Source organism: Gigantopelta aegis, chromosome 15 (assembly GCF_016097555.1).
Source record: "Gigantopelta aegis isolate Gae_Host chromosome 15, Gae_host_genome, whole genome shotgun sequence".
In the NCBI taxonomy this organism is placed as follows: Eukaryota; Metazoa; Mollusca; class Gastropoda; order Neomphalida; family Peltospiridae; genus Gigantopelta; species Gigantopelta aegis.
In genome coordinates this window covers 22,041,343-22,169,443 of record NC_054713.1, presented here as the reverse complement: position 1 = coordinate 22,169,443, position 128,101 = coordinate 22,041,343, and the positions used below count along the sequence as shown (strand labels likewise).

Sequence of the window (128,101 nt, the reverse complement as noted above, 5' to 3'; positions counted from 1 at the left end):
AAACAAGATTTAAACAATGTAATTTGATTTTTATTTACACTGATTTTGTTTTTGGTTGTTTGGGTTTGTTTGTTTTTTTGCTTTGGGTTGGGGTTTTGATGATGATGATGATGATGATAATGATGATGATAGTGGTGATGATGATGATGGTGATGATGGTGGTGATGATGATGATGGCGGCGATGATGATAATTATTACTACTACTATTATTACTACTACTACTACTACTACTACTACTAATAATAATAATAATAATAATAATAATAATAATTAATAACAAATTATAAGCCTTGCAAATATGATAATGCACTTATAATCATTACTCCGCCAATGAGTGTAAAAATGGGGGGGTGAATGGGAATTGTATTAAATATAAATAAATAAATAAATAAATAAATAAATAAAATTAATAAAATAAATATAATTATTATTTGTATTATTAACATCATCATTATCATCATCACCATCATCAACAACATCATTATTACCATCATCGTCATCAGCATCATTGTGCACTTACTCTCCACTGATCCCCTTGTCAGTTCTCTTATCTTCTGTCGGGGCTACATCTTCTGGTATAGGCAATTTGTAAACAAACAAATAAATAAATAAATAACAAAACAAATACACAAACAAAAAAGCAATCAAACACACATAAACATATACACAATCATATATACACATACATATTATCATACATGCATGTATGCATGCATCAATACATACATCAATACATACATTCATTCATACATACATACATATATACGCACATACAAACGCACATACATACAAACACACACACACACACACACACACACACACACACACACACACACATATATACACATATATATATATATATATATATATATATATATATATATATATATATATATATATATATATATATATATATATATATATATATATATATACTAAGGAAAAATAAAATAAAATAAAGCGTCATAAAATTACACGTTCTGAAATTACAGAAAAAAAATCATGGTTTGGTCATGATTTACCTGTCGCGCGTGCATTTCATGTAGGGTACACATTTTTGTGTTATGCGTGCTTTTGAGCTTTATGATACTGACACACGTTGTTTTGAAAGTGAAAAACAAACAATGGTTGTTTAACCATTTACTACTCAGAAAAGCACTTTTGTTTAACAGAATACGAAGGTGGCGTCATGCCACGGCTTTTCGAAAACCAACGTCTTCGCGCCGTGAGTATGCTGCAAACAGGAATGGCGCAAAACGAAGTTGCTCGACATTTTGGTGAACACCGAAACATGATGATCTCTTTATTGAGACGTTATCAACAACAGGGCAACACTCAGGACTTGCCACGGGCCGGTCGCCCACGTATGACGTCACGTCAACAAGATAACCATATCCGGCTGGTGCATCCGCGAAATCGGTTCCAAAATGCCAGAGTAACAGCTCGGACCATTCTGGGTTAAGACCAATTAGTACCAGGACCGTACGGAATCGGTTGCGCGAGAACAACATCCAGCCCCGACGACCAGTTTTACTTCCACGTCATCGACAGGCACGCTTAACGTGATGTCGCCAACATCTAACGTTCAGACGACAAGACTGGGACGGTAGGCTTATACTGTTCACAGACGAGTCCAGGTTTCACCTGGACAGCCTTGACAGTCGTGCAAGGGTATACAGACGTCAATGGGGAACGTTTTGTCAACGCTTGTGTTATTCAACGTCAGCAGTTTGGAGGCAGAAGTGTGATGGTTTGGGGTGACATCACATCTCATGGACGGACACAACGTGTCATTGTTAGTGGCAATTTTACAGGTATATGCTACCGGGATGACACCATTCCACCTCACGTTCTACCCTTTGTTCAAGCGCAGGGGCATAACATATTGTTGCAGCAGGACAATGCCCGCCCACACATTGTACGTGTTGTAACACTTTTTAAGACAACAGAACATTGCTGTTCTACTCTGGCCGCCTGTTTCTCCAGATCTGTCACCCATTGAACCTGTCTGGGATGAAATGGAACGACGTTTACGTCGTGAAGAGTTTCAGCCGATAACGCTCACCCACTTGGGGCAAGCTTGGATTCAGATATGAAACAACACCCCACAATCCCTTTTAAAACTGTCTGGTGTTGTCTATGCGTCGCCGTTGCCAAGCCTGTATCAACACTAATGGTGGTCACACACGATACTGACTCTGTGAATTAACATTTCATACCACCCCTTTTTAGGCCGTGCCACAGTGCCTTGTGTTAAAATGTATGGGTTTTGAAGTTGAATTCTCAATAAGTAAACATTTATAACACGGATTACAAACATCATGTTGTTATTTTTTAAACTAAAAAAACCATGTACCACTGTTAATGATACACAGTTACTTTTTCCGTTAGTATGTATGCAACATATGTAGTTTCGTCTTCACTAGAATGACGTTATGTTTCTTGCCATGTCGCTCAGCGTTTTGTCAATTCCAAAAAATTTAACTAACTTTCCAGACGAAGTATTTTGTGTTATTTAATAAGGAAATGTGTTAATTACAATGTACACACGTGGTATGTACTAACTACAGAACCACATAACAGTTGTTTCCCAGTTCATTGTGCGCAAGATTTATACCACTCGACCGTCAAGACGTCTCGTGGTATAATAATCTTGTTCTCTATAAACTCGTGCAATAAACAACATGGGGAAACAACTGGTATGTGGTTCTGTATTATATATATATATATATATATATTTACCAACCACAAAATGCCTGCCCTAGAAAGACGGTCAGCGCAACAGCGATAACAACAGGTCCCATTCTGCTTCAGAGAAAACTGGTATTCTAAAATATAACAAGAGATGCGATCAACAAGGCGTTTGTTCTAAACACAATTAGCAGTGCAAACCAATTAACAATGGAAATGCACAATAAATAAACGCATATATAGGGTTACAGGATGGTTCGTACCAGATCTGTTTGGAACCTGAATGTTTCGTACTCACTACTGTTTGACACTGTCTGAACAGGGTCAGACAAACAGATAGATGGATGGATGGACAGACGGACGGACGGATAAGATAGATAGTAGATAGATAGATAAGATAGATAGATAGACAGATAGATAGATAGATAGATAGATAGATAGATAGATAGATAAAGTGATAGATAAATGGAGAGATAGACGAGTGGAGAGATGATGAGTGGAGAGGTATATAGATGGAAAGATGGAGAGAGAGAGAGAGAGAGAGAGAGAGAGAGAGAGAGAGAGAGAGAGAGAGAGACAGACAGACAGACAGACAGACAGAGATACACACAAAACTAAAACAAACTTTTAAAACAAAACGAGCTTATATCCGATGGGCATGCAATTCATTTATGTCTATAGACCAGGGTTTATCGGAAAACAATTAAAACCTAGTTTTACAATCCTAAATGAAATTCAGTATATTTTTCGTTTGATTGTTGTTTTTTAATTCAATTGAACATTGCTTTGCAAGCCTAAATGAAATTCAATAACTATTTACAAACCTGAATGTAATTCGTCACAGTTAAAAATGTGAATATATTCAGAATAGCTTTAGAAACCTGGATGGAGTTCGCACATGAACACTGAAGTGCTAAATAGTTAGTAGTTCTTATTCTGTATAAGCATGTGCGTCCGTGAGTACATTTCCTAAATCATAAATATGCATACGATGCAACGTATGAATAATTTCACTAATATGCATGTGGTAGGCCATAAACCATAAAATGCGTGAGCATGAATATTTTTTTCATCATAAGTACGCATTTACTCTATTACATATTGCAGATACATTTCGTAATATGTCATAAACACGCATACTCCTGATACCACTTAATATGCACTGCTGAATACAGCTCATATATTGTGTCTGCAATTCGGCACTTTTATTGCAAAACGATACTCTACAGCGCTCTCAGGGCGAAATTTGGAATAAATTTAGATTTTTTTAATTCTTTATTTTTATTTGTATATTTCATACAAACATATATACACGTAAATATACAAATAGTTTTAAAACAATAATAATTCTAAATTTTATCAGCAGTATACAAGAAACAATAACAAAGGCAAAACAGGCATACATTAATATACTAGTAGATTGTTAATCTAGTATATGATTAATATATTAGTAGAGTGTTAATCTAGTATATGATTAATATACTAGTAGAGTGTTAATCTAGTATATGATTAATATACTAGTAGATTGTTAATCTAGTATACGATTAATATACTAGTAGATTGTTAATCTAGTATAGGATTAATATACTAGTAAAGTGTTAATCTAGTATATGATTAATATACTAGTAGAGTGTTAATCTAGTATACGATTAATATACTAGTAGAGTGTTAATCTAGTATATGATTAATATACTAGTAAAGTGTTAATCTAGTATATGATTAATATACTAGTAGAGTGTTAATCTAGTATATGATTAATATACTAGTAGATTGTTACTCTAGTATATGATTAATATACTAGTAGAGTGTTAATCTAGTATATGATTAATATACTAGTAGATTGTTAATCTAGTATATAATTAATATATTAGAGAGTTACAAAAAAAGAAAAAGACTCGGTGGTCTCACTGACTTTGATTAACACGAATAGAAATCAGGTAAATATAATTGAATAGCTTTTTGAAACTGAAACGAAAACTAGAAAGATACATTTACAGTGATTCTAATGTTCTAATAAAAATACACCTTTTCCAGATGTTCGTCCTCTTACAAATTTAATTTTGAAACAAATTTCTCATTAATGTAATACTCTTTCACCAAGGCTAACACTCTCATAAACAAAGGGACATTGTTCTATAGTCGAGAGTTATAAAGGTAATGTTTTGTGGTCAAACTTAAATGGTTTAATATCATTTTCCCTCTCTGTATACCAAAGATTATCATTTGATCGTCGAAAAACACGCGGAATCCTGTAGTGTTAAAAATCAATTTTTTTTAATTCTTCCAAATCAATTTTACATTTGGGCATTTCAGGAATAAATGTTCTAGTTTCTTCATCTAGTTTACAAAAAGTACCTAATGCATCATGGCGTAATCCAATTTTATACAAATAGCTATTTGTGGCCGTTATTCTATGAATAATTTTATACGGAAAATCTATTAGCGATAATTGTTTGGTACACAGTCTGGGTGTTACGTATATATTTTACTGACCAGAGAGTTATTTTCCAAAGTTATGGACCAGTGAGTTTGCGCTGTTGGCACGACTGTTTGTAGAAATAATATTAGTAAATATACAACCTTTATTTGTTTTAGTTATGACTCGCATAAAAGTAGGACGCATTACATTATATTAAAAACACATTCTGGTATTGCGTATTAATGTTTGATCGTTTAAAACCGTCCAACCGATGTTATATTTTTGATTTAAGTCTATAAAAGGAATAATGTGTCCCGTTTCTGGGAGAATGTCTCGAATATGTATAATACCTTTATTACACCATTTTTAATAAATAGTGTTTTGTTTTTAAAATAAGGATTATACCATAACGGCTATTCGATTATTTGCTCATAAATCAAACTTTATATATTTTGTCCTAATTCTTTCCTAGCTTCCAATACCGGTAAGTCTATCCAAATTTGGTTTTTAATCTTCTCTTTAACGTTCTGTGAAAAAAAAATAGTACCAAGTTTGAATAAATTAATTTTCCCAATATATTTGTCAAGAAATCATTTCCATTTACAGTCACTAAGAAAATAATGCCTAATCCAGGATAAAAGGAGATACTTCAGTCATTCTTGGTCCACCATCTTTATAATTTTTAATGATAACTGATCTTTTAATTCTGTCCGGATTATCATTCCATATAAAAGCAAAAATAATTCGATTTAACCTAGTAATGGTGGATTTAGTGAATTTGTAAAAATATGAGTTAATTTTGAAAGAGCAAGGTTTTTAACTACTTTTATTACCTCAAAAATTTTACATTTTCCACGCCAGGAAGTCAATAAGGATATTTTGCAAATGTTTTCATTAAAGTTCATTTCCCACATGTTTTCTAATTTTTTATTTACAATTATTCCTAAAATATGGACATTCGATTGGCACCAATCAAGACGTAAGTGTTTGCACATATCTGCTATGGTGTTTGCAAGGGTCCTAATCCAATAGTTTTTGTTTTATCTCTGTTAATTCTTAGCCATTAAAGTACAATACTCTGGATCACTTAGGAGGGAGTTATTAAATTTCCAATAACCTCTACCGCAATCTTGATAGGAAAATTGCATTTAATGTAGACAGCATTATGATCTGATCTGATCGGTACGCTGTTGTGATGCTAGATTCTAATAATTTATCGAAGGATACAAGGATGAAATCAAGTCTGTCTTGTTGTCATGTACAGATGCCCCGACCAGAAATTACTGAAAAGAACTTTGCTGTGAGTGACATAAGAGGCGACCTAACTAGCCTGCCATAAATGTTAATATTGTTTTCAGTGTAATGATCACGTTGTATATCGTCTAACTTTGGCAGGTCAGATGTCAGTCTTGCATACGATAACTTTGCAGGGATTTGTGATACCTGGATTTTGCTATAGTATCAAAATAGTGCATTAAAAAAACTGATAACATGCACAATATTTATCGTATTTTAATTAAAACATAAAGTTGGCAACTTAACAGAACATAATTATGCCTTCCGTGTTTCTACCCAGGAATTGTTTAGTCTGCAGCAGTTTAGGAACTAAAGTGGCCCAGTACCATTTTGCAAAAGAATGATCTAATTTTGCTAGGTTTTCTACACGTCTGCATTTCTCCTCTAAGCCCTGTCGATGGGCCCATTGGGCTATTTCTTGTGCTAACCGTGTACCTCATCGAGGAAAGAAAGGTGGTGGGAAGTGCTCCTGTGATGTTGTAGTAGTGTAGGTATAAAGTGCTCCTGTGATGTTGTAGTAATGTAGGTATAAAGTGCTCCTACTGGCAGTAGCTAGTGGGAATTTCCCTATTAGCTCAGTTGGTAGAGCGCTGGACTCTCGTACTGAGAGTCCGTAGTTCGAATCCCCTAAGTGGAGGTTGATTTTTCTGTTACATTTGGAGCCGACGTAGGGACTGGGTGTGTTCTTAACACAAGAATACAACTATAACTCGGTCAGAACCCATAACGGTTCAACTGCCTACAGCTCCAGGACGTAGCTTCATTTGAGGGGGGAGTATGTAGCAGTGTAGGTATAAATGCTCCTACTGGCAGTAGCTAGTGGTAATTTCCCTATTAGCTCAGTTGGTAGAGCGCTGGACTCTCGTACTGAGAGTCCGTAGTTCGTATCCCCTAAGTGGAGGTTGATTTTTCTGTTACAATGTTACCAAGCATGCACTGAATAGCAGGAACACAATGTGCATTCTGTAGAAGAAAATATTTCCTAAAAGTTGAAGTTTAAAAAAAGTTTTAAAAACACTAGAAATCATCGGCTATTGGATGTCAAACATTTGGTAATTCTGACTTATAGTCATCAGAGGAAACCCGCTACATTTTTCCACTAGCAGCATGGGATCTTTGATATGTACTTTCCCACAGACAGTCAAACACACACCATGGCCTTTGAACATTTGTGCTCCATCGGTTGGAATAAAAACAAACCCAATCAGTTGAATGGATCCACTATATCCATATAATTCATGGCACTTTGAAGTCTGTCTTGACAAGCTACAAAATAAGGACGTTTTATTTAATGACGCACTCAACACATTTTATTTACGGTTATATGGCGTCAGACATATGGTTAAGAACCACGCAGATATTGACAGAGGAAACCCACTGTCGCCACTTCATGGGCTACTCTTTCCGATTAGCAGCAAGGGATCTTTTATATGCATCATCCCACAGACGGTATTACATACCACGGCCTTCCTTTGATGCACCAGTCGTGGTGCACTAGCTGACAAGCTACAAATTCAGATTCTCATACAAAATCAATAGAAAACAAACAACGAAACAGTGGAAATATTTTTATTGATTGCATTGTGTGTACGCGTGTGTGTGTGTGAGAGAGAGAGAGAGAGAGAGAGAGAGAGAGAGAGAGAGAGAGAGAGAGAGAGAGAGAGAGAGAGAGAGAGAGAGAGAGAGAGAAGCTAAGTATATTGTAAAAAGTGGCTATGTATACTAGAGTATCAAAGAATGGTTGTGTATATTAACTCTTGGTTGACTATGTCGTCCGATAAAACATAAAACATATCAGGTATACCACACTGTTAAACTATGGCTGTTATGATACTGTTAAAAATTGGTTGTGTTGCATTATATCACACTAATAAAACGTGGTTGTATATGCTTGGGTGTATCTTCATACTGTTAAAGCGTGGTTGTATATGCTTGGGTGTGTCTTTATACTGCTAAAACGTAGTTGTATACTTCACTAAAACGTTTTTGCATATATCACACTATTAAAACGATATCACACTATTAAAACGATATCAATCTATTAAAACAATATCACACTATTAAAACAATATCACACTATTAAAACGTGGTTGTGTATTTTACACGCACTGTCTATTACAATTTGGTTGCGTATATTGTACTGTTAAAACTTGATTACACTAGTTCACTGTTATCACTTGACAGTATATACCGTTATAGTTAATCTTGTTGTGTATTCCACTTTTAAACTTCAATGTGTATTCCCCTCCATTATAACTAGATTTCCTCCACCATTTAAACATCACGTTGTTAAACTTGGCTGTTAAAGATCAAATTGTAAACATATGGGTGTGAATGCAGTAAACATCATGTTGAGTAGATCACAATGCCAAACACTGGTTGAGTATGTCACCCTGTATGTCTATCACAAACGTTGGTTCTATATAACAGTACGTAGTTCTAACTCAGATGCGTACATCACATCAGTAGTCGCGTTTTGTAATTTTAATTATCATTAGCACTTGTGTATGTCACGTAATGAACTCGTTCATACAACATATGTCAACTAGCTGTGATTATCAGTTAGCAGTTGTCATACAATCAACTCGTTCATACAACATATATCAACTAGCTGTGATTATCAGTTAACAGTTGTCATACAATGAACTCGTTCATACAACATATATCAACTAGCTGTGATTATCAGTTAGCAGTTGTCACACAATCAACTGGTTCATACAACGTGAATCAGCTATCTGTGATTATCAGTTAACAGTTGTCATACAATGAACTGGTTCATACAACATATATCAACTAGCTGTGATTATCAGTTAGCAGTTGTCACACAATCAACTGGTTCATACAACGTAAATCAACTATCTGTCATTATCAGTTAACAGTTGTCATACAATGAACTGGTTCATACAACATATATCAACTAGCTGTGATTATCAGTTAGCAGTTGTCATACAATCAACTGGTTCAAACAACATATATCAACTAGCTGTGATTATCAGTTAACAGTTGTCATATAATGAACTGGTTCAAACAACATATATCAACTAGCTGTGATTATCAGTTAGCAGTTGTCACACAAGGAACTGGTTCGTACAACACATATGAACTAGCTGTGATTATCAATTAGTAGTTGTCACACAAGGAACTGGTTCGTACAACATATATCAACTAGCTGTGATTATCAATTAGTAGTTGTCACACAAAGAACTGGTTCATACAACATAGATCAACTAGCTGTGATTATCAGTTAGGAGTTGTCACACAATGAACTGGTTCATACAACATATATCAACTAGCTGTGATTATCAGTTAGGAGTTGTCACACAATGAACTGGTTCATACAACATATATCAACTAGCTGTGATTATCAGTTAGCAGTTGTCACACACTGAACTGATTTGTATAATACATCAAGTTCTTTAATCACATTAAGCTTTACAGCTCATCTGTTCATATATAAACAAAAATACATGACCACAGGAGAACAAATCAATAAACAAGAAAACATACACGTCGCATGAAACAAATAAACTACACACATACGGAAAATGCTTTAAAAAACTTCTTTTCTTAATTTAACTTCTTTATATAAATATTTTCCAAAATTACATAAAGTTTTAGAATTTTGTACATTATATAATTGCAGTAGCTTAAAAAATTATGGCTTTTTTCCCAGTAATAAGGTTTAATGTATTTTTTTCTCAAATCAGTATATAAGAGGCATTTTAAAATAAAATGAAACTCATCTTCCATAACATTTAAACAGTGAAAACATAATCTATCATGTCGCTGAAGTATGACTATATCTGTCAGTTTCAATTGCTAACATATGAGATGACATTCTAAATTTTGACACATATTTTCTATAAAGTACTGGAAGTGGTTTCCGTAAATAAAATTGCAGATTAAATGTATGTGTAAAATATCAACCGTCACAGTCTGGTTGTATATTCGATACTCAAACATTCGACATTACCGATTGCTCGTTTAATATCAGTCAGATTTAGTTCTGTCGAATCATCACTATCAAAACCCATATTGGTATTCCCGGTAGCCGAGTCGGGTAGATTTAACTGTCCACCAGTTTCTCCCGCCAACGTAGGAATACATGATCCATTTCCCTCGTTGTCGACCATGCTTATTCTTCCATTCAAACTCGTATTACTGGTTCCTATACAACAAGTTTCATTACCCATTTTGCTACTTCCGTCTTCTGAATTTAAGTCAAAGTTCTGAATGCTTCGTTCAGGAACTTGATTATTTTGCATGTCTTGAAACCTATCGACTACAATGGTGGAGTCTGACGTAGATACGTTTGGCGTGTCCGCGTCTGTGTTGGCGTCTTCTGGGATACCCGCCCCCCACGGCTGAAGCTCGCCGCTGCCGAACATGAGGAACACAGAGACCCCAAACACGTAGACTGCGGCGATGATGTAGAAGACACTGCGCCATTCTTCAATCGTACCCTGTGGACATGATACATAGGTAATTATTGTATCCAGCAATACGAACAAGAAACAATGTTTCGGCAATACCTAGAGGTAGACAGAAAATGGTTGATTGATTGATTGATTGATTGATTGATTGATTGATTTATCGATCGATCGATCGACCGATTGATTGAATAAATGCATGACAGAGAGCGAGAGTGAAACAAACAGAAACAGAAACAGAGAGACAGACAATCAGACAGACAAAGAAAGAAAGGTAGACAGTCGTATATTCAATCGTGTGCTGGTAGCCGAAAACCACAATGCTCGAAATACATTTTAAGCAGGTATTTATTATGGTGATTCATGACAATGTTATATCTTGCGGGGGTGGGTGGATCAATAGTCAGTTGACACCTAGAACAATACGAAAGAACGCCACTTTCTTAAAAGTCATTGGCGTCGGAAACGGAACGGAGGGAGTCTGGGGCAAATTCTTACCCTCTCCAACTTCTTATTATGCACACACCCCTCCCTTTTGCAGGGCGGAACGTAACACAGTGGTAAAGCGCTCGCCTGATGCGCGATCAGTCTAGAATCGATCCCCGTCGGTGGGCGCATTGGGCTATTTCTCGACCCATCCAGTGCATCACTACTGGGATATCAAAGGCCGTGGTATGTGCTATCCTGTCTGTGGGATGGTACATATAAAAGATCCCTTGCTACTAATGGAAAAAAAATGTAGCGGGATTCCTCTCTAAGACTATGTCAAATAGCCAATGTGCTCTAGTGGTGTCGTTAAACAAAACAAACTTTAACTGTTTTAAAGCTGGAGATGACTAGACCGAAGTTCAGCCAGCGAAAGTTTCGCTAATGTTCGCGAACTATTTGCCTGGTTCCCGACCTGGCCATTTGGTTTACTGTGAAGCGCACGAACCAGTCTAGCAGACGTTTTTCTGCTCTGTCTGGTTGAACTCAGCCCTGGTATTATTGTGTCCTGTTTCTTTTCTTTTTTTAATTTACATACCCAGGTATTTTACACTAGGTACGGTTCTACATTGTGGACAGTATTCTACTTACATTTGGAGTTAGGTATGCCACGCCAATCGGCGCCGTTATTGTCGCAACGACACCCACGCCGTTGAAACCGCCGACGATGATACTGGCGTAACTAAGTGATAAAAATAGCATGTAACAATTATTATAATACAGTAAACATGTTTTGAAAGCAAACATAATGTGAAGCAAAAATAGAATTAGAAATACACCAACCCATTACAAAAGTGTGTGAGAGAGAGAGAGAGAGAGAGAGAGAGAGAGAGAGAGAGAGAGAGAGAGAGAGAGAGAGAGAGAGAGAGAGAGAGAGAGAGAGAGAGAGAGTATTTATAAGCTATTAATTTTAAACATACCTGCGCATCCGTACAACGTAGAGATAGCCTTAATATTTTCATAGCTTAGCTCGTTTATTTTCATATCAAAATCTTTCATCTCGTTTATTTTCATATTGAAATCTTTCATCTCGTTTATTTTCATATCAAAACCTTTCATCTCGTTTATTTTTGTATCAAAATCTTTCATACATAAAAAGACAGACAGTCATTTATGTATTCTTGTGCTGGTAGTCAATGCTCCAAATTTTATGGTGATTCATGACAATGTTATATCTTGCAGGGGTGGGTGGACGTGAAGCGCATGAACCAGTCTAGCGAACGTTTTTCTGCTCGGTCTCACATATACACCATGGATATAAATACAAGAACTCATCACCCTTAAAGTAAATCGGAAGAAATGGGGGTGGGGGTAGGGGAGGTGGAGCTGCTAGTCTTTGGCTACCCTAGCTCTGCACTAAACATTGTAATCTTAATTGTAGTAGGACCCCGTACATGTCTCAAGCACAACAGTAGCTGGTGCATTTACACTAGTTCAAATTAAATTAAAGGAAACACCATTTTATGACAAGTCTTGTTACATATATTATATTATCTAACCAATGACAGGCGTAGGTTTTTGTTGTTGTTTTTAATGCGATATTCAAAGTTAGGTACACTTTGAACTTTATCACAGGTGAAGTGCTATTTGGTATACTGCTAACGATGATACCACAACATCACCAAGATTATAACTCATATTAGAGCTTGTGATACATTTGTAATGAAGTTTGCATCTTCAAATTATAGGTAATATTGTGTTTCCCTCATGTGTACCATGGCTATATAATAGGTATATTACTAATCATAGGCTGGATGTGTGCAAAGACTATATAGGTGGGGGTGTGGAACAAAGACCAGAACATGAGAAATACTTGTATTTAATGTGGTGACTTTAATCATGTTTTAAAAAGGTATTTTCCAAACTTTGGCTAAATTGTAAAATGTTTTCTATTAGTTATAATGTAAAATATAGCATTTAAAATATCCTCCATGGCGGCCATTTTGTTCAAAATCGAGCTGGGTAAACATATTTGAAATCAGCACCCCTAAAATGTGGTACAAAATGTATTTCAACACCAAATGCCTACAACACTTTTTTAAAGCACATTTTGAGAAATTTGGACCAGGCCCCGTGCTTATAAAACTTAAAGTCTAGACTTTAATAAAGTCCAGACTTTAACGTAATGCTATTTGAATGGCGTTGCCATGCCGTTAAAGTCTGGACTTTATTAAAGTCTAGACTTTAAGGTTTATAAGCACGGGGCCAGATTACATGTCCAGTTCAAATACACCAGAACAGAAAAGCAAAATAAACCAATTACCTGGGAGCAATGTCCATGGGCGTAATTAACGACGAAGCGAAGGACGCCGATTGACAAAACATGGCCGCCATGAACAGGAAAACAGAAAGTTCTCGGTAGTCTCGATTTGCAAAACCAATGCAAATGGTGATAACTGCGCATGACAGGAAACCTGGATTAGAAAGAAGTAAATAAATGGGGGTTTTTTCTATAATTAAAAAAACAAACAGAAATTGTAATATCATGTTACAAACATTTGCCGTGTTCTGCTCCGGACAAATTAAATAACGTACATATACGTCATATATCAAAACTGTGTTGTGTTTATAGGTCGCAAGCACCTCAAGCGAGCACTCAACTCACTGAGCTAAATCCCGCTCAGTTGAAGGTATAATGCTTACATTCAGTATATAACTGTGCCGGGAAGCTGTGACTGCAATATTTCATTTCATTTCAATTTATTTGTGTGCTTATATCCAATTAAGGTTCAAGCACATTGTCCCTGGCATACGCCTCAGCTATCTGGGCTGTCTGTCTAGGACAGTGGGTTAGTTATTAGTTGTTAGTGGTTAGTGAGATAGAAAGGATGGTGTAGTAGTCGTACACCTACCCACTGAGTCGTTAAAACTCGCTCTGGGTGGGAGCCGGTACCGGACTGCGAACCCTGTACTTACCAGCGTTATGTTCGATGGCTGAACCACGACGCCACCGAGGCGGGCGACTATGTAACTTTGAGATGGCACCTTTGAGACTTACCTAGGCACTGCACGAGTTTCCTGTTTCCCGTTACGCCTAGACTGGTACGTCTTCGAATAATGTCCGAGAGAAACGTCCAGAAAATGACACCAACGAACCGAGACGCGTAGGGCAAAGACGACAACCAGGCGTTCTACAAACAAGACAGGACAGATTTTCAGTGATATCGTATCATGAAACCTGAGTGAAGAAAAAACCTAAGTTATATATCTGTACAAAGCAGAGTCACAATGACGAGTTAATAAGGTTATGACTGTATTCTTGAATCTCTGTGAGGTGTTTTTATCTGCTAGCGTATAGGACTGCCAGCCGATGATATTTGTTTGTTTTGTTTAACGACACCACTGGAGCACATTGATTTATTAATCATCAACTATTGAGGGTCAAACATTTGGTAATTTTGACATAGTCTTGAAGAGAAATTCCGCTACCTTTTTCCATTAGCAGCAACGTATCTTTTATATGCACCATCCCACAGACAGGATAGCACATACCATGCTCTTTGATATACCAGTCGTGGTGCACTGGCTGGAACGAGAAATAGCCCAATGAGCCCACCGATGGGGATCGATCCTAAACCGAACTCGTATTAAGCGAGCGCTTTATCACTGGGCTACCCAATCGGTATATCTGCACAAGACAAATGCATCCTTGAATGTGTGTGAGGTGTTTTGTCTGCTGGCGTATAGAACTGCCAGCCGAGGATCAACAGAAAGCGTCTTTCACTGCCCTAGTTCCGCACACACAAAAATATCATCCTACTTCCTATAGTTTTGTTCTGCACCAAATTATGAGACTTCTTGGGGTATCGTACAGCTCATGTTGACATATTCAGTAACAAGGAGGACTGCCAGTACTTGTAGGAGGACTGTCAGTACTTGTAGGAGGACTGTCAGTACTTGTAGGAGGACTGCCGGTATTTGTAGGACTGCCAGTATTTGTAGGAGGACTGCCGGTACTTGTAGGAGGACTGCCGGTATTTGTAGGAGGACTGTCTGTACTTGTTTGACAAATTTAGAGAGGCGTGAGCGTGCACCCTCTCAGGCAAACCAACCAAAATATACATGCACATACTCAAATACATACAAACATTAATGCATACATAAATACATACATACATACATATACGCACGCGCATACACACACAAGCAAAGATATAGATAACCCAGTTATGATATGTATAATCTAAAAACTGGAGCAGGAATATTGCTCGACGTAAAAGGAAAATTGACTATTATAAAGTATTTATATCATTGTCGCAATATACAGATCGATGTACAAGACTACTTTCATGACATTTATTACACCATCGACATATTCAAATGAATATTCACTTGTTATACGGGTCGTGCAGTAGGTTGGAATCATGTGTTTCTCAATATTACAATACAATACTTATGAATATCCATTAACTAGATGCACGTTACCTGTTTAATTGGGAACCTAAGGACATCTCTCATGTACTTGGGCAAGAAGAGGAAGAACACATTGGATGCCCACATGTGACACGTCTGTACGATGACGTATGCCCACAGCGGAAGTGACGTAAATAGGCATCTCCAAGGAATTTTCCGAGTCTATATAAAATATATATCTTATAGATACCTTGATATGTAGATATGTAATTTATATTATACAGAAAGGTAAGAGAGGTACACGTAGATAGACGTATATAAAGATGTACGTTCAAAGAGGAAATTACGTAAGTAAGATTCGACAGATTATTTTTTAATCTTATAAATAATATTAAGTGTATGTTTCATAGATATGTAGATACAGACAGCTAGACATACGGAAAGGAGGAAATGACGTAAGTAAGCTTTGTCAGAGAATGTTCCGGGCCTAGATAAAATATGTATTTCATAGACATATATGGAGAGAGAGAGAGAGAGAGAGAGAGAGAGAGAGAGAGAGAGAGAGAGAGAGAGAGAGAGAGAGAGAGAGAGAGAGAGCGAGAGAGAGAGAGACAGAGACAGAGACAGAGAGAGAGACAGAGCGAGACAGACAGAGACAGACATACAGGCATAGAGACTGGGTGTCAAATATATTGTTTTAGAAAAGGAGAAGAAACCCGCAATTGCTATAGTGACAACTCTTTAAGGATTAACAATACCAGGCATCTTTTATATTCACTTTGCTACAGACTTGGAAACCGGATAGCCAATGACGCGACCACTGGCTGGAATGCACATGGGTATCTCCATTGATAGAGATCCATTTTAAGACTCGTCGTAACAGCGGAGAACACTTCCTATGTGCGAGTAGATAACCCTTTCGAGCCTGGAAACCACTTTGAACCAGACAAAACAAAAATTTGTTTTGTTTAACGACACCACTAGAGCACATTGATTAATTAATCATCGGCTATTGGATGTCAAACATTTGGTAATTCTGACACATAGTCATCAGAGGAAATCCGCTATATTTTCTTAATGCAGCAAGGGATCTTTTATAATCACTTTCCCACAGACAGGAAAGCATATACCACGGATTTTGACCAGTGGTGGTGCACTGGTTGGAATGAGAAAAAATCTAATCAGTGGTTCGATCCTGCTTGAACGAGACAACGTCCACAGACTAAAGCGCAATTTGCTGACACTGCGGAGTGAAAGAGTTAGCACGAACCGTGTTTGCCGGGTGTGAAATATGTCTCTTTATGAAGTCAATCTCGTTCTGTGAAATCCACGGATTCTGGGCTGGCTCGTCGTACATCAGAGTAATCCACAAAATCCACCAAACAACGCTGATCATACCTGGCGAAATTAAATTCAAACTCATGTTACTGACATCCAAACTAACAGACAGACAGACAGACAGACACAGACAGATTCTTTATTTACGGCTCACCTTGTGTACAGATTAAAATAAAAACAAGAGTTCAACAGTAATAATACAGTAATACAGCAGTACTGACTTTTAATCTCAGGTTACATATTTGTACTTTAAACACACATTACAATGCTTATAGGGGATGGAATTCGGTCTACAGTAGGTGTCACGGTACATGCTCTTAAATTTGCGATTTTAATTGTGTTAGAGGGCCGTGTGCAGTTTATTGCCCGTAGCCCAGATGGGCAACTTGTTACGTAAGCCTTCTGCGCGACCGTCCTCGATCGGTACGCCTAATACACACCCTCAGCCAGCTGCGGAGGCCATGTGGCTAGTAGTTACGTAATATCTCCGGTAGTGCTGTTTATGGCCAGGAGATTGCTCGCGGTTGGCGACAGCCAGACTGACGATCAGAGAGAAATATACCGACTCTAGTAAATGTAGAATATGAGATGATACGTGAGGTACCGCCTTGTTCCCCCAGGCCAATTCTGATTTTGGAATAAATAGCTAGGATTTAGAGATATCTAGGAGAACGAATTAGGAAGCTTCCTGGGAACGTTAGTCCGTTTGGACTTTGGTAAATATCATTTCTGCTCTGTGTATAACCTTGATGTGATTGATGTGACTTTAAATATTTTAATACTGTATTATACCAATATTCTTTAGACAGTGTCTTCGGTCATCTGACGAAGTAAATCGTAGACTTTTTGTTCTAACATTATATGAGTATTTGGTAATATAAAGCTTAGCCAGTCATCCTAGAAGACCCTAGGTAAACTGTAGGTTATTGTCTTTATTGTGATAGGTACCAGTATTAATATTGTGTTACAGATTACTGAAAGAGTAGTTAAGGGTTAATTAAAAATTAACCCGTTAGGAATAGAGCTGTAATTCCTTTATTAATTAAGTTCCCCTGCAAGCGTTTCTAAATTATCACACGTTACTGAACGAGTAGTAAGGGTTAATTAAAAATTAACCAGTTAGGAATGGTGTTGTAATTCCTTTATTAATTAACTTCTCCTGTAAGCGTTTCTCAATTATCACACGTGTGGGTGTGGTGTAACGGTGAAGTGATTCGCATATTGTGTAACTAGACACCCAGAGATTAACTAATTAAGTGATCAGTTCTGGGTTGTTATTATTGTTGTTATTAATTTACTACTACGGCTGTACATTTGTCAGCGTAGATTAATACAGATTCCAAAGTGTATTGTGTTTTTGTTGTGTTTTCTAGAGAACTAACGTGCTATAATAATATATACTTATATACTCTTCAAAAAAAAAAACGCAAAAGGGTACAAATGGGTTATAACTCCGATTTTATGTTTCCTACCGGTTCATGCTTTGTGAATATAAGGTCATTGCATGTCCCAAACACATTCCCACGGTTACATTCGATAAAACACAGCTACTGTACAATAAAGTTCCAAAATGTGAATATTCGTAAAAAGGCAGCCACGTGCAAACCATGTCACCACTGCACGTGCGTTGTCTGCACGTGCAACATGAACACCGACAGTATAAAAGTGCAGGGTGTTCGCTTGCCTGGCCTCTGTATCTGGCCGACAGTTGACAATCCAGGACATGCCACGTATCAGTGAACCGCAGAGAAACAATGCCATCGGCCGACTAGACGCAGGCGAATCCAGAACGGCCGTTGCCAGGGCATTCCATGTGTCCCCAAGCACCATCTCCAGACTGTGGGACCGTTACCAGCAACATGGATCAACACGTGACCTCCCTAGATCCGGTCGACCACGGGTCACTACCCCCGGGCAGGACCGCTACATCCGGGTACGCCACCTTCGGGAACGATTGACTACTGCCACCTCCACAGCCGCAGCAATACCAGGTTTGCGCAGGATATCCGACCAGACCGTACGGAACCGCCTACGTGAGGTAGGAATTCGTGCCAGACGTCCAGTTCGAGGTGTCATCTTAACACCACAACACCGTCGACTCCGACTGCAGTGGTGCCAGATTCATCGACAATGGCCTCAACTGCGATGGAGACAGGTGTGGTTCAGTGACGAGTCCCGATTTCTGCTCCGACGTCATGATGGAAGATGTCGCGTGTATAGGCGTCGTGGTGAACGTTATGCGGCAAACTGCGTGCAGGAAGTGGACAGATTCGGCGGGTGTAGTGTCATGGTGTGGGCAGCCATCTCACTCACTGGCAGAACTGACCTGGTCCACGTGCAGGGCAACCTGAATGCACAGGGCTACATTGACCAGATCCTCCGGCCACACATCGTTCCAGTTATGGCAAACGCCAACGCAGTGTTCCAACATGACAACGCCAGGCCTCACACAGCACGTCTCACAACGGCTTTCCTACAGAACAACAACATTAATGTCCTTCCTTGGCCATCGATATCACCGGATTTGAACCCAATTGAGCATCTATGGGACGAGTTGGACCGACGCCTCCGACAGCGACAACCACAGCCCCAGACCCTGCCCGAGCTGGCAGCAGCCTTGCAGGCCGAGTGGGCCACCATCCCCCGGGACGTCATCCGTACTCTGGTTGCTTCAATGGGCAGGCGGTGCCAGGCAGTTGTCAACACACGCGGAGGCCACACCCGGTATTGACTCCAGATGACCTTGACCTTGGTGGTGTGTCCTATCACTTAACTCACAATGGACTAGAGTGAATTGTGAACAATCCTGCAACATTTGGTAATTATCGGACTCACCATTCAATAATTAAATCAATTCTCCAAATGTTACGACAATGTGGTTTTGCGTTTCTTCTTTTGAAGAGTATATAAGATCGTATCTCTGATCATACCTAGAGACGAGCCATACTAGGGTTAACAGCCTGTTACAGAGAGATCTAATAGATATACAAGTAGGAGAGACATTTTGATAATCGTGTTTTATTCAGTTACGGGAATTATAGAATCCCCGTGACAGTAGGTCTACCAAGTGTTTCCTTATTTCTTTCGCTCAGTATATGTTTAGTTAGATACGACTCTTTGAGTTACGACGAGACGTGCGAAACAATGCGAAGTACATTGAGGAGATGAAAGGAAAACAAGCTAAAATTAATACAGGACAATGTCTTTACAACGAAGCAAACAAAAAATGAATCAATGTTTAACGACACCCCAGCATGACAAATACATCGGCTGTTTGGTGTCAAACTATGGTAAAGTCAAAACTAAAGTGATGAGCAACATCAATATAAAAATTCAACAGTTAACGAAGCAAACAAAACACAATACCATCCATAATAAGACCTAAACCTCCAGACTGAGATAACATAAATGTAACCACCATATATCAGTGGCGGATCTAAGGAGGGGGGGGGGGTCCCAGGACCTCATATAATTTTGCTAATTTTTTAATGTTTTACATTGTAGAATCCGAGGAATCCATTCGGGAATGTTTGTGGCCTTCAACCACGTGTCAATTGGGCCCCGTAAAAGGATTTTCTGGATCCGCCACTGTATATTTAAAAACTAGAAATGAAATATCATGAAATCTTTATCTAAATGTATGTATAATGTGTACACACAATCATGTAAATTTACTATAATTTTATTATTGTTATACATTCTAATGGTTTAAAACAGAAAAACGTCTAACAAAATCATTTTATTTTCAAAGCATTCAAAGCATTACGGGGTAAAAGCAAGTGACAAAATCAGTCGAATTGCAAAATATTTCATCTGCAGTTTTTAACGTTAACGTAATGTTTTTAACATGCTCCTATACCACTAAGGTTTCGAGCATGTCTACCTCGGGTCCGACCTCTGGAGGCCAGGGGTCGGACCCGGGGCTCAGTTTTTATCTATCATTATCTGTTTATAATTTATCACAGACAGTTTTGATGTTTTGATAAATTAATAAAGTACTTACCAGAAACATAGAAAAGAAACGGCCACCCATTATCGTAAGGAATTGTACACATAAAACCAAGATACGTTGCTAGAAAACTTCCAAGATTGACACCTGCAATAAGAAATTACGAAAAATTTAATTTTTAATATAATAAAACCGTTCATAGCCTATACATTACATCAGTAATAGTATGTAAGGAAATGTACGAATATAAATCGATTTTGACGAGCATACCCGATGTTAAAGGAACATTACCAATATTATATGTTCTAGGAATCTTTCGGTCGATTTAATGAATGAAACTTTGGAAAACTGACACGTCATCGATCCATAATTTTGCTGACCACAGTCTTATTTAAATGAAAGTCTAAAAACTAACTTTCAAACTATTCAGATTAAATAGAGGCGATATTTTAATCCATTATGTTTATGTCTGTATATTTATTTATTTAACAAGACTAAGTTCCAGATGTGCATCAAAATAGATAATCTTGGACATTAAGGAACTATTTGTAGAGCACCGAGGACGTCCGGCGTATAAATATTACGTAATCGTCTAAGGCATACCAAATGAACAAAACTAATATTTAATGAACATACTCGACACAAAAGTGTGCTTTCCTGTCCTGGGCCCGTTCCACGAAGCGATCTTAGCCCTAAGATTACCGTAACTGCACACCTAACATATACACTTAAGTAAATCTTAGCGCTAAGATCGCTTTGTGGAACGAAGCCCTGGACAGAGGAGCCGGCCGAGACCAGCACCTGTGTCCAGGACAGGCGTGCGCTACAACAGCTTGTTCTGAATGTGCACGTTAAACACTCTGACTTGACCTGACCTGACAAAAGTGTCGCCGCGACAACTGGTGTCAGAAGTGGGACTATTACTGTTATGTAACTATAGCTGCGATTTGTCATATCATGTTATTAAACAGAGCACAATATCCGTTACCTGACATGCCAATTGCGACAAGCTGAACTTTTTCAAAAGTAGGGGCCCAGTGCTGCCACATCTCTGTGGTGGCCACAAATATCTGTCCCTAAAAGATAAAACGCACATATAAATATATATTATACTATTGCTATATTCAATTCTTTATTCCGTTTTTTTTTTTTTTTAGGCCATAGCCCATTTACAGACAACAAAAGGTGACATTTGAAGGACCCGTTGTTCAACAATTCATATAGCAAACTAAATATTATTTAACTGCAATTAGTTTGTATATAGATTTTAGGAAGAATAACAATATTTGTATTTTCTAACAATTATTTTTGGTGTACATTATCTCATATATGTCTACAAATTAACTTATATCCCACTATTATAGTTTTGATTAATATAATTTATTCTCATATTTATTATTTTCCTTTATTACCATACCCCACCCTCACTCACATACACACTCTTTATCAACATGTAGTCAAGCTTATGTTTGTTGAACAACTGGACCTTTGTGCAGGTGACATTATTCCAAAGTACCACTATATGAACATCATAGCTATAATCTTCTATGTATTTACATTACACACCAGATCTGTAACTTTCACCACTTCTTTCCTTTCTTATCTGCAATGCTTTAGCTAAATAAATACCTAAACAAAAATATATAGAATGAATAAATGAATGTTTAACGACACCCCAACACGAAAAATACATCGGCTATTGGGTGTCAAACTATGGTAAATGCAAACAGTAAGTGATGATCAACATCAATATAAAAATTCAACAGTTAAATTAAAACAGTGTAAAGAACTGTGCAAAAAATACGAATATCACAGATAGATACTGACTTTTACTCTAAATTTCAGTTTGTGCTGTATTGGCCATTCTCAAAGAGAATGTTACACCCCTGCACCACGGTGAGGTTACAGCACGCGCAGGGGCTATATATAGTTTCCGTTATAAAAACAGTTTAAACAAAAAGTGAAATTTTGGGGAAAGAATCGCCTAGGCTTAAGAACCATAGGCTATGGGAGATGCTAGAATAATATTTAGAGTTGAGGGCCAGTTCCATATCAACCGGACTCTGTGGTATAGTGGTTAGCCCATCGGAACTAAGACTGGTAGATACTGGGTTCGCAGCTCGGCACCGACTCCTACTCAGAGCGAATTTTAACTACTCAACGGGTTGGTGTAAGACCACTAGACCGTCTTGACATCCTATAGCCGATGATTAATAAGTCGATATGCTCTAGTGGTGTCCTTAAACAAAATACATTTCCAATCACAGTTCAGGCGTGTGGTCAGGACACGCACCTTCGTTCAGTCCACTGTGTGTGACGGTTGTCCAGGACAGATGTTGAGGGTTAGTTGTTAGTGAGACAGAAGTCTGAGGAATAGGTTTACACATCACTGATCATAATAACGATAAGACCGAACAAACGTAAGTTATCCCACGTAAGAACTAAAATGAAGAGAATCTGAAATATATAATTCGTGCAAAACAACAAAAACTACAGCACCTACCCACCCGAAAACAACAATGCTGAATACGACAACAATGCCGATAATGATATTGGTGACAATACTTACGGAGAAACATCCTAACACTACTCGCAGTCCTATCAAAGCATACACGTGGATTCTAGCACCCACTGGCGTCAACATATGGCAGACCGTGGATATTCCCATTCCTATGGCGATCACACGTTTGGCGCCAAATCTTCGCGCCAGAAATCCACTGACGGCGGGCGCGGCAAATGCCAGATACATGACGGCGGACAGAATGATTCCTTGCGTATTGGCATCCCAATCAAATTCGCCATGATGTTCCTGAAACAAGCACTTTACCAGTCATAAGGATACGATGACAAAACGTTTTTTTAAGGCATTCTAACACGTATCTGAATAGTAGTGTCTCTATTCAGAAACAACTTGTAACGGGGAATCCACACTGAGGGCATGGGATGTTACGCGTACACTATAATGTCTACTACTACTGCTACTACTACTACTACTACCACTATTACTACTACTACTACTACTACTCCTCCTCCTCCTACTACTACTACTCCTCCTCCTCCTACTACTACTACTACCACTACCACCACTACCTCTACTACTACTAGGCCTACTACTGTTGCTGCTGCTACTACTACTACTACTACTACTACTACTACTACTACTACTACTACTACTACTACTACTACTACTACTCCTGTTTCTACTACAACAACTACCACCACCACCACCACCACTACTACTACTACTACTATTATTTCTACTACTCCACTATTTTAAAATAGTTTGACGAAATGGTTTCATGTATTATTATTATTATTATTATTATTATTATTATGGTTATTATTATGGTTAATATTATGGTTTTTATTAATATTATACGAGGCAAACTCACAGTAACATTCCCGGAGATGTTTAAAGATGTGTCTGTTCTTGGGTCGGCACCAGTCATGCACACCAAGGCAATATTGAACGCATTGCGCATGATCAGTGTATTGATGAATCCAAAGCAGACGATAAAGGAAGTCCGCCATCGCCAACACAGCAGACGTTCCCGCCATGTCGTTGTCATTTTTTTTGTTTCTGACGTCGTCGGAGACATCTGCTCTGGAACAGCACGTGCACTGATTGATGACGTGGATGTGGATTCGTTTGAATTTTCGCATGCGCATCCATTTCCGACTTTGACAACATCTTTTGACAGTGTTTGGACTGAATTAGAAACAAGGCAATATTACAATAAATAAGATTAAAATGATTATTGTGTTCCTGATGACTACCCATCTGCAAACCACAAAACAAAAACAAAAACGAAAAAAAAACCAACTCAACAAAAACAAACAAGAAAACAACAAAGAACACAGCAACTTTAAAATAAATTAAGATTAAAATAATGTTATTACATTCTTGGTAGTTATACGCCTTTAAACGTTACTGTAACTAAAATAAACTCCAGAGAAAAGTATCTGTGCTCTATGCCAGTGCACGGCGACTGGTGTAACAAAGGGCGTGGTATATGCTAACCTGTTTGTGGGACCTCAGACCGACCGCGCATCAAGCGAGCGCTTTACCACTGGGCTACGTCCCGCACCCCAAACAACAATATGCAGGGACATTCGCTGTAATTGCTAGAAGGTGTGAACTTCAGTAGGCTTACAACTGAGATGGAAATCCTTGGCTGGTTTCACCTACGTTCTGCTGCTGTGCAATACCAATAAAATGACTGTTCCCTTTAGCAATACAAGGTTCATGGTCGCAAACTGAATATGTCAGAGAATTATAAGTCATATATCAATTATGGTATTAAATTTCATCTTAAGTAAAATAATGTTCCTTTTCGAATTCAGCTCCATTTCTCACATTTAAACTATACATCATAAATCAGTAAAACTTGTTTTGTAGTTATAAATGTTCAACAATGCATGTTATATCTTTAAACCGGCCTCGGCGGTGTCGTGGTTAAGCCATCGGACATAAGGCTGGTAGGTACAGGGTTCGCAGCCCGATATTGGCTCCCACTCAAAGCGAGTTTTAACGACTCACTAACTACTAACAACTAACCCACTATCCTGAACAGACAACCAAGATAGTTGAGGTGTGTGTGTGCCCAGGACAGCGTGTTTGAACCTTAATTGGATAAAAACACGAAAATAAGTTCAAATAAAATAAATGAATATTTTAAAATATATTAATATTAATATTAATTGGGTTTTTTTGTTTGTTTTTTTAAATTGCAAATAAAAAAGTATGATTTTTCTTTTATAATATTGTTTTTTAAAATTTGAATTAAATTTATCATGGAGTTTACGTCAGAAATTTATATTATAACTGTAATTAAAAACTTAGTTTAATATGTTTTATCAAGCATTGACACAAACATATGGGTGCAACTATTAATAATACCAAATCAGATTCAAACTGTTTTGTAAGATTTTTGTTTTTATTATTATAAACGGAAACTATTTCGTAACTTCATAAACATAGTAATGTTTATGAAGTTACGAAAATACACACATTACTTTCATTATCTTTCCTCAAATTCATTTTCAGTCAGTCTATCAAATAAATGGTTGCTATTGATAACCACCAAATCGATTTTTGACACGTTCGGTTTCCTTTTTCCTGGCCTGCACCAGGCCAAAAACCGTACACATGTAAAATGGCATTGTCGTCGTCGTCGTTGTCTTCATCGTAGAGGTGTGCCGGTATTTTTTTCTGTCGTGGTACGTACCGGTACGTTGTTTAACTGTACCGGTATACTTTGGGACTTTCCGTGGACGATAACTTTACGGAAATTTCCGAGAAATAAATTATCAGTGTCATGAAACAAAATACATAATTTCGAGAAATTATTTTAAAAGCATCCAATGTTAATGATTGTTTGTGTTCCATTAACAAATCTTTAAAAAAATAACGGAATTTCCCAAAGTATCTAGAATCTCAAAACGTTGCCAGTAACAAAAACATGGTAGATCACGTGCGATATTGGACATTTGCAGGGCTCGCCCTCTTGTTCGTCAAAGTCGCAAATTACGAAAAATAATAAAAATTGGCAATAGAATTTTCAATTTGGCGAAAACAAATTGAGATTTTTTTTTTAATGTTTATTTTTAGTCACCAAACATGCTTTCAACCAATTTTGTTCGACAGATATGCCTCGCGGTATGCATAAGCGCTATTTGCATGTCCGGGTGACCAGTCTACTATTCAATAGTGAACTGCTTCTCGTAAAGCTACAAAATGCGATCAAATAATAAGAAATACTGTTCAAAATATGTTGCATTGTTGATACTGAATGTGTTATTACTAGCTACAACAAGGTGTACCTTTTATTTGTCACTTTTCTAGCGTTTTGTCATATCAGCTAATGTTGTAAAATCTAGGTCACATGGTTGAGTTCATTTTACTTTAAGTGATGAGGATTTACATATTGTTTCTCACATATATACAATCATTATTAGTAAAAAAAATCAAAGTTTACAGATTTAATTTTAAACATATTCAGTGGGGGGAATTATAATTTATTGATGCTGTGTCTACTGATATAATATTAGCACCGACATGATACATCCCTCCGCCCCTGGCAGAGAAACATACAAAAGTCTCGGATCACGTTGCAATGAATTTATGAAACTGAAAGAGCTTTTTTCCAGTTGTGAAAGTCGGAAAGACAGTCATACGCCAGTGTTTTGAGACCAATAACATATAATGACGTTTTCTTTGTCTTTGTTTTGGGTGACTGGCTATAATCGTGAGTTTGATACGAAAACAATTATAAACAGCATTCAGTTTAAAACATACATATAAGTTAGGAGGAGGTGAGTTACGTACATTCATAAAATAAAATACTGCCAGTGTGGCTATTTTTTTTCTAAATAGTTTTTCTTCTATAAACATGAATTCATTACCAAAGAGATTAAAGATACAGGCCCATAGCACATAGCTTATATATATATGGCCCATTGGGCCTGTGGAATTGGCACGATATCTGGAGGGTTGGGGACGTATGCAGAGCCTCTAGTGGGGCGACACAGGTTACATTTTTTTATCTTTATATAGAGCAGAACAAAAACACTGGCTACTGAATGTCAAACGTTTGGTAATTTTGATATATAGTCTTAGAGAGGAAACCCACTACATTTTCTCATTAGTAGCACATACCACGACCTTTGCTATTCCAGTCGTGGTGCACATACGTGAATGAGAAATAGCCCAATGGGCCCACCGACTGGAATCGATCCTAGACCTACCACTCGTCTGACCGAGTGTTTTAGCACTGGGCTACGACCAGTCCTAGACATCAGGAGCCATTCAAATACTACGTAAAGCTGGAGGGGTGGGTGGGTGTGTACGTTTTGTGTGTTTCACGTAACAGCGTTACGTGAAACACTATTTTTATTACTAAATTGTTGTTTTATTATTTTTTTATTGTTTGGTGGGTGGGGGCGTAAACGCTGTCACGACAACACTGTTTAAACTTTAACGTATTAACGTAGGTAGCAATCAGGTCCGTAGGACGGACTTTCAAAGTGTGTGGGGGGCTAATTTTTATGGTTGTTCTATCGTCAGGTTTCCGTATTAGCATTATAAGACATTTTAAAGTCCCGAAATAAAAACTGTCGAACAAAAGCAGTTACTCAACTTTAGAGGGAAATAGAGTGTAAACTGAATCAGTCAAAATCTCTACTGGTAGGTATTTCATTGTAGTATGTCATATTTGTTTGGCCCCTAAGTTCAAAGGCACATAGATGACATTGTATGTTGAGCAATTATTGTATCACTGATTCACAGTGATTAGTATGATGTCATTACTAATGTGGTATACCGTGGTACATTACAAAAAACCGCGGTATACCGTGGTACGGTTTTTTTCGCGGTACCCAACCCTACTTCATCGTCATCATCATTATTGTTATCATCATCATCATTGTCGTCTTCATCGTCATCATCATCATTAATATCATTGTTATAAAGAAATTACTCACCGTTCAGAGTTTTATTCCTACGACGGTCTACCATTGTCAAAAATAATACTAAATTCAAATAATAATAATAATTGTTATACAATACTATACTGGTGTCCAACGAACTGGATAAAAGGCGAACACAAAATTATGTCCAATTTTCTGTGAAAATTCTTAAGGAATTGTTTATAAAGAATGTAAAGAAAATAGTATAATGAAGATTTTTTCTTCCTTTACGAACAAATAATATAGTGTTAAAATGGAATCCTTTCCCATAAAATCCAGAAAACAGGAGTTCTGGTCATATTGTCGCTGCCCGAAGGACACCCTTTTAATGGTTTGTTTTCAGACACTGTCTGTTTTAATCTTACCACAATATGACTTGCGAAATAGTTGAAGGTCAACGCGTTTTCTGGACGCGCTATCAAAACTATGGAAAGTGAAAACGTTATATCTACGTCGTGGCATTAAGGGCTAATTGTTCACTACACATGAAGTGGACGTATTTAATACAATCAGACCAATCGTAAATTAAAAATGTATCTTATTCCACAGTGCTGTAGGAGAACCAATGATCTTTAAATGAAATTGCTTCTGAATTATGTTTAGGATGTTTCACATTTTCATCATGTACAGTAGAATCTGCTATTTGGTCAGTATTTTTCAATGCAATTTCTTAGTAAAAAAAAGCACATCACATACCACGTCCTTTGATATACCAGATGGTGGGCACTGGTTGACACTGAGTGTGTCGATCCTACGATTCAAGTACCACGGTTTTGACGTATAGTTTTCCTGCAGATTAAACACTAGACAGTGATCATTGAGAGCTTACCGTCACAACCTTATTAAAATTTCATTTGGACTTTGTCTTGTACAGAGCAACCAAAGCCCCACGACTGGTATATCAAAGGCCGTAATAACCCCAGTCCTGTATGTTGGAAAGTGCATATAAAAGATCCTTTGCTGGCAATTCGAAAATGTAGCTGGTTTCCTCTAAGACTATATCAGAATTATCAATTGTTTGACATCGAATATCCGATGATGGATAAATCAGCATGATTTAGTGGTGTCGTTAAGAAACACTTTAATTGTCTAGTACAAAACCAGCTAAAATAAGTTATCGTTCCGTTTGAGATAGATGAAGTCGAAGATGTCATCATCATTAAATTCCAATTAGAATAAGTGTACAACATTTACCGACTGTTACAAGTAACATTATTTTTGACGAAGTAGTTGACTAGACAAATTAAATGTTTAAAACCTTTTGAAACTCACCCTAATTTCCGCATCGTGATTTGTTTACCGCACTTCTCGTTAGTTACGCCGTCCTCGATCACTATGACTTGCGGTATTCTACTAAGAGACGTTGGGTTGCATTGTCGACTCTTCATTATGCGATCGAGTCATCTGAATTAGGGTGAACGCTGAGAGGACAGTGGAGTTTAAACTGAATAACAGAACGTGGAAAAATGAAGAATATTTTATTTAAAGATGGCGTCGGACATATGGTTAACTTAGAACATAGATAGTTAGAAAGGAAACCAACTGTCGCCACTCCATGGGTTACTCTTTTCCATTAGTAGCAATGAATAGTTTATATGCACCATCCCACAGACAGGATAGCACATACACAGATTTTGTCAGCCCCGTAGGAACGATATCTGGAGTGGGGGAATAATATCCAAGGGGACCACATGGGTCCCCTAACTCCTCTTTTGGACAAAGTTAATGGTTACAAGTCTGCTGTGACCCCTAAATATTGTTTTCATGTTGGCATAGTAGCTACATACATTGCACTAAAACAAATGCTGTAAATTATTCTACGCTCAACAAACTGAGCAAACACCATTTTTATATTCGTCATAACAAATGAAAGACTTTCGCCGGTGTCGACGAAAAGCATGGTCTGTTCTAAGTGGTTAGATAATGTATATAAACCCCAAGATTGCAGATTGAAGATACATGTCATTCATTTAAAGCGGCAGTCTCAAGGTTATATACTGATCAAAATATTCATTTTTCTTTTGAAGTGTAAATAGTATACCTTGAATTAAAGCCCACCACACCCCCACCCCAACCCCTCCCCCAAAAAGCCCACCAAAAACCCCACCCAAATACATGCCAATCATTTTATTTACTCCTATTTTCTTTTCTTTTTTCAAATATATATTATTGAATCATCATTTAAGGTCACAGACCCTAGTTTCTAAACACTACGGTGTATTTTTCACTATTAGAGCCGTTTTTAATAATTTAAGTCGGACATTACTTAGATTGTATTGTTTACAGTATTCATTTCCATACATGCAGTGTTTCTGGTCATATTGGTGTATTTAATATCACAAAATGCACTTTACATATATATATATATATATATATATATATATATATATATATATATATATATATATATATATATATATATATATATATATATATATATATATATTACTCTTCAAAAGAAGAAACGCAAAACCACATTGTCGTAACATTTGGAGAATTGATTTAATTATTGAATGGTAAGTCCGATAATTACCAAATGTTGCAGGATTGTTCACAATTCACTCTAGTCCATTGTGAGTAAGTGATAGGACACACCACCAAGGTCAAGGTCATCTGGAGTCAATACCGGGTGTGGCTTCCGCGTGTGTTGACAACTGCCTGGCACCGCCTGCCCATTGAAGCAACCAGAGTACGGATGACGTCCCGGGGGATGGTGGCCCACTCGGCCTGCAAGGCTGCTGCCAGCTCGGGCAGGGTCTGGGGCTGTGGTTGTCGCTGTCGGAGGCGTCGGTCCAACTCGTCCCATAGATGCTCAATTGGGTTCAAATCCGGTGATATCGATGGCCAAGGAAGGACATTAATGTTGTTGTTCTGTAGGAAAGCCGTTGTGAGACGTGCTGTGTGAGGCCTGGCGTTGTCATGTTGGAACACTGCGTTGGCGTTGGCCATAACTGGAACGATGTGTGGCCGGAGGATCTGGTCAATGTAGCCCTGTGCATTCAGGTTGCCCTGCACGTGGACCAGGTCAGTTCTGCCAGTGTGTGAGATGGCTGCCCACACCATGACACTACCCCCGCCGAATCTGTCCACTTCCTGCACGCAGTTTGCCGCATAACGTTCACCACGACGCCTATACACGCGACATCTTCCATCATGACGTCGGAGCAGAAATCGGGACTCGTCACTGAACCACACCTGTCTCCATCGCAGTTGAGGCCATTGTCGATGAATCTGGCACCACTGCAGTCGGAGTCGACGGTGTTGTGGTGTTAAGATGACACCTCGAACTGGACGTCTGGCACGAATTCCTACCTCACGTAGGCGGTTCCGTACGGTCTGGTCGGATATCCTGCGCAAACCTGGTATTGCTGCGGCTGTGGAGGTGGCAGTAGTCAATCGTTCCCGAAGGTGGCGTACCCGGATGTAGCGGTCCTGCCCGGGGGTAGTGACCCGTGGTCGACCGGATCTAGGGAGGTCACGTGTTGATCCATGTTGCTGGTAACGGTCCCACAGTCTGGAGATGGTGCTTGGGGACACATGGAATGCCCTGGCAACGGCCGTTCTGGATTCGCCTGCGTCTAGTCGGCCGATGGCATTGTTTCTCTGCGGTTCACTGAGACGTGGCATGTCCTGGATTGTCAACTGTCGGCCAGATACAGAGGCCAGGCAAGCGAACACCCTGCACTTTTATACTGTCGGTGTTCATGTTGCACGTGCAGACAACGCACGTGCAGTGGTGACATGGTTTGCATGTGGCTGCGTTTTTGCGAATATTCACATTTTGGAACTTTATGGTACAGTAGCTGCGTTTTATCGAATGTAACCGTGGGAATGTGTTTGGGACATGCAATGACCTTATATTCACAAAGCATGAAGCGGTAGGAAAAATAAAATCGGAGTTATAACCCATTTGTACCCTTTTGCGTTTCTTTTTTTGAAGAGTATATATATAAACAAAACAATCAAAACAAAACAAACGCACGTTCATCTGAGAAATAACGGTTGTGGAGTCCAGTTTTAATCTATTTAAATGATATTTCCCTGTTTCAATGTCACAGACTTGTGTTTCACTCTGTTATATAGTGAATAATACATGAGTGGCCGTTAGATACCATTTATCTTACAACGAATTGTTTTAAAATCTTTTTCGACTAAAAGTTAGTTGCAGCCGTTGCACCTGTAACTGACTTACGCGTCACAGACACATGATTGTCAGGTTAACTATACGTCACAGTATAATCGATTTTCATGGTATAGTTTTTAATTAGTTGTATAGCATTGGCGACCAGGCCCCGTGCTTACAATATGTATGCTGTACTCAACAATTCTCCAAAATGTCTGTTATACAAAGTCGTTGTTAATAATTATTGCTTACAACCTTATCTTCAGAAACCGACTGCCTTGAAATACAAAATATTTTGAGTAAATATAGATTATCTTCCCATAATCTCTTTGTAGAAACGGGCAGATACCACAATATTGACAGGAATAATAGAATTTGTCGTCTGTGTAATATGAATGTAGTAGAAGACGAATATCACTTTGTTCTAGTGAGTCCTTTCTTCAGTAACATAAGAGATAAATATATTAAACGTATTACAATAAACCATCAACATTTAAATTAACACAACTACTGTCCAGCGACAATTCAAAACATCTAATTAAATTGTGTAAGTATTTGAACACTGCTACCACGCATAGAACAGACAACATTGATACATGACATATATTATTATATTGTATATTATTGCTATGCATGCATTACCCATTTACTATAGAATTTTATCGATTGTAACCCGATGCTACATACCATTCCCCGCAGTGTGCACATTATATTATTTTAAATATAAATATGTATGTATGCCTACAAAATGTATATTTTTTGGCAAAAATAAAATGTATGTTTATAAACCTTAAAGTCTAGACTTTAATAAAGTCCAGACTTTAACGTCATGGCAACGTCATTCAAATAGCATTACGTTAAAGTCTTGACTTTATTAAAGTCTAGACTTTAAGTTTTATAAGCACGGGAGCAGTCAGTCGTATGTCTTGAAATTGTTAACACACGTACATGTGTTAACAACCATGTGCAACCAAAAATAACACATGGTGTTCTCACCAACGCGTGTGTAAAAAAAATGCATTATTACTGTGCATAGTTCTGCGCTACCTTTATTCCCTGTTAGGCGCGGATGCAGGGGGTAGGGGCTGGAGCTGAGCGTTTAATGGTATTTAGCCATATTCCGTTAAGTTATAAAAACTGCCGAAGACGATACCATAACAACATCAACATTCCGTTGACGTGACGTCAACAATGCTTTGAATTTTTAATATGCTTATTGATGTCAAAGCGATACTACGTACATATAGTTTAATTTCAAAAATGTGCATGGGGCGGGACGTAGCCCAGTGGTAAAACGCTCGCTCGATGCTATTTCTCGTTCCAGCCAGTGCACTACGACTGGTATATCAAAAGCCGTGGTATGTACTACCCTGTATGTGGGATGGTACTTTTAAAAGATCCCTTGCTGCTAATCGAAAAGAGTAGCCCATGAAGGGGCGACAGCGGGTTTCCTCTCTCAATATCTGTGTGGTCCTTAACCATATGTCTGACGCCATATAACCGTAAACAAAATGTGTTGAGTGCGTCGCTAAATAAAACGTTTCTTTCTTTTTTTTCAAAAATGTGCGAACAGAATCGCTTTTTGACATTTATAAGCATATAAAAGATCCCTTGCTGCTAATCGAAAAGAGTAGCCCAAGAAGGGGCGACAGCGGGTTTTCCTCTCTCAACATCTGGGTGGTCCTTAACCATATGTCTGACGCCATATAACCGTAAACAAAATGTGTTGAGTGCGTCGCTAAATAAAACGGCTATTCCATGTCAAACGTATGGTAATTCTGAATCGTAGTTATCGGTGGTAACCCGCTACATTTTCCCATTACCAGCTAGGGATCTTCTTTGTGCACCATCCCACAGACAGGAAAGCACATACCACGGCTTTTGATATATCAGTGGTAGTGCACTGGCTAGCACGAGAAATAGTCCAATGAGCCCACCTACGGCGATCGATCCTAGATCCTAGACCGACCGCGCATCAAGCGAGCGCTTTACCACTGGGCTATGTCCCGCCCTTGCTAGGGGGACATTCCATTCCAGTATTTATTTACATGCTCCTATACCACTAGAGTTTCGAGCATGTCTGTCCCGGGCCCGATCTCTGGATAGCCAGTGGTCTGACCCGGGACAGAAATACTATGGTAACAATCCCCGATTTAAATCAGAGGCTGTGCATACAGTAAGCGAGTTTCAACCAAGGGACACAAGCACGTTAACATCTACCAAAGAAAGAAAGTGACGCCGATATCATTTAGAATGGTGACCGCAGCTCAACGGAAAGAACCAAACCAAACTCCAACCACATGTGTACGTAACCATTAGCTACCAATAATTTCTCTGAATGGTTTTGCTTTGGCATTTACATTTTAAGTCATCACCGAAGAGCAGACAATCATATATGTTTAAATCCATCTCCCAACATGAGATAAATCTGTGTTTGCATAGGCGTACGAACTCCCTTTTTTATTGGGGCAGGCTGGCTTTTGCCCGAATTAAACGAAAATGCCCGAATCTGGGTAATATTTATTCATATTACCATTACTATCAAACAGCTATAATATTATATTGTTGCAAACGAATCACTACGCATTTTTATATAATTCTGAGGGTAGAATGATGGAAACACAGGGTAAAAAGGTCTTAGTTTAGCACATTATGCTCGAATATCTATAATTTTTGCCCTAAGGAAGGAAATGTTTTATTTAACGACGCACTAACATTTTTATTTACGGTTATATGGTGTCGGACATATTGAAAGAGGAAACTCGCTATCGCCACTTCATGGGCTACTCTTGTCGATTAGCAGCAAGGGATCTTTTATATGCACCATCCCACAGACAGCGTAGTACATACCACAGCCTTTGTTACACCAGTTGTGGAGCATTGGCTGGAACGAGAAATAACCCACTGACGGGAATCGATCCTAGATCGATCGATCGATCGGGCTGTACCACTGAGCTACGTCCCACCTCTTAATTTTTTGCCCGAATTTCTGGTTTTGCTCCAGCACTGGGGGGGGGGGGGGGGGGGGGGGATAGTTGCCTCACCTGTCCCCGTCTCGTACACTTACGTGTTTGTGTTTCTCCGATATGTATACTCTTCAAAAAAAGAAACGCAAAAGGGTACAAATGGGTTATAACTCCGATTTTATGTTTCCTACCGGTTCATGCTTTGTAAATATAAGGTCATTGCATGTCCCAAACACATTCCCACGGTTACATTCGATAAAACGCAGCTACTGTACAATAAAGTTCCAAAATGTCAATATTCGTAAAAACGCAGCCACGTGCAAACCATGTCACCACTGCACGTGCGTTGTCTGCACGTGCAACATGAACACCGACAGTATAAAAGTGCAGGGTGTTCGCTTGCTTGGCCTCTGTATCTGGCCGACAGTTGACAATCCAGGACATGCCACGTCTCAGTGAACCGCAGAGAAACAATGCCATCGGCCGACTAGACGCAGGCGAATCCAGAACGGCCGTTGCCAGGGCATTCCATGTGTCCCCAAGCACCATCTCCAGACTGTGGGACCGTTACCAGCAACATGGATCAACACGTGACCTCCCTAGATCCGGTCGACCACGGGTCACTACCCCCGGGCAGGACCGCTACATCCGGGTACGCCACCTTCGGGAACGATTGACTACTGCCACCTCCACAGCCGCAGCAATACCAGGTTTGCGCAGGATATCCGACCAGACCGTACGGAACCGCCTACGTGAGGTAGGAATTCGTGCCAGACGTCCAGTTCGAGGTGTCATCTTAACACCACAACACCGTCGACTCCGACTGCAGTGGTGCCAGATTCATCGACAATGGCCTCAACTGCGATGGAGACAGGTGTGGTTCAGTGACGAGTCCCGATTTCTGCTCCGACGTCATGATGGAAGATGTCGCGTGTATAGGCGTCGTGGTGAACGTTATGCGGCAAACTGCGTGCAGGAAGTGGACAGATTCGGCGGGGGGTAGTGTCATGGTGTGGGCAGCCATCTCACACACTGGCAGAACTGACCTGGTCCACGTGCAGTGCAACCTGAATGCACAGGGCTACATTGACCAGATCCTCCGGCCACACATCGTTCCAGTTATGGCCAACGCCAACGCAGTGTTCCAACATGACAACGCCAGGCCTCACACAGCACGTCTCACAACGGCTTTCCTACAGAACAACATTAATGTCCTTCCTTGGCCATCGATATCACCGGATTTGAACCCAATTGAGCATCTATGGGACGAGTTGGACCGACGCCTCCGACAGCGACAACCACAGCCCCAGACCCTGCCCGAGCTGGCAGCAGCCTTGCAGGCCGAGTGGGCCACCATCCCCCGGGACGTCATCCGTACTCTGGTTGCTTCAATGGGCAGGCGGTGCCAGGCAGTTGTCAACACACGCGGAGGCCACACCTGGTATTGACTCCAGATGACCTTGACCTTGGTGGTGTGTCCTATCACTTACTCACAATGGACTAGAGTGAATTGTGAACAATCCTGCAACATTTGGTAATTATCGGACTCACCATTCAATAATTAAATCAATTCTCCAAATGTTACGACAATGTGGTTTTGCGTTTCTTCTTTTGAAGAGTATATATTGGTACACCCAGTCCCAGACATGATTTGTCGTCAGGTAACATACACTGTCATCCGCACAACTCCATCCCCGTTGGAAGACGAAAATATTTATATTACTGACCCTCTCCAGTTGCTAGCATCAAAAGACGCCTGAGAAATAAGGAGTGGACATGCTGCTTGAATCATAATTGGACATAAGCAGGGAAATAAACTACACAGATAACAACACAGATGACATGCAATTATTGCAGTTGTATTATTTATTGCTTAAGAAACACGATATTTTAAATAGTGTTAGTGAAAGCATATAAATTTAAAATCTGAAAAATACTGCACGGACCATTGAGAAGCACTTAATCATATATAAATGCATTCCGTAGCGATTTGATTGTTATGTAAACAGATTAGTTGTATCCCGCATATATTAGGCAATCTGTTAGTTAAAATAACAAAATTCAGAAATATTAAAGGGACTGTCTGAGATTGCTTCCATTACAAGATGTCTCCACGAGTACTCAAGTAGGGGCCGAGTCCAACAAGACTCAAGTACCCGTGCAAGGAAGAGCACTCATTTAATTATTTATAATGGAATTAAGATAGGTAATTCTTAGTCTTATTATCATATGGTGTTCTTAGTCTTATTATCATATGGTGTAACATTAAGTGTCGAGTACTCCGAGAACAATAGTGACTTGTGGAGGCCCTAATCACAAAACACACTAGACAAAAAGACACTGGAATTCTAAATACGAAAATGAATTCAATGTGTAATTTTAGTCGGAAACATCTTACAATGGTTGCAAAATAAGGATATAACCCTGAAACAGTGAACAGCTTTCCGGTGGACATAAAAACAAATGTACATGTACGGGGTGTATACCACCAAATCAAACCCCATAGACGACAATAACAAATGTACATGTACAAACACAACCATTACAAGGATCTAGGTTTCACTTGTTTTGTTTCTTCTTTAAATTTCGCATCACAATTTCAAAACGACATTCCTATAACGGTGCCTTGCAAATGAATGTAGATGGCAACAAATCACTACTTAGATGGTGAAACAGTCTTACGACTAGGCTAAACACTTTTATCAGGTCCACATACAATTCTCGGTTCGGGTACCCCCCCCCCCCCCCCCCCCCACACACACACACCTGGTTTTGTTCCTGGCATGTCACCCCATCGCCTCCGGCCCTGCTGCTGACATGTCCCTGTTGTTGGTATGCCCTTCCACCCCCACCCCCACCCATCCCCCAACCCTGCTGCTGCCATGGCGAGTGGCTTGGTTCAGGGCGGAAGTCTTACCGATTACGTCACAATACTTATCCAGCCAGAACTCGGACAAGTTAACCAATCAGAACGTAGCCAAGAAAAGAGCACTTCTGGACTACTCGGTGAACAATAGTAGGGTGATTTAAATTAGATGTAGCATATCTTTTAGGTTTTGTAAATAACAAATTACCAAAACTATAGCACGAATGCAATAAAAGCAATACATATTACAAGGCTTGTTTCTGTCCACTACATCTTTTGGGTCACTTAGTAGGTCAAGTTTCTCTGTGACTTCGCCTTCAACTGTCCGGTGCCATTTCGAAATACACAGTACTTCACAACAGTAGATCGTCCAGTCATTGTACATGTATATGACAGTTTTTTCATTTATCTTAAGTTTTTATAAATAATAAAATGATGAAATCCACGTCTTGGGACACATTTGCAAGGAAATTCGGAGGAGGTACGCAACACAGACGTGCTTGAACCTTTAGTAGACGTAAACAAGTGTTCAATGGTTGAATTGTTAATGATGAAGTAATTTTAAATGGATCATCGCCATTTTCTTTCACCCTTCGCTCATGTAGATGAAGATGCATAAAAATAAGAGAACATACAAATTCACTAACCCTAGTTCCACAAGTGCAAACATACGTGCAGTCATACAAAGTTCAAGGGTGGACAAAGCAATAAAGAAATACAATAAAATTCCGTGATATAATATTAATTAAAAACAAGAGTAATATGTTAATTAAATGCATCTTTGAGAACCACTTTCCTAAGCAAACAATATAAACAAAACGATGATTTTAACTGAACTGATTTCGGGTGCACATCTCCAGACACGTGTAACACAAATAGCTAATGAAATATGAAACTGTAATTGTAACTATCACCATTCACATATACCCAGTTTACCAACAGTTTGGATAAACAGAAATAACAGAATTGTAAACAAACATACAAGATACATTTATCTGAAAGCTCTGAAAAACCAATTTAACAAGCAAACCCGTTCTAACTGAAACCTTGCATAACAACCACCTGTCCAGAAAGGGCACACCAGGTTCAACATCCAATAGCTTCAGGTCAATTTCTAGCCTTCTATCAGTGGGGTGACAGTAACATATGTTAGGGCACAGTAACAGAGGGTTCTCTTCAAGTAGGTCAAAAAGGGAACAACTACTCCAAAAAGGACATGTTTTGCATTTTGGGGGGTTGGGTGGAAAAAGTTACCCACTTTGTGTATTTGTTATGTACAACCCTGAGCTTCACAGCTGTTTTAAAACAGAATGTAAAGTTACTACATGTAAAATTGATATCCTGCAGCGTTAGGTCAGAACGATAAAGATCATAACCCACCCCACCTTCCATGTCATTTGGCAGCTGATAACATTCTGCCAAGACTGTTAACAGCATTCTACTAGCACTGTCCATCATTCATAAACAAAATACCAATTTTCAAGTCTTAGGGCTGCTGTCTGCAAGTCCTTAAAACGCTAAACCTGCCCAGGCTAGAGCCCAGTGGCTATAATTACACCTAGAGACAACCGTAACAATGTCAAGGATCCAGGGAGTGTTGGGCATGTACATTCACTCCAATGAGCCCCAAACTTCAGTATTTAATGTATGGATACATCTACACGGATTGAAATAATTCACTGCCTGGTACTAATGAGATCAGATTTTTTAGTAGATGCCTAAAAACAATTCTTAAACGCCCATTTCTACCTACCTGGTCCCTACTTTGATTTATTCTGGGGGCCAATAGGCCAATAAACATCTTCATATCATTTCAGTCCCTGATAACATAATTCTTTTTAGTGGGACAAATTTAATATCTTGGCAGGCTTGGTGGTTCTAGAGGAATGTTGCATTCATAATATAATTAATGTTAATGTATTTTATGGTATTATACAGTAGGTCCCCTTTTCGAGACTAGGTCCCCTTTTCGAGACTACACCCTTTCTCCGACAAATCTAGCACCTGCCACTCTAACAGCCATGGAATGTAAATCACCTGTGTGGCCTTTATAGACAGGTTTCACTACATAAACAAACATCAAAACTTCTGTAAACTCGAACACAATTTTATGACACTAGCTGAAAGACAAAATGGAATTATGATAATAGTGACATGTCACTCAAAATAAATTCAGTTCTCACAAGATTAAAACAAAACCTGACAAAGAATTTAAAAAATGCACAGTAAATGACACTGAATATGATCAGAACTTGAATACAAAACTTGTACACAAACTAAACTTCTGCAAACGTGTGTAATAAGTAATATACTGAATATCTGCAATATGAAATCTGCTTCGGTGTTAGCTGTTGTTAGCTTATGACTAGTTGTACATGTATGTAACAATTTAAATCGATGATAGTGAAATACAAAAAAAATAAGCAAATATTAAATTAGTTTTCTTTATTTCATTTTAAATTATTTACTTTGAATCCCATTATTTTGTTTAAAAAATTGTCAAATATATAAATATCCTACAAACATTTTAGGCCCATTTCATCTACATGTACATGTATTTCCTGAATTGGAAAATGTTATATTAAAATATGTGCGTTTCTATTGTTGTACAGTATATATTAGTTAGTGCTGACTGCATGGTTAACACTAATAGCTTAGTCAGCAGACATGTGGTATGATCTGTATGGAGAATAAAGGTAAAATCGTGAAAAATACATCATAAATAGAAACGTCCATGATTTTTGTCAAAATAAGATTTTATATCCAGGGTTCGTGTAAATTTTTCAAGATAAAATTAAAGGACTTTTCAAGGCCCACATTAAATACACGCAAACAAATTTATTTATTTCACCAACAATTACAATATTTCAAGGAGTTTTAGTACATCATGGCCAAAATGTTGATTTTCAAGGGCCCTTGAAAGAATGTTTGAGAATTAAAATTGTTCAAGGATTCTCAAACTCATTAAATCTGCAGTACAATGACTAAAAGGCAAATGTGGTGACTTCCCTTGTTTAGATATAAAATCATATTTCATCATTTGACAATCAACAATTCCACAGAATTAAAGGTCTTGCCTACTTAAACTGAGTTGGAATTTATATAATAATTTCTCAAGTAACATTCATGATTACACTAGTTCCTTAAAAAACCTAAAATTATAATGATTTATTTTAACTAAGTGTAAAAATAACTTTAACATACATGTAGTACATTGACATGAACATGAATATTCTGATGCAACTGTAAATCACGTTTCAGTGATCTAGGATTTTAGTTTACAAAAAGAATAGAGCTAAACATGAAAACAGTGTTAAAACCAAATGAAAACATTCACACCGTCTGCCATCTGAAAAGTAATACCTTCACTGCAGACAAAAAACATGAAATTTTCTCCAAATACTCACATACAAACAACTCATGATATGTTGCTTTGAAATCACTGAACTAAATTATGTAAATGACAACTGCATATTATGTTTTCAGCTATTCTCATGATGAGTATTGACGAACAGATTCAACCATACATTCATTAATTTGCATAGCTTACAGCAGTTGTCCAGATGTAATGTTTTAAACGAAATGAAACAGGACCAAGTCAATAAGAAAAATAGCATCATACTTGTGTTTGGTGGATACTATTTCAATTTATAATACTCATGACAAATTGCTAAACTTCCCTTGCTTTTGCTTAGGAAATACAATTAATTAGGAAATGTATTAGAAATATACTTTGGTATAATACTTGCACTTGTATTTCTCTTTTAAGAAATCTCTTAAACATAATTAGCACCAACTACCTGTTATATGTATGGTATTTTCTTTTCATTAAATATACAGAATCAAACATTAAAAAGAAAGAAAAAGAAAGAACATTAAATACTGAAACAAATGAAACTATTTTGCTATTTAACTGAATTCTTACAATAATTACATGTAAAACAAGAATTAAAATATTTACTTGTATGGAAATGAAACTCTATGGAAGATGGGTGCCAAGAGAGAATATGTCCCTGTCACCTCAAAAAACAAGATACATGTCAATAAAATAAAATAAAACCACCAAAAACAAACAACCCCAAAACTACCAAACATTTTAACATACAGAAGATAATAATAAAAGAAAAAAAAACTTTAAAAAAGAATAATAATAGAAAGCATCATAAAAAAAATTAGGTGACAAAACATTTATTATTGTGTGAACCTAAAGGTATAAAGTGCCAATATATACAACGTTAATTAGTAAATTGTCAAACCTAGCTATAGTTCAAATAGCCGTAAAAGATCATTAATGTTATCATATAAATGTTTATGAGAATCAAAGTGAGGAAAAACATTTAATAAGAAAGTGAAAATAGCTGCCTGCAATAAAAAGTTTTGAAGTTACAAAGCAGGTGCTTATTAACAAATACTCTTCTGTCCATAACACAGTCATCTGCTGTGTTACTACTGTTCTACACTATTTGTTCAAATAGATGGAAAATGGGTTATATGGATAAAAAATAATGAACATTCTATCATGTCCTGGCTAAATATAACATTCCAATAAATCGAAGCTCAAAGCTAGTGTCCTAACTCATTAACATTGTTGTTCAGTTTAAATCAAAGAAGAAAACATGATTGACCAATTTATTAAGACATTAACAGTGTTACGTCCAAAAGACTTCACTCAAAACGTTTAACAAAATCTCCACATCTTAGCTACATGGCTAATGAGTAAGGCTTTATTAAAATGTTGATTTTGAATCCAGAAAATACAGATTTAAAAACATGGCATGTAACAGTTCAGACTAGTAGCAAATTTCATTAAACAAATGATGATCATGTCACATTATTATTTTGATTAGTAAACATTAATGGCACACAAGAATCACAAACATCCCAATACATACGCATTTAATATAAATATTATATCCACAGTCATGTAGTATGTAAAAATTATTTACAAGACTTTGTGCATTATTAGAATCAAGATGTGTTTTAAGAAAGCTACATGTAGAAATTGAAAATTTCAAGTAGAAAGCCCGATCAGTTTTGCATACTAAGTATTCCAGTGATGCAAATATCAGGTTCAAACTCTAAACCAATGACATGAAAGTAATTGACTTAAGCACAGTATACAATATTTCACGCGAACTACTGTTCTGTTGGCAGGTAGGTTACGCAAATTTAAATTCACACAAATCATCAATTGGTTATGTAGCAAACCATTATTTGTTCTGAAAGTCACTTTATCTAGTATGAAAGAAATTGTCCTTTAATGAAATGCAATAAAATATTTTTATTTTATATTTTATTTTCCTTAAACTTACAGTACATGTATCAGCTGGAAATTTTATCATTAAAATGAAAGTTCGATGCAAACTTGATTAATTGAATAGATTAGGTAAATATAATTCACATAACCGAACAATCAGTTACCTAATATGTAAAAGTCATGTTAACTGATTGTGGTTCCCTAAGATTTTGAAATATTGTCTTCTGGCCTGGTGCTTATAAAATGTTTAGTCCAGACTCAAGACTCTGAGAAAGTCTGAGACTACAATGCCATGTGTGTGACATCATTAGAGATTTGAGTCTAGACTCTTGAGAAAGTCTGAGACTACAATGCCATGTGTGTGACATCATTAGAGATTTGAGTCTAGACTCTGAGAAAGTCTGAGACTACAATGCCATGTGTGTGACATCATTAGAGATTTGAGTCTAGACTCTAAAGAAAGTCTGAGACTACAATGCCATGTGTGTGACATCATTAGATTTGAGTCTAGACTCTAAAGAAAGTCTGAGACTACAATGCCATGTGTGTGACATCATTAGATTTGAGTCTAGACTCTAAAGAAAGTCTGAGACTACAATGCCATGTGTGTGACATCATTAGATTTGAGTCTAGACTCTAAAGAAAGTCTGAGACTACAATGCCATGTGTGTGACATCATTAGAGATTAAGACTCTAAAGTTTTATAGGCCTGGGCCCTTGCTTATAAAATTTAAAGTCTAGACTTTAATGTAATGCTATTTGAATGGCGTTGCCATGACGTTAAAGTCTGGACTTTATTAAAGTCTAGACTTGTAAGGTTTATAAGCACAGGGCCTGGACTTGCTTAAGCAGATGGTCAGTTTACATGGGTAGAGAATTCACCAGAATGTGCATGTCCTGAAAACTAAAAACGAGATTCTTCAAGACGTAGAAATCCTGTGTCTGTGACAATACAGATGTCCGGTCAACGCGTTCAGACGACAGGGGGCGCCACTTCGGGTGCTGCCATGGCAACGAGATGATAATGATGGTGTTGATGCCCTAAAACAAAAATAAAATATATTTGGGATATACTTTTGTCATAAAATGATGCCACAATTAACAAGCATTCTGAGAGTATTGATGAGCAATACATGTCCCACACTGGGCCCAACTAATTTTCATATCTCCTATGTTCAAGGGCCATAACTCTGTGATAAATGGGTGAAGTGCCATGAAAGTCAAACTTGATCTGCAACAGTACATGATAAATCTAAACACCAAATTTCAGCTCATTATTTTGAGGCACTGCGAAAAAAGTACAGAAAACTATATGTTGGACAGACAGACAAACAGAAAGACAGACACAAAACCTGTTGGATCGGCAAAACTTTTCAGTCATTTTCGAGGTAAACCTAGTGTTTATTATATGGTAACAGCTGCCAATCTTCAGCAGACACTGCTGCCCCCATTGCTGTCTACTTTTCATGCTTACAATGATACACCTCGCTGCATGCTGTAGATTTTCGATTTTCTACTTTCAAAGATAAAAAAAAAAAGTTTGTTTTGTTTAACACATTGATATATCAATCATCGGTTATTGGATGTCAAACATTTGATAATTTAGACATATAGCCGTAGAGAGGAAACCTGCTACATTTTTCCATTAGTAGAAAGGGATCTTTTATTTGCACCATCCCATATACAGGATAATACATACCACAGCCTTTGATATACCAGCTGTGGTGCACTGGCTGAAACGAGACATAGCCCAACGGGCACTCCAACGGGGATTGATCCTAAACCAACCGCACATCAAGAGAGCGCTTTACCATAAGGCTATGCCCTACTCCCGTTAAGGATAAGAAACATCCAGCACAAAATGTAGACTTTAACACAGGAATATTTACAAAGTTAGACGCTCAGAGTTACCACTATATGCATATGGAACACACCATCTCGCTTGACACATCAAAAACAGTCATGAAAAATAAACAATTATTTCTTCAATCAATGGCAATACTTTTTATCATGCATTTCTTGTTCCAACCAGTGCACCACAACTGGTCAAAGGCCGTGGTATGTGCTTTCCTGTCTGTGGGAAAGTACATGTAAAAGATACTTTACTGCATTAGGAAAAATGTTTCCTCTGATGACTACATGTCAGAATTACCAATTGTTTGACATCCAATAGATTAATTGATCAATGTGCTATAGTGGTGTCATTACACACACACACAAAAAGCAGTGCAACAACTTGGACAAAGTCTCTGCGACTTGTATCCGAGGGTTTTGATAACGCCAGATTAAAAGACTATCTCGTAAAAAGTATAAACAAAACATTTGACAGATTCCATAGGTTATGGCATTGACAGGTTATGGCATCGATCGATATATATATTCGAGAGAGAGAGAGAGAGAGAGAGAGAGAGAGAGAGAGAGAGAGAGTATATATATACACATACACACACACACACACACACATATATATATATATATATATATATACTCTTCAAAAAAAGAAACGCAAAAGGGTACAAATGGGTTATAACTCCGATTTTATGTTTCCTACCGGTTCATGCTTTGTGAATATAAGGTCATTGCATTTCCCAAACACATTCCCACGGTTACATTCGATAAAACGCAGCTACTGTACAATAAAGTTCCAAAATGTGAATATTCGCAAAAATGCAGCCACGTGCAAACCATGTCACCACTGCACATGCGTTGTCTGCACGTGCAACATGAACACCGACAGTATAAAAGTGCAGGGTGTTCGCTTGCCTGGCCTCTGTATCTGGCCAACAGTTGACAATCCAGGACATGCCATGTCTCAGTGAACCGCAGAGAAACAATGCCATCGGCCGACTAGACGCAGGCGAATCCAGAACGGCCGTTGCCAGGGCATTCCATGTGTCCCCAAGCACCATCTCCAGACTGTGGGACCGTTACCAGCAACATGGATCAACACGTGACCTCCCTAGATCCGGTCGACCACGGGTCACTACCCCCGGGCAGGACCGCTACATCCGGGTACGCCATCTTCGGGAACGATTGACTACTGCCACCTCCACAGCCGCAGCAATACCAGGTTTGCGCAGGATATCCGACCAGACCGTACGGAACCGCCTACGTGAGGTAGGAATTCGTGCCAGACGTCCAGTTCGAGGTGTCATCTTAACACCACAACACCGTCGACTCCGACTGCAGTGGTGCCAGATTCATCGACAATGGCCTCAACTGCGATGGAGACAGGTGTGGTTCAGTGACGAGTCCCGATTTCTGCTCCGACGTCATGATGGAAGATGTCGCGTGTATAGGCGTCGTGGTAAACGTTATGCGGAAAACTGCGTGCAGGAAGTGGACAGATTCGGCGGGGTTAGTGTCATGGTGTGGGCAGCCATCTCACACACTGGCAGAACTGACCTGGTCCACGTGCAGGGCAACCTGAATGCACAGGGCTACATTGACCAGATCCTCCGGCCACACATCGTTCCAGTTATGGCCAACGCCAACGCAGTGTTCCAACATGACAACGCCAGGCCTCACACAGCACGTCTCACAACGGCTTTCCTACAGAACAACAACATTAATGTCCTTCCTTGGCCATCGACATCACCGGATTTGAACCCAATTGAGCATCTATGGGACGAGTTGGACCGATGCCTCTGACAGCGACAACCACAGCCCCAGACCCTGCCCGAGCTGGCAGCAGCCTTGCAGGCCGAGTGGGCCACCATCCCCCGGGACGTCATCCGTACTCTGGTTGCTTCAATGGGCAGGCGGTGCCAGGCAGTTGTCAACACACGCGGAGGCCACACCCGGTATTGACTCCAGATGACCTTGACCTTGGTGGTGTGTCCTATCACTTACTCACAATGGACTAGAGTGAATTGTGAACAATCCTGCAACATTTGGTAATTATCGGACTCACCATTCAATAATTAAATCAATTCTCCAAATGTTACGACAATGTGGTTTTGCGTTTCTTCTTTTGAAGAGTATATATATATATATACAGTCAAACCTGTCTTAAGCGGTCACACAAGGGAGTAGATAAACGTGGCCGCTTAAGACAGGTGGCCGCTGAGTACAGGTTGCCACATATATAGTCTTTAAAACATTTGTTGTTGTTTCTTGTTTTACCGTCTGTACTGCTAATTAACGGATGTGTGCTTCATAGTTGATTATAAATCAACTTTTGACATGTTGTCTCCTTCAAAAATAATGCAAATAGAATATATTAAATTAACCGTTTTCCACAAGTTTGTTTTCTTTTTCCATTTAATTATTTAATTCCGACTTCATGCGATGTATTGTTATAGTAAGTGAATCTACAAATGTCAAGCGTAGCCTGCCAAGAGGCAATTAGATGCATGTCGGATTCATACTTCCTTAATTGATACACAGTGGAGATGTCGGGACTGAATGGGTACTATTATTCCTGAAGGTGTGAAGATCGGTTATTTGCTGCACCTATCGCTGTTGTTAAAATATCCCTTTTATATAAGAGTAAAACTTTACTGTGGCCGCTTAATGCAGGTATTTTAGCGATTTGGGATCAGATTTAGGTGGCCGCTGGCCGCGTTAGACAGGTGACCGCTTATTACAGGTGCATTTACATTATAAATCGTTTAGGAGGAAAAAAGTGGCCGCTTAAGGCAGGTGACCGCTGAGTACAGGTGGCCGCTAGGACAGGTTTGACTGTATATATATATATATATATATATATATATATCAGGTGTTTTGTTGCATTTTTCTTAGTGTCTATCTAATTGGGAAAAGTTAAAAAAAAAAAGAGATTTTTATGCTGTTACATGTATATCCATAAAGTGGGAATTTAAAAAAGGGGGATTTTGGGGGGGGGGGGTTGAAGGTAGGTGCCGTTCTGTTTACCCATACACACGTTTTTATACAGTGTCAACATGAACACATTGAGTATTATACAAAATATATTTATTTTCTTTACTATTAATGTGTTTTCCACCATATCTAAGTATATAAAATACTAGACGGACCTGTGTAGGAACATCCTGTACAGAGCCGTCATCACTCTATATATATATTTATATATCATTATTATTATTATTATTTAAGGAGTGTCTGTTATTTCTTTTACGTTCATCGGGGTATGAACAAAATAAATCATCCGTAAATTTTGTGAATCGGCAAAGCCGTTCTCACATAAGTTTGCGGATGATTTTTTTGTTCATACCTAGATGAACGTAAAGTAATAACAGACAATACTTATAATTAAATTTGAAACATACTGAGTAATAATAACATTAAAAGTTCATATATATATATATATATATATATATATATATATATATATATATATATATTCTGTTGAGTATTATCCGAAATATACATATATTTTCTGTATATACAAAATAGATATTTATTTTATTTTATTTACTGTTTACTACCATATCTAAGTAGAGAATACTAAACCGCCCTGTATAGGAACGTTCTGTACAGAGCTGTCCTGACTACATATATTTTTTATATATTTACACACGCACACGTTATATATTTTATTGAGTATAATCCAAAATATACATATATTTTCTTTATATACAAAATATATATTTATTTTCTTTACTGTTAATGTGTTTTCCACCATATCTAAGTATACTAGACCGCCCTGTGTAGGAACGTCCTGTACAGAACCGGTAAGGTTTTGGTCCCTTATGCGTTCACTGGCTTCCCTCCTACAAAATGTGCCGAACAAACCCTCGTACTTAGAGTAACATTAAAATCGTTTTCTACGTGAAACGATTACCCACAATCGTTTCCGATATCCATTGGCTGGATATCGATGGAAGGATAACGAATTTCCCGGACATATGCGGTTGGAACAGTTAATAATTGAACAATGGTCGTGGCCTCCCATTGCTCTTGCCCCCCAATTTGCAGATAGGTCTATTTTGGCGAGATCTCGCGGTTTGCGTCCTCGAGTAACTCCGCAACGGGCATATGCGCAGTGGAATGTGAAAGAAGTCTATTGTCGTTGGTGCCACTGTTTAGTTTAAACCAAATCTTTGTCATCATTATGGGTTTTAAACTTTTACTTGTGTCAGACACATACATGTGTATATATATATATATATATTTGATCCACATCATTTCCTACTTGCCCCGCCATTCACCTGTTGTTTGCTTTGGATTGTGAAACACCCAAATGAATGATGCTCTATATATCACCTCTTTCCATACGTTTGATAGATATCTGTGACATCAAGAGTTGTAAACATGACAGCATTTGCCACCAGGCATAGATAGCTATTTAAATAAGTTACTTGTTTGACATGGAAATTCCACAATTGGAATTTGGAACCCTGCATTATGTTTACCTTTGTTCATACTGACTGGAGTTATTGTCATGTCTGCTTGTAACAATTACATATCTCATATAAGTTGGAAAATGTCAGTAGGGCATAAGCTCATATATTGGACAAAATGATGATGGGAAATTTTGGAAAATATATGGAGATACAGGGTGACATGCATTTAAAAAACCAAAAGTGATAGTTTATTTGTTTTAACAAACTGTAGGGTATTGGCTATTTTAAGCACATTTCACTTTGTGTTTATTTGTTGCAAAAACCAGTGGTTTAAATTGCCATAAATGAGCACTTTGTCTGTGACAAAAAACATTTAAAATTGCCATAGGTGACAAAATGTTAATTTCAAGCCCTGTGAAAGGTACCTGGATGAAGAACGTGGTGTTAATGTCATTGGTGTCCGGGTTCCCATTGAGAACCGGTCTGGAGACGAGTAGACCGGCCGCGACGGACCTGGGACCTCACCCAGCTGACTTAACAATACTCGTCTCACTTCCCGTATCTCCTGGGTAAAGAAATAAAACATTTTAAAATATAGCCTATTGACCAGAGGAAAGAAAAAATAGCATCGTCAATAACCTTAAAAATTTATTAGCAACCTTTATTTAATGTTTTAGAATAGTGATCTCTGAAATTACATAGTGACTCATATTCATTTCATTTCAACTTATTTCTGTGCTTATATCCAATTAAGGTTCAAGCATGCTGTCCTGGGCACACACCTCAGCTATCTGGGCTGTCTGTACAGGATAGTGGGTTAGTTGTTAGTTGGTTAGTTGTTAGTGAGACAGAAGAGGGTGTAGTGGTCTTACACCTACCCACTGAGCTCTTAAGAACTCGCTCTGGGTTGGAGCTGGTACCGGGCTGCGAACCCTGTACCTACCAGCCTGTAGTCTGATGGCTTAACCATTGCGCCATTGAGGCCGGTAGTGACTCATAACAGTAATTGCTCATTGCTAGAGCAATGTGATCATGTTTTTTTTTTGCAATATAATTTGTCAGCTGAGGTCGAAGTACTTTCTACATGCAGTTTTCACCATGGTTGACCTTCACCGCTCGCAGTACTTTCATGGTGCAATACGTAACATATTTACAGTATATATATTGCATGTTACTGTAGTGTACTTAGGAACACCGTATGTGTCCTTTTCAAAACTGTAATCCTCCTTAGACAAACCAAGCAGCACTCTTCATACAGGTTATACTTACACTCTGCCTGTCTTGTGTTGGTGGGTCCTCATCCTCGTCTGACACAGTCTGCTCCACTGGCATGGTGACAGCATTTCCATTACAGTTGAGATGGGAGATGTTCAGACTGCCAGTCACTGAAATCATTATTAACCTGTCAGGTAATCTAGTATGTCACCAGCAGAACACATTTGATATAGTGTCATTATTGATAACAAATACTGTATTATACACACTGAGATTTCACTAATGTGTAAAGTGCAGATACACATTGAGCATCCAGTCTATGCAAAAGTGCATATAAGTGCATCAGTAAAAGTAGCCTATCCTGTAGCAGCAGCAGCAGCACGCGAGCGTGCACGCACTCTCTCTCTCTCTCTCTCTCTCTCTCCCTTCCCCCCCCCTCTGTGTGTCTGTCTCTACCTCTCTCCATCTCTATTTTTCTCTGTCTGTCTCTCTCTCTCTCTGTCTGTATGTCTGTGTCTCTCTCTCTCTGTGTGTGTTTATCTGTCTCTAGTTATCTCTGTCTGTCTGTCTCTATTTTTCTGTCTGTCTGTCTGTCTCTTTTTCTGTCTGTCTGTCTGTCTCTATTTTTCTGTCTGTCTGCCTCTCTCTATCTGTCTCTTTGTGTTTTTCTCTCTCTCTGAATTGAATCTCTCTCTCTGTCTCTCTCTCTCTGTGTCTGTCTATATTCCTCTCTCTCTCTGTCTGTCCCTCTCTGTTTCTCTCTCTCTTAATTGATTATGTGACAAAATAACCGTCAGACACCAAATAACCATATTTTAAAATGTGCTGTGGTGTCATTAAACAAACATTTCTTTCCTTTTCTTAGCATTCTGTCTAATAATGATTATTGTAGTAAACAAACTAAACACACAGAAATTCCAGTGAGTCCCAATCAGAATGGCCATGATTGTAATCAACACTGATGGCAGTGAGTTAAACACAAAACTGAAGCGTATTTTTTGCAAACACTTCTGCGCTGAATTTACAAAGCCAGTTTTGTCTGTACAAACATTTAATGATACCCGGAAAACTATATGTGGGACAGACGGATAGACATACAGACAGACAGAGATAAAACCTATAGTCCCCTCCGATTGGTCTGGAAAAGACAAGAATGCCGAAGATTAATGTCTCGTCTACCGTAAACGTTTCAGAACACTGTTATACATGTACATCCACACGAGCAACTGTAAACCAAGTTTCATTGATCAGCCCTCTACATTGTGACCGATTTGGTCACATATGCGATCAATTTTTTTCATTGAGTGACTAAAACCTTTCATACTATCTCTATAAAAATATACACCGGCCTCAGTGGCGTCATGGTTAGGCCATCGGTCTACAGGCTGGCAGGCACTGGGTTCGGATCCCAGTCGACGCATGGGATTTTTAATCCAGATACAGACTCCAAACCCTGAGTGAGTGCTTCGCAAGGCTCAATGGGTAGGTGTAAACCACTTGCACCAACCAGTGATCCATAACTGGTTCAACAAAGGCTATGGTTTGTACTATCCTGCCTGTGGGAAGCGCAAATAAAAGATCCCTTGCTGCTAATCGGAAAGAGTAGCCCATGTAGTGGCAACAGCGGGTTTCCTCTCAAAATATGTGTGGTCCTTAACCATATGTCTGACGCCATATAACCGTAAATAAAATGTGTTGAGCGAGTCGTTAAATAAAACATTTCTTTCTTTCTTTCTATAAAAATACAAGTTGTCATCTGGATTCTAGAGGGTAAAGTTAACAGAGATTTGTTGATCTATGACTTTGTGAGAAAGGGATCTATTCGCGAAACTTTAATGCAAAAATTTACACCATCACTAGTCTGAAAAATATGTGGGTGAGGCAATAAAAAGTAAAATAAAATAATTTTTTATCAAAAAACCCCAACAAAAACACACTAAAATTTAAGATAATTAAACAAAAATAACAAGAAAGCTCTTACTTGAGTGGTACAGTCTTCCTAGTGTATTTGCCAAGTCCCGGACCTCGGCTGCCGACAGTGGGTCCACGTTGCCCGATGGTGAAAATGAGATGGCCCCAGCGATTTGTGTCGGACCACCCTTCTTGAGGTGTAGACGGATCCACAACAACAACCAGTACCCTGCGAGGAGAAGACAATAATTTATTACATTCATTACCGTCTTATATTAAAATCTTTATCAATTAGGTATAGCACCGATGTGTAAATACTAATAAAATAATGTGTCATTTGAGACTCATTTGTTAAATAAATAGATCACTGCCAGTGTATGAATAAATAGCTTTATAATAATCTGAATACAACTGTAAACCTATTTGAGGGATGTAAACCTATTTTAACCTTTGGACTACTGCAGGCCACATACTGTACACTGTATACAGTGCATTCAGACCTGTCAACCCTCCCGGATTCCGCGGGAGTCTCCCGGTATTAGATCAAATCTCCTTTCCCCTGTGCGGGAGACAGTTTCTCCTGTTATATGACATTTTTGTAAGCATAAAAAAAATCGATCCTCTTTTGTCAAAATAACAGAAGGGAAGTAACTCTGCCTTTTTTTCTCATTCGGAAAATGTCGACTACTTTCGGTTTCCGAGAATGTAACAGGCCGAATTGTCCCGACTGCTTAACCTTTGCCGAAGTGAGAATTGTGGGATAGCCTATTTATATTGTTAAAAAAGCACATGGAGTTTATAAAATGATGTGTTATTATAATGTTTGTTGTCATCGTAATGGCTATGAAGCGTGTTGCCGCTAATTAAACAGGCTGTGTATTGACATTCAGTGTTGCCATATAAAAAAAAAAAACTATCCAATTTAGTTCTAATAACACCTCTGAATTGTAAAATGTCTTCCCACTGGATTACATAATGCAACTATGACAAATCTGAACTGCCAGACTCCCGAGTTGACAGCGATACACACGATGCATGTTAAAATCACATGTCACAGCAAGACAACGAAAAGACCAATTAGCTGTATAAACATACTTGTGTCAGTTAATTTTGTATGTTTGTGCGGTAAAATGTTGGTTATAAGGGTACACTTCAAGAAATTATTTTTGTACAATTAAAAAATGTTGTGTTTGACATTGACATAAAGTTACTCACGGAAATGGGTATAATTCCGGTATATTTCACACGATGTCCGTAATGAGGTTTTACTTATGATTAATGAAAATACAATGTTTATTGCATCATTATAATGATTTTAAATCAGTACCACGCCACCGTTCCTCATTATAGTAAAAACTGAATATTAATTTATAAGATTTATATAAATTTGTCTTTGGTACTTAGGTACACTAACCACAAATGATAATGTAACGCAACCTGTAAGGCTGTAAGTGTAATACCGTAAATGTACTAATTAAATTTTTTATTTCTTGTTCATGTTCTTAACATTTTTGGATAAAATATTTTTTTTTTTTTAAATATGTATTAAATCATAATAATATTTTAACTTAAAAAAAATAAAATAATAATAATAATAATATTTTTTTTATTTTTTTTTTTAATGCCAAGATCTAAAGTTAAGAAGTATATATGACATTATAAAGTATTCATATAACTTATTGTAATAATGTTTTTTTAAAATCTTGCGATTTTGGGTTAAATTGTGTGAATTTAAAAAATCTCCTGCTTTTTGACCAAATCTCCTGCTTTTTCAACACACACCTCCTGCTTTCTCTTGACTAAAGGTTGACAGGTCTGTGCATTCCCCAATTCATATTTCACGCAGTTTTGCACACGGCACTCACCGGAAATTTATATTTAACAATAGGAAACAAGTTTTGTTTAGACTATGGCTGCTTTGTTTTTTGTTGTTTTTTCAATGAAATATACCTCGGAATTTTTAGTTCAAAAAGTGGTTTTGGGCAATTATTTTTTTTCAACCAAGAAATCAGGACTCGATTAATTGACCCGTCCAACTGGTTCAAGCAAGCACTGCTCTGTTACCTCTAACCAGACGATGACTAACACTGACCGAGTGACGTAGACAGGAGGAAGGCTGTCATGCCAGCGAAGTCGAGACTCGTGTTGTAGCTGATCTCGGCAGCCGCGTTCGAGATGATCACGATCAGCAGCAGGAAGCGCGACACCATCGGGAGTCGGAGAAATGCAGCCGCCACCACCATCAGAAGGAAGTAGGTCACATGCAGAACACAGCTCGTCAGCAACTGCAGCTTGTCATCTGACAAATACATCAATCAATGAATGTGTGACGGCACCCCAGCACAACAAATACACAAAGGCTATTGGGTGTCATAAAAAGGTCAGTATATGGAAATATTATTGATACAATTAGGTAAAAACACAGCGTAAAGAGCTGTGTGGAAAAGTACAATATATATCAAGGTAAGTATATTTTTTAATTTTGTATAGAAATCAAAGTGATTCCAAAACATTTCTGTTGCCAAATATATCATTTCTCGTCGGCTTGAGATGATCACACTCCACCAAAATGTGGCTCATAGTCAGTGTAGTCAGTGTACACTGACAATGTTCACATTGAGGAGGAGAGTCCTTCTTTAAAATATATATAAATACAACACACAGTCACAGCTCCAGGTATAGATAGTTCACAAGTTGTTATGTAAACAAAACATGGGCTCACCATGTCCACTGCCAAATTAGCCAATTACTTCTGGGCTACAACATTTAGTATTTGGCTAATAAAATTGTCTTTAAAATAGCCACTTTTGAATAATATTCAAGGAAATACTCTAAAATGTGAAACTTGGCTAAAACAAACTTATTTCCAGTTAGAGCCCTGCAAAAACCTGTCTACCAGCCATTCAGACATTGAACAAAAATGCTTCATGTTTGTTGTTTTAAACATTTTGTGGAGTTATATTGCAAAACAAAATAAAATGCCTAAAATAGATTGCGATGATATAGGGTGGAGAGAGAGAGAGAGAGAGAGAGAGAGAGAGAGAGAGAGAGAGAGAGAGAGAGTGAGGGGAGAGAGCAGGCAACCAGGCAGACACAAGACTTAGGAGACAATAACATGAATTTGCTCCAGTCATCTCACAGAATTTCAAGAATGAAAACTGAGCTTCAAGTGATGTTATAGAATATCACAGTGTTAACCTGTTCCCCCGAGTATCTGTGCGAGCCAGCCGATCCGCTTCTCGAGATCTCTCTGCATGGTGGCGATGGTGTCCATGAGGCTGTTCACAGTACTGTTGATCCGCTGGAGCTTGCCAAACATGTCCTGGTACTGATCAGTCAGGTCCGCGTGGTTCTTCAACAGGTTGCTCGAGCTCTTGTCTGACGACAGAAACATTACAAATATTTGTTTAGTTTTTGAGGTGATTACAGGGTTAAAAACTGGCAGTTGCCAGGTCACCCAAGGCAACCTTTACAGATTGTTGCCAGAGCCTGCAATTAAGAAAATGTCCAAGGCAAACAAATATGCCATTAAAAACAAAACTTGAATATAGTTCAAGACAAAAAAGTGATGGAGAATTAGAACCTCCAAGGCATTACTGATTGCCGTGGGCAACTGCAGGGGTTGGTTAGAGAGCTAGCTCTGGGTAAGCTAAAACTGTCATTAAATCATCTATAAAATATCAAAAATTGCCGAAAACCAGTTATTTTGCCGAATGCCAGTGCTAGCCCTGCTTTGTTACCTAAGATCAAATATGGATTTTATAAAGGTAGCCTATTGGAAAACCATCTATTTTTTTTTTAAACTGTGTATCTTTCAAACACAAAAAAATTCTAGCCAGTATATCCCCCATCACATATTAAAAACAATGAAATAATAAGTAAAATTTTAAAACATGTCGAACTACCAACTGATAAAAAACAAAACTCTTGATGTATTGAAGGCACCACTGAATCTGAATCTTTTTTTTCTTTTTTTTCTCTTTCACAATTTAGACCAATAGTCCAGTCTGTAAGATAAAATGAGCTGTTTTTTCCAGTTCGCCTCTCTTTCCATAGAGTTTGGTGTGTATGGCAGTTTCGATTGGCCACTCAGCTTGTCTCAGGTCTTGATGAATTGGACACGCCTGTAAGATGTGTTCTGCTGTTTGGTCTTCCAGGCCACAACTGCAGGTCGGTGTTGCTGCAATTTAAACTTTCTGAAAAATTCAGTCGGTTGTGGCCTGTCCGGAGTCTCAACAGAGTTACTTGTTCCAAGCGACTGAGAACCACTGCCTTTATCAAGGTTTTCTTCTCTGAGAAGCTAATGTTGTTGCTGGGCTGTACATGATTAGCTCCTAGCTTGGCTAGCCTGTCTGCTTCCTCATTTCCTGGAATCCCCACAATGTGCTGGGAACTGTAGAGCTACTCGTCTTTCCTTTGCTACCTCTTGCATGGCTTCATTCAGGTGAGGAAGTTTTTTTCCCCTTGCAAGGCTTGTAGGACTGAGAGAGCATCTGTGAGGAAGACAACTTGTTGACAGTCTTCTTTTGCATCCTTGATCATTGTAGGCAGCCTGAATAAGTGCATGGGTTTCTGCATTGTAGTTGGAACTGTGGGTGCCGGTTGTAAGTTAGGGTGTTTCTTGAAGGGAGCTTGATAAATATGCCTGCCCCTCCAACTGACCACATTTGCATAAATTCTTCTATCATGATAGGGTACTCCACTTTTTGGGAGTCTGCTGAAGCTAATTGTGGGACAGACATGCTGATCTGTAGATTGGCTTGGCCTTGAAAACCTGACAACTGAACATTTGCATAAACTATATATGGGTACTCCACTTTTTGGGGGGTAACCCATCATGATCATGTAAATATGTAATACATTTAATACATGAACGAACTAAGACTTAAAACCAAACTTAAATGCGGGAAATACGCAAACAACACAAAGGCCTGTAAAATATTGGTCTTTGTCATGGGGTACATCTTAAATAATGGTGGTTATTAGCTAATGTTTCACTTCATACATGTTAGATTGTAAAATTTCTTATTGTGACAATCTGAGAACTAGTTAAATCTGTTACGGGTCAGTAATAATTAGTTTTAACTGGCCCTGCTGGCCACTATAAGGTTAAAGTTGACTTTCAACCCTACTATTATCTTTTTTTATTTAGCAGGCCAATCAGAAACATACATTTACAAGAATTAACAATTAAAAGTTGTATACATGTATAATTACCAACTTTCCGAATTTATACGATTTACTGTATTCTGATTGGCTGACGTCACTAAAAAACCAAGCGTTATCCTTCCATAAACCTCATAAAAATACGTCATCACAGAAGACCAAGATTGATTGGAACTATTTTTAGCTGGATGGGCGAGAAGCCCAATGGCCCAGGAAGTGACCTGTTTTCTCGATTAAAAAAAAAAGGGAAACTGGATGAGATATTCATGTTATAAATTAAAAAAATTACAATATATTTTTTATTTGTTTTTATTCTGTTAAAAAAAAAACCCCAAACATCCAATAGTATGTATACATGTATTCCTACGCTTATTTACAGAACATGGTTGACGGCAAGAACGAAAGAAATTATTTTTGAGTGTTTTAATGTACACTTCTTGTACTGTTTGTAATTATAAGAATTGTTTCTCATTTTTTAGGAATTTATTTTATACTACATTTGTGACTTTTATACATCGATAAATTCCTAAAAAATGAGAAACAATTCTTATATAACATGCAAGGCATGAAATTAATAGAAAGCAAAACACAATTGCCACCATAATTTTAAAGTTCACTTTCAACCCTATTATTACCTTTTTTAACCAGCATAAAATTAATTGTTAGCTCCTACAAACACCGGTACCTCAAACATCAGAAACATGAATTTACAAGAATTAACAATTAAAAGTTGTATCCATGTATAATGTGCAAGGCTCGAAATTGACAGAAAGCAAAACACAATTGCCACTCAAAATACACAATATGATTTCTGATAATTAGCTGAAATCACAAACAACTTTTGCTTTCCATCTAAAAACATTGTACAACTACTCAGATATCAGAAATTAGTGCCATCAAAGCCAATATTAAAGTGACCAATATTAAATAGGATATCGTAGTAAAAACAAAATGAAAGTAATTACATGTATATATATATATATATGCAAGTGGTCTAGAAAAGCTTCTTAGTTAGAACCATTTGCTTCTAGATTACACAAAATGAATTTTAACTTTGATGTGCAAGTTAAATGCTGTAATAGCCACAATTCCCAGAGACCTGTGCTCTAAATATAGTGATGAGTAAATGAACAAAGACAAACCTAGCTTTTCCAAAGCATCTGTGGACCGTGCATGAATCTGCTTCAAGTCTTCAAGAATTTTCTTATTGCTTTCCTGCTGCTGTATTTCTTGTTCTTCGAGATGTTCAGACGTCTTATCTAAACCATATAGCGAAAAGCATTACACATATTTGTTCAGGTTGTGTGTGAAAAGAAACAATATAATATCATACAATTCGTTATCAACTAAGTTCCATTACTTTCCATGACTTCTTAAAGACAGTTTCCATGACTTTTTTTTCAGGATTTTTCTTTGATCAGTGATGTAGAGATTAGAAGGCATAACAAGGTCTTGTGGTTATAAAACTTAATTAAAAAGTTGAAGTTTGTATTGTTTAGTGACATCACTAGAGCACATTGTTTAATCAATCATCGGCAATTGGATATCAAACACTTCATAATTTTAACCCGTTGTCTTCAGAGAATACCTACCACATTTTTACACTGACAACCACGGATCTTTTATATCCCACTGACAGGACAGTGCTTACCGTGGCCTTTAATATACCAGGTTAAGAGACACTGGTTGGGACAGGAAAGAACCCAATCAAAGAATATATTAAAATGTCTCTTATAGTTGGACATCCATTTTGTACATTAAAAGTTTGTTTTGTTTAACGACACCACTAGAGCACATTTATTTATTAATTGTCAGCTATTGAACATTTTGTAATTTTGACATATAGTCTTAGAGAGAAATACTAGCTACATTTTTACATTAGTAGCAAGTGATCTTTTATATACACCATCCCACAGAGGGGAGAGCACATTCCACGGCCACAATATACCTGCTGTGGTGCACTGGCTGGAACGAGAAATAGTCCAATTGGACCACCGACGTCCCGTCCCCCCATTTTGTATGTATGTATGATTAAATAAAAAACCCACTTAAAATGGAGGATGGGTGTTAAAGGAAGATGTTTCGAGTATATGTACCAAGTTTGCGTTTAATATTCTCGGTCATGTCTGCCAGCTGCTTGTTCCCCGTGGCTATCAGCGACTTCTCGTGTACAAGCTGCTGCACGTTCTCCGAGAGATGGTTGAACACGCCTTCCTGGGCTGACCGCAGAGACTCGTGGGTAACGAGCAACTCCTGCTGAGACTCAAACAATTTGCGAATCGTCTCCGTTGCCATCTGGTGCAACTGACTCTGACCCTCCTGGCAAAACAAGAAAAAATAAAAAAACATTCAATAATATTTCCAGAAATGTTTCAACCTGTGAAAAATTGGGTGTATCCACACCTACATGAATGTATAATTTGGTTTCATACTAAAATTGTTATCTGGTGCTACCGAGTTTGACCCTCCTGACAAAACAAGCAAAACAAAACATTCAATAATTCATCATGTACAAAATTGGGTGTATCCACACTTACATTTATAATTTGGTTTCATGGTCCTAAAAAAATTGTTCCAAATGGAGAGTTGTCATTTGCCAAATGCCAGGCTCTCCTTTTTGTGTAACCCATTATATTCATGTAAATGGTTCTCCAAATTTTGCGTTAATAGGCTACGCAAAATTAGATTTGCGCGAGCACCGCATGAACAAAACAATTGTTCTTGCAATCTTCAGAGTTCTGAATGCAATTTAAAGTTGAACTTGCCGAAGGTACAAGTACCTCATTACAAAGTTAACAAAACACCAATTCAAAAACTGTATGTCCAATGTAGGTGAATAATTATTGCAGGGATTCTAGATTATGGTATCCCCACTCCCATGGCTAATGATATTCAATGTTGGGCTAGTAAATAACTAATATTGCCATGCCCGATATCTAGTGAAAAAATAATAAGAGTTGAATGTTGCAGAAGTCTTATTTTATAAATATGAATAGCCTGCCCCCACCCCAACCTCCTAATGTTAGTGTTTAAAGCTCTGTCTGCCTCTTTAGGTGACATACATGTATCTGATTATTACTATTATTTAGTAAAATTGTATTAACTTAAAGAAAAGTAGGGCTTGTGAATTTTTAATCGTGGATAGTAAATTTATAAAATCACTGATCCCATGGATAGTGGATTTTATAAAAATTCTAGAAGCCCTGTATTGAAAAAAATAAGTATGTTTAGCTAAGTGTTACTTGAATTTTGTGTCCAGCTTAAACCTTCCAAATGGTTATAAATACAAATGATGGACACAAGATTGAAGTTCAATATCTTGAAGCATTCTGAAAAACAGTCCGGTAAACCATACATTTATGTGGGACGGTTGTAATACTCTATGTTCAAGGGTCATAACTCTGTCAAAAATGGGTAAATACTTATTAAACCTGTTCTTTAATTCCGGCTCAATATCTTGAGGCAGTGTGAAAGAAAAGTCTGAAAAACTATATGTGGTACTGTATGTGGGCAGACAGACATAGGTGAAGACATGCATGATTCCACAGACAGCACATACCATGGCCTTTGATATACCAGTTGTGGTGCACTGACAGGGATCAATCCTCGACCAACCGTGCATCGGGTAAGCGCTTTACCACCGAGCTAGATCCCACCTCTTATTTATTTTTGGTACCTTGAGTTCTTTCATGACTACCATCTGCCCAACGGCTTTACAACTGGGCTACGTCCCTCCCCTTTTAATTTATTTTAGGTACCTTGAGTTCTTTTATCACTACCATCTGCCCAACGGCTTTACAACTGCGCTACGCCCCTACCTTTCTATTTATTTTAGGTACCTTGAGTTCTTTCATGACTACCATCTGCCCAACGGCTTTACAACTGGGCTACGTCCCTCCCCTTTTAATTTATTTTAGGTACCTTGAGTTCTTTTATCACTACCATCTGCCCAACGGCTTTACAACTGGGCTACGTCCCTACCTTTTTATTTATTTTAGGTACCTTGAGTTCTTTTATCACTACCATCTGCCCAACGGCTTTACAACTGGGCTACGTCCCTCCCCTTTTAATTTATTTTAGGTACCTTGAGTTCTTTCATGACTACCATCTGCCCAACGGCTTTACAACTGGGCTACGTCCCTACCTTTTTATTTATTTTAGGTACCTTGAGTTCTTTTATCACTACCATCTGCCCAACGGCTTTACAACTGGGCTACGTCCCTACCTTTTTATTTATTTTAGGTACCTTGAGTTCTTTTATCACTACCATCTGCCCAACGGCTTTACAACTGGGCTACGTCCCTACCTTTTTATTTATTTTAGGTACCTTGAGTTCTTTTATCACTATCATCTGCCCAACAGTTTTACAACCCTACCTTTCTATTTATTTTAGGTACCTTGAGTTCTTTTATCACTACCATCTGCCCAACGGCTTTACAACTGGGCTACGTCCCTACCTTTTTATTTATTTTAGGTACCTTGAGTTCTTTTATCACTACCATCTGCCCAACGGCTTTACAACTGGGCTACGTCCCTACCTTTCTATTTATTTTAGGTACCTTGAGTTCTTTTATCACTACCATCTGCCCAACGGCTTTACAACTGGGCTACGTCCCTACCTTTTTATTTATTTTAGGTACCTTGAGTTCTTTTATCACTATCATCTGCCCAACAGTTTTACAACCCTACCTTTCTATTTATTTTAGGTACCTTGAGTTCTTTTATCACTACCATCTGCCCAACGGCTTTACAACTGGGCTACGTCCCTACCTTTTTATTTATTTTAGGTACCTTGAGTTCTTTTATCACTACCATCTGCCCAACAGTTTTACAACCCTACCTTTCTATTTATTTTAGGTACCTTGAGTTCTTTTATCACTACCATCTGCCCAACGGCTTTACAACTGCGCTACGCCCCTACCTTTCTATTTATTTTAGGTACCTTGAGTTCTTTTATCACTACCATCTGCCCAACGGCTTTACAACTGCGCTACGCCCCTACCTTTCTATTTATTTTAGGTACCTTGAATTCTTTTATCACTACCATCTGCCCAACGGCTTTACAACTGGGCTACGTCCCTACCTTTCTATTTATTTTAGGTACCTTGAGTTCTTTTATCACTACCATCTGCCCAACGGCTTTACAACTGGGCTACGCCCCTACCTTTCTATTTATTTTAGGTACCTTGAGTTCTTTTATCACTACCATCTGCCCAACGGCTTTACAACTGCGCTACGCCCCTACCTTTCTATTTATTTTAGGTACCTTGGTTCTTTTATCACTACCATCTGCCCAACGGCTTTACAACTGCGCTACGCCCCTACCTTTCTATTTATTTTAGGTACCTTGAGTTCTTTTATCACTACCATCTGCCCAACGGCTTTACAACTGCGCTACGCCCCTACCTTTCTATTTATTTTAGGTACCTTGAGTTCTTTTATCACTACCATCTGCCCAACGGCTTTACAACTGCGCTACGCCCCTACCTTTCTATTTATTTTAGGTACCTTGAATTCTTTTATCACTACCATCTGCCCAACGGCTTTACAACTGCGCTACGCCCCTACCTTTCTATTTATTTTAGGTACCTTGAGTTCTTTTATCACTACCATCTGCCCAACGGCTTTACAACTGCGCTACGCCCCTACCTTTCTATTTATTTTAGGTACCTTGAGTTCTTTTATCACTACCATCTGCCCAACGGCTTTACAACTGCGCTACGCCCCTACCTTTCTATTTATTTTAGGTACCTTGAGTTCTTTTATCACTACCATCTGCCCAACGGCTTTACAACTGCGCTACGCCCCTACCTTTCTATTTATTTTAGGTACCTTGAGTTCTTTTATCACTACCATCTGCCCAACGGCTTTACAACTGCGCTACGCCCCTACCTTTCTATTTATTTTAGGTACCTTGAGTTCTTTTATCACTACCATCTGCCCAACGGCTTTACAACTGCGCTACGCCCCTACCTTTCTATTTATTTTAGGTACCTTGAGTTCTTTTATCACTACCATCTGCCCAACGGCTTTACAACTGCGCTACGCCCCTACCTTTCTATTTATTTTAGGTACCTTGAGTTCTTTTATCACTACCATCTGCCCAACGGCTTTACAACTGCGCTACGCCCCTACCTTTTTATTTATTTTAGGTACCTTGAGTTCTTTTATCACTACCATCTGCCCAACGGCTTTACAACTGCGCTACGCCCCTACCTTTCTATTTATTTTAGGTACCTTGAGTTCTTTCATGGATTCCATCTGTCCAACCGCTTTACCCAGGGCTCACCAAATTCACGAATTTTGAATTTTGAAAACAAATGGCGAATTTTATTTTAATTTGGAAAAGGAATTTCAAGAATTAATTGATATTTTGTTACAAAATAACTGGGCATCTATAAAATTTGGAAGTGTAATTTTATATATAATTTGGCAAAATTTTCTGCTGATCCAGAGTTAGCCATGTTACCACTGGGCTACGTCCCTCCCGTTTTATTAATTTTAGCTACCTTGAGTTCCTTCATGACTTCCAGCTGCCCATGTGCCGAGCTGACGAGCTTGTTGACTGTGTTTTCAGTGAGTCTGCGGAACTGAAGCTGCTGAGTGGCGTAGCACATCGCCCTGGCTCTGTTGCTCACGATCTGGTAGGTATTCCACGTGGTCGCGTCCATCGGCTTCGTGCAGTCAGCCAGGCTCTGAGAGAGTTACAATAAATATACACACAAAATTATTATTTGCTATATCATTTCAGAGAACATTTTGTTTTCAAAATGTTTTTTAGCTACATTTCTAATCGATTAAAAATTTATTAGCAACTACTGATTAACGTTTTAAAATTGTGTAGCAAATCACGGCACAATACTGAACAAAATGTTGCTTGTAAATATACACTGTATCAAATCATTATTTGTTATTATCAAATCAGGGAACATTTTGTTTTCAAAATTTTTATTAGTGACATTTCTAATGTGTTGTCAATAAGGGACATAACCTAGTTTTTAAACACTAACGCATATTTTTTACTATTATAACCGTTTTTGATAACTTAAATCATACTTTACTTAGATTTTATTGGTTAAATTATCAATCTCCGTACATTCAAAGTGTTTTTGGTCATCCTGGTGTTTTTAATATCACAAAATGCATTTCTCAAATTTTATAAAAAAACAAATGCGTCTGAGAAGTAACTGTTATGGAGTCGAGTTTTAGTCTATTTTTCGAGGGTATTTCGCCATTTCAAAGTCACAGACTCATGTTTCACTCAATTGTAGCTTTATTCAAATGTCTTACAGGTTTGTAGATTAATTAAACTTAGTGTTAATTTTCACGGGCTGAAACTAGGGTATGTCCCTTCAAAAGAATTACATATGTACTGTACATATTATGTATATTAAGTACGGTACATGTACCATTTGAGCTGTACAAGTAAACACAGGCCTGTCTTCTGCCTTGGACTGACAGTTCAACAGCTGGACTGACAGCTTTCCTAGCTCCTCTTCGGTTAGTTCTCCACATTTCTTCTGCAAACTGTAGACAACCTTAAAACAGAATTTGTAAACATGTAATTGAAACCGCCATAAACTGCCTGTGTATATAATACTGTCCCAATCCATGCCACTGGCCATGTCATAGACTTCCAATGGGCTTGGGATGGATGTGCCTGAACCTTAAATAGGATATACAAATAGGCATATAAATAGAGTACAGATTAAAGTACCGATACATACATGTACATATAGTCTCCATTACAAGAGTCTAAGCCAGGAAAGTAATCACTCTCACTCCCATCAACATTATCCTGCGAACTTTAATTTATTGCCAAGTAACATTTTAAATTAATGCATTTTATTATAAACTTCATGTGATCACTTACTCTAGCTAGCACCATTTCAGGAGAGTGATCTATACAGCTCGCCTTCATTTTGCTTGTAAACGTCAAATACCGTAACATACTAACAAGATAGTTTTACTACCACTGATTTCCATTGCAATTTTTATCGACAGTCGAATCATGACATTAAACTTACATGTCGTTAACACGGCATCCCTATCTAACCTATAGATGCAAAATAAAATCAATCTGTACTTTCTTGTGTTGACGTGAAACAGTGTGTACACATGACAAGCCTAGCGTGCTTATTTGCAGGGGCCATATCATATGGTCACAGAATGATCTCAACGGCTAGTTGATTCGACTCGAGAATAATCAAACTAAAGGTCTGTGGTGTCAGATTTCGGGAAAGAATGTGTATTTTAGACAGTCACATTGTACTGTAGCCCGAACAGACATAGAAAGTAGGATTCTTTCTATGTCAGAAAATGGTTACCCTATATATAGCTGGTATTCACAACTGTTTCTCAACCAAAATAGTGCAACAAATGGACACACAAACCAAAAATGTATAACCTACCGAGTACCATAATCACTAAATCCCAAATGAAGTACTTGCATCATTATTAACAAAATAAATCTTCCACCAACCTTCAAAACTTTCCAAGCCATTTTAAATTTGTTAAATAGTGGGAAGCAACTCGTCTTGCACATTATGAAAAGTAACTTAAAGTGCGTCCTGCACTACTGTAGGTGACGACCATTTAGTTTGTTGTAATTTGGGTGCAGGGCACACATTAATTAAGTCAATAATGTGCAGAACAAGTTGCTTCTAGTCCGGAGGGACGTAGTTAGTGTGGTTCTTACTACGTCCGAATATTGTTACATACCCTATATACAGCTGGTATTCAAAACTTGTGTCACTATGTTTCAACCGTTTCTCAACCGAAATAGTGCAAATGAACACACAAACCAAAAATGTATAACCTACTGTATCGCCAATAGTGTGTGTGTATGTACATGTATATATATATCGCCAATTGTCAAAACCCGTACAAAATCGAAAAACGTATTATTTTATGTTCTGGTATTTTGTAATGTCTGTGCATGTTCGATCGTTGACACGACAACAACTTCTTGTCAAGGACGTACACTTAAAACAAACTTCCTTAAAAAAAAAAAAAAAAAGAGGTAACGATATGTTTTATGCACAATGAAATGTATTATTACAGTTAATTTGTGCCCTGTAATCTTACTGAATGCAATGCAAATGCATGCCTAAACAGCAACAGGCGCACGACGGTATTCACACAACCAAACACGTGCTAGCACTGCCGACTGAGTAATGACTGGTCACTTCCGAACAGCCGCTTTCAGGTTACGTGACTGTTTTCACAGGAAAAGCTGATGGAACAGAAATAACAAGTGAGTTTGTACAAGTTTACCTTTTTGTACATTTTAGTTCTAAATTGAACAAGGTAAACATTAATGTCGTTAAATTGATAGCCTGACATGACTGAGCATGCGCACCAGCCATTTCCTCTTAGTCGTACAGTTTTCGATTAAACGAGGATACTCAATAAATCACGATTGAAGTAGTTTGCATCATTATTAACAAAATAAATCTTCCAACAACATAAAAAAATTCTGCGCCATTTTAAATTTGCTATATAGATAGAAGTAACTTGCTGTGCACGTTAATAAAAGTATTGCCTTAATGTGCCCCGTGCACTACGTCTCTATCATGGACTACGTAGGTAGCCCGAGTACTCTGACTGTAAGAGAGCTAGACGGACATTTGGACATAAATACACTCTCATTACAGTCAGAGACCAAGCTATGTATTTTTTTGGCAATTCCCAACAACCAAAAAGTTGGCAAAGATTTCCACAACAATCCTATGTTTGACGTCAAATACCTTTACATCGATAATTTTCGAGTTAACTGATTAAACAAAATCCACATATTAATCACTAATACACACAGTACAGAAATAAATCCGACAGCAACCACATTCAGCTACGCTTCTTGACACTCCGTCGCAAGAATTACAAAGCTCGGTGACATATTTTGTGACGTAGATCACGTGATCGCCCACTGGGCGATTCCGCCTAGTAGACGGAATGGCTGAGCGGGCGATCATGTGACGCAACATCACGATATAGGTCGGCGAACTTAGAATTCTGCTGTCCGGAGTTTGCCGAAGCTTAGCTGAATGTGGGTGCTGTCGGGTTTCTTTCTGTAGTGTGTGTATTAGTGATTAATATGTTGATTTTTTTTAATCAATTAACTCGAAAATGGTCGATGTAAATGTATTTGACGTCAAACATAGGATTGTTGTGATATTAGAGCAGAAATCTTTGCCAACTTTTTGGTTGTCGGGAATTGCCAAAAAAATACATAGCTTGGTCTCCGACTGTAATGAGAGCGTATTTATGTCCAAATGTCCTTCTAGCTCTCTTACAGTCAGAGTACTCGGGCTAGGACTATGAAGCTGACGACTATTTGGTTTGTCGTAATTTACTCATTGAGTCATTCATTACATATGATACATCAAATCTCTAGCTCTCCATGACAACATATACTCTTCAAAAGAAGAAACGCAAAACCACATTGTCGTAACATTTGGAGAATTGATTTAATTATTGAATGGTGAGTCCGATAATTACCAAATGTTGCAGGATTGTTCACAATTCACTCTAGTCCATTGTGAGTAAGTGATAGGACACACCACCAAGGTCAAGGTCATCTGGAGTCAATACCGGGTGTGGCCTCCGCGTGTGTTGACAACTGCCTGGCACCGCCTGCCCATTGAAGCAACCAGAGTACGGATGACGTCCCGGGGGATGGTGGCCCACTCGGCCTGCAAGGCTGCTGCCAGCTCGGGCAGGGTCTGGGGCTGTGGTTGTCGCTGTCGGAGGCGTCGGTCCAACTCGTCCCATAGATGCTCAATTGGGTTCAAATCTGGTGATATCGATGGCCAAGGAAGGACATTAATGTTGTTGTTCTGTAGGAAAGCCGTTGTGAGACGTGCTGTGTGAGGCCTGGCGTTGTCATGTTGGAACACTGCGTTGGCGTTGGCCATAACTGGAACGATGTGTGGCCGGAGGATCTGGTCAATGTAGCCCTGTGCATTCAGGTTGCCCTGCACGTGGACCAGGTCAGTTCTGCCAGTGTGTGAGATGGCTGCCCACACCATAGACACTACCCCCGCCGAATCTGTCCACTTCCTGCATGCAGTTTGCCGCATAACGTTCACCACGACGCCTATACACGCGACATCTTCCATCATGACGTCGGAGCAGAAATCGGGACTCGTCACTGAACCACACCTGTCTCCATCGCAGTTGAGGCCATTGTCGATGAATCTGGCACCACTGCAGTCGGAGTCGACGGTGTTGTGGTGTTAAGATGACACCTCGAACTGGACGTCTGGCACGAATTCCTACCTCACGTAGGCGGTTCCGTACGGTCTGGTCGGATATCCTGCGCAAACCTGGTATTGCTGCGGCTGTGGAGGTGGCAGTAGTCAATCGTTCCCGAAGGTGGCGTACCCGGATGTAGCGGTCCTACCCGGGGGTAGTGACCCGTGGTCGACCGGATCTAGGGAGGTCACGTGTTGATCCATGTTGCTGGTAACGGTCCCACAGTCTGGAGATGTTGCTTGGGGACACATGGAATGCCCTGGCAACGGCCGTTCTGGATTCGCCTGCGTCTAGTCGGCCGATGGCATTGTTTCTCTGCGGTTCACTGAGACGTGGCATGTCCTGGATTGTCAACTGTCGGCCAGATACAGAGGCCAGGCAAGCGAACACCCTGCACTTTTATACTGTCGGTGTTCATGTTGCACGTGCAGACAACGCACGTGCAGTGGTGACATGGTTTGCACGTGGCTGCGTTTTTGCGAATATTCACATTTTGGAACTTTATTGTACAGTAGCTGCGTTTTATCGAATGTAACCGTGGGAATGTGTTTGGGACATGCAATGACCTTATATTCACAAAGCATGAACCGGTAGGAAACATAAAATCGGAGTTATAACCCATTTGTACCCTTTTGCGTTTCTTTTTTTGAAGAGTATATAAACAGGAGAGAGCTAGAGGACACTCGAGCTAACATTCAACTTACCAACTGATAACAAGCATCTAGTGGTGTTAAATCTGTCAATGTTTTTGCAAAATCTAAGAATTTTTCATCTGTTGACAGAACTTCAAAGCGAATGCCCGACTTTTTAAATGGAGCATTTTCTGCTTGCTCTTCTTCTGTACCAAACAGCCAGTCGAAAACGGCACAACAGGAATTTGCTTTTAAAACTAGAAACACTACACTAATCAAAACATAAACGTTAACATACATTTTCACATGTTTAATAAACTAATAACAGGAAGTAGAATTTTTTTGAAAGGGCCTCCGTGAATGAAAGCGAGATTTGTTATTGGTTAAAATTAAAATCAGTCGGACTACATCGGTAGAGTCCGTGATTGACGGAATCAGTCGAAGTAATTTCATCTTCCAAAGTAATTTTCATCTCAATGCGAGCACCAGTATATTGATAAAGACATGGAGTTTTTCCCCCATTTCTTTCTTTCACATTAAAAAAATATATATTAAACTCTTTGCAATTTAGTTTAGTTATTGCATGTAACCACAGGCACCCCTGGGGTATAACCAGTTATCTGCCATTCGAGATCATAACCATCTAATTTTTGTCCGTCTAGCTTTCAGATGGCCCGAGTACTCGGGGTGGTTTCTAAACGTTTCGTACCCAAACACGTTCGTGCCATACCGTTTCGTAACCACTAGCATACCAGTTCGTAACCAATTAAATAATGTCATACATTACACCTAACATTAATATATTTTTTAAATACACAATTATAATGTTATATTACAAACATATTGTAACATTTAGCAAAACAAATTGTTGTAATAATTATCTTTTATAAGCATTAAATGAGCAATTATGTGCTGTGCATCACTGAAGCATGCCGTTTCGTAATCAAAAAGCATACCTTTTCGTAACAAAAAGCATACCTTTTCGTAGCCAAAGAGCAATTCTTTTGTCTTGTAATTTGGTGTCGATTCCACAGTGCAGCGATGGTGTTTATTGTTATGCATAACCGTTCCGAGATATCGATCGGAATATTTCGCAAGACCGATCCTCTCTTCGTACGTACGTATATATGCTCCAAAAAAATACATTCATACACGCACACGCCCTACTTACGTGCGCACACGCACGCACATATAACAAAAATATAATAAGATCTGATATCCCATGTTTTTTTAATGTGGACTTTTTTTTAGGTCTAATAATGCCTACATTGTCCGATATAATACATTTTTGATAGAAGAATACAACTTTTTGTTTTAATTCTAATTTATGCCTTTGTTTGGTATGCCTTTGGGTACGAACTGGTATGCCTTTGGGTACGAACTGGTATGCTTTTGGGTACGAACCGGTATGGTACGAAACGGTATGGTTACGAAACGACCTGATACCCTCGGGGTACCCTGGGGGTAATGCTATACATTAGTTATGCATTACCCCAAAAGTCTGCCTGTAGCCAGTTCCGGTGCATGTTACCAGTACTGGGATATGAACTCAGTACCTACCAGACTAATTTTTAATGGCTTATCAACTAGACTAGTAGACAAGAGAATACGATTTAATGTGCATGTCCAAGATAGAAATAAGGCCCATAGAAATATACAAATTTGATTAAAATGCCATCTTGAATGATCTTCGCAAGTCAAGATAGCATTTCGTCAGCACATTATACGGAATGATACCTTGTCTTGCAAAGATGAAATAATCCAGACTTTTCTCATTCCAACTAGTGCACTACAACAGGACAAAAGCTGTGGTATGTGTTTTCCTGTTTGTAGTAAAGTGCATATAAAAGATCCCTTTCTGCATTAGGGACAATGTAGTGTGTTTCCTCTGATGGCGAGTCAGAATTACTAAATGTTTGACATCCTGTAGCCGATGATTAATTAATCAATGTGCTCCGGTGATGTTGTTAAACAAAACAAACTTTAATTAATTCTCAACTACTGAATGCAACATGGCATTAAACCATTTTAGTTTGCAAAAAAGTCCAGACTTTTAAAGTTATAAGAACAAGGCTATACTAAGGTCCTTATACAAAAGAAAATAATAATAATAAGATAAAAAACAAAAAACAAAAAACAAACAAGCAAGACAATCTCCATATATTTTATTGAAAAAATAATAAATTGAAACTCTTATTTTCTTTCTTAAAAAGTAACAATAAATAAAATACATATTATAAAATACGTTGTATATAATCCACCACATATAATGGCACACTATTTTACCTTACAGGTATATAAAGTTTCAAATGTGACAATTAAATTATTTTTTTCCACACACAATATTTAATGTTCAAAATATATTTTCACATGCAGGACAGTTTGTAGACCGAGTTATTGCTGTTAATGTACAGTATATAAGTTACTACGGGGTACTTGTGTAGTGTCACATGTTGTAAAGGTATCCAGCAATCCACCACCCCACCACAAACACCTATCTTATAGACAGTAAAGACAGACAGATTTAAGCACTAGCGTTGTCAGAGGGGGACCATGTCTCTACCCCAATTACAGCTCTTTTTCCCTCTCCCGCTGTGTTATATATTTTTCTATTGCTATGTAACATATCTGGTAGACAATATAGTTGCCCTTCCACCCCTCCCCACCCCATAAAATCCTGGCTATGCAGGTGCAATTAAGGATGCTTTATCTATTGAACCTTCTGGAGCGGGACATAGCCGAGTGGTAAAGTGTTCGCCTGATGCTCGGTCAGTCTAGGATCGATCCCCGTCGGTGGGACCATTGGGCTATTTCTCGTTCAACTGGTATATCAAAGGACTGAAATCAAATATTACTTATATTTTATTGTTTAGATAATCCATTTTCATACAACCGAGATGTTTTTGGTCATCCTGGGGTTTTTTAATACCACAAAATGCATTTTTCACATTTTTAAAAATGCATGTGCATCTGAGAAGTAACGTTTGTGGAGTCGTGTTTTAGTCTATTTTAAAAGGTATTTCAACATCACACTCTTGTTTCACTCTATTGTATCCAAATTTGTTACATGTTTGTATATTAACCAAACTTAAGTGTCCATTTTTATGGGTTGAAAAATATGCCTTAGTGTTTAAAAACTAGGGTCTGTCCCCTTAAGACACAAATTTTGTCATCCCCAAACTCCTATACATACATGTACATAACTATGACAAAAATTAAAACCACATTCTGCTTATATAATACATTCATATACTTACTATTAAAATGTAAAACCAAGAAGTATCATTAAAAATTAAATAAAATTGCATAATTATATTGTATAAATGTTCGAAATATCACAGAAAATTAAAAAAAATTCTATACTGTAAAAGTGTTATAAATATCACAGACAGAATTTGAACTGTATTGTATGGTATAAAAATGTTTGTGCTAAATAGAAATATATATGACTAAAATGTTAAAATGCTATCTAGCTGCTGTTGTGATCGTAATTAATGGCTATCTTTTATGTAACTACGTACATTTATGTAAGAAATATTACAGAAAAACTATTTCGAAATCTGGATTATTTCCGTATTGTGTTACACTGTCTAAATGTTGCTGTTAAAATTCTTTACAGTCATCTCAATATCTAATAAATGTTCCACTGAAACTAAAGTACGCTATAACACATTACTTTTATACTTGTTGTTAACTAGATACACTCCATTAATTCCTTGGAGTCGAGTTTAAGGATTTCGAGCTGTTTGTCTTCACTGTGGACCGTGTTTTCTTTGAAGCTGCAATAAACATGCTAAAAGGATTAAACATAAATATCATTATGGAAAAAAAAAGCCTGTATAAGTTTGTTTTGTTTAACGACATCACAAGAGCTCCCTGATTTATTAATCATCAGCTATTGGATATAAAACATTTGGTAACTTTGATGTATAGTCTTAGAGAGGAAATCTGCTACATTTTTCCATTAAGACCAAGACCAAATTGTTTAACGTGCACATTCAGAGCAAGCTGTTGTAGCGCACGCCTGACCTGGGCACAGGTGCTGGCCTCGACCGGCTCCTCCGCCCAGAACAGGTTAAGGGTGGGGGTGGTAGGAGGAGGGACCGCCTGCACTGGCAGGTGCAAGGGAGCACCAGCAGTCCAACCACAGCCGGTACAGGCAGAGGGTGGTATGGTGCTGTGTAATTTGGAATGTCCCGTAGGATTAAGTCAAAAGGGAAATGGGTGTGCATTTTGATGAAGGAAATTGGGTTCAATTTTGATGGTCGTTCTAAAAAATAAGATTATAGGTTATAAGGTTATATCGTATAGGTTTGGATTTTAGTAGGCCAAGAGTAGCTCGTTAATTAGGACCTGCAGATGATGAGGTGTCTTTTTCCATTAAGTAGCAAGGGATCTTTTATATGAACCTTCCCAGAGACAGGATTGCACAAACTATGGCCTTTGATATACCAGTCATGGTGCACTGGCAGAAATGAGAAATACTGTAACTCAATGTTTAAACCAATATCCTGGGAGAAAGAGCTGGGCAAACAGAGTTATCCCTTTCAGGGTATATGTGTTTCTCACAGGCAGGAAAAGGTGCATAAAATAGTCTACAGGCCTACTTATATTAATAGCTACTAATGCTATAAAGAAACATAGGCCTATATAGCGTAAATAATTGTGGTCTGTGGCCATGTCTACAATTTTAATTCTTAAGAAACTGTTATTTTTAATAATATTACTGCACTAAAAAAAACCCATGCTGTGTTCAAATTAGCATGATCTAAATCCCTGACAGTCTTTTAACCAAATCTGTTAATTACTAGTACTTAATAATTATGCCCAAGATACATAACTTTTGGGGGGGAGGGGGGTCAAAAATGTTATTTTGTCCTCTATATAGATAAAATGAATTGCTTGTGCCCCCCACTAGAGGCTGTGCTCCCCCTCCAGTATCGTTCCTACTAGCCTGGTTATATGCATATTCTATACCTTTGGTTTATATTGAACACAGAGGGAAATGTGAACTTGCCCAGTATATATGAGATGTGCAGTTTATGTGGTTATCTCCATCTGCCCTAATGACTTTGATAGATCTGCAAATACATAATCCAGTAGTCTCCCTTGTATGTGGTGTGTACGAACTATACAAGTCTTCGTTTTATAGTTCCAGCAAATATTTGGGTATGTTCATGGTGCCATACCCCATTTTACCCTCTGGCAGAAACCCTGTTGGCTAATACAATATTCCTTAAACTAACTACATTTAAATAATTTCTAAGGAAATACTCTATACCTGTATATATATATATATGAAAATTGGCTAAACCAAAATATATTCCAGTGAGCCCTGATCATCCTTTTGTTTAAACATCTTAATGATAACAAATTATATAATAATTAAATTGACAGGTCATTAAACTTTCTGATCTGTTTCATTCCTCAATTGTAGTATTTAGGTTTTTTTAATAATGAAAAATCCATTTAAAAAAAATTAAAATACAGAAATAGCCTGCATGTTATTAATTAACTTAATTACCTGGTTTCAGCGTTTTACACTTTTTCTTTGTCTCCTTATTTTCATCATTCTGAGATTTTGTTCCACTGTCCTCAGAATGTTCTGTTATACATGTCTCTTGGAGACACACTGTCCTACATGGTATGCTTGACATCTGTGAAAGAACACATACCAAAATATATAAGTGAAAAACAAATTTATACAAAAGAAAACAATTTAGGTTTTTGATACAGACTTTTTTATATATTTCTTGGGCCACCTTCATTGTAGGTCATGTCATTTTCATCAATACATAATAATTCAGGCAATGAATTTGGGGCCTTTCTATTATGTTTGAATTTGGGGATTTTGTTTTAGGATTGAATTTGGGGATTTTGTTTTAGGATTGAATTTGGGGATTTTGTTTTAGGATTCCGCCAGAATCATAAACATCATCTAATTACTACAGATATTTTGGGATTCTGTCTCAATCATGAATGCTTCCAAACCAAAATCTGGCATTCATGGAAGCAACAAACTGTGCTAAATTCGCAGCCTTCATATGTCTACTCTGCTATAATGCTTTCCATTAAAATAACACATAATAAGCTGTACTATTATTTGTGTCATAATTTATTGCTTTTTGTATCTTCCATATAATATACTATGTTTTTTGGCATTACATGTAGTTTCTGGAATAATCCAGCCAGTTGCAGAAATGTAGAGAGAGTCAGGGTGGGACGATTGTAGACCTTGCAGTAGTAAAAAAATTGAGGGGAACAATTAATTGCTCCTTTAACTAGATTATGAGGAGCCAACATGTGTTTTTTAATATGGAAAATGTCAACCACGTTTATATATGTTATCAGTTTATTTGTCAAGGCTCTGGTATATGTTACCCCCGGCTATACAGGTCTTGTTGGCTGTAAACAAATGACTCTTTGACAGCCAAAAAAAAAAATACTATATAACCCGGTTAATAGTGGTAAATATCAAATGTCTTTATGACATGGATATTATGGGTATGTTCTAGGATAAATTACCATATTACCAAGTAGGAGTGATAGCTCGCCTTAAACAACGAAGTCTGGGATGTTTGGGGTTCCCGAGACATATTTCAGTTCTTTATTGACATTGAGTTTTACAGATCATCTGGACAATGCAAATGCACAAAAGTAAGCATCATTTTATATATTAGCTAGATATTATCGTAAAGTGTATAGATGGAAAGAAAAGGTTCTACAATTATAAACCTCTCATTGTAACAAGCATTCTGAGATTCCTGCTAAAGCAACACATGTCCCCTATCGGATCCGACAATTTTCATATCTCAAAAGTTCAAGGGCAATAACTCTGTAAAAAAAATGGTAAACTGCCATGAAAGTAAAACCTGGTCTGTAACAGTACATGATTTAAAGCAATACACTAAATTTTAGCTCAATATATTGTGGCACTGGGAAAAGAAAGACCACAAAACTATATGTGGGACAGACAGACAGACCAGACAGACCAATAAAAGGATGGAGATAAAACCAATTTAGTCCCCTTCTGTTGGACTGGTAGGGGACTAAAAATAAACTCACATTAATATTCTTTCCTGGATTCTTAGGACGATTATGTTTGTGTTTGTGTTTATGGTGTTGATATCTAACAGGTGCCGACTGTGTATTATGCGGCTCCAAGCCAGGCAAATCTGTGACTTGTTTTTGCGCATACTGAAAGAAAGAAAAGGAAAGGAATAGTTGTCTAAAGGATATGCTTTATTTAATGATGCACTCAACACATTTTATTTACGGTTATATAGGCATCAGACATATGCTTAAGGACCACACAAATATTGAGAGGAAACTCACTGTCGCCACTTCATGGGCTACTCTTGATTAGCAGCAAGGGGTCTTTTATATTCACCATCCATCAGACAGGATAGCACATACCACGGCCTTTAATATACCAGCTGTGGTGCACTGGTTGGAATGAGAAATAGCCCAATGGGCCCACCAACAGGGATCGATCCTAGACCAAGTGCACATTAAGTGAGCGCTTTACCACCGGGCTACATCTTTGCCCCAAATATTTGTCTACTGACACCTTGATCAGCATGCTTTAAACTATGGCTATGAAATAAAATGTATAAAATATATTGTGTTGATATATGTCTGGCACATTTGTTACATGAACCACTTGCTTACACTAATTTTATGATTTACGTTAGATGTAAAGAGAGAGACGGAGAGCGAGATAGGGGGAGAGAGAGAAGTAGAGAGAGGGAGAGGTAGGGGAGAAAGTTAAAGTTTGTTTTGTTTAACAACACTGCTAGAGCATATTGATTTATTCATCATCGGCTATTGGATGTCAAACATTTGGTAATGTTACATATAGTCTTAGAGAAGAAATCCACTACATTTTTCCATTAGTAGCAAAGGATCTTTCATATGCACCATCCCACAGACAGGATAGCACATACCACGGCCTTTGATATATCAGTCATGGTGCACCAGTTTGAACTAGAAATAGCCCAATGGGCCCACAGCCAGGGATCATTCCCAGGCGAGTGCTTTACAACTGGGCTATTCCCATATTAGGGGGAGAGAGAGAGAGAGAGAGAGAGAGAGCTAGAGAGAGAGAGAGAGTGAGTGAATGAGTGAATGAGTGAATGAGTGAGTGTGTGTTGTGTGTACAAGTACATACCATAGCCTTTGATGTACATGTAAAAATCATGGGGAACCGGTTGGAATCAGGGAAAAAAACATAATCCCTTGTAAAGCAATCGATTCTACAAGTCATCACAGCCACGGCAAACACTACCACTGAACTACATACACCATGACCCAGAAAGGTGAAGAGGCAGTAAGATCAGATTTGTATTAGATTATGAAGAACTTTCCCTCACTGATAGATGGAATCTAGCTCAATCAGTGGAGTGCTCATCTGAGCTGCTTGCATGATCATGGTGTTAAAGCTTAGTATAGACTCATTCTCTCACTGCTTTTCTTTTCTTCCCCTACCAACCAGAGCCTCACGAATGGCATATCAAAGGTCAAGGAAGAGCTGTCCTATCTGTGGGAATAGGGACAGGATTTAGGTCAGTCGGTCCAGTGCTCGTTTGAGGTGCTTGTGTCGCATGATCGAACCACCTGTGGATCCATTTGACTGATTGGGTTTTTTAACCACTGCACCACAACTGATCAAAGGCTGTGGTATGTGCTTTCCTATCTGTGGGAAAGTGCACATAAAAGATCCCTTGCTATATTAGGAAAAATGTCGCGTGTTTTCTCTGATGAATATATGTACGTGACAAAATGACCAAATGTTTCACATGCAAGAGCCGATGGTTAATGAATCAATATGCTCTAGTGTTGTTGTTAAACAGAACAAATTTTTCTCTCACTCACAGCAGAGACTATTTTCCTCAACTGTTCACAGGTTTCAGCACTACACTCGCCTGATGTTCCCGGGGTCGTCCCCTATAAAAACAAAAACAAGAACCTAAACAAATTATAGATGATATACATGTATATATACTTCTGAATAACAGCATAAACTGTTATAAATTATGTTATCTTATGATATATGGTGTCTTTAAATATATAGAACAAACTCTATTATAATTGTTATCTTATGATAATTGCAATATATATAATAATTATATGTCTATATATAGGTCTATATAGAACAAACTGTGTTATAAATAATTAAGGAATGCAAAATACTAAAATTAAAGACACACTGTTGGAAAATATGAATCCATGTATATAGACTTCTTTTTATGAGTAAATTGTGTTCTTACCTTATAATGCAATCAACATTCAAAATTATGGCACAGCTAATATTAACTGTATTGTATGTTGAAAGACAAACAACATTCAAATTAAATTATAAAATCATTATTATAGAATGTTTAACATTTAAATAAATTCATGTATAATATATAAAACAAAACCCCAAAAGCCCAACTCACATCGGATACTTTGGCTGCATTCGTAGTAAAGAGAATTCTGTTTTCAGGATATGTGTCCTCATCACTCTCCTGCATGGAGTGATCCTACAAAAAACAAACACTAAAATCATTTCAACACCTGTCCTGGATGGAGGAGCCAGCCAATTAAGGCCGGCACCTGTGCCCATCACAGGCATGTGCTACAACTTGTTCTGAATGTGCACGTAAAACCCTATGATCTGACTTGACCTGACCTGATCATTTCAGCTGGCCTCAGTGGTTACAAGCCTCTGTGAATTGAAAACAAATTCAGGTAACCCATTTCGTTTTTATGTAACCTGCCATATATGACCATATCAAAATGATTTCCTTAATTTAATGTGCAAATGAAAAATGTGTTAATTATGCAAAACCAAACTTGCTGCCACACGCAAACGGAACCACTGCAATTTTCAGAGTTCCAGGCCTACGTGTATGTATGGTTAGGCTATTGTGTTTAATTAGGCTGGTATACCTGCCTAGTTTATACCACAGTATCAGGTCTAACAAAGAGCACTTATTAACCGATCAATTGGAAGAAGGAAGAAATCTTTTATTTAACAACACAAGTTAACTCAACCCACTTTCATTTACAGCCATATGATGTCGGACATATGGTTATATAACGACCACATATTAGAGGACATTTGCTGTCTCCACTCCATAGGCTACTCTTTTCATTTGGCAGCAAGGGATCTTTTTTATATATTTCCATGGACAGGATAGTACATACCATGGCCTTTATTATACTAATTGTAGATCATTGGCAGTAATAAGAAATAACCCAAAGGACCCACCTACCGGGACTGATCCTAGATCGATCATGCATCATTTGAGTTATTTAACACAGGGCTCACATGCAGTCCCGCCCTACCTCACAATCGGATTAGATTTGATCAGCCTCTTAATTCCCAAACAAAAATTGCAAGCTTAATAAATAGCTGGTAACAACCTTGCGGCAAGGTAGTAACTACCGCGTTTCGAGCTAGTATTTGGAACCTTTTTACAACCTTGCCGCAAGCTTGCGACGAGCTTCTTGCAACCTTGCGACGAGCTTCCTGCATGCAAGCTTATTCAGTTTAAGCTAGTATTTGGAACCTTTTTACAACCTTGCCGCAAGCTTGCGACGAGCTTCCCGCAAGCTTGTTGGAAGCTTGTTGCAACCTTGCCGCAAGCTTGCTGGAAGCTTGTTGCAACCTTGCCGCAAGCTTGCGGGAAGCTTGTTGCAACCTTGCCGCAAGCTTGCGACGAGCTTCCCGCAAGCTTATTCAGTTTAAGCTAGTATTTGGAACCTTTTTACAACCTTGCTGCAAGCTTGCGACGAGCTTCCCGCAAGCTTGCGACGAGCTACCCGCAAGCTTGCGATGAGCTACCCGCACGCTTGCGACGAGCTTCCCGCAAGCTTGCGACGAGCTTCCTGCAAGCTTGCGACGATCTACCTACAAGCTTGCATCAGTGGCAGCCATCTTGCATCTTGTATAATTCTTTAAAAAACACAACAATGGTTTTAAAGTGAAAAACATGAACAGTTAAAACAAAAAAATAGGTGCTACATGTTGTCAGATACTTAGGCTACAAAATTAGTTTACCTGTCTGATAGACATGTTCCATTTATGTGGGATAGTCTTGACTAAACTAATATGCTAAAAAGCTCCTGGTCCTATATTCTTCTTCTTCTTCTTCTTGTTTTAGGTTATATTCCTCCACTATCTGGAGATCCACACTGGTGTAAAGTGATTTGTTTGTTTCTTCTTGTTTTCTTTTTTCTCCTGTTCCACCAAGCAGGATTCAACCAAACTTGGTCCAAATGATCCTCTTATAGACCTGACCAAGTGTTATTATTTTTCAGGCCAATAAAAATTCCAAGATGGCCGCCCTGGCCTCTGAATAACTGAGACATTTTTAACTTTTACTCAAGTTCCACCATGCAAATTTAAACCATATGTATTCCTAATGATCCTCTCATGGCCCTGACCAAGTTTGTTATTTTTTCGGGCAGATTTAAAATCAAGATCGCTGCCCTGGCCTCTGATTGACAGAGACATTTTTTTGCTTTTTTTCAAGGTCCACCAGGCCAGTTTCAATCAAACTTAGTCCAAATGATTCTCTCATGACTTACTAAGTGTTGTTATTTTTGTGGCTGATTCAAAATCCAAGATGGCCACCCTGGCCTCTGATTGGCTCAGACATTTTCAACATCTTCTCAAATTCCACCAGGCTAATTTCAACCAAACATGGCCCATGCCATCCTCTCATGGCCATGCATATGTTATTATTTTTGGGGCCAATTGAAATCCAATTATTACAAGATGATTCTGTTTTAACCATATTGTATTATCATTCGTATGTATTAATATTAATTTTGTTTTAATTATTATTGTAAATACTATATAAATATGTAACATGTATGTTTGGTTGTTTAGCCACTGTTCCCACTGAATTTAATAAATCATATGAGAAGTTATGAATTAAAAAAAAAATAACCATGAAAATGATTTGGACTTAGCTTTTTCTCCACAAGTGTAGACATGCTTTCACAGTTGAAGATATACATGCAGCAAGCTTACAAAAATGAAAACATGCTTGCGGGAAGCTTGCACAGTTGAAGATATGCATGCAGCAAGCTTGCAAAATGAAAACATGCTTGCGGGAAGCTTGCACAGTTGAAGATATGCTTGCAGCAAGCTAGCAAAAATGAAAACATGCTTGCGGGAAGCTTGCACAGTTGAAGATATGCATGCAGCAAGCTTGCACATGCTTTCACAAATGAAAACATGCATGCGGCAAGCTTGCAGAAATACTGACTACCTTACGCGAGCTAAATGTTAGCTTGCAAATAGCTTGCATTGCTTGTACTACCTTGTAACAACCTTGTAACTACCTTGCTACAACCTAGCCGCAAGCATGCATTTTTGTTTGGGAACGCACGTGTGCAGGGGAGGGTTTTGGGGGTTGAAACACCTCCCTGCTCATGCAAATTTTATTTTTTCTCAATATATTTTCCAGGGTGTGTGCGGGTTGGGGGTGGGGCAGACACAACTTGACACCCCCTATAAACTTCAGTTGCCACAGTCTAGACCCCCATCCCCTTATATTCCTGCATGCATGCAAGCAATTTTAGAGCTTTTGAGAAAGAAAAAAAACAAAATTAGTTTTTTTTCTTTTTCAAATATTTTTTAAATAATTCATTTTTGTTTGTATGAAAATTAAATTAAAATTCTTCCATTTTTCTCAAAAGCTCTAAAAATTAATTAGGCAATTCTTCTAAGCCAGAGGCTGACAATATATTATTTTACATTTAATAAGGTATATTTAGTGTGACAATTAAACTGGAGAAAAATTCTACAAATTAGTAACAATTTAAAAGTTTGGCAATAATACTTTTAAAAAAGTGAATTAAACCAAATAAAGTTATAATAAGTTAGATGTGCTGTGGAAGCTTCCAGGTATTCCACATAAAAACATATCGACTAAACCAACAGAAAAAAACCGATGGCTTATATTTGACCGGAGTAAAGAAAAAGACGTCTGAATCAAACCAGCAATAGAGAGAGAAGCTAGGAAGTATTAGTCGGTCATGTGACCATAACAGGAAGCTGAGGACTCGTTGGAAGATTTTGGTAATCCCATTGGCTGCTGGGATGTTTGGACCAGTCTAATATCCCTAGGTTTGAGGTCAGGTTAAAGGAGAGGACAATTAAGGCCTGGTATGCATATTCAACGATATATAATGCACATTATTGCTTAATATCAACACGCATAATTGTATAGTTAATTAATAAAACGGTTAAATGTGATGGCTATTATATATAACGGGCGCAGCCATTTTGTACCATCTCAGTGAGTACGCCCTCTGGCGAGCTGGTGGTTACGTAATACTTAACGCGTAATGTCAGGAATGAGCCTTAGAACTAGAGAAACACAATCTACCTGGTTTTTGCAGGATGATAAATAGTCATACACTGCCTTGTTCTGTAATAATACACATCCCAGTAAGCCAGCAATAAGTATATCCAGCACTATATATATTATTTTTCAATACAAAATAAAATACCATTGTCAAAGTGGCTACACAAGTCGAAACAATTAACAATGTTTTGCCCATGCATTAACCTACATACTGAAATGATACACGGAGTGTTTTCTTAGTTAATTGGTCTATGCTGTTAGTTGCTTCTACCTGTTATTCCTGATTGGCAGGTGTGTATTTGATTGGTAACCTGACGAGCCAATTAATTGACGCTATCTAGACACAAAAATACATACCAGTATTGTGGAATATTACCTGTCCCCCTAAAATTGTAATGGACATGGTTTATTACTGTAAATAGTTCTGTAAAATTATTGATTAAGTAGACTTTTCCATCTAAAACCACAGAACTGACCAATTACATAGTCCCAAAAAAAAGAAAATTATCACTTGGGTATCGTGGGTTGTTGTTTTTGCTCCAACGTAGCATATCAATAGGCCTAACAGTGTACATTTTTCCTTTGGATTATTAAACAGAGAAATATACTATAACCCCATTTTGTTCCGTTTATGCAACTTGAAATATATTTAGTTAAATAGTTTATTATATTATTACGTCATTTATGCCGTTTTACAAGTCAGGTTGATCAAAGAGAAGCACCTTGTCGAAAACTACTGTTTTTGTTTACACTGTACATACAGGAGATGTCAGGAGCTGACGTCACTTCGCCCCAAGCTATCCCACCAGACGTCACAAAAACGAAACAAAATGGCTGCCCCCAGTTAGCAGGAATAATCATGGTTTCTTATTAACTCTAAAATTACGCATTTTTCATTTGTTAAAGTGTCAGTATGTGTTGGTGGTCTGGGTATGCATCTTTCCAACACATAAGGCTCTTGTTTGAGTTGACCCTACCTTTAAGTAGAAAAGAAAAGTTTTGACTCACATTAGGTATACGCAGTAGCGACGGTGTCGGTCTCTGTGCCAGGGATTTCCCTCTGGTGCCTTTCTGCTGTCTACTTTTCTCAACCTTCCTTACTTGATAGGTCTCCACTATTCTTCGTACATCTTTCTCCTGTAAAGATGGAAGGAATGTTTTATTTAACAAGGCACTCAACACATTTTAATTATGGTTGTATGGCCACAGAATTATTTACACTACACGTGGGCCAAATTTACGAAACCTGTTTTTTCTTAAATGCAGGCGTTTAATCATTGTAAATTTATGTAGTTGCATGCATATACGTCATAAACAGGCTTTGTTTCTATATATATAGTGTTAGTGGCTATAGCAGCTTTATTAACCCTAGAGCCGTCAGTATCAAATATGATATGCAAAACTAAGTTAATTAAAACCAGTGCACCACAACTGGACAAAGACCGTGGTATGTGCTTTCCTGTGGGAAAGTGCACATAAAAGATCCCTTGCTATTAATGGAAAAATATAGCAGGTTTCCTCTCTATAAGACTCTTGTCAGAATTACCAAATGTTTGACATCAATAGTCTATAATTAATTAATCAATGTGCTCTAGTGGTGTTGTTAAACAAAACAAACCAATGGGGATTGATCTTAGATCAATTGTGCATGAGGCAAGCACAACTAGTACAAACTGAGCTACGTTCTACTCCTTGTTCTCCAGATGGGAGGAAAATAAACATTTTGCCGAACGCATGCCCCATCTTACCTCCTAAATTGTACCCCACTAATATCAATGGGTTTTTTTCTGTCTGCAAATAATGATAACAGTTGAGAGTGATGATAAAATGTTGACCCCCGTGTTAAAGGAACATGAACATTTTGACACAGTATTCATATATGATACACTGGGTATTCAAAATTAAAAACCTAATGTATCACATATGATACGGTTCCAAAACAAGGCAAAAAGGTTCAACATTTTTATTTTGCTATGGGGGGTTTCCTTACACTGTTTATCAATTGTTAGCCATCATATTTTTCACATAACAGATTTTATGTTCAGGTTCTCTATAGGGTTAATTAATATCAGTTGGCACTTGTATATTTTTTATGCACCTTTCCCTTTCTTTGGGCAACATACCCTGAAAAGGACAATCCCTGTTGTCCAGCTCTCTCTCCCCCAGAATATTTAAACAAATACACCAACTAAACATATGGCCAGAGCTAGGCCTACACCCATTTTACACAAAAAATCCTACATTTCCATTGGCTGGAATCGTAAAAAAAAAAAAAAGTCTTCAATGTTAACAAGTTAAACATGTTTGAAAAGTACATGCTCTCCCCTGTCATTATATTTTTATTAACCTGCCAAAAAAAAATTGGGATACCTACTGGCTGGCTTTTTAATTTTTAATTTATTTTATACTCTTTAAAAAAAGTAGGGGAATGTAGAAAATCGAGAGTATCAAGTGTTATCTCTGTCTAGGAATAGATGCATGATAATAATGAAGGAATTTGGAAGAAATGACAGCCAACATGAAAGCCAACATTTCATGCTCGCAGCAGATTGTATGGCTGTAAACGACCTTGAAACAAGATAGGGATGACACGTGAAAACTGAACGTTCACGTCTTTTGATCAATAATTGTTAATACCCCCACATGCAATTCGTCAAACATTTGTTTATTCGATGTAGCATGCTATGTATCAATCGCCCAATGATGATTTTAGGAAGTCTATCCCACTCTCTTCTTGCAGCACCTGGCCAAGTTCAGATAAAGTAGCCGGCAGCCAATGATGTCGGCGTACATATCTCCCGATCATGTACCAGATGTGCTCTAAGGGGAAAAGGTCAGGGCTCATTGCTAGCCATGGCATTCTGGTAACGCATTGTTGCTGAAGGTAGTCATTTACAATATGTGCACGATGGGCCCGAGCATTGTCATCTTGAAACACAAACCATCGACCAGCATGGCAAGCAAACGGGACAACAATCGGTGCCAGTATGTTATCCCGGTAATACTGACCAGTGACCCTCCCTTGAACAATATATGGAGTGGTGTTCTGTCAGTCATAGTGATACCACCTTACCTCATAACTGAACCACTACTAAATCTGTCATGTGGCCTGAGGTTGACATTTGTATTCCCGCGACCACGCCTATCCAACAAGTCCACAGTGAATCTGGACTCGTCAGAAAACATTATGTGAGACCATCAACAATTTCCACAGTTTCTACGATTCTGTAACGGTTGCACAACGCATGTCGCCGAGCATGCAGATGAGCTGCATGTAGACTATTTCTAATTGTCTGACCCGTCACTCGAACCCCAGTAGCCTGGTGTAACTGAGCAGCAATTTGAGTCGCTGTTTAAGCTCGATTTTGTACAATCTGGGTTCTGATGAAATCGATCCTGGACTTGTGTGGTTGACGTGGGATGCCCTGAACTGGGTCGATCATAAACATTTTGGGTCTACTGGTATCTGTTCCACAGTCTGCAGATCACAGATGGTGAAACATTGAACACATTGGCTACATCACGCTGAATTCTACCAGTTTGAAGCATGCCAATAGCCCATAGCCGTTCTCCACTTCATAGATGCCACATCACTAATTCAAAGACAAACAATGCATAACATCCAAAGAACAAAGGTTTATTGATCATGAGATTCAGCAAAATTTAACAGTAGTAACCACTCAAACAGATTTATTGACTGCACATTTTCGGCTGTGTTTGGGTGTTTAATAGGTTGTGCAGCCATGAACGTTCTTTCCTAGGAAGTCACTTTTTAAAACTGATCTCTGTTCCAATCATTGGTAACGACATTTGCATTTTAAATTCCCCTACTGTTTTTTGAAAAGTATATATTCACCCCTACACGTCCAGCTACATGATAACAAAACACTCTTAATTTATTTCTTACTGTTAGGGTTGGACCTCTGTCGGGTGCCTGGAAACACCATTTTTCTTTTTTAGGCTCACTGGCTAGTTTGCACATTACATCAAAATTTAATTTCATAGTGTTTTTGAAGATATTTAACATATACATGCCTATACCTTCCTACCTTTCTCATATAATTAACATGCAATAAAATACAATGTATGCTTGGGTTTTGCTACACAAAATATTTTCTTTTTTTTGTCACCAAAGAAAAAGTAGGAGTACCTGTTTGTCTGCCACAGAAACAAAACTATCAGATTCATATAGGAGGTCTTCGTAATTCATCTGTCTATCTTTCTGCTGTTTGTTACGACTGACCCGTTTCTTTTTGTTGTGCAGTAGCTTGTCCCGGGATTTTACAAACTCTGGCTTGTCTAGTAACTGTTTGCCAGAAGCTTCTGAGAACATAGGCTTGCCTTGTAGTTCATTCGCAGGGAATTCTAGGAAGCTTGGCTCGCCTTGCAGACGACGGTCAGGGCCTTCTAGGAACATTGGCTGTTCTGGTAAATGTTTGCCACGGGCTTCTCGGGTGTTTGGCTTGTCTCGTGGCTGTCTGCCAGGGCCTTCTAGGAACATTGGCTGTTCCGGTAAATGTTTGCCACGGGCTTCTTGGGTGTTTGGCTTGTCTCGTGGCTGTCTGCCAGGGCCTTCCAGGAACATTTGCTGTTCTGGTAAATGTTTGCCACGGGCTTCTAGGGTGTTTGGCTTGTCTCGTGGCTGTCTGTCATAGCCTTCTTGGAACATTCTCTTGTCCTGGGATTTTTTGCTGGGGCTTCCAGGGAACTTTGACATCTTTGGTAATAGTTTGCCAGGGGACCGTAGGAACATGAAAGTCTCTGCTGTGGTTGGCATTTTTGGGGGCAATTCCTCTAGGGACCCGCTGACATCTGAATCGCTAATTACCTTCTCCTGTACTACATACACACGTCTAGGTTCGTACAAATACTGAAAAACAATAATAAAAGTTTATTAGAACAACTGTTACTGTGTATTAATTAGTACTGTTAAAAAAATGGGTGATGATGACACAGGGTTTGGTCCTCCCTCATGGTGACCATGCATGCAGTCCCTTTTTTGTTAAAGCAATGACATTACTTTACTTTGCATTTTGACAGCTTGAAAAATGAAAGCAAAAAGGATTTTTCACGCGACTTTACCAGATTCCTTCTAAGAATACTCCCCCAACCCCTAATTAATCCATGTGCAATTATAGATCTGCTACTATTATAAACAAATCATCATGCCAATCTTTTGGGGTAAAAAAACAAAACAATGTCAGCACCCTCCCCCACCCCCACCCCCAAAAAGATATATTTTTAAAGATGCAATTGAATAACAATTTAGAATAGCCATAAATCAGTCACATTATTTTTCTTCCGGGTCCCCTGACATGCCATCCTTACAGTGATAGAAATAAGCAGAATTTTTTATTCATCCACCAGACAAATACATCTAGAAATGTATTTGTCCGCCAATATATTCCACGTGTCCAAATAAATGGTTTATTTTATTCAAGTATTGATCAGGATGATGTTTGTGATTGCTAAAAATGAGACTGCACTGAACATTTTTACTTTACTTGTCCACGGGACAACCACCAAGAGAAATTTTGCTTGTCCAAATTGATGTTAACTTGTCGGGACAAACGGACAAGTGCTTATTTCGAACACTGCCTTCAATATCCTTTAAATGCTGTGAGTGATATAAAAATAGGTGAAAGAACGACGAGTCTCTTTCTTTACTTGGGGTGAGACGTAGCCCTGTGGTAAACTGCTCGCTTGATCGTGGTCAGTCTGGGATCGATCCCCGTCAGTGTGCCCATTGGGCTATTTCTCACTCCAGCCAGTGCACCACAACTGGTACATCAAAGGCCGTGGTATGTGTTATCCTGTCTGTGGGATGGTGCATATAAAAGATCCCTTGCTGCTAATCGAAAAGAGTAGCACATGAAGTGGCAACAGCGGTTTCCTTCCTCAATCAATATCTGTGTGGTTCTTAACCATATGTCCTTAACCAAATAACCATAAATAAAACGTGTTGAGTGCATTGTTAAATAAACTATTTTCTTCTTTCTTTACTGATCTCAAAAATAATGTGGTTGAAAAGGTTTGTGTTGTATCTTGAAGGCAGTTGCCATGAGCAACAGAAAGATGGGACATTTTCTCTGCTGATCTCTGCACATATAGATCAAAGCAGTTTAATTACCACATACAATAATTAGTAGCAAACACAAACATAATGTTACTATAAGTCACTGTTAATGTTAATGTTTTTTATTTACAATATTTAAAAAATAATATTTCTAATTTATTTTTTAGAATAACTAAATTATAAAAGAAATAACTGATGTAGATTCAGATAGGGGTGGGATTTAGCTTGGTGCGTGGGCAGAGCACTCGCTTGAGGTGCTTGGATCAAAGGATCTTAAGATAATTATCCCCTTCATCGACCTATATACAGTAGAATCTTACTGGCTCAAACACTGTTGGTGCATCAAAGTCTGTTCGACCCATTAGGTAGTTCGAACCATGCATTCGGCCGTTGTCGGGTGCTTCTGTAACACAAACACCAATCGGAACACCTTGCGTATTTTCGTAAAACTGTCTTGGGTGAGATGGTCTGATTGACTCATGAGTAACGAAGTCGTCGTCAAATGTCGGATGAGATACATATTTGTAACTATTATTTATCACCGTTAAATAAACAAATAACAAACACACTGGTAGTCTGTATTTATAAATATTTATTTATTTAAAAAATTGTTCTTTACTATGCTGTTGGAGAATCTTTTGCGACATATTGACAACGTTGAGAAAAAAAATGAATGCATGAAGCACAGGCGGAGGGCCTTTACATTACAATGATCTCTCCTGTATTTCAAGTTAAAAACAGAATATGCCGACGCTCAGGCATAGAGTAGGCTAGCGATTAAAATGATTAAAGTAAACCAGCAAGGCCTGGCTAGCCTCACCAATTGATTGGTGTTACAGGCAAGGTTCAATCAGCTAATGATTGTCGTAGTACAATTGTCTGTACTAAAAAGATAATTACCGATAGGTGCTAAATAAACAACATGATAAGCCGGCATATGATCTAGGATTAATTCGTTCTACTTCCGAATTTATAATAACTTACTTTGAGACTGACATAAAAGGGTCGATAAAAAATTTGTACATAAATCTTTTTTGTATTTCTTCAGATAGACTTAGTCGTTCGAGCTAAATATGTTTAATTTTACAGTTCGGACCAATAAACTGGTTCAAGAGAAAGCTTCTGTTCGACCCTAGGCGTATTCGACCAATCAGCACCAAAATAAAAGGTTAGGTTTGACCATTTGGGCATTCAAGCCAATGAGATTCTACTGTAGTATGTAGTCTCCTATTGATCTTTCCCCCATCCCAACCAAAGTTGGTTTTGTTTAACAACACCACTAGAGCACATTGATATATTAATAATCGGCTATTGGATGTCAAACATGGACATTTTGACACAGTCATAAAGAAGAAAAACTTAACATTTTCCCATTAGTAGCAAGGGATCTTTTATATGCACTATCCCATAGACAGGATAGCACATACCACAGTTTTTTATACACCAGTTGTGGTGTACTGGCTGGAACGAGAAATAGCCCAATGGGCCCACCAACAGGGATCGATCCTAGACCAACCGTGCATCAGGCGTGCACTTTACCACTGGGCTACGTCCCATCCCCTTACAAGACAGAGAAGTAGTTACAGTGTAGCTCGTGATTCCGATATATTTTAATTCCACTTTACCACTGGGCTACGTCCCATCCCCTTACAAGACAGAGAAGTAGTTACAGTGTAGCTCGTGATTCCGATATATTTTAATTCCACTTTACCACTGGGATACGTCCCATCCCCTTACAAGACAGAGAAGTAGTTGTTACAGTGTAGCTCGTGATTCCGATATATTTTAATTCCACTTCACCACTGGGATACGTCCCATCCCCTTACAAGACAGAGAAGTAGTTGTTACAGTGTAGCTCGTGATTCCGATATATTTTAATTCCACTTTACCACTGGGATACGTCCCATCCCCTTACAAGACAGAGAAGTAGTTGTTACAGTGTAGCTCGTGATTCCGATATATTTTAATTCCACTTTACCACTGGGTTACGTCCCATCCCCTTACAAGACAGAGAAGTAGTTACAGTTTAGCTCGTGATTCCGATATATTTTAATTCCACTTCACCACTGGGATACGTCCCATCCCCTTACAAGACAGAGAAGTAGTTACAGTGTAGCTCGTGATTCCGATATATTTTAATTCCACTTTACCACTGGGTTACGTCCCATCCCCTTACAAGACAGAGAAGTAGTTACAGTGTAGCTCGTGATTCCGATATATTTTAATTCCACTTCACCACTGGGATACGTCCCATCCCCTTACAAGACAGAGAAGTAGTTACAGTGTAGCTCGTGATTCCGATATATTTTAATTCCACTTCACCACTGGGATACGTCCCATCCCCTTACAAGACAGAGAAGTAGTTACAGTGTAGCTCGTGATTCCGATATATTTTAATTCCACTTTACCACTGGGATACGTCCCATCCCCTTACAAGACAGAGAAGTAGTTGTTACAGTGTAGCTCGTGATTCCGATATATTTTAATTCCACTTCACCACTGGGTTACGTCCCATCCCCTTACAAGACAGAGAAGTAATTACAGTGTAGCTCGTGATTCCGATATATTTTAATTCCACTTCACCACTGGGATACGTCCCATCCCCTTACAAGACAGAGAAGTAGTTGTTACAGTGTAGCTCGTGATTCCGATATATTTTAATTCCACTTTACCACTGGGATACGTCCCATCCCCTTACAAGACAGAGAAGTAGTTGTTACAGTGTAGCTCGTGATTCCGATATATTTTAATTCCACTTTACCACTGGGTTACGTCCCATCCCCTTACAAGACAGAGAAGTAGTTACAGTTTAGCTCGTGATTCCGATATATTTTAATTCCACTTCACCACTGGGATACGTCCCATCCCCTTACAAGACAGAGAAGTAGTTACAGTGTAGCTCGTGATTCCGATATATTTTAATTCCACTTTACCACTGGGTTACGTCCCATCCCCTTACAAGACAGAGAAGTAGTTACAGTGTAGCTCGTGATTCCGATATATTTTAATTCCACTTTACCACTGGGTTACGTCCCATCCCCTTACAAGACAGAGAAGTAGTTACAGTGTAGCTCGTGATTCCGATATATTTTAATTCCACTTTACCACTGGGTTACGTCCCATCCCCTTACAAGACAGAGAAGTAGTTACAGTGTAGCTCGTGATTCCGATATATTTTAATTCCACTTTACCACTGGGTTACGTCCCATCCCCTTACAAGACAGAGAAGTAGTTACAGTGTAGCTCGTGATTCCGATATATTTTAATTCCACTTTACCACTGGGTTACGTCCCATCCCCTTACAAGACAGAGAAGTAGTTACAGTGTAGCTCGTGATTCCGATATATTTTAATTCCACTTTACCACTGGGTTACGTCCCATCCCCTTACAAGACAGAGAAGTAGTTACAGTGTAGCTCGTGATTCCGATATATTTTAATTCCACTTTACCACTGGGTTACGTCCCATCCCCTTACAAGACAGAGAAGTAGTTACAGTGTAGCTCGTGATTCCGATATATTTTAATTCCACTTTACCACTGGGTTACGTCCCATCCCCTTACAAGACAGAGAAGTAGTTACAGTGTAGCTCGTGATTCCGATATATTTTAATTCCACTTTACCACTGGGTTACGTCCCATCCCCTTACAAGACAGAGAAGTAGTTACAGTGTAGCTCGTGATTCCGATATATTTTAATTCCACTTTACCACTGGGTTACGTCCCATCCCCTTACAAGACAGAGAAGTAGTTACAGTGTAGCTCGTGATTCCGATATATTTTAATTCCACTTTACCACTGGGTTACGTCCCATCCCCTTACAAGACAGAGAAGTAGTTACAGTGTAGCTCGTGATTCCGATATATTTTAATTCCACTTTACCACTGGGTTACGTCCCATCCCCTTACAAGACAGAGAAGTAGTTACAGTGTAGCTCGTGATTCCGATATATTTTAATTCCACTTTACCACTGGGTTACGTCCCATCCCCTTACAAGACAGAGAAGTAGTTACAGTGTAGCTCGTGATTCCGATATATTTTAATTCCACTTTACCACTGGGCTACGTCCCATCCCCTTACAAGACAGAGAAGTAGTTACAGTGTAGCTCGTGATTCCGATATATTTTAATTCCACTTCACCACTGGGATACGTCCCATCCCCTTACAAGACAGAGAAGTAGTTACAGTGTAGCTCGTGATTCCGATATATTTTAATTCCACTTTACCACTGGGTTACGTCCCATCCCCTTACAAGACAGAGAAGTAGTTACAGTGTAGCTCGTGATTCCGATATATTTTAATTCCACTTTACCACTGGGTTACGTCCCATCCCCTTACAAGACAGAGAAGTAGTTACAGTGTAGCTCGTGATTCCAATATATTTTAATTCCACTTCACCACTGGGCTACGTCCCATCCCCTTACAAGACAGAGAAGTAGTTACAGTGTAGCTCGTGATTCCGATATATTTTAATTCCACTTCACCACTGGGATACGTCCCATCCCCTTACAAGACAGAGAAGTAGTTACAGTGTAGCTCGTGATTCCGATATATTTTAATTCCACTTTACCACTGGGTTACGTCCCATCCCCTTACAAGACAGAGAAGTAGTTACAGTGTAGCTCGTGATTCCGATATATTTTAATTCCACTTCACCACTGGGCTACGTCCCATCCGCTTACAAGACAGAGAAGTAGTTACAGTTTAGCTCGTGATTCCGATATATTTTAATTCCACTTCACCACTGGGCTACGTCCCATCCCCTTACAAGACAGAGAAGTAGTTACAGTGTAGCTCGTGATTCCGATATATTTTAATTCCACTTTACCACTGGGATACGTCCCATCCCCTTACAAGACAGAGAAGTAGTTACAGTGTAGCTCATGATTCCGATATATTTTAATTCCACTTCACCACTGGGTTACGTCCCATCCCCTTACAAGACAGAGAAGTTGTTACAGTGTAGCTCGTTATTCTGATATATTTTAATTCCACAATGCTCTAAAATATATCTCACAGATCCTAATTGTTCACATACTAATCAGAGTTTCTGACGGAAAGACATTTTTGAGTATGGCACTATGGAATTGAATATTTACAATGTGTGGGCTGAATGCAACCGCAATCGACAGGGGGTATGGGGGCTCTCCTCCAGAAGAAAATGGGTTATGTTTAGGGTTAGGGTTAAGCAAATCATACAGTAATGATAACTAATTTTGTCAAAAGGCCTACTTAAGAAAAGAAAATCTGCAAAAACATTTGGGTATGGTGCCATACCCATTTTACCCTCTGGCAGAAACCCTGCTAAAGCGTCCGAAACCATCCCTACGCCTTGTAATGTATTATTTCCAGCAGGCCTTTTTTCTTTCTTAGCAGGCCATATTTGACTTCCTATTTCAGACCCTAGACAGGCAGGGCATGGTATGTGCTGTCCTGTCTGTTGTAAAGTGCATATAACACAAATACTTATAGGTGTGCACTTTAGCAGCACCATGGAGTGTATTAAACTGGTTTCTTTAACCCAAAAGTTACCTGGCATGTCAAAACTACAAGAACGATCACCATCACAGCTGAATGTAAAACACAGAAATAAAATACTTCTCTTTCCAAAACCACATTGGCCGATTTCTGAAAGAAAGACATGACAACGTTCTTTAATTAGTGCATAACAATTTATCAACCTGAAGTTGGTGTTGTGGAAGAGGGTTTAAACTGGACCCAAGTAATTAGTAAATAGTTGGTGAGTTCGTTAAGAAAATCAGTAGCCAAATCAGGTGCAAATCCAGGATGTTTTGTGGGGGGAGGGCTACATGGTACTACTAAGTGGGTAGGGATTTTTTGTCATGAGCTAGGGCAGGTACAGATCCCCTTGACCCCCTCCCTGTAAATTCAAGTTTCACTTGGTCAAACATCCAGAATAATGGCCATTGATATACACACAAGGGCACATGATGCCAAATGTGTTTGCATCTACTGTCTGTCATGTTATATAGACCCTACAAATCACTAATTTTAATTTTAATATCTATTCATGCAGTAACAGTTTTTTGGGGTTTTTTTTTTTGGGGGGGGGGGGGGTTGTTGTTTTTTCTTTTCGTTTAAAGTTCCATTTTTAATTTCACCACCTAACCTGTAGGAACAATTAGTTAACATTTTACATCTCAATCAATTATAGATGTTTTTTATAGTATAGCCTAACCAATCAATTTTTCATTATAATTATCATTTTATAGTATAGCCTAACCAATCAATTATAGATCATTTTTTATAGTATAGCCTAAATATAATCAATTATAGAGCACCATACCCATTTTAACCTTTGGCAGAAACTTTTTTATGCTATGGAAGGAATGAGCCTCAAAGCCGGGATGCCATTATGGCACCATCGACAATCAGTTATAGATGTTTTTTATAGTATATATCATTTCCTCAAAAATGGAAGCCTGCTTATTATTAATACTAACCTACCATCAATTATAGATGTTTTTTTATAGTATAACTAACCAATCAATTATAGATGTACATTGCATATTAAATATATTTTCTTGCTTAGAATATCAGTGTCTGTATATTCAATGTGTTAGCCTAACCAATCAATTATAGATGTATTTTTTTTGTCTATTTTAGTAAATAAAATATAAATTTTATCTATACAAATATTAGAACGCCTAACCAATCAATTATAGAGCCACTAATAGTTTATGCATAACCAATATATTTGATATGTTTTTATAGTATAGTTAAAAAGTCTCTGTTAGATGTTTCTTATAAAATAGCCAGCCAATCAATTATAGATCTTTTTATAGTATAGCCTAACCAATCACACTTGGATAAATTAAGTACTAGAGTGAAACAATCTTATGACGTTGAAATGGGGGAATATTCTTAGAAATCGACTAGAGCTCATCTCACTCAGTAACCGTTACTTCTTAAAGGTATATACATCTTAAAAAATATGAGAAATATGTTTTTTATAGTATAGCCTAACCACCAGAATAGACCGCTTTTTATTCATATGCCTCATTTAGATGCTTTTTATCTATAGCCTAACCAATCAATTATAGACAAATTTTTTATAGTATAGCCTAACCAATCAATTATAGATGAACTGTATACTGTACACATTATAGTATAGCCTAACCAACAATTATAGATGTTTTTTATAGTATATTCAATAGTATAGCCTAACCAATCAATTATAGATGTTTTTTATAGTATAGCCTAACCAATCAATTATAGATGTTTTTTATAGTATATAGCCTAACCAATCAATTATAGATGTTTTTTATAGTATATAGCCTAACCAATCAATTATAGATGTTTTTTATAGTATATAGCCTAACCAATCAATTATAGATGCTTTTTATAGTATAGCATAACCAATCAATTATAGATGCTTTTTTATAGTATAGCCTAACCAATCAATTATAGATGTTTTTTATAGTATAGCCTAACCAATCAATTATAGATGTTTTTTATAGTATAGCCTAACCAATCAATTATAGATGCTTTTTATAGTATAGCCTAACCAATCAATTATAGATGTTTTTTATAGTATAGCCTAACCAATCAATTATAGATGTTTTTTATAGTATATAGCCTAACCAATCAATTATAGATGCTTTTTATAGTATATAGCCTAACCAATCAATTATAGATGCTTTTTATAGTATAGCCTAACCAATCAATTATAGATGTTTTTTATAGTATAGCCTAACCAATCAATTTTTCATTATAATTATCATTGGAATATCATTAGTATTATGAATAGTTTTGGATCATACATATACGTATTATAATATATTTTATTTCAGCACCATACCCATTTTAACCTTTGGCAGAAACTCTGCTATGGAAGGAATGAGCCTCAAAGCCAGGATGCCATTATTGGCACCATCGACGGTAGTACTAGTGTATGGTAAGTCAACACTATATCATTTCCTCAAAAATGGAAGCCTGCTTATTATTAATACTAACTCTTCAAAGTTGCAGACCCAAGTTTAAACACTAAGTTTCTTGAGTTTGCAGCATTTTAAGATGTTTCCGACCAATAAACATTTCTATGATTAAACGTACATATTAAATATATTTTCTTGCTTAGAATATCAGTGTCAGTATATTCAATGTGTTTCTGGTCGTCTTGATATTTGTAAGAAGCCCAAACTGGATTTTGTCTATTTTAGTAAATAAAATAAAATTTTATCTATAAGTACAAATATTAGAACGATCAGAAACACATTTAATATACAGCCACTAATATTTTATGCATAAAAATATATTTGATATGTAATTACAATTGTTAAAAAGTCTCTGTTAGTCGACAACATCTTAAAAATTGCAGCAAACTCAGGAATGTCCTTTTAAAGTGAACACACTTGTAACACACTTGGATAAGTTAAGTCACTAGAGTGAAACAAGCTTGTGACGTTGAAATGGGGGAATATTCTTAGAAATCGACTAGAGCTCATCTCACTCAGTAACCGTTACTTCTTAAAGGTATATACATCTTTAAAAATATGAGAAATATATTTTGTAGCATTATATAAACACCAGAATAAACCGAAACCCTTCAGATGTAAGACATTGATAATCTAAATCTAAGGTCTAATTTCAATTCTGACAAATGGCTCTAATGGTGAAATCTATCAATAAATTGGTGAACTGTAACAATATGTACACATGTCAGTCAATTTAAGTTTATATTTACCTTTTGCACAATTACTTTGGAATCGGCTAATTCTAAATTGAAGAAAAATAAGAGAATTAATACACATATGTTAACATAATTATATTACCATATATTAAATCAAGAATAAAATACAAAAGGACAGGAGACAGTACAATGGGGTGGGATAGGGGGTTGAGAGAGAGAGAGAGAGAGAGAGAGAGAGAGAGAGAGAGAGAGAGAGAGAGAGAGAGAGAGAGAGAGAGAGAGAGAGAGAGAGAGAGAGAGAGAGAGAGAGAGAGAGAGAGAGAGAGATAGAGAGCGAGAGAGCGAGAGAGAGAGAGAGAGAGAGAAAGAAGGGGGCATTTTCTACGGCAGGCCAGTGTGTGCTAAGGTTTTTCATGTACCAGCTACCTGTGTCACCAAATTAAACCTCTTAAAAACTGCTAGAATGATCATTTCCTTCATACATTGATCGTTCAAATTTGTGTAACCTATTTTTTTTTCATGCAAAATTAAGGACCCCATTTACAAGATCATATAATGGGTTATGCAAAGAGGACATGGATTACCTCAATTTATTTTTGCGTAAATCATAAATGGGTTACGCACATTATTAATTCTCAGAGGCCATGTGGCACACTGGCTGGGATTGGGTAAAACCAGACTCCATCGAATGCGATCGATCCTGCAACCCATCACACCCCAGGTGAGCACTAACTCTACCACTGTCGTCCCTGCTTGGGCTGGAGAAAAGACAAAGTAATTGTGTACTCACGTGTGTCTAGTTTGGACACGGCTGACTGGGGCAGTGAAGGACGTGCACCTGATCGAGCTCTCGCCACGGCCTCTTCTAGTGCTCTTTGATATTCATCCCTCATAGACACAAGTCTCAGAACTCTGACAGCATCGGCTCGTCGTCCGAACACATGCGTCAGCTCTCGATCGAGATCAGGTGCAGCCATATCAAAGACATGGCCCATATACAATGAATAAACTGGTGGATGCGACATCGACTCTCCTTTTGTGACTCTTCCTGTAACAAACACCAAACTATTTTAATAAATATACATATCACAGTAATTTCTCGTTCCAGCCAGTGCACCACGACTGGTATATCAAAGGTCGTGGTATGTGTTATCCTGTCTGTAGGATGGTGCATATAAAAGATCCCTTGCTGCTAATTGAAAAAGAGTAGCCCATGAAGTGGCGACAGCGGGTTTCCTCTCTCAATATCTGTGTGGTCCTTAACCATATGTCCGACGCCATATAACCGTAAATAAAATGTGTTGAGTGCGTCGTTAAATAAACCATTTCCTTCTTTTCATATCACTGTAGCACTTGCCATATTTTACATCTATTACATACCTATTCAATCTTACTATAGTGATAAAAACATTTTCAAACCGTGTGATAAATTTATCGTGTGTCACAAATATGTGCAATCTGGAACGGAACTTTTAAATGGGGAATTCCATTTTTATTTTTACTGGCGTTAGCACCATTTTGTTACTGATGTCTTGTATGATTTACAAATTACGTCACATCGTATTTGAAACATTACACAAGATTTCCGCAGAGTATAATTCTTAACGTTAAGTAAATCCATGAAAGGAGGATTGATCATAGATTAAAGAATGTGTATTATGATGTTAAATTAAAAACCGATTTGTAAAAAGTAAAAGAAGGTATGTCATAAATACAGAACCTCACATGTTGTTTTCACTTCCTTTTTATTGCACTTGTTTTTCTTTGCTACGCTGTCTCATGGTATATATATTCTTGCGCAAAATAAACTTGTGCAATAAATAGGAAGCGAAAACAATGTATGTGAGGTTCTGTATAATTATGTATTATTTAATACAGATATTTTAGGATTCCGTCTCTTAATTTTACGCTTCTGACCTAAAACCTGGGATTTGTTATATATATCACAAAATCATGCTTAATTCACCGTCTGCATTTAATGATATCACATATAACCTTGCATAATTAATATAAGAATATCTGAATCCATTATCAAGGTCATACCTGCTATATTTTGCTGTTATAAAATTAAGTAACTACAAATTAATCTACCACACCTGGCATAATTAACCCAAGAATAATAAAATAATTGTTATGCGTTGCTACTGGGTGATGTCAGGACATGATGCCATATAACCACAATTAAAATGTGTTGAGTGAGTCATTAAATAACACATTCTACCGTGATACGGGGGCATAATAACAGGTTACTTATAGGCTTTCGACAACTAAAGCCAGTAATATTCTGAATATATTTCAGTCCAGGGTTAAATTGTGTGTGGTTTAGTGACACCACTGGAGTACACTGATTAATTAATCATCAGCTATTGGATGTTAAACATTGGATAATTCTGATATAGTCTTAGACATTAACCCACTACATTTTTCCATTAGAAGTAAGCGATTTTTTTGTATGCACTTTTCCATAGACAGAACAGTACATGTGCCACAGGCTTTGATATATAACTAGTCATGGGGCAGTGGTATATTATCAAAGGTACATGTCAGAGACTGTCCATTGAGAGGGTTCGATCCTATGACCAACCATTTCACGTGAGTGGTCTTCTGACTATAAGCTAAAATGTGCTCCATTACTTCCCAAGTAAGGTTCAAGACGGTTTTGTCTGTTCAAGGTTATTTGAAACAAGCATTCTGAGAGTACCAGGCCTAACAATTAGGGGATAACCCTACTGTGTTTTCAGATTTGCGGACGTATTTCGGTAATTTTGTGACTGTAAAACCACCGATATACGTCCGCAAATCGAAAAACACAGTACGGTTATCACATTTCTAATTAAACTGTTTGTTGGTTGATTTTAAATAGGAAATTGTCACATTTTTAGTAAGAATAAGCATATAAACGTCACCATCTCGTGACGTCATTAGGCAGATCATTGACAGATGATGGGTGATCGAACAGTTAGCGGCTCTAACGTAGGTGTGTAATTTGACATATTTAATGTGCTCTCGTGATTAGATAACGACTAATAAAGAATAATATGTTCATTTCTGACATAAAAACGTCTCAGTATTTAACGACTTCGGTACGTAATATGAACACTACAGAAATTGTCTTCATGACGTCATTACAAAACAACCCTGTTCTTTGCTTAAGTTATGACGTATTTCTGACAGAAAATTTGCGACCGGTATATCAGTGATTTTACCACCTGAACTTTTTCGTAGAGATCCAATCAGATTCGTTCTTACAAATATGTTGAAGTAGAATTTCTTGTAAATCACCATCAAAGTCAAACTTGATTTTAACAGTACATGGTAAAGCTATACACTAAATTTCAATTCAGTATCTTGAGGCTTTGTGAAAAATCTGAAAAACTAATTTTCATATCTCCTAAGTTCAAGGGCCATAATAACTCTCTCAGAAAATGGTTAAATTGAGATGAAACGATGCCTCCAACTGAACATGCGGTCATGTGAAATGCTGTTGGGCCGACTGAAAATCAATCACAGACAACTGGTTTTTCAATCCACACTACACAACTCAACTCGATAGTTGAATTGTATCGTATCGCATAATGTGATCTAGGCTTAACACTACATGATAAAGCTGTACACAACATTTTAACTCAATCTGTATCTTATAATTGAGGCAATTTGCTGGTGCGTACTACAGATCTGACAGAAGACGACATTATAGAACCTGACTCAGTCTGAGCTTCTGCGAGTTTGGTTTGAGGCTTTCTAAAATTAAAGCTCAAAACATATTGCAGAGATTAAATTATGTAGTGTTTTTTTAATTTTGAAGTGGTCAGCTTATTGGAATTGACTGGATGCACCATAATATCTAGTAGATCTATTTTGTGACATTATTCAATGTTATGGTAAAAATGAATCATATTTAATTAGCTTATATTATTCTGGGACAAAGCAAAATGTATACTCTAGTTTTACTTTACTTTACTTTACTTTATTAGCGTGCCATTATCCAAAAGAGGTTTAGGCACGTCCATCCCACGCCCAGTCTCTGGCAAGGCCAGCTAGTGGCTGGGAAAGAAAGAAAGAAAGAAATGTTTTATTTAACGACGCACTCAACATATTTTATTTACGGTTATATGGCGTCAGACATATGGTTAAGGACCACACAGATTTTGAGAGGAAACCCGCTGTCGCCACTACATGGGCTACTCTTCCGATTAGCAGCAAAGGATCTTTTATTTGCACTTCCCACAGGCAGGATAGCACAAACCATGGCCTTTGTTGAACCAGTTATGGATCACTGGTCGGTGCAAGTGGTTTACACCTACCCATTGAGCCTTGCAGAGCACTCACTCAGGGTTTGGAGTCGGTATCTGGATTAAAAATCCCATCCGAACCCAGTACCTACCAGCCTGTAGACCGACGGCCTACCACGACGCCACCGAGGCCGGTCTAGTGGCTGGGTGTCGGACAGAAAATACTTAATTTTGAGGGACAATTTTGACATTGTACTAAAATGGAATGGATTTAATTTTGATGGCGTATGCTAAAAAGTAAAATAAATATAAAATCATTCTTATTGTTACAAATATTATGACAATTTTAGATGGGCGGTCTAAATTAAATTGTAGTTTTAATTCACACTAACTTGCATGAGCACATGCGTGAATATAAAAATAACAATGGAATTTTCCAATACTATGGGGATTATTCAAGGTCAATTAATTGATTGTCATTGGTATTGTTTTAACTTTAAGCAATTTACATGAAATATAAGAACAGGTCAGATCTAAAGTCGTGACACCAAAACTTACATGATGACATAACTGCACCAAGATTACTAATAAACAATATGACAATAAAGTACATTGTATATTTTGGTAAAATTATAGTTTTTTTCACATCTATTTTTCTTTCGATATTTATTTTATTAGTTGCCTACTACTGTAGCATTTACAATGCACATCTTAAACTGACACACATGCGTGCACACACACACACATTATTATATTTTAAATTACTGAGGAAGAAAATATTAAGTTTAAGGCTATGTACTGTCTGTTTCCGTCAAAAGGGAACCGATGAACTGGCATGTAAGTTCATAATGAATAAAGATAAAATTCATATAAAAATTTATTAATATATTAAGTTTTAAACCATACCACCTCAAATAATATTTGTTTGGAAAAAAACAGTGTAAATAATACAAAAAACCATCTTTATCAATTAACATCAAACTGCATAGATTAAATCTTCTTTACTGATACCGGTTTTAAGGTAATTGATGGAACATCCAAGGTAATCTGAATGACAAAATCGTAATACATGATCAGGGCCATATCTCTGCACAATGCAGTCGAATGGGTATTTGGCAAAATAGTGGATGATTCCATGAATCCCTATCTAGTGCCTCATCTATAGGACAGCCACTCCCAAGAAAATCGTTTACTGGATATTTCATCTGTCTTGCATTGCCATAAAGAGGACTGGCACTTCAAGACTATAGTTTACTAACACAAGGGCTTCTATCTTTAATATCTTTGTAGTTTGTACTGCATTATTGATTACTTCAGAAACAATGCAAGAGAAGCTGCATACCATGGCTGTTCTAACATTTTGTAATCACCCCTGTATTAATAATGAAATTTAATCTATATAATTTAATGGTAATTTGTAAAAAAACACAAAACTTTTATTGATACTGAATTTCTTTAAAAAAAAAAAAAATGTTATTCGAGTTGGTATGGGTTTAAAACTTAATACATTTTTATATGAATTATGGTTATTATTCAACAAAGAGAGTAGGTTAAAACAAAGTATATTCACACACACACACACACACACACCCTGGTTCCCATGGGCGTGGCCTAAACACTGAATCAGTGATATACTTGCATCTTACCACATGTTTCTATTACACGCGAATCACAGGACATATAATGAAATAAAATGCCTCCATTTTGTTCAATCTGTTTCAACAAGTCCAAAAATGTGCACGTGCAATTCATGTTGAGTTGTCTGAAATCGCTGAAAAAAAATAAAAAATCATAGTTATATTAAATTATGAAATCAAAGTCTTTACAATCCCAGGGCCGTGGGAATGTTTTTGTAGATGGTAGGAAAGCACAAACACATTTAATTTTTTTTTTTATATATAAATGGTAAAATGAACTATCGGTTGTGGGTCTCTACTGTGGACGCATCTCCCTAGTTCATCCCACAAGTGCTCTATGGGATTGAGGTATGGTGACACTGCTGGTCAGGGTAACACGTCCACATGGTGTAGGGTCAGAAATGCATTACACACTCTGGCAACAAGCAGTCGAGCATTGTCTTGTTGGAACATCGTGTGTGGATGTGGTGCCATGTATGGAATTACGATGGGAGCAATGATTTTGTACCGGTAGTGAACACCTGTGAGGTTTCCATCAATGACATGGAGATCAGTTACACCTCACCCATATATTCCCACCCACACCATGAGACTGCCTCCCCCGTATCTGTCAACCTCCATCACACAACAGTCCTGGTGTCTCTCGCCTCGTCTGCGATACACTCTGATACGCCCATCAGCAACTCTCAAGTTGAATCGTGATTCATCAGTAAAGTGGACATTTCTCCATTGCAGATGGAGTTGACAATGCCAGGCAGTAAGAATAGGTCTCCTTGCAGGTCAGCATGGCCGGATGTTGTAAGCTCACAGACTGTCTGAGCATGAATGTGGAACTGTCGGGCAAGAATGGTGGCTGCTTGAAACCAGTTCCGGAGAGTAGTGGTTTGGATATACTGGTCCTGCGCAGCCAACGTAACTCGTGGACATCCGCTCTGAGGGTGGTCATAATTGGTTGATCCAGTGACCTGTAAATGATTTTTCAGCCTCTGTATAGTGACTCTGGCTATACCAAAACGTCTGACCATGTCACTGACACTGCGCCCAGCATCAAGCATCCCAACTGCTCTCTGACGGTCATTTTGTGATAGGCGTGGCATTCTCAAATGGTATTTTATAGGCTTTATTTATTGTTTTTTTGAAGGTGTGAACTCATGAGAATACCCTAGTGAAATATTGGGTGTATACATGCTGAACAACTGGCCCACAGTGTGAAAATAATGTTCTTGGTCGTGAAGGCACTCTGTCATGTGACATGCAGCAGTGATTCTTGATTAGCTATTTGGTGAAATGGCACACTAAATTGTTTTTCAAGATTTCAACATGCATGCATAGTTTTTTTTCGGTTGAGTATATAAACTTTAGTGCATGTTCAGAAGACATGCAGCATACAATAATTATAACTCCCATCATATTACTGCCTCCAGTGGATCCACACAGGTGTGTGTGCAGAAAATTATGCAGAGGAGGGAGGAGGATGTTCTAGATTCAGTGAAGATTTTAGTGGTTATATAGTCGGGTCATGCGACCCAGGAAAATATATTTTAAAAAGAAAATTTATTTCCTTTTAATTAGCAGGGAGGTTCTGACCCCTAAACTTTTCCACCTCTGCACACACGCCTGAGACAATTAACTTAAAAGCCATATTTTAGAGTTAAAATTTAACAATTAATTTTACTCTAGTCTTCCATTCATCCACCCTAGGACACCAGAAACAAATGTGGATGTGCCCTTACAAGGAACATTTTGTTTACAACATTTTGATTAGTGACAGTTGGTGACTAGCTGAAAACAGAGAAGCAACGACATTTTGGAATTGTGAATCAATATCTGAAATTTGCATAGTGAATCACCACACAATACTAGATAATAGTTTAACTCACACAATTCTTGGTGCCAGCCTCATCTGCATGTATATGGCAAGATTGGGCAGATCTAGTTGGGTTAACCGGGTACATGTGATGACTTCGCTATGAATAATTTCACATCCAGGAAAGAAAGGTGACTGGAAATGCTCATGTGATGTTACCAAGCATGCATTGAACAGCAGAAACACAATGTGCATTCTGTAGCAGAAAACATTTCCTGAAAGTTGAAGTTAAAAAGGTTTTATAATTTGTTTTGTTTAACAAAACCACTAGAGCACATTGATTAAAATAATTATCGGATGTCAAACATTTGGTAATTCTGACTAGTAGTCATCAGAGGAAACCCAGTAAGTTTTCCCATAAGCAGCAAGGGATCTTTAATATGCATTTTCCCACAGAGAGGAAAGCATATACACGTACCATGGCCTTTGACCAGTTGTGAGGGGCAGGACGTAGCCCAGTGGCCAAGCACTCAACTGATGCACTGTCGGTCTAGGATCGATCCCCATCAGTGGGCCCATTGAGCTATTTATCGTCCCACCCAGTGCACCATGACTGGAATATCAAAGGCCGTGATGTGCTATCTTGTGTGGAATGGTGCATATAAAAGATCCCTTGCTACCAAAAGAAAAATGTAGCGGGTTTCCTCTCTAACACTAAATGTCAAAATTACCAATTAATTGCCAATGATCAATCAATCAATGTGCTCTAGTGGTGTTGTTAAACAAAACAAACTGACCAGTTGTAGTGCACTGGTAGGAACTAAAAAACCCAATCAGTTGAACCGACTGAGCTAAATCTTTGTATAAAGTTATAAAATATAAAAACATAACGACATGCCAACCACGTTGTCTTCTCAACATAGAACTCGGAATTAATTTTACATGGGTCAAGGTAAGCAGATCGGTTTTACAGTATTTTAATTTGGTGAAGATAATATTGCTAATTTTTAATTTGAATGACATCAGAATAAAAATTATACACTCGTATATGGGCAAAGTAATAAACATAATATACATTTATATTATGTTTATTGCTCTATTGATGTATCCAATGATGTCACTTTGCACCTCCTTACGATAACAATAAACTGGCTGCATTACATGTACGTTTCAGTTTTCAGAACGCTAGAAATAATGCATGCAAAATGGCTTTTGAAATTGTTTTGGTCTAAAAATTACTAATGCAGGGGTCGAATTTCAATTTTGGGGGGCTCGGCAATTGTTGCCTTTGGTTTAATAACAAAAATGAGGGCATCAAGGCAAATTGGAGGAGCACGAAGGCAAAGTTTTCCTTCAAAAGAGGGGCACGAAGGCAACTTATTTTCTATAAAATTTCTGAGACAAACATTGTTTCACCTTATGGTCTGGGACTGATGTTTATTTTTGATACAGATATACATGTATGCCATATTAATATATTTTACAAAGTTAATAACATGTAGCATAGATGCTACATTTTTCTTAAATGCCCATTGTTGCAGATATGCTATATTATTAAAAGTATATACAAATTTATAAAAATTAAAAAATCAACATGGAAGTGTTTAATGTACACTAAAACCTAAGTTGAATGAATATGATAATTTTTGGTATTTAGTTTGAGTACTGGTGGGTTAAAATAAATAAACATTATTTTTCTAGGCATTTTAGCATGTTTTGTTTTACCTGTCACTTCGTGTGTCAACAAGCAGACCGACTTCGCGAGATGTGACCTTTCATGTTACATTTTCAATGATTTTGTGTAATTTCCAAATAATAAAATGCTGGGTTAAAAAATAATAATAATAAAAATAAATTCCAAAGGGCACAGCGGCAAACCAGGTAAGGCAGTACTGCATTTTTCTTGCCATCAACACCGTAAGATTTTCAGGGCATAACGGCATAAGTAAGGAGGACACCTACAGCAACTGCTGTCTGTGCCGTGGTACAATTCGAACCCTGCTAATGCACCTGACTGTTTGAAAAAAGTAATGTAAATATATTTTTTAAACATTCTATTTACATTATATGCATCAATTACGATAATATGTTAGATTTATTGTGTTCGGAAAAAATAAAGGAAATGTTTTATTTAACGACGCACTCAACACATTTTATTTAAGATTATTAAATGATTATATGGCATCGGACATATGGTTAAGGACCACACAGATATTGAGGGACTAAACCCGCTGTCGCCACTTCATGGGCTACTCTTTTCGATTAGCAGCAAGGGATTTTTTTATATGCACCACCCATAGACAGGATAGCACATACCACGGCACTGATGGAGATCGATCCCAAACCGACCGTTTCGGAGACAAAATAAGGGCGTAAAAAGTTACTGTCGTCTACGACACATCTGCCATTTTCAATGATTTTGTTCTTAATCTCAATCGATTACACAAAAAATAGTTCATTTAACCGAACGGTCGCTTACATCCAATAGTCGATTATTAATAAATCAATGTGCTCTAGTGGTGTCGTTAAACAAACACACTTTTATATTACCTAATAATCACGTAAATGAAATTCCTGTCAGTCCTGATATTGTCGCCATCAGCAGATTACGTACGCAGTTAACTTTTGACGTCACAGAAATATTAATTAACACGTGACCAAAACAAATTGCCCGTGCCTTCTCGAAGCAAATACAGCTGCCCTGCGTTTCCTAGCGTGGGCGTTCGCGGCGGGCGTTTTCGTGGTCTTTGCAATGGTATTGTAATATCCAAACGTTTTCCAAAATGGCTGACCGAAACATCAAAAATGTTTGTATTATTTTCAAATAGGGCCTAGTCCTCTGATAGTACAAATAAGGTCTTGAAACGAAGGCCTTTCCTTCAAAAAACAAAAAATGTATACATTCTTATAAAATACAAACCGTTTCTTAATGCTACGACAAAACGTTTCGCGAACGCCCGCGTTAAGAAACGTATGGTAGTTCCTACTTCCCATACATCAAAATGCTACAATGGCAGAAACTCACGACAGTCTCTTTAAAAATTATAAGATTTCAGGTGTTTTCATCCAAGAATTCAGGCGCGGATCCAGGGCGGACGTGAAAAAACTAATTTCTTGAAAACGCCCCTTACCATGTCCGACGCCCCCGTATCACCCAAAGACTAATGCCACTAATTTCAATAACGTTTTGATATATAAGCCTATATCATCAGGCCTATGCTGTATTTATTCAATAAAGAAATTCAAATCTTAATCAAACCACATCAAGGTCCAGGTCATCTAGTTCTCTGGTTTCTATTAGAAATATTCTGGTAACCGACATATTTAATATTGCAATAATCATATTATGCAGTAGAACTTCCAAGTGCATGTTTTTGCAGTTGTATCATTTACAGTCACAAACTGGCACCTGATACCACCATGCTCAGTTTTCTGCCTTCAGATCACTTTCTTTTCCCAATCAAATTTGAACTTGATACTGTACATATACGCGATAGGCCTATACTTGGCTGAAATCTGATGTTAGAGGAAGGTCTTGTACTATCACACAGAATCTAGATATCTGTACTTTGTTAAGTGATGCACCTTTCCCTATTACAAATAATCTTAATGTGGTACTACAAATGTATAAAAGAGAAGAGAAAATCACGGTCTCAAAATCAGATACCTAGTTGACTATGTGATAAAAAATAAAGATCCTGTCAGGGCTAGTCCAAAAGATTCCATTTTAATTATTTGTATGACAAATGTTGGTACGGTGGTAAGGATTAATTTTGACAGTGGATGGACCTGTGTATTTATCAAAACCTTGAATAACTGGGATAACACAGGTATTCAAAACGACGTTAGACTCCAAACTTAGCTGTGTGGCAAAACCTTGAATAACTGGGATAACACAGGTATTCAAAACGACGTTAGACTCCAAACTTACCTGTGTGGCAAAACCTTGAATAACTGGGATAACACAGGTATTCAAAACGACGTTAGACTCCAAACTTAGCTGTGTGGCAAAACCTTGAATAACTGGGATAACACAGGTATTCAAAACGACGTTAGACTCCAAACTTAGCTGTGTGGCAAAACCTTGAATAACTGGGATAACACAGGTATTCAAAACGACGTTAGACTCCAAACTTAGCTGTGTGGCAAAACCTTGAATAACTGGGATAACACAGGTATTCAAAACGACGTTAGACTCCAAACTTAGCTGTGTGGCAAAACCTTGAATAACTGGGATAACACAGGTATTCAAAACGACGTTAGACTCCAAACTTAGCTGTGTGGCAAAACCTTGAATAACTGGGATAACACAGGTATTCAAAACGACGTTAGACTCCAAACTTAGCTGTGTGGCAAAACCTTGAATAACTGGGATAACACAGGTATTCAAAACGACGTTAGACTCCAAACTTACCTGTGTGGCAAAACCTTGAATAACTGGGATAACACAGGTATTCAAAACGACGTTAGACTCCAAACTTAGCTGTGTGGCAAAACCTTGAATAACTGGGATAACACAGGTATTCAAAACGACGTTAGACTCCAAACTTAGCTGTGTGGCAAAACCTTGAATAACTGGGATAACACAGGTATTCAAAACGACGTTAGACTCCAAACTTAGCTGTGTGGCAAAACCTTGAATAACTGGGATAACACAGGTATTCAAAACGACGTTAGACTCCAAACTTAGCTGTGTGGCAAAACCTTGAATAACTGGGATAACACGGGTATTCAAAACGACGTTAGACTCCAAACTTAGCTGTGTGGCAAAACCTTGAATAACTGGGATAACACGGGTATTCAAAACGACGTTAGACTCCAAACTTAGCTGTGTGGCAAAACCTTGAATAACTGGGATAACACGGGTATTCAAAACGACGTTAGACTCCAAACTTAGCTGTGTGGCAAAACCTTGAATAACTGGGATAACACGGGTATTCAAAACGACGTTAGACTCCAAACTTAGCTGTGTGGCAAAACCTTGAATAACTGGGATAACACGGGTATTCAAAACGACGTTAGACTCCAAACTTAGCTGTGTGGCAAAACCTTGAATAACTGGGATAACACGGGTATTCAAAACGACGTTAGACTCCAAACTTAGCTGTGTGGCAAAACCTTGAATAACTGGGATAACACGGGTATTCAAAACGACGTTAGACTCCAAACTTAGCTGTGTGGCAAAACCTTGAATAACTGGGATAACACGGGTATTCAAAACGACGTTAGACTCCAAACTTAGCTGTGTGGCAAAACCTTGAATAACTGGGATAACACGGGTATTCAAAACGACGTTAGACTCCAAACTTAGCTGTGTGGCAAAACCTTGAATAACTGGGATAACACGGGTATTCAAAACGACGTTAGACTCCAAACTTAGCTGTGTGGCAAAACCTTGAATAACTGGGATAACACGGGTATTCAAAACGACGTTAGACTCCAAACTTAGCTGTGTGGCAAAACCTTGAATAACTGGGATAACACGGGTATTCAAAACGACGTTAGACTCCAAACTTAGCTGTGTGGCAAAACCTTGAATAACTGGGATAACACGGGTATTCAAAACGACGTTAGACTCCAAACTTAGCTGTGTGGCAAAACCTTGAATAACTGGGATAACACGGGTATTCAAAACGACGTTAGACTCCAAACTTAGCTGTGTGGCAAAACCTTGAATAACTGGGATAACACAGGTATTCAAAACGACGTTAGACTCCAAACTTAGCTGTGTGGCAAAACCTTGAATAACTGGGATAACACAGGTATTCAAAACGACGTTAGACTCCAAACTTAGCTGTGTGGCAAAACCTTGAATAACTGGGATAACACAGGTATTCAAAACGACGTTAGACTCCAAACTTACCTGTGTGGCAAAACCTTGAATAACTGGGATAACACAGGTATTCAAAACGACGTTAGACTCCAAACTTAGCTGTGTGGCAAAACCTTGAATAACTGGGATAACACAGGTATTCAAAACGACGTTAGACTCCAAACTTAGCTGTGTGGCAAAACCTTGAATAACTGGGATAACACAGGTATTCAAAACGACGTTAGACTCCAAACTTAGCTGTGTGGCAAAACCTTGAATAACTGGGATAACACAGGTATTCAAAACGACGTTAGACTCCAAACTTAGCTGTGTGGCAAAACCTTGAATAACTGGGATAACACAGGTATTCAAAACGACGTTAGACTCCAAACTTAGCTGTGTGGCAAAACCTTGAATAACTGGGATAACACAGGTATTCAAAACGACGTTAGACTCCAAACTTACCTGTGTGGCAAAACCTTGAATAACTGGGATAACACAGGTATTCAAAACGACGTTAGACTCCAAACTTAGCTGTGTGGCAAAAGGAATGTCATTCAACTTTCCAATGATCAATGTTCCTTTTATATCGAGGAATATTCATTCTTCTCTAGTGTTGGCGGCTGCTTCTGAAATCTCAAGACAAGCATATTGTATTCTAATTCAAACAACACCATACTATTTTGGCACAGACGTTCTTTAATCGGGGTTATGACTTTCAAAGATTCATTTAGGCATTACAGACGTTTTATGACAGACATTTAAAGGCCAATTCCAGATATGACCGACTGCCTGGTAAAAATTGAATGTTGCGTAGCTGCTGGATATAGAATACAAAGCAAACCTTTTGATAAGCATAAAAAACATTGGTATTTTGTAAAGTTCTCCATGTGCTTACCTCATTCTGGACAACTGAAGGGTCATTAGATTGCTGAAGGGTCCACGGGAATAACCTGTGATGTGATATTTTTAGTAAGGTGATATTTGTTAACGTTTACAACTCAGCAATCTTATAATATTTAAGCATAATGTACCAAGTACAGTAACTTTTAATGGTCTACCATAATGTACTACTTTCATTTAGTGTGTCATTATAGCCGTAACATACACGGCTGTTATAATACTCACTATCTGTTTGGACATCATAACGTTTTTTTCTTTTTTTCCTTTTTGTGTGTGTGTGTGTGTGTGTGTGTGTGTGTGTGTGTGTGTGTTTGATATCGGTTGCTATAGCTGTTTACTGGGCAAGAGTAGGACCATAATACAAAAACTGGATCTGGTAAATTGACTACAGATTTCATACGTTTGTAGTTTTTATGTGGTATATACATCCTTGGGCCATCCAGGTATAATAATGGTTCTCTTGCAGTTATTTTTGTCCGGTGATGTCTGTTTGAATCCTGGTACTTCACATACAATGTCGCCTATAGTCTTTTCCACAGGGAACGCCTTTTTTCATACTATGGCACTTACTACAAGTTATTAATTTCTGAGTCAATTATTTTCGAAATTGCACACACAAATAGTAAAAACCTTTTTCTCTTCTTTTTTTTTACGTCAAACCAGACTGAAATTATTTACAAAAAAACCTAAAATATTTTTGTAGGAGGATGGGATAGATTAGTTTATCCGTTGCCCACCTTACTGTAAATGGACACCTTACGAAAGTAAATTTTACTGAAATGGAACTGAGCAACTTTGATGCAGTTGGTATTACAGAAACTCACCTGAATTTAAATATTTCTAATGAAGAATTGTTGTTGCAAGAACAGGACATTTAATGCTTTGATGAGGAGTAGCAACTTATGTAAAAGATAACATAACATCCAAGCATAGAGATGCATGGACATTCCTAGTTTGGCAGCTGTGTATGGAAGTGAATCATAATAAATGTGAAATCTTCCTCTGTACTCTTTATCGTTCACCATCCAGTACTACTGATGTGTGGAATTTAATTGAAGAATCATTTAGTTGTCGTGTGAAAAGTTAAAGTTAAAGGTTGCTTTGTTTAACGACACCACTAAAGCACATTGATTTATTAATCATCGGCTATTGGATGTCAAACATTTGATAATTATTACATATAGTATTAGAAAAGAAAAAGTTTGTTTTGTTTAACGACACCACTAGAGCACATTGATTTATTAATCATCGGCTATTAGATGTCAAACATTTGGTAATGTTAACATATAGTCTTAGAGAGGAAACCCGCTACATGTTTCCATTAGTAGCAAGGACCTTTTATATGCACCATCCCACAGACAGAATAGCACCTTTGATATACCATTTGTGGTGCACTGTTTGGAAAAAAAATAAATCCAATCAGGTGAATGGATCCACCGAGATGGTTTGATCCTGCGACGCAAGCACTTCGAGCGATCACTCAACCGACTGAGCTAAATCACGCCCTTGGTCCATGAAAGGTGAAAAAGTGAAAGTCCACTGAAAACTACTTCCATATCACACTGGCTGATGCTTCTGAAATCATTTGTTTCGTCGTTGTTGAATATTGTTGTTGTTGTTGTTGAATCGTAGGCAATTGCCCCCCCCCCCCCCCCCCCCCCAAAATTCGGGCAAAACAGTGGGAAAAATTCGGGCAGTTTTTATCTGGGTAAAATTTCGGGCAAATCAACCCCTCCAGCCCCCTAAATCGAAGAGTCCCCATACGCCCATGAATACTTGATACAACAATTTAGTTTTGTGTAACCCATTTTCCGTTCACGCATTAAGTTTAGGTCATCATTTACATGGAGGATTACGCAAAACGACCTGAAATTGTTTTTACATAATCCGTAGATTTCTTAGGGCGACAGTAGAGTATTCTAAAAGTTATGTACACGTATATGCAATCTTGTTCGGATATGTCGGCTACGCTTTTCTTCGTCTTTTTTTTTTTTAGTCCCATATTTTAAATTAGAAACAGGTTTCTTTCATACTTGTTATGAAGAATGCCTTTATAAACCTCTACACACGCTAGCTGATCCGGAACAATCTAGATGTTTACGTATAGATTTCTGTACTCGTTGGTCTGTGCGTTCTTCCTGGTTGATGTAAGTTATAGTTACGCCCTCGATCATTACACCCGTCACTCAACGGCCGCAAAAACCGTGGTCTAACTAGACAAATCTGTCGGGGGGGAAAAGGATGATGTAACTAGCTTGTACCACGCCCCCATTACAGATTTATATTGTAGCTTTATTAGTAATGTTAGTGAAAGTGTTACTTTTTAAAACAATGGTTTAATTTACTTCCTGCTGAACTATATGTGACCTGTAGGCGTAACTTTCTTCACCCATTCAGCAATCGCTAAAATTTAGGTCAGACACGCCCGTGGTCTAACTATGGGATACACCACGGGTAAAATCAAAGGGGCCAACACCAAAGCGTGGTACAATGCTAAATGTATAGGCCTGTATACGTTTAATGTTATATTACGAGTAAGAACGGGTGTGTATTTGGCATAGTTTTAACATATCATAAATAAAATATAAATACTAGTACTGAAAGGAAGAGGTACACCGACAACTGATTATGAAGACGATGTGGAATATAATGCTTCTTAATTTTATCTTAAGAACAGATTCTGTTCAAGGTTTGTATATTTCTGTAGGTTTTGTTATATTTTAGTGAGGTAGGGAATGAGGTAGAGAAAGAGAGAGGCAGAGAAAAAGGGACAGACAGACGGAGCTACACACACACACACACACACACACACACACACACACACACACAGGGGGAGGGAGAGAGCGAGAGAGGGCGGAGGGAGGGAGAAAGAGAGCGTGAGGGAGAGAACAAAAGAACGAAAGCAATATCTTTGTGGGAGGGATGAGGAGCAGCGAAGTAAGGCGGAGAAAGAGGGTGAGCCGGTGCAGTATTTTATTCAGAGAGAAGGTTTAACGTCAAAACGTTGACCTACAGTATTTCAATGAAGCTAACATGCATTGCATAATACTATCCTATCTTTGGAATGATGTGTTAAGATATACATTGCTGCTAATCATTCATTCATTCATTCATTTCTCGTTCCAGCTAGTGCACCACGACTGGTACATCAAAGGCCGTGGTATGTACTACCCTGTCTGTGGGATGGTGCATATAAAAGAACCCTTACTGCTAATCGAAAAGAGTAGCCCATGAAGTGGCGACAGCGGGTTTCCTCTCTCAATATATATGTGGTCCTTAACCATATGTTTGACGCCATATAACCGTACATAAAATGTGTTGAGTGCATCGTTAAATAAAACATTTCTTTCTTTCATTCATTCATTCATTCATCCATTCATTCATTCATCCTTAGACCTCCCTCTTACAGTACGTCACTGCGGTTTTAAATCAAAATCAGGCCAGTTTTGATGGAAATCCATCACGTCATTAATAGTCATTTTACTATTATTGGGTTTTAAATTTGAATTGTTATTACCTATTACAGGGAAGGGTCAGTGGTAAGACACTCGCTTGATGCGCGGTTGGTCTAGGATCGATCCCTATCGGTGGGCCCATGGAGATATGTTTTCGTTCCAGCCAGTGCACCACGACTGGTATATCAAAGGGCTTTAATATACCAGTCGTAGTTTTTGCTATGCTGTGTGTGGGATGGTGCATATATAAAATATCCATTGCTACTAAAGTAAAAATGTAGCGGGTTTCCTCTCTAAGACTGTATGACAAAATGACCAAATGGTTGACATCCAATAGCCGATGATACAAAAACAATATGCTCTAGTGGTGTCGTTAATGGGGAAAAAAACACCTTTTGTTACAGGCAACAGAGCGTGTCAACAACTGCCTGGTACCGCCGGTTATCCAGGTGAGTAATGTTAAAGGAGAGGACAATAAATGCATTTGGCCTGGTATGCATATTCAACGATATATAATGCTTAATATCAACAGGTATAATCGTACAGTTAATTAATAAAACGGTTAAATGTGACGGCTATTATATATAACGGGCGCAGCCATTTTGTACCATCTCGTTGAGTACGCCCCCTGGCGAGCTGGTGGTTACGTAATACTTAACGCGTAACGTCAGGAATGAGCCTTATAACTAGAGAAACACAATTTACCTGGTTTTTGCGGGATGATAAATAGTCATACATTGCAAAGTTCTGTAATAATACACATCCCAGTAAGCCAGCAATAAGTATATCCAGCACTATATATATTATTTTTCAATACAAAATAAAATACCATTGTCAAAGTGGCTACACAACAAGTCGAAACAATTAACAATGTTTTGCCCACCATGCATTAACCTACGTACTGAAATCATACACGGAGTGTTTTCTTAGTTAATTAGTCTATGCTGTTAGTTGCTTCTACCTGTGATTCCTGATTGGCAGGTGTGTATTTGATTGGTAACCAGACGAGCCAATTAATTGACGCTGTCTAGACAAAAAAATACATACCGGTATTGTGGAATATTACCTGTCGCCCCTAAAATTGTAATGGACATGGTTTATTACTGTATATAGTTCTGTAAAACTATTGATTAAGTAGACTTTTCCATCTAAAACCACAGAACTGACCAATTATTTAGTCCCAAAGAAAAGAAAATTATCACTTGGGTATCGTGGGTTGTCGTTTTTGCTCCAACGTAGCATATCAATAGGCCTAATTTTGTATATTTTTCCTTTGGATTATTAAACAGAGAAAAATACTATAACCCCATTTTGTTCCGTTAATGCAACTTGAAATATATTTAGTTAAATAGTTTATTATATTATTAAGTCATTTATGCTGTTTTACAAGTCAGGTTGATCAAAGAGAAGCGCCTTGTCGAAAACTACTGCTTTTGTTTACACTGTACATACAGGAGATGGTCAGGAGCTGACGTCACTTCGCCCCAAGCTATCCCACCAGACGTCACAAAAACGAAACAAAATGGCTGCCCCCAGTTAGCAGGAATAATCATGTTTTTTTATTAACTCAAAACTTACGCGTTTTTCATTTGCTAAAGTGTCAGTATGCACCTTTCCAACACATAAGGCTCTTGTTTGAGTTGACCCTACCTTTAACTGGAGTGTAACAAACGCGCAAAACACACACACACACACACACACGCACACACAAGCATACAAACACACACACACACACACAAGCACGCACACACAAGCATACAAGCACACACAAGCATACAAGCACACACACACAAGCATACAAGCACACACACAAACACACAAGCACGTACACACAGAGAGACAAGCACATACACACACATACACAGTCACTAACACACATTTACACACATACACGCACACATACACACACACACATATACATACACACAAACATACATACACATACACACGCACACACACATACGCACGCACATACACACACACATACGCATACACATACACACACACACACACATATACACACATATACATACACACACATACATACACACACACACAAACACATATATATACACACACATTTGCTGTTTTTGGGAGCTTAGCTCATTTCGTCTTCGACCCTTTCAAATTGCCTTTTAAATGTCTTGGTGACCCCTCCCCCCCCCCCCACATCCTGTTATAAAATTCCGGATCCGTCCCTGACAGCAGTGGTAGAGCGCTCGCTTGAGGTGCGATAGGTCCCAGGATCGAACACTCCTCAGCACTCAGGACACTGCGATCAAAGCACTTGAGGCGAGCGCTCTGCCGACTGAGCTAGATAGCACCCTCCCATTTTCTTCAGAGACAACTGACGATATCGATGGTGTATCAGTCTACTCACTAAGAATACACTAGACCAATTTAAACTGTTTAAAATGTCTAACAGAAGCCGTAAAATGCATGACAATTATGAATCTACCATTAGCATATTAATTAGTGCAGTACCTTATCGCTGCATAAGACTGGTCCCAAAATATGTTATAACAGAGACGTGAGGATATACAACCGTTACTCACAAAAGTTGACGTGACCACAACATATGAGACATTTGTAGGAGGAATATCGCATTTATCCTACGCGCCTGTAGGATGGAACATATAAAAGATCGCTTGCTACTGATGAAAACATATAGCGGGTTTCCTCTATAAGAATATGTAAAAAAAAATAAAAAAAATTGACATCCAGTAGCCGATGATTAATAAATCAATGTTCTCTAGTGGTGTCGTTAAACAAAACAAACTTTAACTTTTATCGTGTGTTCCGGTACACATACCACAACTTTTCTAAAACTCTCATAAGGAAAGGGACCTCAAGATGTGCACACGGATGGGTCTAGTATAATATTTCTAACCAGGAGCAGTATGTATTTTGTATTTTCTCAAATTATATTGAGGGCGAAATACCTTCCTTACCATTATCATAAGCTGAATGGCTTGTTGATTGATTAAAACATATTTCATTGCTTTTTAAAGAACAAATGGATTAGGCACAAGTTACACAACTTACTAGGCCTTCTCCAAAATATATACATATTACGACAGTAATATATTTTTGCAATTTAAATATGAACAGAAATAAATATTATTGAAAAAAAGAAAGAAGAAAGAAGAAAGAATAAAGGAAACAAAAAAAGAGACGCAATAAAGTTTTCTATGTGTTCTATAATTAGACAGCAGGTTGGATAAAGAAAAACACAAAACACAAACAAGGCATCGCAATGATTACGTAATGGCTACACAAATAATAATAATAATAATAGCAATAAAATAAATAAATAGTAATAATGTTAAAGATCCATGGCTTGTTATACTTCCAGTGATCAACATGTGTGAAAGCAATGCCGCCCAAAACAGTGATACTTTTTATCTGGATGCTTTCTCTAATTCCACAACTGACCCCCAGTGTATCTGCGTACTACAAGTACAGGGAGCGGCTGAGATTGGCTTTCAACAAAATATCATTTCTGGGGATCCTTGTGTGTCTACCTTAACTCTGTACAGCAAAATGACAAAGGATCACGCGTTTTCATGTCGCACAGATAGCTCAGCAATAAATATCACAACAAACTACACCACCATGTTGTTGGAACTGAAGACGTCGACGTTGAGTCAGGAATCCGCCTACTGTTTACAGGTTTCCAAGAAAGGAGGAGCAGGTAAGTAAATTGTATTTTCTCTACTGATTATATTAAAGTTAAAGTTGTTTTGTTTAACGACATCACTAGAGCACATTGATATGTTAATCATGGGCTATTGGATGTCAACTGTTATACAGACTAGCTAAAAAAGAAGAAGTTTGTTTTGTTTAAAGACACCACTAGAGTACATTGATTTATTAATCATCGGCTATTGGATGTCAAACATTTGGTAATTTTGACATAGCCGTAAAGAAAAAACCCGCTACATTTTTCCATTAGTAGCAAGGGATATTTTGTATGCACCATCCCACAGACAGGATAACACATACCACGGCCTTTGTTACACCAGTTGTGGTGCACTGGGTGGAACGAGAAATAGCCCAATTGGCCCACCGATGGGGATCGATCCGAAACCGGCCGCGCATCAAGCGAGTGCGTTACCATAGGGCTACGTCCCGCCCCTTTAATATTAAAGAGACCGTCTTGAGTTTGCTGTAGTTCACGTTTCCGAACGAAAAAGTAGTTTTAATCTCTACAGTATATATGAAATGCATTTTCTCGTATTTGCAAGGTGTTTTTGATTGCCTGAATACTTCTAGAAACCGAGAGTACATTTTCCTCCAAATTCAGCTACTACAAACATACGACGACCCGAAACATGCTGCATATAGAGACACTGGTAATCTAAACTAGAACATTCTAACGAGTGATTTCAGTTGTTAAAAACGTCCTGTGACTTGGAAACATTTTACAATGGCAGCAAACTGGACTGCCCATTACAAGAACTATTCCGAGTTTGCAACCATGTTTCCAAATAATGAATCCCTTGTATGTTTAATACAGTTTATTGTTTATACTACCAGTTTCTGTATATCGAACGTTTTTCGCCGTCCCAATGTTTTTATTAGCTCAGATTTCATTGTTTTTTTCCTAATAATTTTTTTTTGTTCATATGTACGAAATTATTTAGAGGTAAAACACAATATGAACTACACCAAATATTAGGATAACAAGAAATCTGCTGTATATACAGCCACTGACATTTTAAACAAGAAATTTATTTTAATATTTATTTTTATTAATTATCGGCTATACTGTACTATTTACTCGCTGGATGAAGCAAGCCACCAGTGACCAAAAGTCAAAAATAGCATTTAAATAGTAGGATGTGTTTAACATTAAAGGGACACACCCTAGTTACGGCTAGTTGTTAACCATTACGGCGTTGTTTTTCGCTATTAAACCCATTTTTCCACAAATAAAATTGCACTTTACTTACCGTTTATTATTTAGAATATACATTTCCATTCACTTGAAGTGTTTTTTGGTAATCCTGGTAATCCTGGTTTTTGTAATACCACAAAATGCATTTTTTCGTATTTCATAAAATGGCACGGGCCTCTGAGAAAAAACCGTTGAGCAGACAAGGTCTAATCTATTTTTAGAGGGGATATTTCCATTTCAATGTCACAGACGTTGGTATACCACGTGACCGTTATCATTTTGGTTCGGTTTGTTTTCTCGTGCACGGTTCGCGCAATCAACATCCATCAACTGGGTTAGTAGTTACGAGACCTCCTTCTCACTAATGGTTTTGGCCATATATGGTACAATCAAAATGTAGAAAATAGCAGAAATTTTTTATCATTATTCAAGCAGAGAATGACAGATCAATTTATTCAGGCTATGTTTGCTGTATTTAATAATTCTCCAAAGTGTCTCCTATACAAATTCATTGTTAATATTTTTTGTCTACAACCTTACCTTCAGAAGCCTATCGCCCTGAAATATAAACGTATTTTGAGTAAATTTAGACTTTCTGTACATATTCTCTCCATAGAAACGGGCAGATACCATCATATCGATAGAAGCAACAGGATATGTAATCTCTGCAACATGAATGTACTAGAAGACGAATGTCACTTTGTTCTAGTTTGTCCGTTCTACTATACTATAAGAGATAAATATATTAAAACTTATTATTATAATAAACCATCAACTCTGAAATTAACACAACTACTGTCCACCGATAACTCAAGAGAGTTAATTAAACTGTGTAAATACTTGATAACTGCTACCACACATAGAACAGACAACCTTGATTTATGAGTACGTTTTTATTTATGTATTTATTTCATTACTGTATTTTACTATCGACTGTGATAACTTTTAATAGGTCTATCCTGTAGACCTCACCATTCCCCGCAATGTGTACAATGTATTATTTTATTGTAAATATGTTTGTATGCCTATAAAATGTATATTTTTTTGGCAAATAATAAACTACTTAAACTGTTCATTTGTGAGATTTTTCTTCACAGTTCGTTAACATTTTCAGTAACAATAAAGTTCAGACAAGTAAGTGTCTCAATACAAAACGTTACAAACCCTTAAAACCAATAATTTTGCTAAGTCTTACGATATCTGGAGAGGGGATACAACCAGGACAGAACAGTTGGAACATGTCCAGGAGAGGTGAAAGGAACGCACCCCAAGTCTGTGAAATTTGTCGTGACGTAGGCATTGTTGTGCTTCGAGCGACATCTACCGGTGACATCAGAATACTAACTTTCAAAATTATTTCAAGCAACTGGGACATGGGGATTCCCATGGTATTTATCGATATAAAACCTGCTTTTTCACTCCATTTGATAAAAACGTGATCTAAGTGTGTTACAGGTTTGTAGATTAACCAAATTATAATTTATTTTCGCTGGATGGAACTAGGGTGTGCGGCTTTAAACTTTGGAATGTTAGACGTTGAAAATTAAAACAATTAAATGCCAGTTATAAAAACAAAATTATAATACAAAGAAAATACATCGGCTAGTGGGTGTCAAGCAGAAAATTAACAAGACTAAAAAAAAACCCAGACTGCTTCAAAAACTTCTGTTTGTACGTATGGTTTGCGAACTGTGGTCTTTCTAAATTTATATAATTAATAATAATAATAAAGATTAAAAAGAAACCTAGTATATTCTGTTCTTTGGGTACCGAATAACGAATACGTATCGTGGATAGCCTGTATAGTATTCGGTGCACTGAATCGTGCAGTGAATCGTTGCAGCTCTGTTGATAATACAGTGACACCTCTAAAAACTGGACCTTCTGTAAGACGGAATTCCCCCAAAACTGGACCTTCTGTAAGACGGAATTCCCCCAAAACTGGACCTTCTGTAAGACGGAATTCCCCCAAAACTGGACCTTCTGTAAGACGGAATTCCCCCCAAAACTGGACCTTCTGTAAGACGGAATTCCCCCAAAACTGGACCTTCTGTAAGACGGAATTCCCCCAAAACTGGACATTTTTCACGGTCCTTTTTTAAAAATCAGGGGCGGGACGTAGCCCAGTGGTAAAGCGTTCGCTTGATACGCGGTCGGTCCAGGATCGATCCCCGTCGGTGGAGCCATTGGGCTATTTCTCATTCTAGCCAGTTCTCCACAACTGGTGTAACAAAGGCCGTAGTATGTACTATCCTGTCTGTGGGATGGTGCATATAAAAGATCCTTTGCTGACAATCGAAAAGAGTAGCCCATGAAGTGGCGACAGCGGGTTTCCTCTCTCAATATCTCTGTGGTCCTCAGCCATATGTCTGACGCCATATAACCGTAAATAAAATGTGTTGAGTGCGTCGTTAAATACAACACCTTCTTTCCTTCTTTTTAAAAATCAGAACAGAACTTAACCTCTCTAAACCAGATACCTCTTAATACAGGACATGTTACTTGGTCACTAGGGTGTCCGGTTTAGAGGGGTTACCGACTGAACTAGATCCCGCCCAGTGTTACTACTAACATTGTGAGTACCATGATGGAAATACATTTCAGGCCAGTTCATTAAAAGCCTAGATTTGAAGATTTGCTCCATTTCTGTTTTTGCTTCTCTGGTTGAGCGGACGCCTGAGGTGCTTGTGTCGCAGGATCGAACCACCTCGGTGGATCCATTCAACTGATTGAGTTTTTTTCTCGTTCCAATCAGTGCACTACAATTGGCCAAATGCCGTGGAATGAGCTTTCCTATCTGTGGGAAAGTGCACATAAAAGATCCCTTTCTGCTAATATATATATCGGGTTTCCTCTGATGACTACGAGTTGGACATCCAATAGCCGATAATTAATTAATCAATGTGCTCTAGAGGTATTGTTAAACAAAACAATTTTTTTGTCTCTTTGCGGGTGTCTATTTATCTTTGTTTATCCCCCCCCCCTCTCTCTCTCTCTCTCTCTCTCTCTCTCTCTCTCTCTCTCTCTCTCTCTCTCTCTCTCTCTCTCTCTCTCTTACTCTCTCTCTCTCTCTCGTCTGGATGTCTGTGTGCTTTTACAAAAACAAAATTCACATTCTATTGTTTAAAGGAGCACTTCCGACTACAGTGTATTAAGCCGACACTGATACCGACACCAACACCTACGCCGACACCTACGCCGACACCGACACCAACACCTACGCCGACACCAACACCAATATCGACGCAAACACGTACGCCAACACCTACGCCGACACCAACACCAATATCGACGCAAACACGTACGCCAACACGTACGCCAACACCTACGTCGATTCATTCATCAACAATGCCGCCAACACCTACGACTCCATCATTATCACTAATGACGCCAATCACATCTACTGAAAGAGAAGAAAGACAGCCTGTTTCTGGTAGGTTTCCATATCGAGAGAAATAATAATAAATATATAAACATGAAGACACTTGCAGCAAGGGGAAGGGGGGGGGGGGGGGGGGAGGGTAGGTAGAGTGCACGCCTGAGGTCCTTTGGTCATTTAATTTATATTTCTTCATATATACCCCTTAGAATACAATTTGTAGTGTTACGTAATTTTATCCAATATTTAAAAATTCTCAGTTTTCTTGTTACTTGAAGCGCTAAGATCATCTTTAAAAAAAAGAAAGAAAGAAGTGTTTTATTTAACGACGCACTCAACACATTTTATTTTACGGTTATATGGCGTCAGACATATGGTTAAGGACCACACAGATTTTTTTAGAGGAAACCCGCTGTCGCCACATAGGCTACTCTTTTTACGACAGGCAGCAAGGGATCTTTTATTTGCGCTTCCCACAGGCAGGATAGCACAAACCATGGCCTTTGTTGAACCAGTTATGGATCACTGGTCGGTGCAAGTGGTTTACACCTACCCATTGAGCCTTGCGGAGCACTCACTCAGGGTTTGAAGTCGATATCTGGATTAAAAATCCCATGCCTCGACTGGGATCCGAACCCAGTACCTACCAGCCTGTAGACCGATGGCCTGCCACGACGCCACCGAGGCCGGTCCAAGATCATCTTAAGTGCTTAACAGTTAGACTAGAGCTAGAACGATTTTTTAAAATCCTCTTGTTTCCCCTTCTTTTTTTATATTTTTTATAAACGTTAGGGTCGCATGGTTTCTCCAGGAGCGATTAGGTAATCCAAACGTCAACTCTTATTTTGTTTTGCCTCTTTCTGCCCCCTGCCCCCCCCCCCCCTCCTCCTGCCCCCCGGGATTTTTCAAGATGAGTATATACGTGAGCCTATCCATAGACATATTAAAATCAGGTTGTCTGCAGGTAATCTGTTGGTGGGTGTGCCCGTGGGGCACTTTTGAATGTAGGCACCCTATTTATTTCTAACAGGGCAAATTTCTGATCCGAATATTGTACCTAATTTTCAAAAATATTTGAAAATAATTCTCGACTATATCACTGTGTTTTACTTTAAAGCTGGGTTACTGTTGAATGTATTACACCAAAAATAATAATTTTTTAGCATCTGACTAATCATAGTGAGGCAATGGAATTCAAATGTCATAGATATTACAAACGCAGTACATATTTTGAACAGATTTAAGACCAAATTATGAATGCTATTCATGCTAGACTATATGTTCATAACAACAAACCACAAAACAATACAATATATATGTGGTATGGATATAGTACAGGAGGTATACTCACCATCAAAAGTTACGCAGTTTCTGATATATATAATTCTCTGTGTAAATGTGTATATAAATTCTGCACTTGACTTTCATTCCCATTTCAATCTTATCATCTGACTTAAATATGTCTATAATGTTCACAATTTTTGTAATTTCTTATTTTACCTCTGGGCCTTTGCTCTTGTTCCTCCCTCAATATGTCAACAGTTCTTATAGCATCAGATCACGAACCATTCACTTCAGCTTCAGTATTTCTTTGAACATTTCTCAGTCATGTCCATGTGGTTGAGGAATACCCTGGACTGTGTGATATGACTAATACCAAATGAGCCATGGCAGTTTACTCTCTTGTAATTTGCTCTTTTAGTACAGTGTATTTCAGGGAATATCAGCAAGAAGGAAGGTTTGAAACTAATCCACTGCATAGCATAATAGCAGCATTCTTGATCTGAGGAATCCCTACAAACAGACAGACAGACAGACAACTCATTTTACGTGCCCCTATCCACGAAGGTTCAGGCACGCCCACCACGGATTTAGCCTCTCACTTCGCCAGTGAACATCTCAAGGGACTGGAAGACTTTACTTTTAAATAAAAAAAGAAACTCTGTCCCCAGCTTATTGGGAAGAAGGTTCAGTGTGTGAGACAAAATACATGTTTCAAATGTAAACCATATCTGAGGGTGCTGTAAAGTACACAAGAAGATGCAGAGACAAAGATTGTACTTCAATGGCTGTACATTACCGCCTGTTCACCGTCACAGATACAAACATGTTTATACATTCAACTTGGCAACAAGAGGCAACAAGATATGCACAACATCATTAAGGATGCAGAGAAAACACCAACTAGCAATCTCTACTGTGCTTGTATGATATCAAGATCACTTTTATAAAGAATGGAACACTGATGGTTTTAAATATACGCAAGCAACACCCAGACGTCCTTGTTATGTTTTTAGCTCATGGAAGATGAGCAGAAATTGATGTCCATATATTTAAGAGGTAGAGCATCCCATATACCTTCTCTATAGGAGAGCAGGTGAAAATAACACTGAACATTATGACTTAAGAAATATCTGGAAATGTTTGTTACCAAATCAAGGGTGATAATATTGAACTACAGTAAAGTATACATCAGCCTTCTCCACCCTATACATATTGATGTTCACTGAGAAGGCTCTGAGAATGTACATAAAGCAAACAAATTGCCAAGTTGTCATTTGGTATCCCTCATACTTGGCAGTCCAGGTTGTTTCCCAACCAAATGGTCGTGGCTGAGACATTTCAGAAGGAACACTAGATATGAAATAGTGATATTATACCACGAGAGCTGATGGACATACTGATGGAGGAACTAGAGCAGAGCCTGAAGAAGGAGAATCCCAGAAATTGTCAACATGACAGACATCATATTTTAAATGCATAAAAATACAAAGGAATATGAAAGGAAGTGAAAACTTTCCTAGTGCTAATGACAATATTCGATGTAGACACTAATTATATACACCTGAGTCTAAGTTAAGCAGAATGTAAATAGAAATCAAATCTAAAACTCTTACAGGTGCAGGATTTAGCTCAGTAGGTTGAGTGCTCACCTGAGGTGCTTGCGTCAGAGGATCGTACCTCCTCGGTGGATTCATTCAACTGATTGTGTTTTTCTCGTTCCAACCAGTGCACGTCAACTGGTCAAAGGCCGTGGTGTGTGCTTTACTGTCTCTGGGAAAGTGCATATAAAAGATCCCTTGCTGCTAATGGAAAAATGTAGCGGGCTTCCCCTGATGAAGTATCAGATGAATAATTAATCAATGTGCTCTAGTGGTGTCATTAAACAAAACAAACTTTCTAAAAATATTACAAACACAGACTAGTATAAGATGAACATCTGCGAGATACATATAACTGAATCGGGCATGTAATGCAAAGGAAATTAGTACATAAAACTGACGTTTTACATTTTAACACTGGTATTTAGTATAGAGCGATATCTTCATAATATTAATGGACATACATGTATACTCAACAAAATTAATTAAGGGCTAGTACACTTTCTGATAATTCTTTGTTAGTGTCATATTATTGTAGCTAGTTTTGGTCATATATACATAACACAGTGGGTATTTCACATATTTATGGAAAATGTTGAAATGAACATTTGGCTAGAATTTGTTACACATTGGTTCATAATGATACTTGTCATTGTGTTCCCTCTAAATTGTTGTTTAAATCATTAAGTTTAAGAACATGCCATAATGCTGACACCTTAGAAAGGAAGAATTGAAATTTACCCCATATTTAAAGGAAAATGCTAAAATATCTAAAAGTTTCAAGCAGCCCAAAGTATGTGTACATATAGAAAATAATGCATTTCAGGCATTGCTTAACTTTTGTCGATGAATATATCATTACCCATACCACATATTGCATTGTTATTGATTTATTAATATTAACATCTAGTAT

General features: G+C 38.1%; 5 protein-coding genes across 7 annotated transcripts in view; 1 reads left to right on the top strand and 4 right to left on the bottom strand.

Moving 5' to 3' along the window:
* Positions 1–3,657, bottom strand: part of LOC121390766 — a 27,319-nt gene extending 23,662 nt beyond the window's left edge. For 2 of the 3 annotated variants that reach the window (XM_041522672.1, XM_041522673.1), the window contains exons 1-3: positions 3,517–3,657; positions 2,748–2,829; positions 522–573 (exon numbers count right to left, since the gene is read on the bottom strand). In XM_041522672.1, coding sequence (XP_041378606.1) covers positions 522–573; positions 2,748–2,805 — 110 coding nt within the window. In that variant the 5' untranslated portion in view covers positions 2,806–2,829; positions 3,517–3,657. The remainder of the gene's footprint in view (positions 1–521; positions 574–2,747; positions 2,830–3,516) is intronic. The other variant, XM_041522674.1, reaches the window with a different exon arrangement.
* Positions 3,658–8,014: 4,357 nt separating this feature from the next.
* On the bottom strand, positions 8,015–29,818 carry LOC121389718 (sialin-like). The gene is made up of 11 exons (XM_041521369.1): positions 29,731–29,818; positions 24,356–24,672; positions 23,533–23,772; positions 21,952–22,039; positions 21,018–21,110; positions 16,947–17,074; positions 15,749–15,898; positions 14,322–14,454; positions 13,587–13,737; positions 11,915–12,005; positions 8,015–10,870 (listed from the first exon to the last, which is right to left on the bottom strand). The coding sequence occupies exons 1-11, from the start codon at positions 29,816–29,818 to the stop codon at positions 10,337–10,339; spliced, it is 2,013 nt and encodes a 670-aa protein (XP_041377303.1). The 3' UTR covers positions 8,015–10,336.
* A 7,552-nt stretch (positions 29,819–37,370) lies between these two features.
* On the bottom strand, positions 37,371–70,424 carry LOC121389660 (protein brambleberry-like). Its single transcript, XM_041521308.1, has 11 exons — positions 70,161–70,424; positions 65,610–65,738; positions 64,710–64,895; positions 60,297–60,519; positions 59,343–59,459; positions 56,233–56,412; positions 55,127–55,333; positions 53,105–53,263; positions 51,178–51,293; positions 50,334–50,473; positions 37,371–44,683 (listed from the first exon to the last, which is right to left on the bottom strand). Exons 1-11 carry the CDS (start codon positions 70,386–70,388, stop codon positions 44,563–44,565), a joined length of 1,806 nt encoding a protein of 601 aa, XP_041377242.1. The 5' UTR covers positions 70,389–70,424; the 3' UTR covers positions 37,371–44,562.
* Positions 70,425–73,113: 2,689 nt separating this feature from the next.
* LOC121390671 lies at positions 73,114–108,521 on the bottom strand. The gene is made up of 13 exons (XM_041522545.1): positions 108,408–108,521; positions 105,931–106,132; positions 104,060–104,184; positions 98,972–99,229; positions 98,236–98,267; positions 95,061–95,156; positions 87,606–88,325; positions 84,464–84,592; positions 79,529–79,612; positions 78,963–79,034; positions 77,154–77,285; positions 75,613–75,745; positions 73,114–73,867 (listed from the first exon to the last, which is right to left on the bottom strand). Exons 2-13 carry the CDS (start codon positions 106,110–106,112, stop codon positions 73,797–73,799), a joined length of 2,034 nt encoding a protein of 677 aa, XP_041378479.1. The 5' UTR covers positions 106,113–106,132; positions 108,408–108,521; the 3' UTR covers positions 73,114–73,796.
* Positions 108,522–115,024: 6,503 nt separating this feature from the next.
* Positions 115,025–128,101, top strand: part of LOC121390612 — a 16,877-nt gene continuing 3,800 nt past the window's right edge. The window contains exons 1-3 of the mRNA XM_041522473.1: positions 115,025–115,261; positions 116,432–116,476; positions 119,383–119,721. Of these exons, the coding sequence (XP_041378407.1) occupies positions 115,201–115,261; positions 116,432–116,476; positions 119,383–119,721 (445 nt within the window). The 5' untranslated portion in view covers positions 115,025–115,200. The remainder of the gene's footprint in view (positions 115,262–116,431; positions 116,477–119,382; positions 119,722–128,101) is intronic.

Excerpts from the sequence above, each read along its gene's own strand:
- LOC121389718 (XM_041521369.1), bottom strand. The coding sequence starts at position 29,818 with ATGAAGAGTCGACAATGCAACCCAACGTCTCTTAGTAGAATACCGCAA. Across the intron at positions 13,738-14,321 it reads GAAACTCGTGCAGTGCCTAG|GTTTCCTGTCATGCGCAGTT; the intron begins GTAAGTCTCAAA and ends TTTCTAATCCAG. Across the intron at positions 12,006-13,586 it reads CCCATGGACATTGCTCCCAG|TTACGCCAGTATCATCGTCG; the intron begins GTAATTGGTTTA and ends TTTATCACTTAG.
- LOC121390671 (XM_041522545.1), bottom strand. The coding sequence starts at position 106,112 with ATGCACATTGTGTTTCTGCTGTTCAATGCATGCTTGGTAACATCACAT. Across the intron at positions 79,035-79,528 it reads ATGCAGCCAAAGTATCCGAT|GGGACGACCCCGGGAACATC; the intron begins GTGAGTTGGGCT and ends TTGTTTTTATAG. Across the intron at positions 77,286-78,962 it reads TGAGGAAAATAGTCTCTGCT|TATGCGCAAAAACAAGTCAC; the intron begins GTGAGTGAGAGA and ends TCTTTCTTTCAG.
- LOC121389660 (XM_041521308.1), bottom strand. The coding sequence starts at position 70,388 with ATGTATGTTAACGTTTATGTTTTGATTAGTGTAGTGTTTCTAGTTTTA. Across the intron at positions 64,896-65,609 it reads TTACTTGTACAGCTCAAATG|AGCCTGGCTGACTGCACGAA; the intron begins GTACATGTACCG and ends TAACTCTCTCAG. Across the intron at positions 51,294-53,104 it reads AGGAAGACTGTACCACTCAA|TGACTGGCAGTCTGAACATC; the intron begins GTAAGAGCTTTC and ends TAATGATTTCAG.